This window comes from Oncorhynchus clarkii, chromosome 6, assembly GCF_045791955.1.
Source record: "Oncorhynchus clarkii lewisi isolate Uvic-CL-2024 chromosome 6, UVic_Ocla_1.0, whole genome shotgun sequence".
In the NCBI taxonomy this organism is placed as follows: domain Eukaryota; kingdom Metazoa; phylum Chordata; class Actinopteri; order Salmoniformes; family Salmonidae; genus Oncorhynchus; species Oncorhynchus clarkii.
In genome coordinates this window covers 11,834,210-11,978,388 of record NC_092152.1, presented here as the reverse complement: position 1 = coordinate 11,978,388, position 144,179 = coordinate 11,834,210, and the positions used below count along the sequence as shown (strand labels likewise).

General features: G+C 42.7%; 4 protein-coding genes across 6 annotated transcripts in view; 2 read left to right on the top strand and 2 right to left on the bottom strand.

The window, feature by feature from the left end:
• The window catches only part of LOC139410620 (semaphorin-6A-like), a 93,078-nt gene extending 82,308 nt beyond the window's left edge, over nucleotides 1-10,770 (top strand). For 2 of the 3 annotated variants that reach the window (XM_071155935.1, XM_071155934.1), the window contains one exon: nucleotides 7,216-10,764. In XM_071155935.1, the coding sequence (XP_071012036.1) occupies nucleotides 7,216-8,333 (1,118 nt within the window). In that variant the 3' untranslated portion in view covers nucleotides 8,334-10,764. Of the gene's footprint in view, nucleotides 1-7,215 lie in introns of all 3 variants that reach the window. The other variant, XM_071155936.1, reaches the window with a different exon arrangement.
• A 26,637-nt stretch (nucleotides 10,771-37,407) lies between these two features.
• On the bottom strand, nucleotides 37,408-79,152 carry LOC139411909 (COMM domain containing 10). The gene is made up of 7 exons (XM_071158663.1): nucleotides 78,800-79,152; nucleotides 78,331-78,421; nucleotides 77,862-77,972; nucleotides 74,270-74,425; nucleotides 72,878-72,988; nucleotides 37,943-38,005; nucleotides 37,408-37,844 (listed from the first exon to the last, which is right to left on the bottom strand). The coding sequence occupies exons 1-7, from the start codon at nucleotides 78,826-78,828 to the stop codon at nucleotides 37,806-37,808; spliced, it is 600 nt and encodes a 199-aa protein (XP_071014764.1). The 5' UTR covers nucleotides 78,829-79,152; the 3' UTR covers nucleotides 37,408-37,805.
• Nucleotides 79,153-79,743: 591 nt separating this feature from the next.
• On the bottom strand, nucleotides 79,744-97,005 carry LOC139411908 (AP-3 complex subunit sigma-1-like). Its single transcript, XM_071158662.1, has 6 exons — nucleotides 96,720-97,005; nucleotides 91,083-91,174; nucleotides 87,633-87,744; nucleotides 87,385-87,456; nucleotides 86,462-86,569; nucleotides 79,744-80,477 (listed from the first exon to the last, which is right to left on the bottom strand). The coding sequence occupies exons 1-6, from the start codon at nucleotides 96,786-96,788 to the stop codon at nucleotides 80,349-80,351; spliced, it is 582 nt and encodes a 193-aa protein (XP_071014763.1). The 5' UTR covers nucleotides 96,789-97,005; the 3' UTR covers nucleotides 79,744-80,348.
• A 10,292-nt stretch (nucleotides 97,006-107,297) lies between these two features.
• Nucleotides 107,298-113,378, top strand: LOC139411907 (cysteine dioxygenase type 1-like). The gene is made up of 5 exons (XM_071158661.1): nucleotides 107,298-107,570; nucleotides 109,288-109,365; nucleotides 109,940-110,103; nucleotides 110,426-110,595; nucleotides 112,395-113,378. The coding sequence occupies exons 1-5, from the start codon at nucleotides 107,401-107,403 to the stop codon at nucleotides 112,422-112,424; spliced, it is 612 nt and encodes a 203-aa protein (XP_071014762.1). The 5' UTR covers nucleotides 107,298-107,400; the 3' UTR covers nucleotides 112,425-113,378.
• The last annotated feature ends 30,801 nt before the right edge of the window (nucleotides 113,379-144,179 follow it).

The window sequence follows — 144,179 nt, the reverse complement described above, 5'->3', positions numbered from 1 at the left end:
CTCTACCTTCTGGTTGTCAAAGCAAACACTACCTTCTGGTTGTCATAGCATACACTCTACCTTCTGGTTGTCATAGCAAACACTCTACCTTCTGGTTGTCAAAGCAAACACTACCTTCTGGTTGTCATAGCAAACACTACCTTCTGGTTGTTTGGGGCAGCAGGTAGCCTAGTGGTTAGAGTGTTGGACTAGTAAGCTCAAGGTTGTCGTTCTGCCTCTGAAAAAGGCAGTTAACCCACTGTTCCTAGGCCATCATTGAAAATAGGAATTTGTTCTTAGCTGACTTGCCTAGTTAAATAAAGGTTAAAAAAAATAAAAAATAAAAACCTTCTGGTTGTCAAAGCAAACACTCTACCTTCTGGTTGTCAAAGCAAACACTCTACCTTCTGGTTGTCATAGCAAACACTCTACCTTCTGGTTGTCATAGCAAACACTCTACCTTCTGGTTGTCATAGCAAACACTCTACCTTCTGGTTGTCATAGCAAACACTCTACCTTCTGGTTGTCATAGCAAACACTCTACCTTCTGGTTGTCAAAGCAAACACTACCTTCTGGTTGTCAAAGCAAACACTCTACCTTCTGGTTGTCATAGCAAACACTCTACCTTCTGGTTGTCATAGCAAACACTATACCTTCTGGTTGTCATAGCAAACACTACCTTCAGTGCTGGTATTTTACACCAGACAGTTTGCCAGTTGCACCTAGAGGGTTATTTTCAGCTTCAGTTCCCTGGCACCTGTGTGGCATGATATAAGCACAACCTCAGAGTGGAGACAATTACTGTGCCAATATGCCATTTAAGTTTGAACACACCACTATCAGGCTGGAAAGTCTGTAGGGGAGTCTGAATAAAGGGAATAACAGAAATGAGGACAACGATCTGATTACTCAGGAAGCCTCTGATGACATACCCTGTAATGTTAAGGTGAACCGAGAGAGACGATGATATGTCATCTCCTATTGATTCGAAGTATGTTTAATCTATTTAGACTGTTTAGTAATAATGTTTGCAGAGGTCAGAAAAATAATCAGACCTGTTATTTTTACTATTGTGTACTTCCGCCATTTATATCGAGCTTCAAGCAACAGGCTTCCTTCCTCCCCATTAGCTTGCATTGTGTTGCCCTGCTAGGTTATTTTACCTCTGCCTCAGAGAACACATACAGTGCAGCACGTCTGCATTTCACAGGATCCACATGGGTCTTTCCTCTTTGTGTCTTTCAGATGTGTTCTTACATTTTAAACCCAAGGTGCTCTATTTAATCCATTCACCGTAAAATGGGTAGCAATTAAAACAAGTGATTTTAATTTCCACAGTTTGATCTGAGTAGATCTCCACACGCTTAGCTTGAGCACAGTGTTCTCCATCTTAAATAGGTGGGACTTTAAGCGATAAAAAATACAGATAGAGTCCTAAAAGGTTCTTATGTACCCATGACTCAAACAGAGTACAACAAACTGAGTGGGCAAAACATTAAGAACACCTTCCTATCATTGAGTTGCACCCCTTCATGTCCTCAGAACAGCCTCCATTTGTCAAGGCATGGACTACAAGGTGTCCAAACGTTCCTCAGGGATCCTGGCCCATCCCTAAGCAGTTTCCTTCCTGTCTTGCATCTCAGTTCAGAAGGACGACTGCATCGTTGATGTGTCTGGGTGGTTTAATACATCATCCACAGCATCATTATTAACTTGACCATGCTTGAAGACATATTCAATGTCTGATTTGTTATTGTTACCCATCTACAAATCACTGCCCTTCTTTCTGAGGCTTTTGAAAAGCTCCCTGGTCTTTGTAGTTGAATCTGTGCTTGAAATTCAATACTTGACTGAGGGACCTTACATATGTCCCTCAGTCAAGTATTGAATGTAAGTATTGACTGCATGGGGGACAGAGGAAGGGGTAGTCAATAAGAAATCATGTCAACCCCTATTATTTCACACAGCATGAGTCCATGTAACTTATTATGTGATTTGTTAAGCCAAATGTTAGTCCTGAACTAATTTAGGCTTGCCTAAACAAAGGGTGTGATATTGTGCAACAACTATATTATAGTTATTACATTTGTCAAAACATTTTCACGTTTACATTATGTAGTATTTTGTCTAGATCAATGACAAACAATCACAGTTAAATCTATTTTGTAATGCAACAAAATGTGATCAAATCCAAGGTGGGTAAATACTTCTGATACCCACTGTAGCTATAGCTACATTTAATGATGGTCTGCCTTGAAAAGACGACCATGACCACAACCATGATCTTTGAACACAGAGATTGCTTTTCTCTGAGGCACATAGCTTCCTCTGAGTGATGGTCTACCTCGTCCTCCAAGTTGAAAAGACGACCACAATCTTTGAACACAAAAATGGGGTTCTCTCCAAGGCACGGTAGATGTAACCTCAAGGCATTTCCATTCATCCTCCCTTCCAGTCAGCTGGGTCCATATTGTGTTTTGTGTTAGCACCATTTAGGGCTTTATTCAAACTGTATCGTGGAAATTCGGCGCAAAAAGCCCAATTGAAATTTAAGGCAATGTTCCCACGTTGGCAGAGGCGGCATTAACTGTGAAATTACCAAAACATTTATATCGCAAAATCTGTAACACTTTCGACAATACAGACTGAATAGAGCCCTTAGTCTTTCAGCATGTGGTAGGGACACATCACTGAACGCATTTCAATGTGATTGAGATTTTATCCTTTTCAGACAATGCCTGTGTATGCTATAGCCCCACTCAGAGGTTATCACCCCACTCAGAGGTTAAAGCCCCAGTCAGAGGTTATAGCCCTAGTCAGAGGTTAAAGCCCCACTCAGAGGTTATCACCCCACTCAGAGGTTATAGCCCCAGTCAGAGGTTATAGCCCCAGTCAGAGGTTATAGCCCCAGTCAGAGGTTATAGCCCTAGTCAGAGGTTATAGCCCTAGTCAGAGGTTATAGCCCCAGTCAGAGGTTATCACCCCACTCAGAGTTTAAAGCCCCAGTCAGAGGTTATAGCCCCAGTCAGAGGTTATAGCCCCAGTCAGAGGTTATAGCCCTAGTCAGAGGTTATAGCCCCAGTCAGAGGTTATAGCCCTAGTCAGAGGTTATAGCCCTAGTCAGAGGTTATAGCCCTAGTCAGAGGTTATATCCCTGGTCAGAGGTTATAGCCCTGGTCAGAGGTTATAGCCCTAGTCAGAGGTTATAGCCCTAGTCAGAGGTTATAGCCCCACTCAGAGGTTATAGCCCTAGTCAGAGGTTATAGCAGTAGTCAGAGGTTATTGCCCCAGTCAGAGGTTATAGCCTCATTCAGAGGTTATAGCCCAAGTCAGAGGTTATAGCTCCAGTCAGAGGTTATAGCTCCACTCAGAGGTTATAGCCCTAGTCAGAGGTTATAGCTCCACTCAGAGGTTATAGCCCTAGTCAGAGGTTATAGCTCCAGTCAGAGGTTATAGCTCCACTCAGAGGTTATAGCCCTAGTCAGAGGTTATAGCTCCCCTCAGAGGTTATAGCTCCACTCAGAGGTTATAGCCCTAGTCAGAGGTTATAGCTCCACTCAGAGGTTATAGCTCCACTCAGAGGTTATAGTCCCAGTCAGAAGTTATAGCCCTAGAAAAACTCACTGTGATGCAAACGGAGCTTTAAAGTCTTCCCAGACCAAGCAGGCAGTATAAGCAACAACTAGGATCCACTAACTTCACGGATTAAAGACTGTCTGTGAGAATGTTCACACATCTCTGTCACTCTTGATGACAGTGTTTCTCATTTACAAGGAAGTGCTGGGTTGTTTTGACACGAAGGAAGAATATCTGAAATCTGGATTAAATATCGGTGTGACAAGGCTTTTGGAGGTATGAAATTCAAATTAGATTGTTGGCTATTAAATGTATTCTGGTGGCCTTTCACTCTGCAGTCTGAGAAGAGTCAAAACTGGAAGATATAAATCACTGTTTATTACCTCAAACAAGATAACATCGTTACGAGGCAACAAATAATTAAAATTGCTTTCTTTAAATGTTAAGCCTCAACACGCTGTCCTAGATACTCTGGGATTCTCAATGTCAACCAAGAACATCCAAGTATTAAAAAGTTGAACATCTGTTTACTTGATGAAAGAGCCCTTCAAATGAGGGAAGCCACCTTGATTTAAAAGCCTGCTGTCTTTGGGTTTGTCTGAGGCCTGTTGTCCTTTTGTTGCACCCTCTTTGAAGTTCATTTGAGAAACAATTGACTTCATACATGAAAGGTCTGGGGAGGCCCCCCCCCCACCCCAGTTGCTTGAGGCAGGGGAGCTATGTTTGAAGGAGACCCAGTCACTGTTGGTTCAGAGAGGAATTAACCTTCCTCTTACCCTGGGAGAAGACAGTCGGCCAGCTCCATAGCTCTCTTTTCCCCACAGTGGACGCTTAGCTCTGACAGGCTCAACCCCTCTGACTTGTTGTTCTCAACTCAAATCCACCCGCCAGTATTTGAACTGCACCATTGTGGATGATTAATGTGTTTAAATTCAATGTCACAAAGATTGTGTACCAAAGTTGTCCAATGATCTCCCATAATAAAACGAGCGAGACAGAGACGGATGTATTTACGTTCTAGAAGGTTTGAAATGGAAGGGACCAGTACTGCCAGAAAACAACTCTCGTACGGCACACATTTCTTTCGACAAAATATTTTAGAGCTGCTAACCTCAAGTGCTGTTTGGTTATACATTCAATCCTTTTTTATTTCTGTGTAAAGTCAAACGTTTCAGTCCAACACTTTTTAAATAAAACCTATAGCTGGATGTAATTTCAGTCACAAGACAATAACTGACAGAAAACACAGGAGTAAATTACAGTGTGCCGTGCTGGCATAGAAGGGAAAGCTGAAAGCTTACAAATGGCAGCTGAGGCGTGTGAAACAAGAAGAAAGTGGAAGAAATGAAAGACTCTCTGATGTTACCAACTTCAGATGAGAAACAGATGTTTCACATGGAGGCAGGTCATTTAGTCATCAGAGGCCTCCGCATAGCACACGTCATCAATTAATACCACACACTAGATAAAACTTGTTACTCCTCACAGAAATCATTCAGTAAGACAACTCCACTGATAAGCACTTCATTTGGGCGGAATGAGGAAAAATGCTGTTTCTTTTACACTCTTTTAGGACGAACGAAGCAGGATTATAGATGTTCGTTTTACAGACACTCAACAGGCTCGCCTTTTCATTCCACGAAAGATCAGCGTCTATCTGTGTTATGGGAACCGTGATTCTCCATCCAGCACCACAGTGACGTGGCCAAGCTGGAAACATAAACTGGGACTGTAATCCTGAATGGCACCCTATTACCTACAGAGTGCCCCAAGGGCCATAGATAAATGTAGCACACTAAATAGGGAATAGGGTGGCATTTGGGATACAGGTATTACATTATTCAGATCTTTATAGTACTCCTAATGACGTATGACATAGTGTGTACAGTATGTATAGTATACTGTAGTACGGCACACCCGATGGAAACCAACTGACTAATCCTGCCCTTTAAAATAGCTCATCACCACCTCTGCATAGGTCTTATGGAAACCAACTGCCTAATCCTCCCCTTTAAAGTAGCTCATCACCACCTCTGCATAGGTCTGATGGAAACCAACTGCCTAATCCTCCCCTTTAAAGTAGCTCATCACCACCTCTGCATAGGTCTTATGGAAACCAACTGCCTAATCCTCCCCTTTAAAGTAGCTCATCACCACCTCTGCATAGGTCTGATGGAAACCAACTGCCTAATCCTCCCCTTTAAAGTAGCTCATCACCACCTCTGCATAGGTCTTATGGAAACCAACTGCCTAATCCTCCCCTTTAAAGTAGCTCATCACCACCTCTGCATAGGTCTGATGGAAACCAACTGCCTAATCCTCCCCTTTAAAGTAGCTCATCACCACCTCTGCATAGGTCTGATGGAAACCAACTGCCTAATCCTCCCCTTTAAAGTAGCTCATCACCACCTCTGCATAGGTCTGATGGAAACCAACTGCCTAATCCTCCCCTTTAAAGTAGCTCATCACCACCTCTGCATAGGTCTGATGGAAACCAACTGCCTAATCCTCCCCTTTAAAGTAGCTCATCACCACCTCTGCATAGGTCTGATGGAAACCAACTGCATCCTCCTAATCCTCCCCTTTAAAGTAGCTCATCACCACCTCTGCATAGGTCTGATGGAAACCAACTGCCTAATCCTCCCCTTTAAAGTAGCTCATCACCACCTCTGCATAGGTCTTGTGTGATACATGCATAATACATCTGTACTTGGTGAGGACTGTATTTTTCTATGTAACTCTAGTAACTCTGGATGGGCATTAGATAACACATTCATCAAGGAGCTGGAGGTTATCACTTCTGTCTGTGTTTATAGTGATGAGGACTCCTAATGCCGGAGCTGTGCCCATTTAATTAAAAACAACCTACTGTTGTTTCATTCCATCCAATATCTTCTCTCTCTCCCTTCCTTTGCCAAGATGCTCGTCATAATTTGTTGCTTCACTTTTATTGAATCATCACTTTAGTTGCCCGGAAACCAACCGCCTGTCTTTTAGTTGCCCGGAAACCAACCGCCTGTCTTTTAGTTGCCCGGAAACCAACCGCCTGTCTTTTAGTTGCCCGGGAACCAACCGCCTGTCTTTTAGTTGCCCGGGAACCAACCGCCTGTCTTTTAGTTGCCCGGGAACCAACCGCCTGTCTTTTAGTTGCCCGGAAACCAACCGCCTGTCTTTTAGTTGCCCGGGAACCAACCACCTGTCTTTTTTCTTCTTCTTTCCAGCCCTGGAGAGTGGCCTATAAGAAATGTATGACACGACTCCTTTGATTTGGAGGTCCAATCAGAGATTTTTACGGTTATTCTCTGATATGAGATTGTATCGTAGCCATATGAAACGAGTCCCATTTGCATCGAGGAAAAAAAGCTTTCCTTTTGAGCGTTCATTTATCTAATATATCTTTTTCATTTCAACTGCCAAGGTTTAATCTTTGAATTCATTGTAGGAACCATGAGCTCATTTTTGCCAAGTGTAAGGCTGGATTTAAACTGATAACATTTCCTGACAGTAGGCTACAGTATTGCTGCAAATAGTACAAATTGGATATGACAAATGTTTCCTTATTATTTGTGCTTCATTCGTCAGTTAATTTAACCGTTAGATTTTCAGCTAAGTCATTGATCACTCATATATTTGAAATAAATGAATCCTTGTCTTTGCAGGGGTTATTCGTGAGAGTTACCAGAAGGGGCGTGACCAACTGGTCCCTGTCACACTGCTGGCCATCGCTGTCATCTTGGCCTTCGCCATGGGCGCCATCTTATCTGGTATCCTCGTGTACTGTGTGTGTGACTACCGGCGGCGAGATGTTGAGCTGACCAGGCGTAAAGACAAGGACCACGTTCACGATAGGAGGGGATCCATGAACAGCGTGACCAAGCTGACGGGTCTGTTTGAGACCGGGGTCAAGGACGGTCACCCAGAGGCCATCCTCACCCCGCTTATGCACAACGGCCGCCTCACCAATGGCAAGATGCTGATCAAAGCCGACCAGCACCACCTGGACCTTGCCGGCATGCCCACTCCAGAGTCAACCCCCATGCAGCCTAGGCGCAAGCCCAGCTGGGGAAGCCGCGAGTGGGAGAGGAACCAGAACCTGATCAACGCCTGCACCAAGGACCTGCCGCCCATGGGCTCCCCAGTCATCTCCCCTGACCTGGCTCTGAGGGCCTCCCCGGGCCACATCCCCAGTGTGGTGGTGCTGCCTCAGCACCAGCACCAAAAGGCCTACCAGCATGAGTACGTGGAGCAGCCCCACCGCAGTGACCTCAGTCAGATGAGCCTGGATGACCAGGGGGCCACGCTGGAGTACAAGGCCCTGAAGAGCCCCTGCCACGGCCTTAACCTGGTGGAGAGCGACGGGCTGCCGCCTCGCGTGCCCCAGAGGGAGGCCTCCCTCACCATCCCCCCCGCCGTGCCGCAGATGGGAAAGCGGCTGGAGGTCCACTCCTCTGTCTATGGCCACGAGTTCAAGCGAGGCTACCCGATGAGCGCCCAGAAAGGATCTGCCCTCAAAAAGCACAACACCAACTCGTCCAACTCCTCCCACATGTCCAGAAACCCCAGTTTTAACCGTGTGGAGATGCCGCCCCCCGCCCCACAGAGGGTGGACTCCATGCACATGACTTCCCAGGGGATGTCCCTCTCCCGACAACCCAGCATAAGCTCTTACGGTTCGTTGCCCCGGACCGGGGTCAAACACCTCAAGCCCGACGTCCCGCCTAAACCCTCTTTAGTGTCCCTCTCGACGAACGTCAAGTCCAATGACTCCTGCACATAATCATCACGCTCAGAAAACAAAACAGGGAACACGATTGCATCTCCTTTAGTCTTTGGTCCATGTACAGCAAATGCAACACACTTTTAAAAGATCTTTCTTTTATATATATATGTAAATATTCTACAAATGGTTGTTGTTGTTGTTGTTGAGCTCAGGCTGTTGACTCCCAGTTCCTCAGAAACACAGAACACTTGCTACTGAGAAGAAAATTACTTTCATGAACATTTCATTGACGAGCAACATGTCACCGTTGTAGCATTCAAGATGTGGTTGTGTTGGACATTTGAACACCATGACTTGACTGATGTTTTGTTTTCTTAACCGACTGCCAAAAGCAGACAGCGGGAGAAAAGTGGATCAATTGTATAGTGAGGACTGGAGGGTTCTCCCAGCAAGCACTTGGGCACAGTGAGCTCCGACTGGAGCGACAGCTTGAGTTTACGTGGAAAACTGTGAAACGCCTCTCAGTGTTACAGCTACTGGCCACAGCAATCAAGTTCTGGTTAAAAAAGCCTTGGTCTGAGAATCTCCTGCACTGGTTACTGAATAACACATGACTGTTAATACTAATAGCTTGTTGTATTTATTTTTAATAAGTGCTTTTGAAAATACTGACTTTTTAGGCTCAGAGAGAAAATCTTTTAATATGAATTAATCAAGTGTGAAATTATTTTAAGTCATTCAACTGGAGCCAGTACCACTTTCTTGACACAAAAGGTCCACTAGGTCCTTTGGTTTTTGAAGCTTGAGTTGTATGTGACCTCTGTCTGAGGAGGAGATATTTATTTAACTGTGCTAGATGGAACCTACATGTTGGAGCAGAACCTCCCATGTTAAAGCAGTCAGAAAAAGACAAAACACACAACTCCTGGAACTCACTCCCTAAATCACTCCTACATGGGCATCTATCTACGTACGTTCGGCACTGTGGCTTTGCAGTCAGTAACTTCTCTCTCTCCCGGGTTGGCTGCTGGCTCACTGCGTGCCAACAAGCCTCATTCTTGCATGTAAAGTGCAAATGGGGGAAAAAAAAACATGGAAGTCCACACATGAAAAAGAGAAGTGTGTGGATGTTGGGCCCTCTGCCAGGTGTGGAGAGCGGCCATTTTGGCAGGTTCTGAAACGTCCCATTTTCTCTAGGCGCGTCATGCAGGCCTCTGACTGGATTACATCTGTTGATAGCCTGCTTCTCTTCCACATGTACATTTGTGCCTTACACCCTGAGTAGTGACAATTTCTTTAGCTGTTAACTATGTTTCTTTGTGGTATTTTTCTGATGTCATCTTTTCCCTGGTTTGATAAAGGCAAATATAGAATGTAGGTGTCCTTGTTGTAATTCTGGTCCCTAGAAATATACCGGGGGTGGAGACCCCCACATTCTTATTTGTGGTTCATTTCTGATTGTGCCAATGATGCGCTTAAAGCAACCCGTTTGTTGTGCTGCCAGTGTCAACGATGTTGTGTGTGTGTGATGGTTTTTTTTCTTCTTCATAAAATAAGTCCTGGTATTGTCTTTTATTTTGCTGTTTGATTGGAGTGAATCATGTTTGTTCTTGAGAGGGCCACTTTGGGTCTTGCTGGTGCACAGCAATAATCTAACACTAACGAACGAGAAACACAGCAACATACTGTGCTGATATGACACCTGGTTCCTAGTGTACACTCTAGACAGTGAAAAGCAGGCTGGTTCCTGTGATAGAGAAGAGTTTCATAACTATGAGGAGATGTATTTAACCTTTTTTAAAAACACATGTTCCAGGAGGATTCAAGTCATTTAATTTGTACTAACTCCCTTTATCAAGGTGAATGAGAGTTTAACTGAACAATCTGATGTTTGACACTTATTTTTTTAAATTTTTTTGCTTGATATTCATTTTTATTGACCACGTCTCCCCAAATGAACAGAGCACTCTCTTGGTATATTATGTAGATAGGGGAGTTTCTTGATCTCGAGCAGATTTTGATTTACAATGGAGAAAAGCCAACTATTTATCATCCACAGCCAATGCAAGAAGAACGTGTAGAACATTCCCACGTCTGAGGCATATATAGTATGTGTTAATTTGAACTAACATGTACACAGATGCACGTAGGGTTCGATTGCAATGAGTGCATCATCATGAGACTAGGCTTAGTAAAGGGGAGGTCATTTGAACCCCGATAGTGCAGACTGCATCTCTGGCCGCGGTATCCATGGTTACTGTGGACAGTGAGTCTCTGTGGTGTGTGCCTTTGTCTTCCACCCTTGCTCTATATATATATATATACACACTGACAGATGCATCAGAGACACTCTCTCAACTCCTTTTGAACTGTAAGATATTGTGATGTCACACTGCTTCCTTCCTTAACATCTGATTCACAGCTTAATGTATGTTGTCGAGAAAATTTCTCTTTAATAAATGCAAAATGTAATAAAAAAAATAAATTCATGTCATGAAGATGGTTGCGTTTCCTTGATTTAAGAGCAAAACATTCTTGAAATAAAGATGCTCGCTCTGATATTAGTACACCTGAACAGATAAAAATGATTTTTAACTTATGGGCAAACGCTGCTAACATCCTCAATATGGTTAGAAGATTAAGAGTTTTATGGCTTTATATCATATTTAGACTAAGAGTAGGCCTTTAAGAGGAAGCATTTTAAAACAACTTTTCTGTTCCAAGATCTTTGGTGAATTGTTGGCGGTATTTCAACATGAATAAACAACTGGCTGATAAGCATCAGTCTGGAACCGTTCTCTGGTTTACAGGTTGAAGTCGTTAATCATCCCCTTTATGATAGGTGTGGAGATTAGGTTACAAGGATATGATTCTAACATTAATGGTCATTGTCCTCTCACAATCATGTATTGATTGTTCACCTTTGTGGTACTTCTGAGTCCCATTTTCACCTCTCCTAATGTAACACAGGCAGTGTCAGAATAAGTCCTCAATCATGATATAGCTAGTTTTACATTGACCACTGACTAAGCTCATTTCTGTAGTAGGTTAAAAAAGAGACAGGGAAAGCTCCATGTCGCCACAGCAAACAGTATCTTGTGCATGTACTAAATGTCTTTGTTAAACCAGTTAAGCAGAAACATGTTGGTTGAGGGACAACAAAGCTTTCTGGGTAACAGACACGGTGAGAGAGAGAGAGAGAGAGAGAGAGAGAGAGAGCGAGGGCTGTCAGTATTAGTGGGACCTCGTAAACAATACAAAGTGCTCACAGCCCATTGCTGGATACAAAATGACAATGTATCCAAATATAATGTAAGATAATGTATATTCCTCTGATAATGGACAACCAAAAATAGGCACAGTAATGACATTCGCCGTATGTTATAAAAAAAAATCGATGGGAATTCTGTTTGGTTAGTGATCTACTGTAACATAGCAACGGGACTTCTCTGGTGTTTGCCAGTAAACGTACCAGCACAGCTAGACCAGCACCCTCCCCACCACATCTCTCTAATCCCTACTGGCAAGGCTCTGTGCTCATTTTGATTGCTGCTGCCCCACAATCTGTGGTCACAACAAGCTTAGTGGACTAATCCTTGACTCCTCATCCAGCTATCAGTTCTCACTACTGATACATGTCGTATAATGACCCACATCCTCTTACTATGTGTGACACTCCCTGCCACTGGTCCACGGTTTCAGCCAAAAGACTGTACACTACAATAATGTCTCTCTGACTGTCCTTCCAAATTAGCACAGTTCATCAAGTCATTAACAACCAATGGCCCCTTTGATGGTCATGACCATTGGTTTGTTGTCATTTATGTATCATATTGGTATTGTGTGTTGAGAGAATGCCAAGAATGTGCAAAGCTGTCATCAAAGATAAGGGTGGCTACTTTGAAGAATCTCAAATATTATATATATCTTGATTTGTTTAACACTTTTTTGGTTACTACATGATTCCATTTGTGTTATTTCATAGTTTTGATGTCTTCACTACTGTTCTACAATGTAGAACTGGAATGAGTAGGTGTGCCCTAACATTTGACTGGTACTGTATATACAAATAACTTTATTACTCCTGTATGAGCAGAGGACCCCCCCCTTTACTCGACAGCACCCCCACCCAAAGACATCGTTCCACGGTCATGGTAGTGGGAAGAGGGGAATGTGCTGTGTGAATGAGGAGAGGAGAGGAAAGATCTTGAGGACACAGAGGGCTTAAGAGGTGACTGAGCATAATGGATGGCAGTGGGATCAAAACAAAGCCCATGGGTGATGTGAGGGAGCAGAGTGGAGCAGAGCAGGGGGACCTGGACATGGTCCTCCCCCTCACTCAAAAGCCAGTGCCTGGGACTGGGAGTAACTGACTGACTGAATTTCAGAGAGCAGGGTTAATCCTCTGGGAATGGAAACCCTAACAGGGAGCAGAACAATGTCCTCGCAACACTGTCATGATTAAATGAAGATTTTCTGCAGTATACAGTGCATTCGGAAAGTATTCAGACCCCATGACTTTTTCTACATTTTGTTACATTACAGCCTTATTCTAAAATGGATTCAATTGTTTTTTCCTCTCATCAATCTACACACAATACCCAGTAATGACAAAGTACTTTTTTTTTGTTTTGCAAATGTATTAACTATTCAGACCCTTTACTCAGTACCTTGTTGAAGCACCGTTGGCAGCGATTACAGCCTCCAGTCTTCTTGGGTATGACGCTACAAGCTTGGTACACCTGTATCTGGGGAGGTTCTCCAATTGGTACTGTATGTTTTTCAGCGTCAGGGACTGGGAGACTAGTCAGGATCGAGGGAAAGATGAACAAAGAAAAATTCAAAGAGATGAAAACCTGCTCCAGAGCTCTCAGGACCTCAGATTGTGGCCAAGATTCACCTTCCAACAAGACAACGAACCTAAGCATACAGCCAAGACAACGCAGGAGTGGCTTCGGGACAAGTCTCTGAATGTCCTTGAGTGGGCCAGCCAGAGCCCCGACTTATACATCTCTGGAGAAACCTGAAAATAGCTGTGCAGCAACGCTCCCCATCCAACACGACAGAGCTTGAGAGGATCTGCAGAGAAGAATGGGAGAAACTCCCCAAATACAGGCGTGGCAAGCTTGTAGCGTCATACTCAAGAAGACTCAAGGCTGTAATCGCTGCCAAAGGTGCTTCAACAAAGTATTGAGTAAAGGGTCAGAATATTTATGTATATGTGATATTTCAGTTTATTTCATTTAGCAAAATTAAATTGGGCCAATTGTGCGCAGTCTCCCGATCGCGGACGGCTGTGCCACTCGGGAACGTAACAAAATGTGGAAAAAGTGAAGGTGTCTGAATACTTTCCGAATGCACTGAAGGCCTACTTCAATGTAAACTCCATTCAGTATGATATGGTACATTTCATATGGTATGTATTCATTTGTGGGTCTCCATCATCCATGTCATATGATATGTTACGAATTACAATTCATATTATATGTTTTGAATTTGCAAAATGTGCAATATGTTATGAATTTTCGAAATGTATGATATGTTACAAATTCCAAAGAGGTGGTTAGGTGGCTAACGTTAGCTAGCTCGCTTACAATAGCTAGGCTAGGGGTTAGGGTTAATTTTAGGATTTAGGTTAAAGGGTTAAGGTTAGGGGAAGGGTTAGCTAAAAGGGTTAAGGTTAGGGTTAGGTGAATGGTTAGCTAACATTCTATGTAGTTGCAAAGTATCTAAAAAGTAGTAAGTAGTTGACAAGTTGCTAATTATCTGAAATGCTAAAGTTCTCCGTAATGAGATTCGAACTTGCAGCCTTTGGATTGCTCGACCCATCCACCCTGATCAACCACCCTCCTTTCGTTTCTGTCTTATGTAACCATACCAAACTTAACATATCAGAATAAATGGATTGTCTCGGATTTACGTACAGAATAATATGAAATGTTCTGAGACCGGGTTGGTGTAACAGATCAACTGTTCAATTTGACCGTATACTGGTATTATAAACCCCGCTGCCTATGATATTGCAAAACTTGAAATACATAGCCTATCTATTTAGTAGGCTACTAGGTTCCATTAAATGATTGATGTGCATGGTAATGACTCCTTGGGGAATATTAACCCATTAGGGCCAAAAAAATGTAGAATATATTCTGCAATGGTTATGAAAATAAAATAGGAAAAAGAAGTCTAATTATTTTAGATTTGAAAAATAGATTTTCGCTCTTCTCACTAATGGCAAAAGGTTGCATTCTTTATATTGTTATGGATGTGCTTTTCATCATATCCCCAATTTTGGGTTTATATTTTGTCCTGGGGTCTCATTTATAAAGTTGCATATGCACAAAATATGGCCCAAAACATGTGTGGGCCAGTTTTCATTCAAAAGTTGGCCTTTCTAAAAACTGAACTTGACATGAGAATGTGTATATCCTCCCGAAACCTTTAGACAGTGAGTGCACACTGTTTCTAGTGGTTGAAGCATTGCACGGCACTAGTAGCCTTGTGCAAATTGGAATATATGATGACGCTCTTATTCATAACAACAACAAAAGCAGGTAATAACAACATGCAACTATTTGCCGTCAGTGAGAACAGCTATTTGTGTTTTCTTTTAATTCTAAAATAATTAGTAATAGGCATCTATGTCCTATTATTTATTTCATTTTCATGATAATTGCAAAATAAATTCATCACCTTTTCTGACTGTGATGGTGTCATACTCGCGAAATAGCCAATGGGCCTACAACAAGTTAGGATAGGCAACCATTTGTCCTATCTATCATTTAACTGGACCCACTTCACAGTAACCTAGTAAATAGATAAGCTATTTCAAGTATTTTGCTCTATGCTTTCCGATCCGTAGCGTTTTTCGCATAAAATGACATACCCAAATCTAACTGCCTGTAGCTCAGGACCTGAAGCAAGGATATGAATATTCTTGATACTATTTGAAAGGAAATACTTTGACGTTTGTGGAAATGTGAAATGAATGTAGGAGAATATAACACATTAGATCTGGTAAAAGGTAATACAAAAATAAAACATGCATTTTTTGTATTTTTTCATCTTTGAAAGAGAAAGGCCATAATGTATTATTCCAGCCCAGGCGCAATTTAGATTTTGGCCAAAGTTTTAGACTGAAATGAAACATTGCATTTCAATGAAACATTGCATTTCTGTTCAAAATGTTGTATCAAGACTGCCCAAATGTGCCTAATTGGTTCATTAATAACTTTTCAAGCTCATAACTGTGCACTCTCCTCAACAATAGCATGGTATTCTTTCACTGTAATAGCTACTGAAAATTGGACAGTGCTGTTACATTAATCATTTAAGTTTTCTGCCAATATCAGATATGTCTAGGTCCTGGGAAATGTTCTTGTTACTGACAACCTCATGCTAATCGCATTAGCCTACGTTAGCTCAACCGTCACGAGGGGGACCCACCAATCCTGTAGAGGTTTTAATGGTAGAAGATACAGTTCACCCCTATTAGACAGGCTATTATAATTTTAAGTTATTGCTCTCTTTGCTCCCCAAAAGGAAGCGTTGTTTATAACACAGAGTAGAACTTAACATGTGAACAGACAGCTGATATTTTGCATAGCCTTATGTAGTAAAACAAAACAAAACATTTAGAATGTTTCAGAATTTGCATGCAGTGGAGCATATTTTGCCCCCCCCCTCCAAAAAAGCAAAACATTGTATTCATACAATCTGTTTACAGGTCCACAACAATTTGCAATTGTTTTTGTCTTTCAGAAACGGTCAGTTAGGCTATAGCAAATGTCACTGAAAAAATTCTGCCAACACCTCTAACCACATTTTGATCAAGTTTGGCATTGCTACTTCCTTTAGATACTGTCTTGGCCTAAAGCCAATATTTCCCAAGTATACAGCAAATAAGGGCGTTATTGTCACCATAAAAGGAATGGTGGGCGTTTTTCAGGCGGAGTTATAATGCTCGTTCAAGCATGCACAGTTTTGTGATAGGTCTTTTTAACGGGAAACATGGGTATGGTGTGCACCAAGTTCATAACTGGTAGAAGCTTTTTCCTTTAACGAGTCCGACGTGAAGGTAATACTGCTTTCCCGGGAACAAGCCCAAAACCCAGGCATTTTGCGTGTAGAGAAGACAGAGAAAATGCCTTCTGAGAATTCGTAGGTCAGCGAGTAAACCCCCACTGCCATCTGTTCTATTGGCCAACGTGCAATCATTGGAAAATAAAATCCATGACCTACGAGCAAGATTAAACTACCAACGGGAATATCTTATGTTTCACCGAGTCGTGGCTGAACAATGACATTATCAACATACAGCTGGCTGGTTATACACCGTATCGGCAGGATAGAACAGCAGCATCTGGTAAGACAGGGTTGGCGGTCTATACATACTTGTAAACAACAGCTGGTGCACGATATCTAACAAAGTCTCTAGGTTTTGCTCGCCTGAGGTAAAGTATTTCATGATAAGCTGTAGACCACACTATCTACCTAGAGAGTTTTTATCTGTATTTTTCGTAGCTGTCTACATACCACCACAGACCGATGCTGGCACTAAGACCGCACTCAATGAGCTGTATACCGCCATAAGCAAACAGGAAAACCCTCATCCAGAGGTGGCGCTCCTAGTGGCCGAGAACTTTAATGCAGGGAAACTTAAATATGTTTTACAAAATTAATACCAGCATGTTAAATGTGCAACCAGAGGGGAAAAACTCTAGACCACCTTTACGCCAAACACAGAGATGCGTACAAAGCTCTCCCTCACCCTCCATTTGGCAAATCTGACCATAATTCTATCCTCCGGATTCCTGCTTACAAGCAAAAATGTAATCAGGAAGCACCGGTAACTCGGTAAATAAAAAAGTGATCAGATGAGGCAGAGCTACAGGACTGTTTTGCTAGCACAGAATGGAATATGTTCCGGGATTCCTCCGATGGCATTGAGGAGTACATCACATCAGTCACTGGCTTCATCAACATCGATGATGTCATCCCACAATGACTGTACGTACATACCCCAACCAGAAGCCATCGATTACAGGCAAAATCCGCACTGAGCTAAAGGCTAGAGCTGCCGATTTAAGGAGCGAGACTCTAACCCGGAAGCTTATAAGAAATCCCTCTATGCCCCCCCAATGAACCATCAAACAGGCAAAGCATCAATACAGGACAAAGATTGAATCATACTACACCGGCTCTGATGCTCGTCGGATGTGGCAGGGCTTGCAAACTATTACAGACTACAAAGGGAAGCACAGCCGAGAGAGGCCCGGTGACACGAGCCTACCAGACGAGCTACATTACTTCTATGCTCGCTTCGAGGCAAGTAACACTGAAACATGCATGAGAGCATCAGCTGTTCCGGACGACTGTGTGATCACGCTCTCTGCAGCCAATGTGAGTAAGACCTTTAAACGGGTCAACATTCACAACGCCGCAAGGCCAGACAAATTACCAGGACGTGTACTCCGAGCATGTGCTGACCAACTGGTAAGTGTCTTCACTGACATTTTCAACCTCTCCCTGTCTGAGTCTGTAATACCAACATGTTTCAAGCAGACCACCATTGTCCCTATGCCCAAGAACACTAAGGTAACCTGCCTAAATGACTACTAACCCGTAGCACTCACGTCTGTAGCCATGAAGTGCTTTGAAAGGCTGGTCATGGCTCACATCAACACCATTATCCCAGAAACCCTAGACCCACTCCAATTTGCATACCGCCCTAACAGATCCACAGATGATGCAATCTCTATTGCACTCACACTGCCCTTTCCCACCTGGACAAAAGGAACACCTATTCATTGAGAATGCTATTCATTGACTACAGCTCACCGTTCAACACCATAGTGCCCTCAAAGCTCATCACCAAGGACCCTGGGACTAAACACCTCCCTCTTTAACTGGATCCTGGACTTCCTGGCGGGCCGCCCCCAGGTGCTAAGGTTAGGTAACAACACATCCGCCATGCTGATCCTCAACACGGGGGTCCCTCAGGGGTGCGTGCTCAGTCCCCTCCTGTTCACTCATGACTGCACGGCCAGGCACAACTCTAACACCATCATTAAGTTTGCCAATGACACAACAGTAGTAGGTCTGATCACCGAGAATGATGAGACAGCCTATAGGGGGGGGTCAGAGACCTGGCCGTGTGGTGCCAGGACAACAACCTCTCCCTCAATGTGATCAAGACAAAGGAGATAATTGTGGACCACAGGAAAAGGAGGACCGAGCATGCCCCCATTCTCATTGACGGGGCTATAGTGGTGCAGGTTGAGAGCTTCAAGTTCCTTGGTGTCCACATCACCAACAAACTATTATGGTCCAAGCACACCAAGACAGTCATGAAAAGGGCACGACAAAACCTATTCCCCCTCAGGAGACTGAAAAGATTTGGCATAGGTCCTCAAATCCTCAAAAGATTCTACAGCTGCACCATCGAGAGCATCCTGACTGGTTGCATCACCCCCTTTGGCAGAAGGTAGTGTGTACAGTCCAGTACATCACTGGGGCCAAGCTTCCTGCCATCCAGGACCTCTATGCCAGGCAGTGTCAGAGGAAGGCCCTAAAACTCCAGCCACCCTAGTCATAGACTGTTCTCTGCTACTCTCTGTTGTTATCTATGCATAGTCACTTTAATAACTCTATCTACTGTACATGTACATATTACCTCGACTAACTGGTGCCCCCACACATTGACTCTGTACCAGTACCCCCTGTATATAGTCCCACTATTGTTATTTTACTGCTGCTCTTTAATTAGTTGTTACTTTTATTTCGTATTTAAATTTGTTTTAGGTACATTTTATAAACTGCATTGCTGGTTAAGGGCTTGTACGTAAGCATTTCACTGTAAGATTCGGAGCATGTGACAAAGACAATTTGATTGGATTTGATTCACCTGGTCAGTCTATGTCATGGAAAGAGCAGGTGTTCTTAATGTTTTGTGCACAGTGTATTTGAACGTATCTGTAGTCAGATATAACTATAATTTCTGTTGTCATCTGGCGTGACTGGGACTATTGTCAGTCATCCCAATGTCAGTTGGCATTATGATGACTACTCAGATAAAGTGTGATGGAATGTTGTTAGGTGTTGTTAGGGGTTTGTATAGTATGGCTAGAAGAAGCCGTTTGGCCACTGACTCCTTTCCTGTTGCATAGAAGAGGGAGAGTGAGAGATCAAATAAGCGATGCGGAGAAACTCTCACCTCACTGTTACTCCACGGAACAACTAACACAAGACTAAAGTGACACATTTAAGTGTGAAAGTTATCACATAACTGCAAATTGGTTGCCAAAGTTCCATTTCCTACAGACACATTTCTCTGATTTCCAGATATATTTCTGTCTTCATTGTTCTATGGTTTATTTGTTATTATATGAAGTCTCATTACATATTAATTTGGTACAATGTGTTGCCCTGCTCTTGCACTTTCACAGAGTTGCATCAGATAGAAGGGTAAGGTACACTGACAAACACCCATGGAAATTATTCATGAATGTGTCACAAGCATGGTACCTTCAAGGCTAAGGTAGCACAAGGTGAAATGGAAGGTGTGACAAAGGACTATTAAAATCAGCTGGCATGCTATTAAAGTCAAGGAGAACCGGTCATTCATCCACCTGTCTTGTCAGAAAGCCTACCAACAAGGCCGGTCATTGATGCCATTTGAGATTCAGACATGTAGTTGGAGCTGGTCTGATTGATTTGGCACAAACACAGATAAACATCTTGCCTTGAATCAGACGGAGCCATACAAATATTCACAACTGCCTACTGCAAACCTTAGATTGTTAGATAGAAAATTGTTGTCTGCAAACAAATTTGGCACAAACAAACTCCCCAATTTACACAAGACCCAATAGGGAACATGGCCAATGGTCAGACACTTGTGGTTTGCACTTACATAATGTGTAATTATGTCAAACTGACAGACATTTCAAGTCATAAATAACTAGTTGTAAAACTGAATCTGTCCAGGTCTCTCAGTCGCAGAGCCCTGAATAAACAGATCCACATGACTGGGAATCACTCGTTGCATCTTTACACATGACATCCCCTCTGCTATCAGGCCTTGTCTGATGTCTCTGTCCCCAGACTTTCTGTGGGTGTGTGGTGTTTGACTCCTGGCTGTCAGATGGGCCGGTGTGGGCTGTCCCCAGTCCTGCTCCAGCGCCTTCTAACTGGGCTCCAGATATTATCACTGAGCTGGGCCGGAGAGTCTCCATGTTCAAGATCCTCATACACCTTCTCTGGGGAAACGATGAAGAAAGCTTGTTTTTAGCCAGAATCCGCATGTTTTCATAGGCTAGAGTGATTCACCTATCTTAGCAGCTGTGTGCTCTGACATAACACAATGTTGTAAATTGATTCCGCAGTCTCTACATGGCCAAAGGTTTCCATGTTTACTGCGTTTATCTCATAGGCATATTGTGGAAAAAATACTGTATCCTTGACCTTGGATTCAATCACTTTGTGATTGAAGAAAGAAGAAAGTGAAATGAAACATTGGTATGAAGAGTTTCATCAATATCAAGTTGCAAAAACCTTATTTGTCAAGACGTATTGTTTTTCAATGTTGGGAAATGATTTTGAACTTGGCATCAATTCCAAGGCTGATATTTTCCTGGCTAGCTATACTGGATACCTGCCTTACTTTGCCTGGTGCTGTTGTGCAATATATACTACGCATTACAACTCATTATTAATCATCATTCCAACTTCCAGGGATTACCTGGAGGTAATCACATATCGTGTGTGACGAGCAAAAACTAAAGCCAAGCCATCTGGCCCCTGTCCTCTGTTGGAATACAGCCCCTCTGGACACCCAGAGAGACAAGGCTCCTTGCTCATCACCCCGCCTCCTTCCCTGCCTACCACCACCCCCGTCACCTGATCCTGAGGGTATGGGTTACAACTGTCATATCTGTCCCCTCCCCGCAAACCCACACAGATACAAGCACGCTCTCTCGCTCTTTCTCTGGGCTATACTCAGGGGGGCCCAGCTGTGGCGAGGCTCACCTAGGGCTGAAGAGAGGATCACAGAGCATTGAGGAGCTGTGGTGAGGCTCACCCAGGGCAGAATAGATCACTCGTGGAGGATGACAGCGCTCTGAGGAGCTGAAGGTCACCAGTGTCGTGATTATGTGCCAGAGGTGGCCAAGCATGGAGCATTCCCAGTGATTTTTATTTCACACAGAATAGCAATTCATGGATGAAATGTGTTTGTTTCCAAAATGATGAAAGAGTTCTCAGTCACCTGTTAGAAGATTAGGGATCATCATTATGATTTTGGAAGGATTTTGATTCCTGAATATGGAGACATGACAATGTCAAATCATCACATGGCAGAAATTCAAGATCTCAATGAAAACGACAATGTGGAAAAATCTGCTGTAGCACATGCAAGAATATAGGATTTCATTAATAAAATCAACCTCTTAAGCCTAATTTGGGATTCTCGGACCGTTTATATACCGTATATATATTAAGGAGTGTTTATATACCGTATATATATTAAGGAGTGTTTATATACCGTATATATATTAAGGAGTGTTTATATACCGTATATATATTAAGGAGTGTTTATATACCGTATATATATTAAGGAGTGTTTATATACCGTATATATATTAAGGAGTGTTTATATACCGTATATATATTAAGGAGTGTTTATATACCGTATATATATTAAGGAGTGTTTATATACCGTATATATATTAAGGAGTGTTTATATACCGTATATATATTAAGGAGTGTTTATATACCGTATATATATTAAGGAGTGTTTATATACCGTATATATATTAAGGAGTGTTTATATACCGTATATATATTAAGGAGTGTTTATATACCGTATATATATTAAGGAGTGTTTATATACCGTATATATATTAAGGAGTGTTTATATACCGTATATATATTAAGGAGTGTTTATATACCGTATATATATTAAGGAGTGTTTATATACCGTATATATATTAAGGAGTGTTTATATACCGTATATATATTAAGGAGTGTTTATATACCGTATATATATTAAGGAGTGTTTATATACCGTATATATATTAAGGAGTGTTTATATACCGTATATATATTAAGGAGTGTTTATATACCGTATATATATTAAGGAGTGTTTATATACCGTATATATATTAAGGAGTGTTTATATACCGTATATATATTAAGGAGTGTTTATATACCGTATATATATTAAGGAGTGTTTATATACCGTATATATATTAAGGAGTGTTTATATACCGTATATATATTAAGGAGTGTTTATATACCGTATATATATTAAGGAGTGTTTATATACCGTATATATATTAAGGAGTGTTTATATACCGTATATATATTAAGGAGTGTTTATATACCGTATATATATTAAGGAGTGTTTATATACCGTATATATATTAAGGAGTGTTTATATACCGTATATATATTAAGGAGTGTTTATATACCGTATATATATTAAGGAGTGTTTATATACCGTATATATATTAAGGAGTGTTTATATACCGTATATATATTAAGGAGTGTTTATATACCGTATATATATTAGGAGGAGTGTTTATATACCGTATATATATTAAGGAGTGTTTATATACCGTATATATATTAAGGAGTGTTTATATACCGTATATATATTAAGGAGTGTTTATATACCGTATATATATTAAGGAGTGTTTATATACCGTATATATATTAAGGAGTGTTTATATACCGTATATATATTAAGGAGTGTTTATATACCGTATATATATTAAGGAGTGTTTATATACCGTACCCGGCCTTTAACGTAATTTCTGTGCCGAATCTATTTCATGTCATTACAGGCGAGGTCAAGGGGTCAGACAGCGCATCAGTCACTCTTTTTACATTTAATATTGACCCCTTTAAATAGACCTGTAAACTATTGACCCCTTTAAAGAGACCTGACCTGCATCCCAAATGGAACCCTATCCAATATGTAGTGCACTACTTTTGACCAGAGTCTATAGGCCCTATGTAGTGCACTACTTTTGACCAGAGTCTATGGGCCTTGATCAAAAGTAGTGCCCTACATAGAGAAACGGGTGACATTTGGGACACAGCCCTGGTCTGAGGCACATTACAGAGAAGAGAGTGGGTGCCTGTGAGATATCATCCTCATGATAATATGATGGCAACCAAACCCATTGGAGATGTTTATCTATGAAGGGAACCAACTCCATTGGAGACGTTTATCTATGAAGGGAACCAAACCCATTGGATAAGAGGACTGGCCACCCTTCATAACCTGGTTCCTCTCTAGGTTTCTTCCTAGGTTTTGGCCTTTCTAGGGAGTTTTTCCTAGACACCATACACCTGCATTGCTTGCTGTTTGTGGTTTTAGGCTTGGTTTTTGTACAGCACTTTGAGATATCAGCTGATGTAAATAAATACATTTGATTTGATACATTTATCTATGAAGGGAACCAAACCCATTGGAGATGTTTACCTATGAAGGGAACCAACCCCATTGGAGATGTTTATCTATGATGGGAACCAAACTTATTGGAGATGTTTATCTATGATGGGAACCAAACTTATTGGAGATGTTTATCTATGATGGGAACCAAACTTATTGGAGATGTTTATATATTAAGGGAACCAAACTTATTGGAGATGTTTATCTATGATGGGAACCAAACTTATTGGAGATGTTTATCTATTAAGGGAACCAAACTTATTGGAGATGTTTATCTATGATGGGAACCAAACTTATTGGAGACGTTTATCTATGATGGGAACCAAACTTATTGGAGATGTTTATCTATGATGGGAACCAAACTTATTGGAGGCGTTTATCTATGAAGGGAACCAAACTTATTGGAGATGTTTATCTATTAAGGGAACCAACCCCATTAGAGACATTTATCTATGAAGGGAACCAACCCCATTAGAGACATTTATCTATGAAGGGAACCAACCCCATTAGAGACATTTATCTATGAAGGGAACCAACCCCATTGGAGACATTTATCTATGAAGGGAACCAACCCCATTGGAGACATTTATCTCATTACTGTTTTCTCTTGTAACTATTATAGAGATTACTATTCATTGTTTACTTACAAACCATTAAAGTGACAGAGGGAGAATGATTTATTGCTGCAATTCCATTGATTTATACGGAATCTATTGTTGAAAATAATTATATGGAATCGTGCTATATACTGTAATAACATGATGAGATCCTATCTCACACTGAGCAAAAATCAACAATTATTTCATAACACATACAGTTGAAGTCAGAAGTTTACATCCACTTAGGTGGGAGTCATTAAAACTTGTTTTTCAACCACTACACAAATTTCTTGTTAATAAACTATAGTTTTAGCAAGTCAGTTAGGACATCTACATTGTGCATGACACAAGTCATTTTTCCAACAATTGTTTACAGACATATTATTTCACTTATAATTCACTGTATCACAATTCCAGTGGGTCAGAAGATAACATACACTAAGTTGACTGTGCCTATAAACAGCTTAGGAAATTCCAGAAAATTATGTCATGGCTTTAGAAGCTTCTGATTGGCTAATTTACATCATTTGAGTCAATTGGAGGTGTACCTTTGGATGTATTTCAAGGCCTACCTTCAAAATGAGTGCCTCTTTGCTTGACATCGTGGGAAAATCAAAAGAAATCAGCCAAGACCTCAAAAAAAAAATAGTCTGGTTCATCCTTGGGAGCAATTTCGAAATGCCTGAAGGTACCACGTTCGTCTGTAAAAACAATAGTACGCAAGTATAAACATGGGACCACGCAGCCGTCATACTGCTCAGGAAGGAGACGCGTTCGGTCTCCTAGAGATGATAGTACTTTTGTGTGAAAAGTGCAAATCAATCCCAGAACAACAGCAAAGGACCTTGTTGCTACAGCAAAACAAGTCCTTTATTGACATAACCTGAAAGGCCGCTCAGCAAGGAAGAAGCCACTGCTCCAAAACCACTATAAAAAAAGCCAGACTACGGTGGGGACAAAGATCGTACTTTTTGGAGAAATGTATTCTGGTCTGATGAAACAAAAATAGAACTGTTTATTGGACAATGACCCAAAGCATTCTTCCAAAGTTGGCAAAATGGCTTAAGGACAACAAGGTCAAGGTATTGGAGTGGCCATCACAAAGCCCTGACCTCAATCCTATAGAACATTTGTGGGCAGAACTGAAAAAGCTTGTGCGTGCAAGGAGGCCTACAAACCCGACTCAGTTACACCAGCTATTATTCTGACATTTCACATTCTTAAAATAAAGTGGTGATCCTAACTGACCTAAGACAGGGAATTTTTACTAGGATTAAATGTCAGGAATTATGAAAAAGTGAGTTTAAATATATTTGGCTAAGGTGTATGTAAACTTGCGACTTCAACTGTAGATGCTGCATAGATACACAACTTTTTTCCCATAAATAATTCCAGCTGTGCTGATGATGTGTGACGTGTGAGAGAAGAAGAGGGCTGAATGAACAACATGATAAGTGCATGCAATAGCTACTAGTGAGTTAACTGTGAGCCATCTAGGGTTTGGTCTCGCCCACCATCCCAGTCTCATCATTCATTAATAGATGAGGTCTCCCAGGGGGTCGGTTTCCTCCCTCCTCACCTCTTTCCCCATCTCCCTCCTCAGGGCGGCAGGAAGCCTGGCAGGTAGGAGCGTTGGGCCAGTACCCAAAAGGTTTCTGGATCGAATCCCCAAGGTGACAAGGTAAAAATCTGTCTTTCTGCCCCTGAGCAAGGCAGTTAACCCACTGTTCCCCGGGCACCGAAGACGTGGATGTCAATTAAGGTAGCCCTCCGCACCTCTCAGATTAATTGTGGAAGACACATTTCAGTTGTACAACTGACTAGGTATCCCCCTTTCCCCTCCCCATCTGTTCTCAGTCAGGGCCGCCATTCACTATTCTGACAACACAAGCCACTCCTACCACTGAAAAGCACACACCACAGCCTCTATCACCGGGCTTTTATGGTACGAGGCCTGAACTGACTCATTTCAGGAAGTGACGCAGTGTACCTGAAAAATGGCGCAGCAGCGGAAAGATCATCTCGTAATGGGCCATCTTTGACTTCCTCTGGAGATCAGGTTTTATCCACAAACATCTACAGATACATGACGAGGTCAGGCAGGCAGGCAGGCTGGCAGTAAATCTCCTACTACGCCCAGACAATGTTATGTCTTTCCTCCGCATTAACTAGATGGGCTCGACAGAGGGGTGCTTTTTAATGGGGCTATCTGGTGAGGCTTACTGCCTTGGAGGCAGCCCTGCAGCCCAGCCTGGATCAACGCCCCCTGCGGTCAATCTGCCTTTCCTTCCCCGTGCAGATGCTGAAGAACTGAAGCTTTTTCCCCTGAAAATAACTAAATACATGAAAACTTCACTTAAACAGTATGAATGAATGAAGCATGAACAACGTGACTCCTGGTTGTTTCCATGTTGACGTGCATTGGGAAAAACATGGTCAAAGGGCTTTATCAATACATTTGATTGATTGATGTCTTCATCCATGGAATCGACTTCTCTAAGCAGTCCGAGAATATCAACGGTATTTCTGAAGTGTCTCTGCTTTCTTATTTTTATAATGCACGTCGATACAATGAACATGTCAGTACAGTGAATTACTGGTGTTAAACTTGATCATAATCAGTCAATTAATACCGGTATCATCTATTTTTGAGACTACTGTTAAGGGTTGACAATTGTTTGCTTTACAACCCATTAAAGTGACAGATCATTGATCGATACAGGGATAATTATTTATTACCGCAATTCAATTGATTTATACGGAGTCTATTGTTGAAAATAATGATATGGAATCGTGCAATATAATAACATGATAAGTTCCTATCTCACACTGAAATATCAAGTGAGCAAAAATCAACAATTATTTATAACATATAGATGTTGCATATATAAACAACTTTTTTTTCATAAATAATTTCATTTTTTTTAATAAACATGTCAGATGAAAACACATTCCTCTCCAGGTTTACTGTGTTCAGGTTTACTGTGTTCAGATTGTTTACTGTGCTGATGATGGGGGTGGCAGGTAGCCTAGTGGTTAGAGTGTTGGGCCAGTAACTGAAAGGTTGCTCGATCGAATCCCAGAGCTGACAAGGTGAAATTCTGTTGTTCTGCCCCCGTTTATCATCATTGTAAATAAGAATTTTTCTTAACTGTCTTGCCAAGTTAAATATAAAATAAAACAATTGTGTGATTGAATACGTCTGTGATAGAAAATAATGTACTACTATCATCTTTGTCACTTTATGCAGTGGTGGAAAAAGTACCCAATTATCATACTTGAGTAAAAGTAAAGATATGTTAATAGAAAATGACTCCAGTAAAAGTGAAAGTCACCCAGTACAAAAACTACTTGAGTAAAAGTCTAAAAGTATTTGGTTTTAAATATACTTAAGTATCAAAAGTAAAAGTACAGGTATAAATCATTTCAAATTCCTTCTATAAGGCAAAGCAGACGGCCACATTTTCTAGTTTTTATTTATTTACAGATAGCCAGGGGCAATGCTCCAACTCTCAGACATCATTCACATATGACGCATGTGCTTAGTGAGTCTGCCAGATCAGACGCAGTCGGGATGACCAGGGATGTTCTCTTGGTAAGTGTGAATTTGACCATTTTCTGTCCTGCTAAACATTCAAAATATAAAGAGTACTTTGGGTGTCAGGGAAAATGTATGGAGTAAAAAGTACATAATTTACTATAGGAATGTAGTGAAGTAAAAGTAAAAGTTGTCAAAAATATAAAGTACAGATACCCCAAAAATCTACTTAAGTAGTACGTTAAAGTAATTTTACTTAAGTACTTTACACCACTGCCATTATATGTCTCAATATGGTTCTCTCTCTCTCTATTTCAATTAGACAATTCTACATCAAAATGACCCATCTGTACCATGTAGACTAGGGCCGTCTAGTCTACTTGTGCATGCTACAGAATGTATCACTGGTAATTCATATTGGCTGAAGAAGATGTAATCATGCGTGCTGAAAAGGATTCTCCACCATGCACGTTAAGTTACTCCCACACCTCACACAGCTGCCGTGCCTCAGTCAAGCACATTATGGAATTATGTAAAAGTAAACACTGCAGACTGTAAACACTGCAGACTGTAAACACTGCAGACTGCGAACTGTAATCACTGCAGACTGTAAGCACTGCAGACTAAGCATTGCAGACTGTAAGCACTGCAGACTGTAAGAACTGCAGACTGTAAGAACTGAAGATTGTAAGCACTGCAGACTGTAAGAACTGAAGACTGTAAGAACTGCAGAGTGTAAGAACTGCAGACTGTAAGAACTGCAGACTGTAAGCACTGCAGACTAAGCACTGCAGACTGTAAGCACTGCAGACTGTAAGAAGTGCAGACTGTAAGAACTGCAGACTGTAAGAACTGCAGACTTTAAGCACTGCAGACTGTACGAACTGCAGACTGTAAGCACTGCAGACTAAGAACTACAGACTGTAAGCACTACAGACTAAGAACTGCAGACTGTAAGAACTGCAGACTGTAAGCACTGCAGACTGTAAGCATCAATCAATCAATCAAATGTATTTATAAAGCCCTTCTTACATAAGCTGATGTCACAGTGCTGTACAGAAACCCAGCCTAAAACCCCAAACAGCAAGCAATGCAGGTGTAGAAGCATGTATGAGTTGTCAAACTATGAATTGTCAGACTTTATGAATTGTTAAACTGTATGAATTGTTAAACTGTATGAATTGTCAGACTGTATGTACTGCCAGACCTACTCATTTAGCAGATAAGTGTGGCTCTAGTCTCGCACACACACTCCAAATATTGTGACATGTCTATGAGGGGATCATATTGTGACATGTCTAAGAGGTGATCATATTGTGACATGTCTAAGAGGTGATCATATTGTGACATGTCTATGAGGGGATCATATTGTGACATGTCTATAAGGTGCTCTTATTGTGACATGTCTATGAGGGGATCATATTGGGACATGTCTATGAGGGGATCATATTGTGACATGTGTATGGGGTGCTCATATTGTGACATGTCTATGAGGGGATCATAGCACAGTAGCACCATAGAAAGAACCATTAACTTTTCTGCGGTAAATGGATTATCCTTTTAGTGGTGCACAGCAAATATTTAATCATGATCGCCACCGCAGCACAGAGAGCAAGCTAAGCTATAACTAACTTACTGAAGCTCGAACGCAACAAAGCTCTTTTATCCACTAAGTCAACAAGGTGCACAAAAATATTAATCAGACAATATAGCTTACTTTAGGAGCAAGTATTTATCATAATTCACAGTCTATTATTAGTACTATAGGCTAAGCATGAAATGTTCATGTTTTTAGGCTTAACTCTCAAAACTGAAAATGTGGAACAGCTATAACCTCTGTGAAATACTGATACAAGACCATGACCGTAACACTTCAAGACCGTAACACTTCAAGACCGCAACACTTCAAGACCGCAACACTTCAAGACCACGACACTTCAAGACCATAACACTTCAAGACCGCAACACTTCAAGACCATGACCATAGCACTTAAACACCATGCCTATTATAGACTATGCCAAAAACAGTCCTCAAGTTCTAGGACAAATTTTAAGACTTAAACACTATATATTTTTGCATGGTCTAACATTCAAGTCTACACAAGTGTAATGAGATGAATACAGTTGTAATTGCCTGTTTCAGAGAAGTCTTAGAAAATGAGGTTAAAATGGATGAGAGTGTGGGCTAGTGAGGGGGAGGGCTGGGCTGAGGGAGGTAGTCTGTCGTCAATCTCATTAGCACACACATTCACACGCACACTTCCCTCCCTACCTAGAAGCAATTGACACTGCTCCTCATCCCACAATGGTCCTCCCTTCCACATACACAAACAAGGACGCATGTACAGACACTTGTTCAAGCAAACACACACACACACACACACACAGAATGACTGGCGCACGCAGACACAATTACATGGTCACATGCCCACCCACACACACACACTCTACTTAATCAATCGTGTTGGCACAGCAGTCCTTTCACGGCTGTTCTTCCACTTAGGCTGAAGACGGCGATATCTGGCTATTGAAAAATCTGTCCATTTCCAAATTAGGAGACGGACTCATATTACACAGGTCGGAATAAAGACGCATAAATACTTAACTACCTGCATAAATAAATTAACAGAGAAATAAAAAATAACAGGCAAGGTAGTTACAGAAAACACACAGACTCAAACAAAGCCTATGTGGGTAAGCAAGGCAGGCACTGAAATGCAGGACAAATAAGGTGTAAAGTTGGGCAACATGGAAGGGGTAGATTTCTGAGAGCATTAGGAAGCTGCATAAAGTTAGTGTCTGGAGTGGAGGACTGTTCTGTGGTAAACAGATGGAAAAATGTACAGAGGCAATAGGATTTTCTCTCTGGAACCTTAGGTACTTGGATTTGTGAAACAGGATTAGGTGATGTGTAATAATATGGGTGCTGTAGGGGTAGACTTGCTTATACTCTGCTGTGTGTGAGTGTGTGTGTGTGTGTGTGTGTGTGTGTGTGTGTGTGTGTGTGTGTGTGTGTGTGAGTGAGTGAGTGAGTGAGTGAGAGAGAGAGAAAATATGGGGGTTGAGGAGGAAGTGGTAGGGATTAGAAGATCTCAAGGATGAAATGGGTTTTCTCAGAGGTTTAAGAATTTATGTGACTGTCCTAATTTGAGGACTGTGGCTATGGTGAAATGAGCAGGTTTTGTTGGGATGGCCCTCTCAGTACTGAAAAACTGAACTCTACAATAAGTCCCCAGACAAAGACAGCTACTGCTACACATAACACAGGAGAATCATGGTTATCACTCATGTTTTCCAATCTCGCTCCTCTATTACTGCGGAAATGTCAGCTTCGCTCATAACTCACAAGTGCTATCTAGAAAAACACAATTTCCCAGTAATATCGATAGTCTTGTTTTGCGGCATATGGACACTGGTATTAAGGCCCATTTATAAGCTACACTACATGGCCAAAAGACACGCTAACCCTTCAAATGAGTGGATTCAGCTATTTTAGTAACATCCCCGGCTGACAGGTGTATAGAATCGAGCACATGTCCATGCAATCTCCATAGGAAAACATTGGGAGTAGACTGGCCTGTACTGAAGAGCTCAGTGACTTTCAACGTGGCAACGTAATAGGACGCCACCTTTCCAATAAGTCCGTTTGTAAAATTTCTGCCCCGCCCCAGTACACTGTAAGTGCTGTTATTGTGAAGTGGAAACGTCGAGGAGCAACAACGGCTCAGCCGCTAAGTGGTAGGCCACACAAGCTCACAGAATGGGGCCACTGTGTGCTGAAGCGCCTAAAAATCGTCTGGACTGCACAGTGGCGACCCGTCATTCAGAGCCCCACTTCTTCAGCTACAATTGATTTATTTATTAATATATTGCATATTATACTTTCTTGGGCTGTTTTTGCATGTTATTTTGGCATTAATACGTGTCACATAACCATTTGTAAACATTGTAAAAAAAATATACAGTTGAAGTCAGAAATGTACATACACCTTAGCCAAATACATTTAAACTAAGTTTTTCACAATTACAGACACTTAATCCTAGTAAAAATTCCCTGTCTTAGGTCAGTTAGGATCACCACTTTATTTTAAGAATGTCAGAGTAATAGTAGAGAGAGGGATTTATTTCAGCTTTTATTCTTTCATCACATTCCCAGCGGGTCAGAAGTTTACATACACTCAATTAGTATTTGGTAACATTGCCTTTAAATTGTTTAACTTGGGTCAAACGTTTCTGGTAGCCTTCCACAAGCTTCCCACAATAAGTTGGGTGAATTTTGGCCCATTCCTCCTGACAGAGCTGGTGTAACTGAGTCAGGTTTGTAGGCCTCCTTGCTCGCACAGGCCTTTTCAGTTCTGCCCACAAATTTTCTATAGGATTTATGTCAGGGCTTTGTGATGGCCACTCCAATACCTTGACTTTGTTGTCCTTAAACCATTTTGCCACAACTTTGGAAGAATGCTTTGGGTCATTGTCCATTAAACAGTTCTATTTTTGTTTCATCAGACCAGAATACATTTCTCCAAAAAGTACGATCTTTGTCCCTATGTGCAGTTGCAAACCGTAGTCTGGCTTTTTTATGGAGGTTTTGGAGCAGTGGCTTCTTCCTTGCTGAGTGGCCTTTCAGGTAATGTCGACATAGGACTCGTTTTGCCGTGGATATCGATACTTTAGTACCTGTTTCCTCCAGCATCTTCACAAGGTCTTTTGCTGTTGTTCTGGGATTGATTTTCACATTTCGCAAAGTACTATCATCTCTAGGAGACCAAACGCGTCTCCTTCCTGAGTGGTATAACGGCTGCGTGGTCCAATCCAGAGAATGACACACACACACACAGCTCTTTTTGTCTAGGGCCAGAGAATGACAGACATTGATTACAAAATGTTCCCACAAGAAGGACCTGCTCAAGTCAGCACAGCACAAGGTGAGTCCAAAATGTATTGTATACTGCTGCATAAATGATGTAACATGCCAAGGAGATATGTATACTGTAGATAAGAAAGTAATACTAAGTGTATGTTGTGTAGTAAGCTGTTAGTAGCCCATGTGCCTCACCCTAATCATTTGGTTCCTTTCACTGTCATAACTTAGCCTACTGTTCTAACTTGGTGGTGCACATGTAGCCTAGAACCTGCTTTAGAGAAATGTAATCATCAAATATTGTAAGAGCTTTCATTGTGTGCTTATATTCCCCCTTTATTTATCCTATAGTTCTGACTTGGTATACAGGGAGAATACTGTAAGAATGGCCAATGTTCTGAATTCTGTCGCTGTACATTTCAAAGGTGCTGAGTAAATAGTTATATTGACTACGTCCGTCCTAGATAGCTCATTAAAGTCTTAATTGAAATTACGGATTGCCACTTATCCGCTTGTCGTTGTCCCCTTATGCCATAGTTTGTACATATCAATTGTCAATAGAAACCACATTTGTTTAAGCAAGTCAGCCATATCAGCTGTTTTAAAAAAAGACAGTAAATGAGGCTGAATGAATTGTTTCGCTGCCAGACAAGGCTTCGCTGATAGCCAGGTGTAGCAGTGGTAAGGATTCACTCCATGGTGCTGAAAAGAAAGCTGTGGTTGGGACAGCTTTATGTAGGCCTTAAAAGTCTGTAGGCACAGTTTGTCACTGTTATATTGTTAACAATTAATGTTATACTGTTATACTGTTAACAATTAATGTATTGTTTAGTGTTGTGTAGTGGCTTTGCTGGCATGCATAAATAAATGTTTGGGGGGGAGATTGCCCCACCAAGATTTACATGCTAAAATCGCCACTGGTTCTCGGCTGCAACACTTACTACCGAGTTCCAAACATAACTGTTTGTCGGGAGCTTCATGAAATAGGTTTCCATGGCCAAGCAGCCACACACAAGCCTAAGATCACCATGCGCAATGCCAAGCTTCAGCTGGAGTTGTGTAAAGCTCGCCGCTATTGGACTCTGGAGCAGTGGAAACGCTGCCTCTAGATTAATCAAATGCGGCCCTGATGAATCACGCTCCACCATCTGGCAGCCCGATGAATGAATCAGGTTTTGGAGGATGCCAGTAGAACGCTACCTGCCCCAATGCATAGTGCACACTGTAAAGTTTGGTGGATGAGGAATAATGGTCAGGGGCTGTTTTTCATGGTTCGGACTAGGCCCCTTTGTTCCAGTGAAGGGAAATCTTAACGTTATATCATACAATTACATTCTAGACGATTCTGTGTTTCCAACTTTGTGGCAACAGTTTGGGGAAAGGCCCTTTCCTGTTTCAGCATGACAATGCCACGTGCACAAACCGAGGTCCATGCAGAGATGGTTTGTCAACATCGGTATGGAAGAACTTGTCTGGCCTGCACAGGGCCCTGACGTCAACCCCCTTGAATACCTTTGGGGTGAATTGGAACGCCCACTGCAATTCAGGCCTAATCGCCCAACATCAGTGATCAAAGTCACTAATGCTCTTGTGGCTGAATGGAAAGGGAAAGGGGGATACCTAGTCAGTTGTACAACTGAATGCATTCAATGAATGGAAGCAAGTCCCCGCAGCAATGTTCCAACATCTAGTGGAACGCCTTCCAAGAGAGTCATGACTTTTTTTTTTTGTGTATTTTTTATTATTTTTTTTACCTTTATTTAACTAAGCAAGTCAGTTAAGAACAAATTATTATTTACAATGACGGCCTAGGGGCAGAACGACAGATTTTTACCTTGTCAGCTCGGGGATTCGATCTAGCAACCTTTCGGAATGAGATGTTCAACGACCAGGTTTCCATATACTTTTGGCCATGTAGTGTTATCTCTTTGATTTGTTAGCAATGGATATATGGCAAACAGCATGACCACAGGCACAAATTAATATCAAAATAAATAAGGAGATCAAAATAAAGCTAGGGTTGTTTGATGGAGTGCCTGCGGGCTGAGCAGTATGTTTGGGCTGACGGCCACCCCTCAGTCTGTTAGCTGAGGGCGGAGCCTGAACCTGCCATGTGTACCACCACCACCACCCATCTGTCTCCAAGTATTTACCCAATGTACTGCAACAAAACGGCCACCTCAGTGAGGGCGCCGCCACGCTTCAAGCAACACAAAAACAAGGACATCTGCAGTAAACAGAGGGAGAGAGAGGAAGAGAGAGAGAAAGCAAGAGAGCAAATGACATAAAGCGGTGATCTAACACAGAGTGGAAGAGAAAAGACGACGCCTGAAGAAAGAAAGAAGAAGCTAGTGTTGTCATGGCGCTGTGCTGCCAAAAAGGCTGGAGACATCCTCAGCAGACACCGGCCTCCACCATAGAGATAGATAGAGGACTCATCTATTTATCTGTGCAATTATAGCATCTGTGACAGCATGGGCAGCGCAACTGAAGCTATCTCCATTCTTAAGTAATCCATTTTCATCTTCACAATTGGCTGATCCCTCCTGATGACACTGTTGGACATGACTCCGACAGGGTCACCAGGAGGGATCCAGCCAATGAAATTGGAAGTCACACCCAGTTGACTACATTAAAATGGTGGAAGCCCTCAAGGGCGCTGCCCATACTAATACTGCCTTTTGGCCACAAGAGGCCTCTACCATTCTCTAAGGCCTCCACTCAGACCTCAGTCGGTGGCATCAAGGAGAGCAGCAGTGGAGCCGCAACAATGACACTTGTTTTCCAGACACTTCGGATGATTTGGCCCATTCGGCTGATTTCAGACATGAACCTATGTGATAAGGGAGCGTCAGATTTTGATACGAGGCTACATCGTTGGTGAGGATCAGGCTCGGGCTGAGAGGACCCTGTGGGCCCTACATTACAGTAAGTTATGGGGCTGTGTATCCTCAGGTCTGGTAATGAACACGGCCCCAGGTGGCTGTGGATCCAGAACCCCCCACCCCACCCTAACCCACCGTACCGTTACATCACATAATTAATCACAACATAGATATAGAACACTTGATATATTGTCTATGAGAGACATTGTCCCTCAGCACCCACTAACTCACTGTTACAGGCCCTGCCACACACAGGCTAGGCCTAATATGAGCTCTGTAACCCCACATAGGCCTAACATGAGCTTTAAAACTCCACAGGCTAGGCCTAATATGAGCTGCGTAACTCCACACGGAGATCCATGTTAGAAGTGGACAAAACTGTTGCCGATTATCTGCCACTAAAAGCAAGGTGAGACTTTAATTTAGTTGTATTGATGTGCGGAAGCGCTGGTTCTTCTCTGTGAAGTTTTAGCCTGGAGAGCAAAGACTTCTGGAGTTCCTTAGATGGCCTTGCACACTGCAGAGTATCCCCTCCTCTGTTTTCAATGTTATTGTCCATCTTTATGGTTACGCGCAAGGCTCTCAACTAAATACTGTGAGCAGACCGTTTATTTTTTGTCAGTTTGTGACTGGGTTAAATTGTCTGTCTGCTTCTTGGCACATTTGTACCAGAGCTGCTGTCATCTCAGCCCATTATTTGAGGGCCAGCGCTCTTTGCGCAGTGGTCGACCAGTCTTATCCAGGATTAGTGCATTATCCACTTATTTGAGCTGGCTGGTTCAGGCCACCCTTGATAATTGTCCATAAAAACCTGACTGCTTCGTGTTTACTGTCCAGCAGGCCTCGACACACACACGCACAAGTAGGACTCGGTTCTGTTCTCTCAGTTGGAGACTCAGAACGGATACTTTTTTTCCACGGCAGGATGCAAGCAGCCATCTGTTCCCCATGCTGTAGGACACACAGCTCCCTCAGGCAGTGACTTTGGTGATTTTTTTCCACATGGTGGCAAAACTGTAAATTGGGTAAAATAACAGTCGTTACAGAGGTCTTGAGAGGTTTTCTAGAGAGAGAGGTGACTTTGGATTATTTTTTTTGCATTTCAACATCAGGTTCAGAGTGCTCACTGCCTGGTATCTTCACTCCAAAGAGGATAAAAGTAGAGCAAAGGTTTCATTTTTTCCTCAGCTATTCTCCAAATTGTGCTGCCTGCGGCAGAGAAGCATGGAGCAGCTGCCAGAACCTACTCTTAAGCGAGTGACTAACTCATCCGTTTTACAACGGCTTTAGAGCCCATTCTACATGCTTATTATCCCATTAACACAGACGCTGCCTGCTAAGTTTGATACAAAAACAACCAAAGGCGACATAATTGTTAAGAAGGAAACAGCAAATTGAAATGAAAACTTTGTTCAATAAAAATCTTCATAAATGTGATACAAGGTCGTAAAGTGTTTTACTGTCTTTCTCTAGAGGAGGAGGAGGCGGGGAAACGGTTTCTTCTTTTGTTCAGAGCGATGTGGACTTGACAGGTATTACGTGAGGAGGACGGGATAACGTGAGACCCTGGGAGAGGAAAACCTGTAGCTATCTGTTTTGGTGAAACCTTCACCGTTGGACAATACGCTTCATTTTAAATGGCTCCATTTTGTAACGCTAATTGAAAATAATGTGCTTCATTTAGGAATGTCTGGCCCGCTAAGTGTGGAGATGAGGATTTGAACTGTGCCTTTGCACTCCTATCTGATGAAACTACAGGTGGGGTAAGAGAAGAAATAACAATGCCACTTTTCAGATTACAACATTTCTTATATTCCTCTAGTGCTTTAGATTACATATACATGATATCATGTTCTGTGTTTGTACATTAGTAACATTTCATCAGCATTCATATAGAAACATTCCTAAAAATAACATTGCCTCAATTTCACCAGCAACATTCATGTTGCACATCGGAAAACACAGGTAGAAAACTAGTTTCATTGAAGGATGAAATGTAGTTGGATTACAGTTCTATACACACACACGCACATCCTTTGCTCTCAACAAACAGGGAAATGTGAGATCTCCCTCATTATACCATCACATTGTTATGATAGGTGTCCTGTCAGTGTGCATGGGGAATTTTAATGACAACACTGCTTCTTCCATAGCTGTCATCATATAGAAATAGAATGGAACCCGCATCAGGTGAGGGAGTCCAATTGGGCTTGAACCGTCTCCAGCTGCAAGGAGAATGTTTGACAATTAGGTGAATGGAAACATGCCTGCGGGTGTTAAGGAGTCAGTGATGTGGAAAGCAGAACCAACGTGCAGCACTGACCTGGTTGTAGAACTGAAGCAACTCCTGGTGGCTGAACTCCACAAACACTTTCTCCACCACACTCTGGAAGAGAAGAAAGATTCACCATGAGTCAACCAACATCACGGCCAACAACACTCCCTCCGCTCTCTATAAAAAACAACACTACTCCCGTCAAATATTTGTGCACTTCTTCTGTCCATTGAAAGTAAGTACACCTACCGTCCAGTAAGTCATTTCCATCACTGCATGTACACTGAACAAAAAATATAAAAACGCAACATGCAACAATCTGAAACATTTTACTGAGTTGAAGTTCATATCAGTCAATTTGCTATCGTACACGTCAATCCAGAGCATCCTAAACATGCTCTATTGGTGACAAATCTGGTGAGTATGCAGGCCATGGAAAAACTGGGACGTTTTAATCTTCCAGGAATTGTGTACAGATCCTTTGAGACATGGGGCTGTGCATTATCATCTGAAACATGGAGTGAGGCCGGCGGATGAATGGCACGACAATGGGCCTCGGGATCTCGTCATGGTATCGGTACATTCAAATGGCCATCGATAAAATGCAATTGTCTTCGTTGTCCGTAGCTTATGCCTGCGCATACCATAATCCTACCGCCACCATGGGGCATTCTGTTCACAACATTGACAACAACAAACCGCTCACCCACCACGGTTGGAAGGCTGGTTGGAAGTACTGCCAAATTCTCTAAGACAACATTATCCCCAGCACAAGGTGCATCTGTGTAATGATCATGCTGTTTAATCAGCTTCTTGATATTCCACACCTGTCAAGTGGATGGAATGTCTTAGCAAAGGAAAAATGCTCACTAACAGGAATGTAAACTTCGCACACAAAATTTGAGAGAAATAAGCTTTTTGTGCATATGGAACATTTCTGGGATCTTTATTTCAGCTCATGAACATGGAACCAACACTTTACATGTTGCAACTATAAAATAGGAACTATATTGTGAAGAAATAACAAATAATAGGATACCAAGGAATTTAATCAAACCAAGACTTTGCTGTGAGAGTTATCCCAGTGTTGGGTTGCACACACACACACACACACGCGCGCACACACACACACACGCGCGCATACACACACACACGTAGCCGGAGCTGTGGGGCTGAAGACACAATGGGGGATGGAATGTGTCAGAGCACATTAATGAAACAGATATTAATTAGACCCAACATTATCATCCATAATTAAGAGAAGGGGAAATGTCGTCTCTCGCCAAAGCCCACTTGGTATGTGCGAACATGAAAATGTAGGGCACACACACACACAGACCCACCCATCCACCCACACTTGAATTGAGGTTTGACAAGGTAACAGATTTTGTGCAACCATATTTGCACATTATAAATATGTGACACAAGTCAAATATTATATTGTGGCAAATTAATTCTGGGAATGAACCGGAAAGAGCATCTACAAAAATCCCAAAAGATGACAAAATGCCAAAGCATATTGGCTTTAGAATTGCCCATTCAATCTTCACCCCTTACTATTTGATTTGTTGGTTTCCAGAGACCTCAGGATGATACATAGAGCTGGTTGAACTCTTTAAAATAGCCAACAACAAACTTCCTGTGATGGGGAGGTGAACCAGAGGACAGACCTAAAGGGTGAGGGATGTGATCTTCTCCACTGACATATAGCAAGAGGGGATCCTAAACATCAATGTGTCTGTCTGCCTGCCTGCCCGCCCGTCTCAGTCACAGAGGGGTTGGCTGTGTTTGGTGGTGTCAGTGTACATGTCATTGGTGGTGATGGGGAGGGAGGCACGGTTTAAACCCAGCCCAGTGTTTCAGCACCAAGGCCTGAGTACGATTTGACAGATCTGGGCTAACACTAATGGGTATACTGCAAGAGCACATGAAACATTGAGGTAGCTAGGACAAGAGGATCAGGAGATACACCACTGCACTGCATCTCTCTGTTTGCATGGGCTTCCTGTACAAATGCTGGTTAGAGAAGGACAATTCAATTATGTATTGGTGAAGAAATAACCTCTGGGTACAAGGTATGGAAGAGAAACAACCCGTTTGGGGTACCCTCTCACAGGGTACAAGGTATGGAAGAGAAACAACCCGTTTGGGGTACCCTCTCACAGGGTACAAGGTATGGAAGAGGAACAACCTGTTTTGGGTACCCTCTCACAGGGTACAAGGTACGGAAGTGAAACAACCCGTTTGGGGTACCCTCTCACAGGGTACAAGGTATGGAAGTGAAACAACCCGTTTTGAGTACCCTCTCACAGGGTACAAGGTATGGAAGAGAAACAACCCGTTTTGGGTACCCTCTCACAGGGTACAAGGTATGGAAGAGAAACAACCCGTTTTGGGTACAAGGTATGGAAGAGAAACAACCCGTTTTGGGTACCCTCTCACAGGGTACAAGGTATGGAAGAGAAACAACCCTCACAGGGTACAAGGTATGGAAGAGAAACAACTCTCACAGGGTACAAGGTATGGAAGAGAAACAACCCTCACAGGGTACAAGGTATGGAAGAGAAACAACCCTCACAGGGTACAAGGTATGGAAGAGAAACAACCCTCACAGGGTACAAGGTATGGAAGAGAAACAACCCTCACAGGGTACAAGGTATGGAAGAGAAACAACCCTCACAGGGTACAAGGTATGGAAGAGAAACAACCCGTTTTTGGGTAAAGGTATGGAAGAGAGACAACCCTTTTTGGGTAAAAGTATGGAAGAGAAACAACCCTCACAGGGTACAAGGTATGGAAGATGATAGTTTGAAGTGCTGCCATAGAGGTTGATCTATGATTTGTAAATTAATCATTATGATTTCATGTTATAATGTCAACATATCCGATGATATTCAAGCAGCAGGTAGTGCTATTTTATGATAGGCCTAATCTCAGCAGGTGAGGAAAGGTTGACATAAAAATGCACTTTTCATGAATTATTTGTTATTGTGCACTAAAAAAAAAGGTCTGATTTGCAACACTTGTCAAACTTTATGGAGCAAGTGCTATGGAAAGGAGAAGTGCTATTAGTGATAAAAGCACAGAGCGATAATACAAGACTGCTCCTACTTGTGACGCATCACCCTAACGATCCAAACCATTAAACACTGGACCTAAATAAAAAACACCATGTCAGAGATACAATGTTGATTTACACGAAGAAAGAGAAAAACACACGAAGAATAAAAAACATCGTCAGGGAACACTCGATAGATACCTAGAGAGAGAACGGGAATGTCAAATCCTGACAAACAGCTAAACTGCAATTCAATTGACGTATTGATCATGTTTACTTGTTGAAACAATCCCCTATGTACGTAATGAATCCCGAGTGGTGCAGCGGTCTAAGGCACTGCATCTCAGTGCCAAAGCAGTAAGATGCAGTAGATGTCACTACAGTCCCTGGTTCGAAATCCAGGCTGTATCACATCCGGCAGTGATTGGGAGTCTCATAGGATGGCTCACAGGTTTGGCCAGGGTAGGCCGTCATTGAAAATAAGAATTTGTTTTCAACTAACTTGCCTAGTTAAATAAAAAACGATGTATGTACCCTACTAAATACTCGCTGTATACTTTCGGTGAACGGGACTAATTGGGAAACGTACAGATTTCCCTGGAAATCAATATGAACCCCCTAAATAAATGTGCAAGGCAGACACGTTTTACAGGGTTATGTGGCTTGACAGTTAAATGAGGCCATTTTGAATGCTCTTGCCTTTGCCTTGTGAATTGTTGATGGAAATCTTGACAGAAACAGGAGGCAGAGCTGTTGGGTTTCTGGCATCTCACCCTCAGCTCCCCAAACATTCTTAATTATGAATAAAAAAACACAACTCCTGGGTTAACCGTTGCCATGGACACAGAGCTCTTAAAAAGCCAGCTTGAAGGTGTATGGTGCTGTCTGTTTTTGGCACAAAATGTCAGACATCCCTGTGTATTTGCAGAGCTGGGAGGGATATGCTCTTAAAGGGAAATGTCAAAAATATACTACTTCATATTCATCATCTCCAGCATCATGCTGCTTTTGCAACAGCTAATGGGGATCCTAATAAAATACCAAAAATACCCCAACATATGTGACAACGCAGCGTTTCTATGTTTTGTAGTAAAACAGAGAAAGATGAGGGTTTCCAATTACATCGGTCTGCATTGTGTGATTTTAACCAATTATGAGTAGGCATTGCTTACTAATTGCCTCCTAATTGGTTGAGGATGTCATTGGAATCAGTTATCTTCCTCAATCTTTACTACAAAACATAGAAACGTGTCATTTTCACATATGTTGATGTTGGGGTGGTGCTGGAGATGACTATGGAATTGTCTTTTTAAAATGTAAATTCCCTTCAAGTATAATTTTTTTGTCAAAAAAGCTGTAATATTCTGTTACCAACACAAGGGCATGAAAACCGCTCAAATGTCAATGTAATTAGTATTTTAATTGAAGGTGAGAAGAAAATAATTTTCATGCTTGCTGGAATGCTTATTGAATAGTCTGATGAGTTGGAAAAAAACACACTTGGAGTGGAATTGGTAAAAGCCAAATGTGTTGGACGTTTAGGTCATCATGTATTATATCAAACTTCTTCATTCACATGTCAACACAACCATTATGTTGCATGACAAATGTAAATGAAAAGTCCCAAATCTGACATTCACTCAGATCCAATATACAAGTCAAACAGTCTTCCCTGTCACACCCCCCTGGAGGGCCTGACGCCTAGGGAAAGGTTTCTGTCTGCCTGCCTGTCGGTGTGCGTCTGTCTGTCTGCCGGTGTGTGTGTGTCGGGGTGCCTGTCTGTCTGCACCTATCTGTGTCTGTCAGTGTCTGTCTGGAGACAGTGGTCAGCCCAGGGAGAGACTACATCCCCTAAATTCCATCACACCATAAACATGCCAGGAGACAATAGGTAGGATATTTACAACGCTACAATTCAATGGGATTTTCAACTGTCATAAATAGATGGAGGGTTTGTGCAAATTCCTGGCTGTGGCCCCCAGCATGCAGTCAGAGATGTGTAGATTACGCCCAATGAGCTGAGGGGGCCCCAGGCTGGGAGCCAATGTGCCAATCTGCCACTCAGAGCTCTTCTGATTGGAGTCACCAGAGGCCCAGTCTGGATTCTAATGCCTGGTCTTGGTACTGGTACTGGTACAGGGAGAAGTGAGTGACTTTCAGATGTCACAGAGGGACACTGTGGTTTATGACCATTAACTAGAAACCATGGGCTTTCGCAACAACCACAACTGACAAGGCTGTTTTGATATATGTCTTCACAGAAGCATGACTGGGTGAAGCGTTGCTCCTGCCGAGCCTGTGCAGAGGCAGGACTGTGACGTTACGTCTTTCACACCTTTGTTCCTGCTGCTGTAGACGCCCAGGGGCAGAGAGATGTTTTTTCTTCTAGCTCTGCCTGCATTTCGAAAGCCCACATATAAACAGGCTACCAGAAGCCCACATATAAACAGGCTACCAGAAGCCCACATATAAACAGGCTACCAGAAGCCCACATATAAACAGGCTACCAGAAGCCCACATATAAACAGGCTACCAGAAGCCCACATATAAACATGCTACCAGAAGCCCACATATAAACAGGCTACCAGAAGCCCACATATAAAACAGGCTGCCAGAAGCCCACATATAAACAGGCTACCAGAAGCCCACATATAAACAGGCTACCAGAAGCCCACATATAAACAGGCTACCAGGGAAGCATCCATCCACTGCAAGATTGGATTGACATTTGTTGAAAGCTAAGTCGAATCAATCCCCAGATGAATACAAAGATCCAATTAGAGAATAGGAGAGCATATGTCTACATGCTCGGCCAGCCAGACTTGAGCACTGCAGAAAGATAAACAAAAAAAATGACAGAGGATCAGACAAAGGACACATCAGACAGCAGACGATCCTAATGGCAGCACTCCTGAAAGGATTGGGTTATCAGACTGTTACAAATGGAAACTCGGGCTTTCTGGAAAATAAGGATGTTTAAATAAAGACCCTTTCTGATGTGAAAACATGATGCAAGAGACAAGAGGATCTCTAGATTAGAATATACGTTCATGACATAGGATATCAAAGAAAACATTCTCTGTGTCTTTTAACACCAGGTTTGACTGACACGCCAAATTCGTAATTGACGATGAGCATACATTTATGAACTGTACAGACATTTGGGATACAAAGGATGTCCTCGGTGGTCGAATGAAAATAACAATGGCAGTTTTGCCTATTGGTTTGTATGCTAATGATGTCAGAGGCAGAATTCCTGTTAGTGCTTGATTACAATAAACCACATCCTCTGTTGTGACTTCAAAAACAATGAGGCCGTCGCTGTGCTCCAACCACGACATGCAGCGCACACATCCGACTCCGGACCAACCTAATCTGCATTGCTCAACCACAACACAAAACCCTGAATGCTTTATTGAGAGGTTAATGTTGGTCTGAGCTCGAAGCCTCCGGGGAAATTGTTGGGTCATTTTGTTTAGCAGTTAAAGAAATAGAAGTGTCCCCCTTAGCTGACTGACTGTACCCTAGTCTTACTGAACCCCAGCTGACTGACTGACTGTACCCTAGTCTTACTGAACCCCAGCTGACTGACTGACTGAACCCTAGTCTTACTGAACCCCAGCTGACTAACTGACTGAACCCTAGTCTTACTGAACCCCAGCTGACTGACTGCCTGACTGTTCCCTAGTCTTACTGAACCACAGCTGACTGACTGCCTGTTCCCTAGTCTTACTGAACCCCAGCTGACTGACTGACTGACTGTTCCCTAGTCTTACTGAACCCCAGCTGACTGACTGACTGACTGAACCCTAGTCTTACTGAACCCCAGCTGACTGACTGACTGAACCCTAGTCTTACTGAACCCCAGCTGACTGACTGAACCCTAGTCTTACTGAACCCCAGCTGACTGACTGTTCCCTAGTCTTACTGAACCCCAGCTGACTGACTGACTGACCCCTAGTCTTACTGAACCCCAGCTGACTGACTGACTGTTCCCTAGTCTTACTGAACCCCAGCTGACTGACTGACTGTTCCCTAGTCTTACTGAACCCCAGCTGACTGACTGACTGACTGATCCCTAGTCTTACTGAACCCCAGCTGACTGACTGACTGACTGATCCCTAGTCTTACTGAACCCCAGCTGACTGACTGATCCCTAGTCTTACTGAACCCCAGCTGACTGACTGACTGACTGTTCCCTAGTCTTACTGAACCCCAGCTGACTGACTGACTGTTCCCTAGTCTTACTGAACCCCAGCTGACTGACTGACTGTTCCCTAGTCTTACAGAACCCCAGCTGACTGACTGACTGTACCCTAGTCTTACTGAACCCCAGCTGACTGACTGACTGTACCCTAGTCTTACTGAACCCCAGCTGACTGACTGACTGTACCCTAGTCTTACTGAACCCCAGCTGACTGACTGACTGTACCCTAGTCTTACTGAACCCCAGCTGACTGACTGACTGAACCCTAGTCTTACTGAACCCCAGCTGACTGACTGCCTGACTGTTCCCTAGTCTTACTGAACCCCAGCTGACTGACTGCCTGTTCCCTAGTCTTACTGAACCCCAGCTGACTGACTGACTGACTGAACCCTAGTCTTACTGAACCCCAGCTGACTGACTGACTGAACCCTAGTCTTACTGAACCCCAGCTGACTGACTGAACCCTAGTCTTACTGAACCCCAGCTGACTGACTGACTGACCCCTAGTCTTACTGAACCCCAGCTGACTGACTGACTGTTCCCTAGTCTTACTGAACCCCAGCTGACTGACTGACTGTTCCCTAGTCTTACTGAACCCCAGCTGACTGACTGACTGACTGTTCCCTAGTCTTACTGAACCCCAGCTGACTGACTGACTGACTGTTCCCTAGTCTTACTGAACCCCAGCTGACTGACTGACTGTTCCCTAGTCTTACTGAACCCCAGCTGACTGACTGACTGACTGATCCCTAGTCTTACTGAACCCCAGCTGACTGACTGACTGACTGATCCCTAGTCTTACTGAACCCCAGCTGACTGACTGATCCCTAGTCTTACTGGACCCCAGCTGACTGACTGACTGACTGTTCCCTAGTCTTACTGAACCCCAGCTGACTGACTGACTGTTCCCTAGTCTTACTGAACCCCAGCTGACTGACTGACTGTTCCCTAGTCTTACTGAACCCCAGCTGACTGACTGACTGTACCCTAGTCTTACTGAACCCCAGCTGACTGACTGACTGTACCCTAGTCTTACTGAACCCCAGCTGACTGACTGACTGTACCCTAGTCTTACTGAACCCCAGCTGACTGACTGACTGTACCCTAGTCTTACTGAACCCCAGCTGACTGACTGACTGAACCCTAGTCTTACTGAACCCCAGCTGACTGACTGACTGTTCCCTAGTCTTACTGAACCCCAGCTGACTGACTGCCTGTTCCCTAGTCTTACTGAACCCCAGCTGACTGACTGACTGACTGAACCCTAGTCTTACTGAACCCCAGCTGACTGACTGACTGACTGAACCCTAGTCTTACTGAACCCCAGCTGACTGACTGACTGAACCCTAGTCTTACTGAACCCCAGCTGACTGACTGAACCCTAGTCTTACTGAACCCCAGCTGACTGACTGACTGTTCCCTAGTCTTACTGAACCCCAGCTGACTGACTGACTGACCCCTAGTCTTACTGAACCCCAGCTGACTGACTGACTGTTCCCTAGTCTTACTGAACCCCAGCTGACTGACTGACTGACTGTTCCCTAGTCTTACTGAATCCCAGCTGACTGACTGACTGACTGATCCCTAGTCTTACTGAACCCCAGCTGACTGACTGATCCCTAGTCTTACTGAACCCCAGCTGACTGACTGACTGACTGTTCCCTAGTCTTACTGAACCCCAGCTGACTGACTGACTGTTCCCTAGTCTTACTGAACCCCAGCTGACTGACTGACTGTTCCCTAGTCTTACTGAACCCCAGCTGACTGACTGACTGTACCCTAGTCTTACTGAACCCCAGCTGACTGACTGACTGTACCCTAGTCTTACTGAACCCCAGCTGACTGACTGACTGTACCCTAGTCTTACTGAACCCCAGCTGACTGACTGACTGTACCCTAGTCTTCCTGAACCCCAGCTGACTGACTGACTGAACCCTAGTCTTACTGAACCCCAGCTGACTAACTGACTGAACCCTAGTCTTACTGAACCCCAGCTGACTGACTGCCTGACTGTTCCCTAGTCTTACTGAACCACAGCTGACTGACTGCCTGTTCCCTAGTCTTACTGAACCCCAGCTGACTGACTGACTGACTGTTCCCTAGTCTTACTGAACCCCAGCTGACTGACTGACTGAACCCTAGTCTTACTGAACCCCAGCTGACTGACTGACTGAACCCTAGTCTTACTGAACCCCAGCTGACTGACTGAACCCTAGTCTTACTGAACCCCAGCTGACTGACTGACTGTTCCCTAGTCTTACTGAACCCCAGCTGACTGACTGACTGACCCCTAGTCTTACTGAACCCCAGCTGACTGACTGACTGTTCCCTAGTCTTACTGAACCCCAGCTGACTGACTGACTGACTGTTCCCTAGTCTTACTGAACCCCAGCTGACTGACTGACTGACTGTTCCCTAGTCTTACTGAACCCCAGCTGACTGACTGACTGACTGATCCCTAGTCTTACTGAACCCCAGCTGACTGACTGACTGACTGATCCCTAGTCTTACTGAACCCCAGCTGACTGACTGACTGACTGATCCCTAGTCTTACTGAACCCCAGCTGACTGACTGATCCCTAGTCTTACTGAACCCCAGCTGACTGACTGACTGACTGTTCCCTAGTCTTACTGAACCCCAGCTGACTGACTGACTGACTGTTCCCTAGTCTTACTGAACCCCAGCTGACTGACTGACTGTACCCTAGTCTTACTGAACCCCAGCTGACTGACTGACTGTACCCTAGTCTTACTGAACCCCAGCTGACTGACTGACTGTACCCTAGTCTTACTGAACCCCAGCTGACTGACTGACTGTACCCTAGTCTTACTGAACCCCAGCTGACTGACTGACTGCACCCTAGTCTTACTGAACCCCAGCTGACTGACTGACTGTACCCTAGTCTTACTGAACCCCAGCTGACTGACTGACTGTACCCTAGTCTTACTGAACCCCAGCTGACTGACTGACTGTACCCTAGTCTTACTGAACCCCAGCTGACTGACTATACCCTAGTCTTACTGAACCCCAGCTGACTGACTGAACCCTAGTCTTACTGAACCCCAGCTGACTGACTGAACCCTAGTCTTACTGAACCCCAGCTGACTGACTGACTGTTCCCTAGTCTTACTGAACCCCAGCTGACTAAATGTAGCCTAGTCTATCTGGGGTGGAGGGAATTTTCACACGCCTCTCCCACTGCCGTTCAGTACAGTACACAGCCTGGCGCAATAAAAGAGCACAAAGGCTGGGATTGTCCCCGGCCGCGGCCTAGCCAAAGAGCTGTAATGACAGGCTTTGCCACACAGAGGCCTCTTTCAGAGCAGGCCTCATCTCTGGGCACCAGCTAGGCCTTGCCTTCCCTCCCGGTGCCCCCACCCCCTCCCAAACTGGGAATTAGGTCTCCTCCTCTCCGGTTCCCTTGACCTCTGCACAACAGGAATACTCCAGGGGCAATGCAGGTACAACGTTGTTGTGACACTCTCTGTTAATCAGTTAGCTGGCTCTTCTGTTAGCTCATGCACTGGTTCTTTTTTGGAGAATGGCCTTGACAAGTCATGTTGAACCAATCCAACCAAGACATTTACAAAAAGGATGAAACCCAACGCAAGCAGATTACCGGACTTCAACTCAAACAAACCACCAGATCCTACATCCCTCTCATCCTCTTCGATCCAAAAGGGAGAGGTTGACGTATCTCCTAGGGTTTAAACTAAAACATATCTAAACATACATTCTCATCAGGCAGTAAGCTTTGCGGTGCCTCTGATGCATCTTAACTTCCATGACCAATTTTCTCTCTGGGGACTGCTGTGGCTGGGTGCTGTTGCTCTCTGTCTGAGCTCATTTCGAAAGGCTGACTTTGGTAACTGCTCTACCACATGTGAAATCAACTGGCCCTTGTAACGATCGAAAGCAGCTCTTTATTTTGTCTGGAAACAAGCGTCAGTGTTTTCCTTAAAGCAACGCAGGGAGCTTCCAGTGTTTCAAAGCTGGCAGTGTTTGAGGAGACAGCGCAGATGTCAGAGGAAAGAGTGAGCCCCTCCTCCTGTTTACTCAGAGTGACACAGGCTGTAATAACACTCAACACTTTGATTCAAAGCTGCGGACAGAGAGGCCTCGCAGCGGACAGAGAGGCCTCGCAGCGGACAGAGAGGCCTCGCTGCGGACAGAGAGGCTGCGGACAGAGAGGCCTGGACCCTAGTCCAGAGGCCTCGCTGCGGACGGAGAGGCCTCGCTGCGGACAGAGAGGCCTCGCTGCGGACGGAGAGGCCTCGCTGCGGACGGAGAGGCCTCGCTGCGGACGGAGAGGCCTCGCTGCGGACGGAGAGGCCTCGCTGCGGACGGAGAGGCCTCGCTGCGGACGGAGAGGCCTCGCTGCGGACGGAGAGGCCTCGCTGCGGACGGAGAGGCCTCGCTGCGGACGGAGAGGCCTCGCTGCGGACGGAGAGGCCTCGCTGCGGACGGAGAGGCCTCGCTGCGGACGGAGAGGCCTCGCTGCGGACGGAGAGGCCTCGCTGCGGACGGAGGGGCCTCGCTGCGGACGGAGGGGCCTCGCTGCGGACGGAGGGGCCTCGCTGCGGACGGAGGGGCCTCGCTGCGGACGGAGGGGCCTCGCTGCGGACGGAGGGGCCTCGCTGCGGACGGAGGGGCCTCGCTGCGGACAGAGGCCTAGCCAACGATGAACATTTCAGATTTGGTATAGAAGTTGTATTTTCTTTGATAAAAGTATTGGGATAAGGCTCCATACAGAACATATATTTCTAGTTTTAATCTGGTTAAAGTATTTCCCTAAATATAACCATAGATGAGTTATCTTCACTAGACATTATGCATGGCAGGCTCTGACATGCTAATTCGGTGGAAAATATGAATCCAAATTAATTGCTTTTCCCGCCAAGTACATCAACATACATGTTCCACTGCACTAGGCATAGAATAGGACATAGAACAGTGCCCACGTACAACCTTGATTCGATTCAGAACAACAAGTCGAAGTACATGGATCGGGCTTCTTCTCTAGTCCAGCAGCTTAATAGTTTATCCACCATGGCCCATTTACCTCCATCTGTTACTTGTCTGAAACATGGACCTCACTTGTGAAGTCTCCCCATGCAAGTCATTAGTGTGTTTGTTTATGTTCTGCTTGTGGCCTCAAAGGACAACATACCTTGTTAGGAAAGCTTTAAAAGTGGAAATAAGGCTACATTTCTGCTGTCCCACGATGCAAGTTATTTCCATAATGTAGCACTCACGGAGGGCACGTCGGCCTCATTAAGACACTCGCTAAGGACCAGATTAGCACTGCATTAGCATACAGGAGGGTCCTACAATATAATTACTTTACACTTTACAGTAAAGTGCAGAGTTTGATAGTTTGGAAAAAAATACTAATTTTCGGCTCATAAAGATATATATATATATATATACACACACACACACAAAGTTATGTACTCGACATAATGGCACCCTGAAGCTTTGAAGTGAAATGTCGGACAGTCCGCTAGCCAAGTCAAAAGCCAATTCAGGAGCTCTGCCCTGGATATTGTTTTAATGACGCATGCTACTGCAGACAGGAAAGATAAACTTCCCCCGTTGTAATTAGTGAGAAGTGAAGGGAAACTGACTTACAGCAAGGGGAACGGTAAAACAATGTGTCTACAGAGAGCAGCACCACAAGTCCAGGCACCTCCAGCAGTCTCCATTCTAGTCATGTGTTGCTCAGAGCTCATGTCCCTCTGCTCTACATCTAAAATCATCTCCAATGTGAGCTCCCAGGGACAAGAGATTATTTGTTTTAAAGGTTGGCCAAAAGCCAGTCCATGGCCAACTCATTAAAAGCCAGTCCATGGCCAATGCCCATACCAGCCAGTTCCCACTAGTTTAGTTACTTACTATCAAATCGGATCTCAAAGTAAGTCTTTGAGATAATTTCTTTATGGCTGATTTGGTTGAATCACATTCGGTTTGAATGGTTCTACACTGAACAAAATATAAAACATGTGAAGTGTGGGTCCAATGTTGCATGAGCTGAAATAAAATATCCCTAAAAATGTTCCATACACACAAAAAGCTTATTTCTCTCAAGTTCTGTGCACAAATTTGTTTACATCCCTGTTAGTGAGCATTTCTCCCTCGCCAAGATAATTCATCCTCCTGACAAGTGTGACATATCAAGAAGCTGATTAAACAGCATGATCATTACACAATGCCACAGATGTCTCAAGTTGAGGCAGGGTGCAATTGCCATAACTGCAGGAATGTCCACCAGAGCTGATGCCAGAGAATTTAATGTTCATTTCTCTACCATTACGTCGTTTTAGAGAATTTGGCAGTACGTCCAACTGGCCTCACAACCGCAGACCATGTGTATGACGTTGTGTGGGCAAGCAGTTTGCTGATGTCATCGCTGTGAAATGAGTGCCCCATGGCTTCGGTGGGGTTATGGTATAGGCAGACATAAGCTACGGACAAAGAAGCACAATAGCATTTGATTCCATGGCAATTTGAATGCACAGCGATACTGTGACAATCCTGATGCTCTGGATCGACGTCAAATCACGCTGCCTGAGGCAAATGGTGGTCACACCAGATACTGACAGGTTTTCTGATCCACGCCCCTACTTTTCTTTTAACATTTAAATAAATAAATAAAAAAGGTATCAGTGACGAACAAATGCATATCTGTATTCCCAGTCATGTGAAATCCATAGATTATTGCCTAATTCATTCATTTCAATTGACGGATTTACTTATATAAACTGTAATTCAGTAAAATCTTTGAAATTGTTGCACGTTGCGTTTATATATTTCTGTTCAGTATATTATTAGGCACTTCATAGAAATGCATTGTGTCACTGTTTTCTGTTGGAATTCACTCTCAAAACATAATTGTTCCTCTGCCATACAACATTAATACAATTATTTACAGATATAAAAAACGAACCTCATTTTGAATTGAATAAAAAAATAATTATCAGTAAATTTGGGCGTAAAAAAACTGGAGCGCTGTAGTTTTATACACCAAGGGCAAAATTCTAAGATATAATACTGGCATAAAGTACATACAAATTTACTTTCAGCAATGTTTCAAAACCCCGTTGGTCACCTTTGTGCCAGTCTTGTCACCTTTGAACCAGCCCTTCTTTCAAACTCAAGACAGAGACGTGATAGTGGAGACCTGTGTTCTTGCCAAGATGACAGAATTGCTTGAGTTGTTTTTGTACCCTATTTCTCCATCTCAGGTCAGGCACAGTCACATCAGACTTCTGTCATGCAAACTCTGTAAATACCTCAAAATGTTGAGGTCTGATAGTTTCTCTCCAAAACAAAATTATTTCAGGGCGAGAATGGTACTTCAAATTGAAATTCACAGTGCTACCTATATTAAATGGGAAACATTGACTAAATGTTTGAGTCTTTTATATAGTTGGACTAAAATACATCAATTACACAGCAGACTGACAGATTGGCATCTGACCATAAACAGAGTTGTGGTGGCTAGTTTTTCACAACAGAGTTAACTTCAGTTTCTGAGCTGTAGGGATAAGGAAGCACCAGAAGGTGCGGGTGGAATTGTCTCCTTCGGAATGCTTTTACCAGCACAGCTCTGACTAAAAGGATTCTGGGGCTTTTGACGTAATGGTGAGGAAACTGCATGGTTGAAGTAATTGCCAAAGGCAGAGGGCTTTTTTCTCCCCTTCGCATCCTACCGCCTCATTCTACTCCACACCAATGTGCCTTTTTAGGGGCTGCAGAGCTGGCTGTCTTATCAACGACTGCCAGGTCTCTGCAATGCTGAGTGGAAGCCACTGTCAAAACCACCATGTATCATTCCTTCACCAGCACAATAAAGCCGACACACATTCTGATTACAGGTTTATCACGCCCAACATAAAGTCTGCCGTCAACTGGAGGCGCCATTTCTACAGAATTCTAACAGACACTGTGCTTAATTGGTTCACTATAAAAAGGGTATATGAAAGCAGTCGAAGAAACGACCCAAGAAATAGTCTCATCTCAATCTAGACAGGAGGCTGAATTAAATGAGATTTTAAACATCCTGGGTCGTTATCATTCAGATAAATGATTAATATAGAGGCAATTATTGGGGGAGAGAGTACATGTATGAAGGTTAATGATGTGATATGGCAGACCTGTGTCCAATATGCATCGCAAAATGTTTGAAACATTAGCTAATCATATATAATACCGCATATCCAAAAATCTGAATAACACACTGGATCGCAGGGTTCAAAACATTTATGACATGTATTAAAAACATGCTCCTTTTTACCAGCTCAGTCACAGCCTCCCATTCATCTATTTTCAATGACTTATTATTTCATACTTACATTTTTTTTATGAACCCTATAAAATCTAGTACGTGCAGTAGACGGAATTCATCGGACACGGACACACTATATATAGATTTTTCTATTGTGTTATTGACTGTACGTTTGATTATTCCATGTGTAATTCTGTTGTTTTTGTTGCTTCGCTTTATCAAAGGCCAGGTCGCATTTGTACATGAGAACTTGTTCTAAACTGTCCTACCTGGTTAAATATAGGTGAAATGTCTATACTTTTTAAAGCAGGGAAACTCCAGTTAAAGTGATGCATGACTGCAAAACATATCTTCAACAACACAGGCAGGATTATTCTTTGTCCATTGTTCAAATGCTATCGAGATGCAATCAAAATACCCATATTGTCTTATCACCTGAACCAAGATAACAATCAAGGTTGAAATCACGTTGTTGCCAAGAGATGCTTTTCCACTGCCTTGTAGCTCCCCATCACCATGTTTTCCAATTAAAATAGCCTACCATCCTGCTAGGCTTTATATTTGCAAAGCCACAACCAAATGACAAGGTGAGAGAGGTGGGTGGGGGGGGGGGGGGGGGGTGCAGAGAGGGCGGAACCCAACTCTTGGCCAAAGACCCAGGATAGATCACCTGCAGGATGAAGTACGCCTAGAGCATCCTGTCTGGGGCCACATCCTTGGAAATATCACTCACCTACATAAAGAGAGTGGTTTGACGGTTCTAATAAGCTATTGAATAGAACAACGAAGATGAGACGACTTACAGCATGTTTTGTCTGTAAAATGCACAATCTGTGTGGAATACAATCACGCAGAAAAATGTACTTAAATCCGAAGAGTTTATGGAGAAGCCAAAGTCCCCATAAAAAAATTAACAATTAAGATAGCAAATATTTGTCTTGCCTGCTTGCCAGTTGGTAGAAACAATGTTGAAATGAATTCTCAAACACATAACCTACTTATAAAACCACGTGTACAAAAAAAACATATGCAGTGAACAAATATGTAGCTAGGAGCTGCTTGGTGTGGAGAACAAGTTCTGCTTTATTAATGCAGTATTCTTAACTGTAGGGATTTGAGGATGAGTACATCATTAGTGTGAACAGAAAAAGCTCAGTGTGACACTAACAGTTCATTTCTTCATTATTTATTTCACCTACACTTTATTTAACCAGGTAGGCCAGTTGAGAACAAGTTCTCATTTACAACTGCGACCTGGCCAAGATAAAGCATAGCAGTGAGACAAAAATAACAGTTACACATGGGATAAACAAAACGTACAGTCAATAACACAAAATAATTACAGAAATTTGACTTTAGAATTATGACTGCAATGTCTGTAGAGAGCTGCCAGGTAAATTGTTTGAATTAATTTTATTTATTTAACTAGGCAAGTGAGTTAAAAACAAATTCTTATTTACAATGACGGCCTACCGGGGAACAGTGGGTTAACTGCCTTGTTCAGGGGAAGAATGACAGATTTTTACCTCGTCAGCTCGGGGATTCGATCGAGCAACCTTTTTGTTACTGGCCCAACGCTCTAACCACTAGGCTACCTGCCACCCCAAATTTGCTCCTAAAGAACAACTATTTTTAAGTGGTTAAAAGTCTGGGCTGAGGAACGTAGGCATGTCTGTTAGTCTTTCAGGTCAACTGCAATTCACTTTGCTATCACCCGCCACAACGCTTGGCGTTTATCTGAAACCCCAGATGATAAATCAGTTGCTGCTCTTTATGACATTCAGAATGGACCGAAGGACCATCACCCAGACCATTAAAACAGATGAACAACAGTAGGAGCGGTTTTAAACAGCTCCCTTCAAATTTGGGATGAATAATTAAGAGGGCACAGCACATTGATGAAGCTAGCAAATTCCCATGAATGGTCAAAAAACAAAAAAGACAAACGTCTTCAGCTTTGAGCGTGAGCAGTCATGCTTTATCAGAACCTCTGAGCTTAAGTCATCCTTTGTGAGTCTAGTCCATAACGCCAACTCTAAAGGTCAGGGTCTCAGGGGGGTGCAAGCCGGTCCTGTTTGTCCTACTACAGTATGGAACCTACAATAGGATTAGGTCCTGTGTCTAAATGAAGACAAGGGGTAGTATTCTACCACTGTATATATCCTCAAATTAATCTACAGGACCAACACAGAAACATCCTTATGTAATATCTAGCCAGTTGTAAAAACCACTGAGGAGGGCTGTTGTATTAAATGTATAGGACTAGCATTTTGAGCGAACAACTTTATTGACACTTAAAAAAGGAAGCTAGGATTGTACAAATAAGAGCACAAAATGTGGTTCTGGGTTAACGTGAGTGTACTGTTATGCCGGAACCACACAGACTTTGCGTGTGAGTAGAGCGCGCCAAGTCACATCGCACTGCGTAGCGTATGCCAACTTAACGGTCCCGAGCATCGATAATAAATAGTTGTGTTTGTGATGTTCGCTATGTAGCCCTTGTGAATTATTGTTGCGCGCTCCTTTTGACTCACCTTACATATGTCCTACGGGAGCCACCGTACCTGCCTCCTGTTGTTATGTTGGCTCAGGAACATCAGGAGAGTTGTAGCTAATACACACTTAGAACGAGACTAGCTAAATTCTTTATTTCTACATAACATTATTCTCTCTTGAACGGAGTTCCTGGAGTTTCCCAGCCGTAGCCTGCCAAGGCTATATGCCTGTGCTCGAAATCAACAAAGGTAGGCATAAAGTTATTGTTTTCAAATAGGCGTATGTATTATTGGTACTGGCAGCTCAACTTAAACACTTTTTAACTATACATTTCACAATTCCAGATGTCAATGCACAAACAGTCCATTTTTTCACTTTACCAGCATTGCTTCACGTGAACGTGAGAAAAAGAGACTGGATGTTCTAATTTGAAACGCATGATGGCCCGTCTGTTGTTTTCTCACATTCACCAGAGTGCATTCTAATTCCAGCGTGTACACGCTCGTTCACACACACACACACACACACACAAAAAAACGCTTTGTTTGATATGGGCTTTACTCGAACCTGGATCTGGAGAAGACAACGACACGGGCAGACTATGGGGCATGCAATCTAGTTCCCCAGGCCCATGGCCTACAATATGTTTGAATGATTCATTAGAATTCACAAAAGGTATTGTTTGACTGTTTTAACTTTCAGGTTAAATCCTATACATAATTTATACCTGACAAAACTGACTGAACTTAAAGAAACAATGTATTCAAGGTATGGCAGGCCCCAGCCAGCCAGCAACCCCTGACAGCAGATAAAAGAAAACTAGCTCGATTCATTTTTTCTATGTCAAAGCTAAGTCCTATTGATTCAAATCCCATCTACAGATACGTGTCTGAATCCAGTATAAATTTCAGTGCTTGAACAGTGTAATTTCCAGATGCTCTTTCCCCTTAAATACAGCATAAATAGTTGATCAGTCATGTTTATTAAACACTATTTCAATTAATTTTAGAGGTTTTAGAGTTTAAATTAGAAGTGTTTGATACAAAACGCAAGATGTTCATTTGGAGTCACTCTGGATATTTGCAGAGAGATTCTCACCCTCTACTACAACATCGCCACGTCTTTAGTTAAGTAACTAGCGACGCCACAACATTAAAACAAAGATTCCCCTCTTAACATATGACATCTTTCATATAGCTTTGTTTCATATCTCCGCACCACCTATCTGCACTACCTTCTCTATCTAGCACGCCCGAGATTACATTGGAATTTAGCATTGCTTTGATGAAGCCTTGATGCAATAAAGCCATCTGGTCTCATCACGTGGAGCTTGCTTGATTTTTCTAAGCCCCATTTCTGCCGGGCAGATCCCAGCGGATAAACTCCAACAGGGAGTGGGTTCTAAGTATTGTGTCCACACAGCCTTTATGATCCAACAACAGATAAGAAGTCTAGCTATTAATAGAAGAATGATGGAGACATATGGCAGAGGATATAGTCAGGGAACGTAAGTAAATTGCTTACATGTTCTTTCCAACCCATCCCGTGTTTCATTGAAAATGCGCAATGCAGCAGAAAAATGATTGGTTAATGCTTTCAGAAGTTCAGTGCCACTGTAAGTCACATTACTCAGGTTTGATGATGATGAGAGTCGATACACAGGGACCAAGGAGCAGAGATCAGTTTATAGCTATGGATAGACAGAGTATTCCTAATAGGCAATACAGTACTGTACTGACGTAGGCATGCTTTCATTCATTTAATGTTATATAAAAATACACACATTTTTAAATCAACCTGACGAGACCTGAAGAGAGACATGAAAAGAGCTGCAACCGTATTCTTCAAAAACTTGCCAAAATTGTTTATGCTATAGCCTAAGGGGATAAAAAACATTTACAGTGCATTCAGAAAGACCCATACACACGGTTATATTTCAGCCTTATTCTAAAATGATTGATTAATTCAATGTTTTCCCCATCTACCCACCCACAGTATCCCGTAATGACAAAGCAAAAACAGTTAAAAAAAAATCTAAAACAGAAAAACCTTATTTACATAAGTATTCAGACTCAAAATTGAGCTCAGGTGCATCTTGTTTCCATTCATCATCCTTGAGATGTTTCTACAACTTGATTGGAGTCCAGCTGTGGTAAATTCAACTGATTGGACATGATTTGGAAAGGACACACCTGTCTTTATAACGATCCCATAGCTGACAGTGCATGTCAGAGCAAAAACCAAGCCATGAGGTCGAAGGGATTGTCCGTAGAGCTCAGAGACAGGATTGTGTCGAGGCACAGATCTGGGGAAGGGTACCAAAAAATGGCTGCAGCATTGAAAGTCCAAGAACACAGTGGCCTCCATCATTCTTAAATGGAAGAAGTTTGGAACCATCAAGACTATTCCTAGAGCTGGCCGCCCACCCAAACTGAGCATTGGGGGAGAAGGGCGTTGGTCAGGGAGGTGACCAAGAACCCAATTGTCACTCTGACAGAGCTCCAGAAGGACAACAGTCTCTGTAGCACTCCACCAATCTGGCCTTTATCATAAAGTGGCCAGATGGAAAGCACTCCTCAGTAAAAGGAACATGACAGCCCGCTTGGACTTTGCCAAAAGGCACCTAAAGGTGCACCTCAGACCATGAGAAACAAGATTCTCTGGTCTGATGAAACCAAGATATAAACTCTTTGGTCTGAATGCCAAGCGTCACATCTGGAAGAAACCTGGCCCCATCCCTATGGTGAAGCATGGAGGTGGCAGCATCATGCTGTGGGGATGTTTTTCAGCGGCAGGGACCAGGAGACTAGTCAGGATCGAGGGATAAAGAGAACGGAGCAAAGTACAGAGAGATCCTTGATGAAAACCGTTCCAGAGCGCTCAGGACCTCAGACTGGGCTGAAGGTTCACCTTCCAACAGGACAACAACCCTAAGCACACAGCCAAGACAACACAGGAGTGGCTTCTCTGAATGTCCTTGAATGGCCCAACCAGAGCCAAGACTTGAACCCGATCAAATAGCTCTGGAGAGACCTGAAAATAGCTTTGCAACGACGCCCACCATCCAACCTGACAGAGCTTGAGAGGATCTGCAAAGAATGGGAGAAAGTGCTGAGCAAAGGGTCTGAATACTTATCTAAATGTGAGTTTTTTATTTTTAATACATTTCCCAAAATGTCTAAAAACGTGTTTTTGCTAAGTCATTATGGGCTATTGTGTGTAGATTGATGGGGGGGGGGGGGGGGGGGGATGAATTCATTTTGGAATGAGGCTGTAATGTAACACAATGTGGAAAATGTCAAGGGGTCTGAATACTTTCCCCACTGTAGCTTCACCAACCAACATACTGCAGAGCTTCATTTAACAAAGCTTTTCAAGCACATCCTATGCCCCCAGTCTCAAATTGTTGCTTGTGTTGAAAAAAAGCTTGTTTTGAGTTATGGTGGGGATTGATTCAACACTGATGGCACACAGACGTCAAACAGGAATGGTTTCTGGCGTGTCAGATGCTTCCTGCATCTATAATTAATCTGGTTGCTCTAAACAAAGTATTGTGTGTGGGGTTAAAGACCGGAGTGTGGGGTTTGACCAGTTATCCCATGGGGATCTGCCACAACCACACACCACTGAATACAACTAAACAAATCTGTGTATGTACAGTTGAAGTCGGAAGTTTACATACACCTTCACCAAATACATTTAAACTCAGTTTTTAAAAAATCATTCCTGACATTTAATCCTAGTAAAAATTCCTGTCTTAGGTCAGTTAGGATCACCACTTTTTTTAAAGAATGTGAAATGTCAGAATAATAGTAGAGAATGATTTATTTAAGCTTTTATTTCTTTCATCACATTCCCAGTGATTTATTTAAGCTTTTATTTCTTTCATCACATTCACAAGTTTACATACACTCAATTAGTATTCTGTAGCATTGCCTTTAAATTGCTTACCTTGGGTCAAACATTTTGAGGAGCCTTCCACAAGCTTCCCACAATAAGTTGGGAGAATTTTGGCCCATTCCTCCTGACAGAGCTGGTGTAACTGAGTCAGGTTTGTAGGCCTCCTTGCTCGCACACACTTTTTCAGTTCTGCCCACACATTTTCTATAGGATTGAGGTCAGGGCTTTGTGATGGCCACTCCAATAAACTTGACTTTGTTGTCCTTAAGCCATTTTGCCACAACTTTGGAAGTATGCTTGGGGTCATTGTCCATTTGGAAGACCCATTTGCGACCAAGCTTTAACTTCCTGAATGATGTCTTGATGTCTTGCAAGGACCCCCCTTTTTCCTCCAAACATATTGATGGTCATTATGGCCAAACGGTTCTATTTTTGTTTCATCAGACCAGAGGACATTTCTCCAAAAAGTACGATCTTTGTCCCCATGTGCAGTTGCAAACCGTAGTCTGGCTTTTTTATGGCGGTTTTGGAACAGTGGCTTCTTCCTTGCTGAGCAGCCTTTCAGGTTATGTTGATATAGGACTCGTTTTACTGTGGATATAGATACTTTTGTACCCGTTTCCTCCAGCATCTTCACAAGGTCCTTTGCTGTTGTTATGGGATTGATTTGCACTTTTCGCACCAAAGAACGTTCATCTCTAGGAGACAGAACGCATCTCCTTCCTGAGCGGAATGATGGCTGCGTGGTCCTATGGTGTTTATACTTGAGTACTATTGTTTGTACAGATGAACATGGTACCTTCAGGCATTTGGAAATTGCTTCCAAGGATGAACCAGACTTGGAGGTCTACCATTTTTGGGGGCAGAGGTCTTGGCAGATTTCTTTTGATTTTCCCATGATGTAGAGTAAAGAGGCACTGAGTTGGAAGGTAGGCCTTGAAATAAATCCACAGGTACACCTCCAATTATGTCAATTAGCCGATCAGAAGCTTCTAAAGTCAATGCATCATTTTCTGGAATTTTCCAAGCTGTTTAAAGGCAGTCAACTTAGTGTATGTAAACTTCTGACCCACTGGAATTGTGATACAGTGAATTATAAGTATAATATATATAATTGTTGGAAAAATTACTTGTCATGCACAAAGTAGATGTCCTAACAGACTTGCCAAAACTATAGTTTGTTAACAAGAAATTTGTGGAGTGGTTGAAAAATGTGTTTTAATGACTCCAACCTAAGTGTAGGTAAACTTCCGACTTCAACTGTATATCTAACAGTATATGAGAGAGAGAAGGAGGGTTATACACACACACAGTCTAGTGCCAGGTAAATACTGAATTAAATCAAAGAAATGTTGGTACTCGTGGGAATTATGGAGCAAAACCATGACTTTCTCAGTTAAAACAGTCTTAACACCACCTCCTCTCTGTATAGAACATTCGGCTATCATTAGATCTCAAGACACTTTCAGCACGAGTAAGCATCATACAGCGATTAACAAGAAGCATATCACTAATAATGCTCAGGCAAGCAAATAAGATGCCAGTGATTGTGGAGAGAGAGAGAGAGAAAGACAGGAATAGAGACACAGAAACACACAGACAGAGACGCAGACAGAGACGCAGACAGAGACGCAGACAGAGACAGAGATGGTCTTCTAACCAATGCATGGATTCACATGTCATGACTCATCTTCTGAATGGCCGAAATAGCGCGGCACAAACAGTATTCAACACTTTCCACTCATTCCATTTCAGATCTCTCATTCAGCCTGTTGGGAAGTCACACTGTGGATGAAGGGCTGACTGACACAGAATCTATTGTGGCTGCAGATTGTGAATGACACATTAATAACATAACACATGAAGCTAGTGTGCTGCAGAGTGATATTCAAAAACACTTCCACCGAATCCTCATATTCTACAATTCATTTTTTGGAAGTGCAAATTGGAGGATATTGCCACATGGTTGCCACAACGGAATAGGTTAAACCAACACTGACTTATCTTTCTCCGGGGATGTCTTCCAGCCTCGCTACAAGAGGCTCAGGTTGGAAAGCATGGTACAGACAATTTAATTCTGCCAAGATGAACACGCAACAAAACAGGACAAGTATAAGCCATAACAAAACGATTAGAGGGAGCTTTGCCTGCTATGGACTAGGCACTATGCACTTATCGCAGTGCCAAGGGCCAAACCCACAGCCCTTTCAAGAGCAACTCAAGCTTGAAACAATGTGCTCCAATTAAATGACAGAAACAGTGGCATGCCAAGGGCCGGGATACATGGACCCACCATGGCCTCCATTTTGAAACTGTATACATGTAGTAGAATGTATGCTTTGGCTCAGGGAGGAGGGAGAGGCGAGGCTGATGGCTGCTATTCACCACTGTAGGGCCTCTTCTGTGTGGCAACCCTAGTGATTGTCTAGGCAGCCAGCTTGAGCCCTCTGGTATGCAGACACCGCGGCTGTGAGAGCCTTGACCATTTTTACAGTAGGCTTGTGGGAAACAAGCAACCACCAGGTCAAACTCCTACAGCTGCCTCCCTCTCAAAATCCACTAGGTTTATTCAACTAAATCCAACCCGATGCCGGACATAAATGGTGTGAAATGGTCAACCAACTAACTATCTATCTTTTGTATAAAACCGCGGCATTGTCGTCGTCATCTCTCTTTAGGGGAAAATACAGGACAAAGAAAATTAGGCTACATGTAACAGTTCAAGACATAATACTCTTGATAACCAGCCTGAAAAAAGGCCTTTAATTTCCATGCAGTAGTATTCATTATGTAGCCTACCTGGGGCATGTCGATCTTTAAATAGTGCGGTACATACTATGCATGGAAATATTGTTTTCCTGCATTACATGCAGCAACTTTCAACAGAATCCTCTATGATGTCAGATAAAATAAAAGGAAATATAAGGAAACAACCTTGTCTGTCATTAAAGGGCTGTTGACAGTACCTACCAGGACTGGCAAGGAAAACCATACTGTAATGGCTACCCTTCCACAACCATTATGTGTTATCATATAGAAATAGTGGACAAAGATGTTTTTACAACATCGAATGCAGCACAAAGACAGACAGCTAAATAACTATATACACAAGAGAATCCTACAGAGCAAAAAAAATCAAAGAAAACAGGTATGGTATATCAATATAAAAATCAGACTAGGTATTCCACAGGCTTCATTGAGATGAAAAGTTCTGATTTTCCTTCCCATTCCACAATCAACAGGGCTGGTTTGAGATCTCAGAATCCACGTAAACGTGTACGGATAGAGAGTCCAGACCACCTTAAACAACACCTTGCACGTAACTGTGTACTAACAGAGTGAGAGTCCAGACCACCTTAAACAACACCTTGCACGTAACTGTGTACTAACAGAGTGAGAGTCCAGACCACCTTAAACAACACCTTCCGCGTAACTGTGTACTAACAGAGTGAGAGTCCAGACCACCTTAAACAACACCTTGCACGTAACTGTGTACTAACAGAGTGAGAGTCCAGACCACCTTAAACAACACCTTGCACGTAACTGTGTACTAACAGAGTGAGAGTCCAGACCACCTTAAACAACACCTTGCGCGTAACTGTGTACTAACAGAGTGAGAGTCCAGACCACCTTAAACAACACCTTGCGCGTAACTGTGTACTAACAGAGTGAGAGTCCGGACCACCTTAAACAACACCTTGAACAAAAACATTGGCTAACAACTAAAAATCACTTTGCTATTGCAGAAAGAAAAACAATGTCATCTGGCAATTTCCATTTTGCTGAAGAAACTGTACAGGGCAAAACTAGCTCAGATTTGAGAACTAAGATCTGAGACCAAACAAGACAAACAAATGGGAATTAAATGTGTTTGGATGGATTTGCCACCTTCCCCACTCATGTCTGCATCAAACATGTATCGTGGGTGTGCTAAACAAGCTCTTCAAGAAGCACAGAATTGGGGTATAGAAAATTAGGAAAGGGGGAATCAACGGTCCCCGCAGCAAATAAAGCTGTGACATCATTGTATGGGTACTATTATGCCACTGGGCTGAACACATCACCAGAGGAATGGATAATCCCGGAACAATGGGCACCCTGAATGGGATCCCAAAGGAGAAAAAAAAACTAATCACCAAGGAGAAAAGAGCCCAAAAGATGGCTGCACAAAGCATCCTGGGCCATGAAGAGGATGACAAGCCCCAGACAAGGCTTTATTGTGCCATGTGACGGGTGGGAGTTTGAAGGGATTTCAGTCTGGCTGACAACATTTTGGTTTAAAAGCTATCCGATATATTGATCGCCTGACATAAAACCTGTTCCTGTTATTTTACAGTTTTAACTCTAAGACTGCTTGTTAGCTCTGTGTTTTTTAGGGAAGATAGAAAGTCCTGAAAGTTTTTGTTTTCAACTTGTCTGTGGCAGAGACATGTGAGGAAGAGGAGCGTGGATGTTTTGAATAGGGATAATCACAGCACCTATTCATAAGTAAAAATGTAATGTTTAATTGCATTCTTTATCTCTCTAGCTGATAGTAAATGAGGTCACAGTATCACTGCGAGAATTCCAACAAAGAGCTTCCGCTCCTCAGTGGATAAATACATTACAATCAGAAGTCTTTCAAGTCAGACGCTTTGATACAAAACAAGTAGGTTTGATGAAATATAATTAGTTAGGGCACTCACTGGCTGGGAATAGCGTTACAAGGAAATGGCAACCAACAACAGCACACTCATGCATAAGTCAGAATGACAGAACAGGAAAATACAATTAAGCATAATCTATTTATCTATACGAAGTAGGATGCCAGAAAACGCTAGTCTATGCGGTAGGGTGCAGGATTAGTTAAAGATTGAGGTGGAGATGTTGAGGAAGAGAAGGCCACGTTTGGCAAGAACCGTCAATATACTGACAATTCTAACAGTCACCCTGCTTGGATCGAGGCAATTCCATAGTAACCAACTTAATACACTTTCAACCTATTTAAGCAATAAGGCCAGATGAGGTGTGGTATATGGCCAATATACCACGGCTAAAGGCTGTTCTTAGGCACGACGCTGCGCGGAGTGCCTGGATACAACCCTAAGCTGTGGTATATTGGCCATATATCACAAACCCGAGGTGCCTTATTGCTATTATAAACTGGTTACCTACGTAATTAGAGCTGTACAAATAAATGTTGGCATACCTGTAGTATACGGTGTGATATACCATGGCTGTCAGCCAAACAGCACTCAGGGCTCGAACAACCCAGTTTATAATATATCTTTGACCTCTCAAATTCAACCTTGAAGCCAGTCCCTGCCTTAGACTATCAGATCAAAGACCTATAAATGAATAACCATTCTATGACTCATACTGAAGGTTAGATTAAATTAGCAAACTGGTAGGTTTATTTTAATTAGCTATGTCTACAAACACGATGTATAATGAGCTAATCCCCAAGCTGGTCCATTTAGAGCAGTGAGCAATGGAATCCTCTAATGCTGAGGGACAGAGAGATGAGAGAGGCCCATAGCCTGTTGAAGGATTTTATCATCTCAGACTTCAAGTAACATCTGAGAGACATTGTTTGTGCGTTTGTGTGTGTGTGTTAGGGATATGTAACTCCAGCGGCTCCCTGGCTGGCTTGGATGGTGAGGAGAGGAGACAGGTTTCATACTATACACTACTGGAGGTTTGCTTGCTTCTCCTCTGGGATTGGGCTGATGAAGCAAGACACTGATCAGGTGGGAGTTCTCAAAACTCCGATGCTTGGCTTCCAAATCAATAATGTACAGCTGTCCTCCCTCTCAGAGATCCAATATCACACTACCTGGAAGGTTATCTGGGTATTATCAAGTCTTCTCCTTTCAATCAACCCGATATACTGAAATGGTTTCAGAGATAGTTGTTATTTTGTTATTAGGTGCATGCAGAATAACTTCTGAATTGAAAATATTTGTTAATGATATTGTGAAACTCTGAAGCCAAACAAGATGATCTACAGAATACAAAACATTATATTGTGTGTGTGTGTATATATATATATATATATATATATATATATATATATATATATATATATATATATATACACACACACACACACACACACACACACACACACACACTTGAACTCCAGTTTAAAGTTGAATCAGAAAACCATTCTCTCTGTAGACAGCAGATCCTGGGAAGGCCGGAAATTGTTGTGGAGCAACAGTGCCCCCTCTTGGGTGTTAGAGGCAGAGCCTCTCAGCAGATTGTGATGAACTGTGGCTGCTCCTCCCATTAGCTTGGCTTGCCTCAGGTCTGTAGCTATCTATTCCCAACAGGGCCCATGTAAGTGGATTTAAATAAATTGATTGATGTTTTTCTTGCTTGGGAGGAAATATTGAGAGAATTATTATTATTTTTTTTTATCTTCCCACTATAGTGTGCATGAGATAAAGAAAAGCACATATTACTGTTTGAGAGTGAGAGATTATTATTATTATTTTTAAATGTCTTCACATTTTCAAACAGTTTAGTAAGGCCCTCGTCCATAGAGACACATACCAGCTCTACTGATAGTACTGCTACTACCAGCAGTACTACACCTGCACCTGTTAACAACACAAGTTGTTCTGCTTCCACGAGCACATCCAATGCTAGCATCAGTAATTCTACATTTGTTGGTAGCCCAGCTAGCATGGACATAGACAGTTGTATATCTGATGCAGCCGAAGAGCTACTGCCCCCTTACCCGGGAAAGCACCGAACAACAGACGTTGGACCATAGAAGAGGCGCAAATATGATGCGAAGTTCATTAATTTGGGGTTCACCTATATTGGGAGTAGTGCCTTTCCTCAGCCACAGTGTTATATGTGCAAAAGTACTCTCTCAGCTCGATGAAACCATCACTCTTGCGCAGACATTTAGAAACAAAGCATGCCAATTTGAAAAATAAGCCACAATTCTTCCTGCTGCCATGGATATGGGTGGGACACTGCTGGGGGAAAAGGCCAAACAACCTATACAGACCATGCCTTCATCAAACAGCACTGCTTCACGATGCATCAGTGGCTGTAGATGTTATGAAACAATTACTGCTTCGCATACAAGCCAGTGAATTCTATGCGTTAAAGCTGGATGAGTCAACAGACGTGGCAGGCCCTGGCACAGCTCCTGGTATATGTCCGTTACGTTTATGGGGGGTCAATTAAAAAGGGAGACATCCTCTTCTGAAAACCAGGACAGTACTGGACAGCTTTGTGACATCAAATGGACTTCGGTGGTCAAGATGTGTTGGTATCTGTACTGATTGTGCAAAAGCCATGACAGGGGGAGACAGCGGAGTGGTAAGGCGCGTGCAAGCAGTTGCTCCTGACGCAACTTGGGTACACTGCAGCATTCATTACAGACCATAATTTTCACTTGTCTGACCGCTTGCATGATGACGAGTTTCTCACATGACTGGCCTATCTGGGTGATGTTTTTTCTCGCCTGAATGATCTGAATCTAGGATTAAAAGGAACTCGACACAACTATATTTAAATTGTGGGACAAAATTGAGGCTATGACTAACCCTTTCCCTCCTGGACAAAAGGAACACCTACGTGAGAATGCTATTCACTGACTACAGCTCAGTGTTCAACACCATAGTTCCCCCAAAGCTCATCACTAAGCTAAGGATCCTGGGACTAAACACCTCCCTCTGCAACTGGATCCTGGAGTTCCTGACGGGACGCCCCCAGGTGGTGAGGGTAGGTAGCAACACATCTGCCACGCTGATCCTCAACACTGGAGCTCGCCAAGGGTGCGTGCTCAGTCCCCTCCTGTACTCCCTGTTCACCAACGACTGCATGGCCAGGCATGACTCAAACACCATCATTAAGTTTGCAGACGACACAACAGTGGTAGGCCTGATCACCGACAACGACGAGACAGCCTATAGGGAGGAGGTCAGAGACCTGGCCGGTTGGGTGCCAGAATAACAACCCATCCCTCAACGTAACCAATACTAAGGAGATGATTGTGGACTGCAGGAAAAGGAGGCCCGAGCACACCCCCATTCTCATCGACGGGGCTGTAGTGGAGTAGGTTGAGAGCTTCAAGTTCCTTGGTGTCCACATCAACAACAAACTAGAATGGTCCAAACACACCAAGATAGTCTTGAAGAGGGCACAACAAAGCCTATTCCCCCTTAGGAAACTAAAAAGATTTGGCATGGGTCCTGAGATCCTCAAATGGTTCTACAGCTGCACCATCGAGAGCATCCTGACTGGTTGCATCACTGCCTGGTACTGCAATTGCTCGGCCTCTGACCGCAAGGCATTACAGAGGGTAGTGTGTACGGCCCAGTACATCACTGGGGCAAAGCTTCCTGCCATCCAGGACCTCTACACCAGGCGGTGTCAAAGGAAGGCCCTAAAAATGGTCAAATACCCCAGCCACCCCAGTCATAGACTGTTCTCTCTACTACCGCATGGCAGGCGGTACCGGAGTCCCAAGTCTAGGACAAAAAGGCTTCTCAACAGTTTTTACCCCCAAGCCAGAAGACTCCTGAATAGGTAATCAAATGGCTACCTGGACTATCTGCATTGTGTGCCCCCCCCAACCCCTCTTTTTATGCTGCTGCTACTCTGTTTATCACATATGCATAGTCGCTTAAACTATACATTCATGTACATGCTACCTCAATTGGGCCGACCAACCAGTGCTCCCACACATTGGCTAACCGGGCTATCTGCATTGTGTCGCACCACCCGCCAACCCCTCTTTTACACTACTGCTCTCTGTTCATCATATATGCATTGTCACTTTAACCATATCTACATGAACATACTACCTCAATCAGCCCGACTAACCGGTGTCTGTATGTAGCCTCGCTACTTTTATAGCCTCGCTACTTTTATAGCCTTGCTACTGTTTTTCCAGTGTCTTTCTACTGTTGTTTTTATTTCTTTACTTACCTATTGTTCACCTAATACCTTTTTTTGCACTATTGGTTAGAGCCTGGAAGTAAGCATTTCACTGTAAGGTCTACTTGTTGTATTCGGCGCAAGTGCGCCCGAAACAGATGACACAAACAACTGGATTGGTTATCCCTTTAATGCTCTGCCTCCAGTCCACTTACCGATATCTGAACAAGAGAGCCTCATCGAAATTGCAACGAGAAGTTCTGTGTAAATTTAATTTAATCAAAAGTCTCTGCCAGATTTCTGGATTGGGCTGCGCTCAGAGTATCCTGCCTTTGTAAATTCCGCTGTTAAGACACTGATGCCCTTTGCAACCATGTACCTATGTGAGAGTGGATTCTCGGCCCTCACTAGCATGAAAACTAAATACAGACACAGACTGTGTGTGGAAAATGATTTAAGACAAACTCTCCAATACACTGACGTGATCTTCCTGTCTGGGTTGGCGCCTCCCCCTTGGTTTGTGCCGTGGCGGAGATCTTTGTGGGCTATACTCGGCCATGTCTCAGGATGGCAAGTTGGTGGTTGAAGATATCCCTCTAGTGGTGTGGGGGCTGTGCTTTGGCAAAGTGGGTGGGGTTATATCCTTCCTGTTTGGCCCTGTCCGGGGGTATCATAGGATGGAGCCACAGTGTCTCCTGACCCCTCCTGTCTCAGCCTTCAGTATTTATGCTGCAGTAGTTAGTGTCGGGGGGCTAGGGTCAGTCTGTTATATCTGGAGTACTTCTCCTGTCTTATCCGGTGTCCTGTGTGAATTTAAGTATGCTCTCTCTAATTCTTTCTCTCTCGGAGGACCTGAGCCCTAGGACAATGCCTCAGGACTACCTGGCATGATGACTCGTTGATGTCCCCAGTCCACCTGGCTGTGCTGCTGCTCCAGTTTCAACTGTTCTGCCTGCGGCTATGGAACCCTGATCTGTTCACCGGACGTGCTACTTGCCTCAGACCTGCTGTTTTCAACTCTCTAGAGACAGCAGGAGCGGTAGAGATACTCTTAATGATCGGCTATGAAAAGCCAACTGACATTTACTCCTGAGGTGCTGACTTGCTGCACCCTCGACAACTACTGTGATTATTATTATTTGACCATGCTGGTCATTTATGAACATTTGAACATCTTGGCCATGTTCTGTTATAATCTCCACCCGGCACAGCCAGAAGAGGACTGGCCACCCCTCATAGCCTGGTTCCTCTCTAGGTTTTGACCTTTCTATGGAGTTTTTCCTAGTCACCGTGCTTCTATACCTTCATTGCTTGCTGTTTGGGGTTTTTAGGCTGGGTTTCTGTACAGCACTGAGATATCAGCTGATGTAAGAAGGGCTATATAAATACATTTGATTTGAACCCAACATTGCAGAGTTATGAGCATCCTTTCAAGCACACCCTTCTCATTAACCTGTGGTGAGTTATTCACAATATTTGATTGAACAAATAAGGTTTTATATGTAAGATAGTTAATTAAAGAGTACAATTATCGATTATTATATTATTATTTGTGCCCTGGTCCAATAAGAGGTCTTTGTCACTTCCCACGAGCCGGATTGTGAAAAAACACACTCATTCTTATGTTTAATAAATGTATTGTATAGTGTCTGTGTGGCAGGCTTATAATGATGGCAAAAACAACATTTGAGAGTGCGCTGACCCTGGTGCTAGAGGAGGTACGCAGCTGGAGGTTGAATGTATGAAGGGGTACGGGACTATAAGAAGTTTGGGAACCACTGCCCTAGAGAAAACAAAAAAAACTATACATACCTCGGCCTAAACATCAGCCACACAGGTAACTTCCACAAAGCTAGGAACGAGCTGAGAGACAAGGCAAGAAGGGGCTTCTATGCCATCAAAATGAACATAAAATAACACATACGAATTAGGATCTGGTCAAGAAAACTTGAATCAGTTATAGAACCCATTGCACTTCCTTGTTGTGAGGTCCGGGGTCCACTCACCAACCAAAAATGGGAAAACCACCAAATTAAGAGACTGCATGTAGAATTCTGCAAAAAAGATCCTTTGTGTACAACGTAAAACACCAAATAATGCATGTAGAGCAGAATTAGGCCGATACCTGCTAATTATCATAATGCAGAAAAGAGCTGTTTAATTCTACAACCACCTAAAGGAAGCCAATACCAAACCTTCCATAACAAAGCCATCACCTACAGAGATGAACCTGGAGAAGAGATCCCTAAGCAAGCGGGTCCTGGGACTCACAAACACAAACAGACCAGACCCCACAGAGCATCACAATTAGACTCAACCAAATCATGAGAAAATATAATTACTTGACACACTGGAAAGAATTAACCAAAAAATTAGCCAACTAGAATGCTATATGGCCATAAAGAGAGTACACCGTGGCAGAATACCTGACCATTGTGACTGACCCAAACTTAAGGAAAGCTTTGACTATGTACAGACTCGGTGAGCATAGCCCTTCTATTGAGAAATGCCGCCGTAGACAGACTTGGCTCTCAAGAGAAGACAGATTACACAGATTTACAAAGAATTCGAAAACAAACCCAATTTTGAGAAACTCCTATATCGACTGGGTGAAATACCAGTGTGCCATCACAGTAGCAAGATTTGTGACCTGTTGCCACAAGGGCAACCAGTGAAGAACAAACACCATGGTAAATACAACCCATATTGATGTTTATTTATTTTCCCTTTTGTACATCGTTACATCACTGTATATAGACATATGACATTTGAAATTCCTTTATTCTTTTGGAACTTCTGAGATTGTAATGTTTACTGTTAATTGTTTATTTCACTTTATTTGTATTTTTATCTACTTCACTTACTTTGGCAATGTTAACATTTGTTTCCCATGCTAATAAATCCCTTATATTGATTTTAAGAGAGTGAGAGCGTGTGAGAGAGTGTGAGTGAGAGCTTGTGAGAGTGTGTGAGAGAGAGAGAGTGAGTGTGAGAGAGAGAGTGAGTGTGTGAGAGAGAGTGAGTGTGAGAGACAGAGAGTGAGTGAGTGTGTGAGACAGAGAGTGAGTGAGTGTGTGAGACAGAGAGTGAGTGAGTGTGTGAGACAGAGAGTGAGTGAGTGTGTGAGACAGAGAGTGAGTGAGTGTGTGAGACAGAGAGTGAGTGAGTGTGTGAGACAGAGAGTGAGTGAGTGTGTGAGACAGAGAGTGAGTGAGTGTGTGAGACAGAGAGTGAGTGAGTGTGTGAGACAGAGAGTGAGTGAGTGTGTGAGACAGAGAGTGAGTGAGTGTGTGAGACAGAGAGTGAGTGAGTGTGTGAGACAGAGAGTGAGTGAGTGTGTGAGACAGAGAGTGAGTGAGTGTGTGAGACAGAGAGTGAGTGAGTGTGTGAGACAGAGAGTGAGTGAGTGTGTGAGACAGAGAGTGAGTGAGTGAGTGAGACAGAGAGTGAGTGAGTGAGTGAGACAGAGAGTGAGTGAGTGAGTGAGACAGAGAGTGAGTGAGTGAGACAGAGAGTGAGTGAGTGAGTGAGACAGAGAGAGAGTGAGTGAGTGAGTGAGTGAGTGAGACAGAGAGTGAGTGAGTGTGTGAGACAGAGAGTGAGTGAGTGTGTGAGTGAGTGAGTGTGTGAGACAGAGAGTGAGTGAGTGTGTGAGACAGAGAGTGAGTGAGTGTGTGAGACAGAGAGTGAGTGAGTGTGAGAGAGACAGAGAGTGAGTGAGTGTGAGAGAGACAGAGAGTGAGTGTGTGAGAGAGAGCGCACTCTGGGGACAGAATACTAACATCATAAACACAAACACCTGATAAACCTGGTGTTACCATAACAACCAAGGGAACCATTAGGTTCCCATTTTCTGATGAAAATCTGCAAATGCTGTCCATTGATGGACATAAATGGTCGACAGACACTGTACAGATACAGACCCCACAGGACTAAAAGGAAAGCTGGCCCTTGAGGCCATTGTTAACAAGCTCCCTGCTGTCTGGTTTCAGGTCTGCTTCATTGTCAAGAGGGACACATGCAGAATTAGCATCCATTTTGAAGATTGAATGGATCCCCTGAGATCTGCTAAGTAAACAGCCCCTCTGTTTTGAGTGGGTAACACAGGTGTGTGTGTGTGTGTGTTCAACAGTGTGAAGTAGGCTATTTACCTCAGAATCCTCATTTCTGACACCGAGCTCCAGCACTGCATGTGGATCCTTCAACTTGGCTTGGGTAGACTTGGCCATCTGAAGGTTGAGCTGCCATCCGACATGTTCCAGCTATCAACCATACAGAAACCACAATAAAAACATTTAAAATAGTGTTCGTTGTTTGCAGTAACTTCATTGTTGATGCAATATCTCCAGCGAACTTGGCAGTTTCACCCATTAAGGATTCTAGCTTTAAGAAATCTTAAGAAACAATTCTGGGCCGGTTTTTCCCGATAGCGCTGGAATTTAGGCTTACGAGTGATAACAATGTATCGTTCAAAATCTAATTTAACGATGCCCCAACGAAGGTTCTAACGATGATCTTAACCTTAAGATGCTTTTGGGGAAACTGGGCCCTGATCAGTTGGATGGTGCAGTGAAAGCACATTTAAAGCAGAGGCCCAATGGGACCGCTAAGTGGCAGAACGCTCCATTAATCTGCCTTAGCAGTGAAATAGATTAGGTGTACTGAGAGGAGAGATAAGTCTTTAATGATGCCGAGTGGCATAATAAACCTGGAGCTCTCTCTGTGTGGTCCCAGGACGTCACAGCACCAAGTGTGATCACACCCACTCGAGCCTCCCAAAGGGGACAATGCTAAAGACTACTTCCCAAATGGAACCCCTGATGGTCCCTGTCAAAAGTAGTGGACTATAGGTAGTGTACTATATAGGGAATAAGGTACCACTTAGGACACCCCCGAAGACTGCTGTCGATGAGATTATCATGACAACATCACAGGTAATTGTTTTTTTAAACCAGGCAAGTCAGTTAAGAACAAATTCTTATTTACAATGACGGACTACCGGGGAACAGTGGGTTAACTGCCTTGTTCAGGGGCAGAACGACAGATTTGTACCTTTTCAGCTCGGGGATTCGAACCAGCAATCTTTTCGTTACTGGCACAACGCTCTAACCACTATGGTACCTGCCTGGTTTGACTCTATTCTATGGTGTTAATATACACAGAGATTTGTATAATCGTTTATGTTCAAATGATCAGTTGGATCTGGCAGTTTCCTATCCATGCCAACGTGGCTCGGGACCCTTGGCTCAACTGGACTGGCTTAATGCCAAAAAGAAAGAGCAAACGTTTTCTGCTTTCATTGTTTCACCACTTGAGAGAGGAAAGCCTAAACCTTGCGTTGTACGCAATGCAATAACGCAATTAGCCATTCTACGTACTTGGGCAGCGACGCAATTTGTAACTGGACGCAACTACGCAAGATGGCCATTTCTCGTAGCTACAGTAATGGCATTATTTCGCTGAGTACGTACGATATAAATAAAGAGTAAACGGCATAGCAGGGGCAGAATTATTGCACTGCCGTTGACACAGTTTCTCCTCACCTTTTTGGGAGCAAAAATCCTCTGCCTGACTTTCTCCACGACATCTGGGCAGACAGCGGTCCAGGCCTGGCAGAAGGCCTCCGCCTTCTCTGGGGAAAGATGGATCTTCTCCAGCTGCTGCTTCAGGGATGCAGGCTTCACATTATGATAGACAGCCTGCATAGAGATAGACGATCTGTAAGTGATAGACAGCCTGCATTGAGATAGACGATCTGTAATAGTGATGGACAGCCTGTATTGAGATAGACGATCTGTAATAGTGATAGACAGCCTGCATAGAGATAGACGATCTGTAAGTGATAGACAGCCTGCATTGAGATAGACGATCTGTAATAGTGATGGACAGCCTGTATTGAGATAGACGATCTGTAATAGTGATGGACAGCCTGTATTGAGATAGACGATCTGTAATAGTGATGGACAGCCTGTATTGAGATAGACGATCTGTAATAGTGATGGACAGCCTTCATTGAGATAGACGATCTGTAATAGTGATAGACAGCCTGCATTGAGATAGACGATCTGTAATAGTGATAGACAGCCTGCATTGAGATAGACGATCTGTAATAGTGATAGATGATCTGTAATAGTGATAGACAGCCTGCATTGAGATAGACAATCTGTAATAGTGATAGACAGCCTGCATTGAGATAGACGATCTGTAATAGTGATAGACAATCTGTAATAGTGATAGACGATCTGTAATAGTGATAGACAGCCTGCATAGAGATAGACGATCTGTAATAGTGATAGACGATCTGTAATAGAACTCGAGGCACTTTCTTTTTATTCACAGTCGCTTAATACATGTTTAGACGCTAAATCTAGGTCTACATTTCTATATTTAATATCACCTTTATTTAACCAGGTAGGCTAGTAGAGAAAAAGTTATAATTTGCAATTGTGACCTGGCCAAGATAAAGCAAAGCAGTTCGACACAAACAACAGAGTTACACAGAGTTACACATATAATAAACAAAACATAGTCAATAATACAGTAGAACAAAAGAAAACAAAAAGTATATGTACAGTGAGTGCAAATGAGGTAAGATAAGGGAGTTAAGGCAATAAATAGGCCATGGTGGCGAAGTAATTACAATATAGCAATTAAACACTGGAGTGGTAGAAGATCTCTACTGAGCATCCAACCAAGCTTTTCTGAGGAAAACAGGGACATGTACAGTATGTGGCCATACCATTAAGATGTTATACCAATTCTACACGACACCTCAACTCATATTACTCAGTGGAGAAACCTACCATCAGGTGAAGTTTCCTGCTGAATTCTTGGTGAATTGCATTGATGCAAGTCAATACTTCTGTAGATTGCTAGTAGTCAGCTATTTGGCTGGCAGCTGGCGTTTGTGTGAACATACTGTTATGGGGCGGCAGGCAGCCTAGTGGTTAGAGGTTTGGGCCAGTAATCAAAAGGTTGCTGAATCGAATCCCCGGGCTGACAAGATAAAAATCTGTCCTTCTTCCCCTGAACAAGGCAGTTCACCCACTGTTCCCCGGTAGGCCGTCATTGTAAATAAGAACTTGTTCTTAACGGACTTGCCTAGTTAAATAAAGGTTAAATAAGAAATATAACAAAACATGTTCTCTTTCAGACTTAATTATTTTATATTGTGACAATCATCATCACCAATAGCACCATAGAAGGGTTACAGTGTGCATACTCTAGATACTTGAGCACTTGTTACGTTACAGCCTAATTCTATATTAATTAAATTATTTAAATTGACGAGGAAAATAACTATTTAAAAAAACTATTTAAACAAATGTTTAATGTTTGCAAATGTATTAAACATAAAAAACAGAAATACCTTATTTACATAAGTATTCAGACCCTTTGCTATAAGACTCGAAATTGAGCTCAGGTGCATCCTCTTTCCATTGATCATCCTTGAGCTGTTTCTACAACTTGATGAAAGTCCACCTGTGGTAAACTCAATTGATTTAGACATGATTTGGAAAGGTACACAAGTGTCTTCATAAGGTCCCACAGTTGAAGTGCATGTCAGAGCAAAAACCAAGCCATGAGGTCGAAGGAATTGTCCATAGAGCTCCGAGCCAGGATTGTGTCAAGGCACAGATCTGGGGAAGGGTAACAAAAACATTCTGCAGCATTGAAGGTCCAAGAACACAGTGGCCTCTATCATTCTTAAATGGAAGAAATTTGGAACCACCAAGACTCGTCATAGAGCTGGCCGCCCGGCAAAACTGAGAAATTAGGGGAGAAGAGACTTGGTCAGGGACGTGACCAAGAACTCTATGGTAACTCTGACAGAGCTCCAGAGTTCCTCTGTGGAGATGGGAGAACCTTCCAGAAAGACAACCATCTATGCAGCACTCCACCAATCAGGCCTTTATGGTAGTGGCCATACAGAAGCCACTGGGAGACTCCTGCTGCAGAAGGCGCAGGACCTCAACTGAGGCAAAGGTTCACCTTCCAAAAGGACAACGACCCTAAGCAAACAGCCAGGACAACACAGGAGTGGCTTCGGGAAAAGTCTCTGAATGTCCTTGAGCCCAGTCAGAGCTCTGAAGAGAGCTGTCCGGCAGATTCATTAAATAGTAGCCGCAAAACACCAGTTACAACATCAACAGTGAAGAAGCGACTCCGGGATGCTGGCCTTCTAGGCAGAGTTCCTCTGTCCAGTGTCTGTGTTCTTTTGCCCATCTTAATATTTTATTTTTATTGGCCACTATGGCATTTTCTTTGCAACTCTGCCTAGAAGGCCAGCATCCTGAAGAAAATGCCATCTCTCAGACTGGTCAATAAAAAGAAAAGATTAAGATGGGTAAAAGAACACAGACGCTGGACAGAGGAACTCTGCCTAGAAGGCCAGCATCCCGTAGTCGCCTCTTCACGGTTTACATTGAGACTGGTGTGTGTAGATTGATGAAATTATTTTTAAAAAAATGATTTAATACATTTTATAATAAGGCTGTAATGTAACAAAATGTGGAGGGGTCTGAATCATTTCCAAATGCACTGTATATACAAAAGTCTATGGACACACCTTCAAATTAGTGGATTTGGTTATTTCAGCCACACCCGTTGCTGACATTTGTATAAAAAATGAGCATAGGGAGTAGAATGGCCAGTACTGAAGAGCTCAGACTTTCAACGTGGCACCGTCATAGGCTGCCACCTTTCCAACAAGTCAATTTGTCAAATCTCTGCCCTGCTAGAGCTGCCACAGTCAACTGGAAGTGCTCAGCTTCAAAGTGGTTGTTCACATAAGCGCACAGAAGGAGACCGAGACGATTCTGTGCTTCCAACTTTGTGGCAACAGGTTGGGGACAGCCTAATCGGCCATGCCGATTAATCGGTCGAATCTCTAATCAGTGCCCGACCTCACTAACACTCGTGGCTGAATGGAAGCAAGTCCCTGCAGCAATGTTCCAACATCTAGTGGAAAGCCTTCCCAGAAGAGTGGAGGTTGTTATTGCAGTAAAGGGGGGGGACCAACTCCATTTTAATGCCCATTATTTTTGGAATAAGATGTTTGACAAGCAGGTGTGCACATATACGTAAGGTTATTTAGTGTAGCTAGAGTTGAGGCGAACATCAAGGCCTACTTACCTGTTCTAGAATGAAGGCAGTTGTATCCAGCACCAGACTGAGATCCTGCTTGTCCAATGACAAAGCACTCTGCAGTTTCTGTTCTTCCTCCTCACTGAACGTGCGCTCTTCCTGAGGGACACAATTAACTTCATCATTCTTTGTAAACACATGTACTGGAAAAATTGATTCAAGTGGGCTGCAGTAGTATCATGACTAAAGCCTGATGTTTGACGGCACTAGAAACACCAGTGCCACTTGCACTATTTTAAAAAACAAACAAGTGAGGCTTAGCATGCATGATACAGAGTTTGTGTAGCCTGGGTGCCAGTCGGTTTCTTCTTTCTCACCAACTAAGCCGTAAAGAATTGTCAGGCTGGACAATGACAGCAATGGAGTTAGCAAGAGAGACCAGGCAAGAGTATTTTGGAGCATATGTCTATGTTATGCCAATTATACGCCAGCTGACTTGCTCCCTCGAGACACCTACCTTCAGGTGAAGTTTCTGCAGAATTCGTGAAAGAAGTCTGGAGAATTTATTCAGTTCAATTGTGTTGATGGAAGTTACTGCTTCTTTTATGCTGTGGATTGAATAACAACGTCAGATTGTGTGGAGCACAATTAGCTAACTAACGTCAGCTAACAGACATAGATGAAACTGCTCTCATGAATGGATGAGGAGGACTAGCCTAAAAATTCCGAGTTACGTTCGTACTGTATAGTTCCATCTCCCCTTAAAGTATGATTCTTATGGCTGTAACATGACCTCTATTTCTCATGTACATGTTGCTATAGAGTGAGACCCTCGGGCAATTTCATAAAGATTGACAAGCAAGATGACTTGTTGACTTATATTTACCTAGCTATCTTACTAGCTTGCTAGCTAGCAGGGCTAGCTTAACGTTTCAGTTAGAAAACATGTTCCCTTGAAGTAGAATAAACGGACACTAAATGCCTACCTTTGTGTTTCTGTGATTATGGCAGCCATCACGGTCTTCTGTATGTTGAACAAATATATTATTCGTTTAAATCTGTCACTACAAAATGCAACAGCAGGAATCCTTATTTTCTCTTCCTGTTATGAAACGCGACCATCTACATTGTGCACTCAGCGCGTTCATTCACTAAACCCCTTTATTACACACAAATACCAAATCAATTTAATAGAACATTGTAATCTATGCTTTTATAATTAACAATAAGGTATATATTACTGGTTTGCTTACGAACTGAGAATTACATTTTATAAAAATGACTTTTCTGCATAAAAGCTGCGCAAGACTTGGCCTAAAGCAGTCACGTGCTATCATACGAACTGCTTGATGGCCGAACTGCACATACTGTCGTATATTTGTGCATTACTTTTGTTCTATATCGCAGTAAATTGTGAATCAATTATCAATGGCATTGTAGTTTAGTCAAGTACTGGCCACGAATATATTTTATGATGGCGTATTGCGTCATATAGTAGCATGGCGCACCAACCACTTCCAAATGTAATCATGGGATCAAATACAATTCTGTCACATGCGCCGAATACAACAGGTGTTGTCGGTAGTCCTTAACCAACAATGCAGCTCAAGAAAGAGTTCAGTTTATTTAGTAAATATTTTAAGTATTTTTTTTTATAAAAAGATACACAATAAAATAACGAGGCTATATAAAAGGGGGTACTGGTACCGAGTCAATGCGCTGCAGTACCGCTTGCTGTGCGATAGCAAAGAGAATAGTCGATGACTTGGTGACTGGAGTCTTTGACAATGTCCATAAGATGTTACCTACTTAGATCAAACTGTGGTCCAACTTGCTCTTCTTTCAGACAAACATACTTAATTGGCTATTATTATATTATTGAATACAATGAAACCTTTAACTGCCAACAAAAATTCCAAATAGGCAAATAATGATTCAATAGTTTATTAAGTTGCAAAAAACAAAACACACACATGCACTGATTAAATCAAGATAAACATTTGACAATATCATTTGTTTAAACCATTGTGTATACAGGTAAGACAAAGAAATACAATTTCAGCATATATCGTCATATCAGTGGAGGCTGGTGAGGGGAGGACAGCTCATAATTGCTGGAACGGAGTGAATGGAAAACCATTCCACATATTCTGCTACAGCCATTACCACAAGCCCGTCCTTTCTAATTAAGATGCCTCCAACCTCCTGTGCATCATATACTGTATATAAGAATATTCTGTTTGTTTTACAAACCACTACTAAAGTATGAATTTACAATACTGTAGCAGCCACGACATAAGGGCACACCTCCAGTGAGGGTCGAGGAATGGAATAAATAAATACTTCATTTTCTCAAACAGAACAAAGTCACAATGACATTCATTTAAAACCAGGGAGAGAAAGAAAAAGAGTTAACGCCAAAGAAATTCACACAGTACCTTCATGCTCTTTGAGAAAAGTTGGTATTTGTTCGGATTTTGGTTAAACAATTGCATGGTAAACATTGGTCGACTTCTGCACGGTGGGTCTTGCCGGCTATTTGAAAGAGGGTAAGTTTGGCACTTTTATGCTGATGTCTCCAATGTTGATGTTTCTGGGCATTTCGGGGAGGTTCATGTTCTTTACGGCTGACACTGCGCGAGCAGGGGCTCCTGCAATACCAGCCTAGATACAAAACATAAATATAACAGAGTTAAGAGTCCCTAGAAACACGTACACCACTCAACCCTCACAATGGACAGGGACACACAACAGCACAGGACGAAACATGCAGCACCACAGACGCCAGACAAAATGCAAAGCATCAACTATTAAAAACAGACATAATGTGCAAATGTACATCCAAATGCCTAGCTTCATATGCACATGCTATATTTGGTTCATTTATGATTTACATCACAACCAGGGCCAATTATGAATCAACTATGAGAACATAGTGCAACATTCATTGATCTTAAAATATTAAAATGTACTATTAAAAAGACAAGAGGCAGCATTGCTTGAAAAGTGAACCAAACAAATTCTTAAGGACTGATAAGGATACAAATGCAAGGAGAGAATTGGGTAAAGCAGAAAAAATGGATTTTGATATGAGGAGGAAATGAAGCTATAGTTATGTATAGAATGTTTACAGAATTTAGAAAACATAAATTGGGCATGTGACGTGACTGAAGTGAAATGTCTTATATAGGCTGTCTTGGGAAACTAACTAGAGCAATATCAGATGGCCTAATGTAAATCACTCTACAAAGATGTACTGCTTACTCACATCTGTATGTGAGGGGGACCGAGTGGCGCAGCGGTCTAAGGCACTGCATCGCAGTGCTAGAGGAGTCACAACAACTGGCTGTGATTGGGAGTTCCATATGGCGGGGCAAAATTGGCCCAGCGCCATCGGAGTTAAGGGAGGGTTTGCCCGGGGTAGGCCGTCATTGTAAATAAGAATTTGCTCTTAACTGACTTGCATAGTTAATTAAAGGTTGAATAAATAAAAACAATCTGTATGTGAACATATCTTACAGCTTAAATATTTCTCAGTGAAATATAACATCATTATTAGAATTCATAATAGTTTCGTAGACCTTTTTATGACCATTCCTGAAGTACAATAAACAGACTGTTTTACCAGTTAGAACATTTAGGGACTTTTTCAAGGATATACTGTAATATATTACAATTTTAACAACTCAGAAGGGAACTCTTCACACGGTAAGGTAAGGACTTAATAGTTGGTAACGTGGGTGACTATGTTCAATCTAGGCTAATGTTTGATTATTAAAAAAGTACATAAAAAACGATGCAAGCGACAGCTATTCAATGTTGAGTTATTTCCACGGCATTACCCAATGACATGGACCATGTGGGGAATTGTTGTAATACTGGGACACAGCAGGGTGTCTACTCTATGGTATACTGAAGGAGAGGGAGGAGAAACACTAAAGCAGTGAATTTCAAAGCATTGTTCAATAGAAAATGATAAGTTTCTAATATAATTTGAGATAAAAAACAAAATTGGTTGAAATGTCAATAGCAAAATAAGTAATGGACATTTGCTATGAATAACGTTTCTTGATCCCTAGATTGAGGGATTACTTAAAAAAAAAAAAAATTGCAGCTGTTCTTCCACAGAATCTTCAACAGTCAGAAAAATGTAAATTCAATTAGCTTCTAGGCTACACTTTCTAGTTGTGAAAATGAGTAGAACTAGGCATCTCTTTTCAACTACCATAGGACCGGTTACAAATATTAATCAGTAGCATTCACTAAATGTTTAAACCAGTTGTTTAGCCATTTCTAAAATTATCTTCCAATGGTTTTGTTCTGAGCAGAACCCTTCGTTCCGTTCCAATGTTCCCAACCAACAAAATAAAGAATTATAACTACGGAGGAGCGGCTTCTATGTAGGAATTTTGAATGTCTTTGAACTTCAGAGTTGGCTTAACGTTGGACCAGAGATGCAAGATCACTAACAAGCTTCTGTGTGCAGAGCGGCACCAAAATTAAAAACACATCTTACCTCTTTGTGGTTAATAAATCCAATGTGAAACGTGATAACTATAGTATCCCAAACTAGCAATGAAAAAGTAAATCCATTCTTCTAATAAGAAATGTCTCTCTCTATCTTCTGAATCACACTTGTAACGTCAGTAGGCTTTGGAGGGGGAGGTAGCCTACACATGCACGCACACACACTGGCAAAGATGTTCAGCTGGCAGGCAGACGCTGGAAAAAGTTTCAGATTGACAGAGGGAGGACTTTGCATAGGTGCTTTGTTTTTTGTGGGACATTTTTTTGGTTGTTGCCCGGAACTTAAAATGATAGTATTAACCGGTTCCAATGCTTTAGAAATAACAGTTTGGTTCCGGAACAGTATAGATCACTTTCATTCCAGGTTCCGGGTTCTGTTCCCTGAACCGGTTCTAACCCTTGTCGTACACAGAATTCTAATTTCATCCTCTGTAATTAAAAACACGAGGTCAGTTTAAGTGTCCTTCATAAATGTTGCTGCCCTCAAGTTGTGACAATACAGAGTAGCTACTGTCCTCAATGAGAACAACCCTGGGTTTTTACTGACCTTGGCAGCCAGTCAACTAAATTATACTGAATAGACTATATGTAACAACTCAAGGAAGATAAATTAGACTTGCTCCTTGCCAGTTGCCGAAAGGCCTAGGTTTCTGGTCTAGTACTCAGTCACGCCGAGTGTTCCATAGGTTTCCCCAAACAGGCATTACTACGGTGTCAGCACTGAGCTGTGACTGCCTGGAAAACCAAATGACTGGCTTGGGATATGGTCTGTTGATTAATAAACACTGATGTCACAACCCAGGGGGGGAAAACACATTTCAAGTAGGTAAACAGTAGTTTACACGTCATAAAAGCAGTCTGATGAGAGTTATAGGGCAGCAAAGCAGAGTGTGGTGACAAGGACCAGTAGAGATAAACAACATGCGGTGTTGTACTTGGCTAGCTATGAGCCTAGCGAGATGTGGTTTGAAATTTTCAGCACCTGCGAAATTGAGACGAGACCTCTGTTACAAACACAAACACAGAGCCAGACCCGACAGGTGAACAGTATAATTGCACCTCTTAGAGCCTCACCACAGGAGGTCAGTGGCACCTTAATTGGGGAGGACGGGCTCGTGGTAATGGCTGGAGCGGAAGGAGTGTAATGGTATCAAATAGATCAAAACACGTGGTTTCCAGGTGTTTGATGCCATTCCATTTGCTCTGTTACAGACATTATTAGGAGCCGTCCTCCCCTCAGCAGCCTCCACTGCTCTTCTTACTTACTATACTTTTGGTAAAAGTACCGTCGGCTACACGTATTACTCAAATGTAAACTAGCCTACTTGCCACGTCTCTCGCACTACATCTGGAGGTGACAGTTGCCCCCCTTGAAGCAGGGCAGTGTAAACAGAATGGTCTCATTGAGCCAACACTCCCACAGTATAAATGGTAATAGCAGAGCAATGTTTTTGAAAACACTGAAATGTACTATTCAGATGATTTTTTTTGCAGTAGCTGCTGGCTGCACTGAGCCACGTAAAGCTATGGAAGCCTATCCCCACCAACAACAAAATGTAGATCATACGAATTATAGGACCCGTTTATTTTTTGATTCAGGCAAAATTCAAATAAATTAACTCTGGCAGGTATAGCTGACAAACAGTTCTATATGGCTAAGCCTAGTCTGCCCAATATTAAGTCCCTGTTGTCCTAAAAACTATTTAACCAATTTCCTTAATAGTAGCTAAGCAATATGGGGTTTCATTACTCTTTTTAAGTAACAGTGATAAACTGTTGTGTCTGCTGTAAAAGATTGTTTGTGACGTCGTTTTGCTGTTATTAAGCGGTCGGCCCATGGAGAACTAGGTATAGTGTAAATTTGGGAGGTTACAGTACTTGGTTGGAAATTTAGCAGTACCTGTGTCTACCTGTCCTGTCTGGGAGACTGAAAGATAAACGTCTGTAAAGAGAGAAGAATGGAAAGAACTAGAAAGCGTCAGGGAAAAAGAGGAATGAGGAATGTTGTTAAAGCAGATTAAAGTAATTACAGTTTATAAATACACTGAACAACAATATAAACAACATGTAAAGTGTTTGTGCCATGTTTCATAAAATAAAATATCCCAGACACTTATTGAGCTCAGATTTTGTGCACAAATTTGTTTATACCCCTGTTAGGGAGCATTTCTCCTTTGCCAAGCTAATCCATTCACCTGACAGGTGTGGCATATCAAGAAGCTGATTGAACAGCATGATCATTATTACCCAGGTGCACCTTGTGCTGGAGACAATAAAAGGCCACTCTAAAATGTGCAGTTGTGTCACACAACACAATGCCACAGATGTCTTGAGGGAGGCGTGATATTCGCATGCTGACTGCAGGAATGTCCACCAGAGCTGTTGCCACAGAATAGAATGTTCATTTCTCTACCATAAACCGGCTACAACGTCGTTTTAGAGAATTTGGCAGTACGTCCAAACAGCCTCACTACCGCAGACCATGTGTAACCACACCAGCCCAGGACCTCCACATCTGGCTTCTTCACCTGCGGGATCGTCTGAGACCAGCCACCCAGACAGCTGATGAAACTGAGGAGTATTTCTGTCTGTAATAAAACCCTTGTGTGAGGAAAAACTAATTTGGATTGGCTGGGCCTGGCACCCAAGTGGGTGGGCCTATTCCCCCCCAGGCCCACCCATGGCTGCTCCCCTGCCCAGTCATGTGAAATCCATAGATTAGGGCCTAATGAATTTATTTCAATTGACTGATTTCCTCATATGAACTGTAACTCCATAAAATCTTTGAAATTGTTGCGTTTATATTTTTGTTCAGTATAAATAGAAAGTGATAAGACCTATCGTAGACCACATTCATAGACACTGACCTGAGAAGCCTCAACATCTCCAAAGTCAAAGAAACAGTTAGAGTTTTACATTGAGCCGGTTGAGCATGTGAAAGTGAACTAAATCCAGTTTATCATTCTAAACCAATTTGTATTGACAATTTTTTTTTTTTTACATACTGATTGGAATTGGTTTAATTTACATCATTCTTATGACTCAGAATTAGCATTGGTGTTGAAGTTTGAATGATTATGAGGAACACTGCGGTCTAGGGTAGGTCCAAGAAGGAGAAGACGGAGCACATCTGTTTGTTGAACAGTCAAAGACTCGGCTTACAATTCAAATGTCAATAATGATTCTATTTGATCAACGACAAAATACAGCCTAAAGTTGTTACCAAAGCATTGTTTTCATTGTTAAACACAGCCACATTGCTACAGTGAGGTAAACAATCTGTAGACGTTGGAAACAAAAAGAACTTAACAGCAAGTTACCTTATATTGTGTAGTAGCACTACATTGCAATAACAGCCAAGCAAACGTAACCTAACAAAATATCTCCTTCAAAGAACTTACTGATAAACATTTGTGGTTTTTAAATATTTTGCTTCATATTCATTTATTTAACTAGAGAACTTTGTGTGTGTGTCAATTTAAAATACATCTTGTCTAAGTCATAATGGCATTGTTCTGCCATTGGCAAATGGCAATGATTCCATGAAACAATCTGTTTTCAAGAATGGTGAAATGTAAAAGACTATATTCAAAGAGATCTGCAAATTAATTAGGAAAAAAGTGACAGCTGCATGAGAACAAAGCGATATCTAGGCTTTAACATCATGGACAACTCACCTACAAGATATCAGCTCACAGATGTTAACAAGCTCAGCTCAGGACAACTTTAACATCAGAATGACCACAACTAACCATTCAAGTCATCCAAACGCTACCATCCCCTCCACATTTAAGCAAAATACACCAACAGGACATTTCCAGTCTGTAGAGTGGGATGAGCAATGTGTCTCATGAGGGTGTGTGATTACTGAGGATCAAGATTACGCAGATGCATTGGAAAATGTGTACATTTACATTCGGTAGAAGAGACAGTGTTTTATGATGATGTTTATATCTTTGGGGGTTGGTTGGAAGAGAATGGCATTCTATATGGTGCAGCAGTGGCGCTCCAGAGAGCACAAATACTTATCAGGAGCATCACAAGAAGGACATGCAGGGTCCAGCATACACGCATGCCGGCATGTACCCGGAGTATAGGAAGTCCTAGAGAAGTACTCTTACCTCCGATTTCTCCATTTTGTTTTGGGCGTCCACCTGTATGATGATCTCATTCATGTTGGTCTCCAGCACCATCCCCCCCATCACCATCTCTGCCAGTATATTGTGGACCTACAGGTTCAATAGAAGGTGATCTATTAACAGGTTATGCTCTGACTGAGAAAACATTAAATTGCTGTGACCCAAATGTTGTTGTTTTTTTTTGGGGGGGGGGGGGCTTTTTCTGTGTGCCTTTGAAACCTACAGGATCTATTTCAAAGAGGAATTATTTTCTTAGACAATTAAAATGGATATTTATTATTGTTTGATATTGAAGAGGCGAAACAAATGTGAACAGGAAACATACCACCCTTGAAAACGGATGACCTGATGAGAGACATACACATGCAACCTAATCTCATGTAAAAACATTCGATATGCAAACATAAATCACACCAAGTCCCATTTATAATTTGTTTGTTTTATGTAGATTGCTTCGTTTCCTCAAGGCAGATAGGTTGCTTTGGTCATTAACAATGTTCCTGCATACACCAATGGTGTAGCCCTCAGTCTGGGTTTTCCCAGACTAGGTTATAGATTACTGCTGTCACAATTATCTTGCTTTCTCTTTGCTCATATTATCCTGTGTACACATGAATATCAATGGAATCTTTCTGCGTGAAATGAGGCAACCTGTGCAGAAAGTAACGCAATATCCTGCTTCGCTGCAACAGACGTGGCTAGAAATGACAAGCCAGCAGGACCAAGCGTTTTCACAGGGGAGATAAATTCACCTAGACAGTCTTATAGCAAATTAATTACACAATGGCACAGTCAGTGTCTATGGGGAGTCATACATTCACTGTGAACATTTAACTGTCTCTGATATAGGACATATTACAATGAACAGCACATTGCTAGAATATGGTTGACACAATAGGTTGTACCTTGTCCACGTGGAAAATTAAGTCAAGTTCACAGACATTCTCGAAGCATTTGTCCAATGTTTCCACAAACACCTGTGGAGAGACAATCACATTCACTGAACAGTAATAATCTACCGAGTTAGGTTGGCCATTGATTTACTCCATCAATGACACGTCCACCAACAACAAGCCAGTCTAAGATGGTGGTACCAAATGTTCATAGTTTGACAACAACAAAAAGATCCCCCCCAAGACTTGAGAAACATTACCTGGATAAGGTCTAGGATGCCAAGCTCGCTCTCAGAGGAATCGACGCAGAATACAAAGTAGAGCGTGGCATAGTGTCTGTAGATGAGCCTGTTCTCAGATCCACCAATCAACCTGACGACACAAAAACAAAACGAGGGGACAGTCGAAAAGTTCTCTGAACGGGGTGTATTCATTAGTGCAATCCGTAGCAACATTTTTGCAACGGAAAACAAGAAAACGAGTGTTTCTTATTGTAAAAATTAAACTAGGTCCCTCCCCATTTGGCGTCTAGTAAATACACCCCATTTGGTGTGCGTTTGCCTACGATCTGTGAACACTGGCAAGCATGTGGAAGTGAAGCAAGGTTGGTTAATAGATAGTGTGTACATCAGAACAGTCAACACCACATGGGAAATACATTAACACATGGCACCAATACATACATGGGATAGTTGTCAGCACAATGATCATTAATGAAACACCATTCAGTGTGATGTTTATTACGCAATAATAGGGTTGGAAACTTTCCGGTAAATTTCCATGGGAAGTTAAGCCCTGGAATTTGGGGAATTTTTCTTAAATTCATTAAAAAAAAGTTAAGTGTATCTTTTTTTGTGGGATACACAAAGCAATTCTAGGTCTTGTGGCATATTTGGGTTAAACTATCCCCAATTCAATGGAATTGCAACCCTCTGCATGCACACACAGTGTATTCCTCCATCACATATAAAGCTGATTCTCAAGATCTTGCACACTAATGAGTTGCTATTGAGCTCACACTATTTACCCACTAGGCTATTGAGCCCACAGGTAGCCTAGTGGTTAGAGCGTTGGGCCAGTAACCAAAAGGTTGCTAGTTCAGATCCCCGAGCTGACAAGATAAAAGTCTGTCCTTCTGCCCCTGAAAAAGGCAGTTAACCCACTGTTCCTAAGCCGTCATTGTAAATAAGAATTTATTCTTAACTGACCTGCCTAGATAAATAAAAGTTGTAAAAAATTAAAATAAAAAATGTTTGACAGTCTCCTGGAGCGGAAGGAGTCTCTCCAAGAAACGGCCATATCACAGTCGGCCGATATGGACAGCCCCATCAACAGGATTCTCCAAGATTGTGTATTTTGGGAGAGTGGTAAGCAGCCAGAAACCGATAGCAGTAGCCATTGCACAGATTGAGGGAGACAACGCCATCCTGTCTGATGTTCCGACTCTGCTTGCAGATGAAAGAGAAGAAGTCCGTACTGCCCTGCCCACTTCACTGTTGCTCCAAGCAGTGGAAACTGCAGTTCTGAAATGCATCAAAAAGCATGAAGACTTCTGCCTGAAGCCTATAAACAATGCAGCGTACATGTTGGACCCAAAGTATGCTGGCAAGAAGATCATGTCTGGTGCAGAGATCAACAAGGCCTATGGTGTCATCACAACTGTGTCTCGCCACCTTGGCCTGGATGAGGTTCTTGGCAGGCTGGCGAAGTACACTTCCAAGCAAGGGCTTTGGGATGGAGATGCAATATGGCAGTCGTGCCAACATATCTCATCAGCCAACTGGTGGAAGAGACTTTGTGGATTGGAGGCTCTTTCCCCTGTTGCCTCCATCATCCTCCAAATCCCATCAACATCAGCTGCCTCAGAGCGCAACTGGTCCTTGTTTGGGAACACACACACCAAAGCACGCAACAGGCTGACCAATACACAGGTTGAAAAACTGGTGGCCATCCAAGCATATTTGAGGCTTTTTGAGCCTGATAAGCCATCCTCAACAAGGTTGGAAAGTGACAGTAAAGATGAGGCCTCAGAGACTGACTGTTCAAGAGGTGGACATTAAGCAGGTCCAGGGAGAAGACATGGAAGCCTGAGAGGAAGTCAACCAAAGCTTTAGTTTCTAGACTATCATTTTATCATTATGTTGAAATGTTTTTGGGAGATGCGATGGATCATTCAATATTCCCTTTTTATTGTTCAGTGGAATCATCCCATGGGAAGAGTCAACTCATTTAATTAAAGTTCAATTCGTAACTAAATATATATTTTTTTTTTTCTCTATTGGAAGGATTTACTCATTTGCAATGATGTCTACTTATGATGAGGTAAAAGGTTTGTTTCTGTCTCCATATGATATGGTAAATATATCCAATGCAAAAAACATCTACATTTAATGGTATTAATATTAATTTGCATATATATTTCCGTTAATTCCCACGGAAGGTTTCCCACTTGTGAATATTACCCAAAATGTCCAACCCTACTCAATACACACATTCAATGACATGAAGCACAGCCAAACATGTTGGTTTTATGAACAAGTAACCGGGTCAGGAGCTGCATTCACAATACGGCATTTGAATATCCAGACTTTATTAAAAGGTTAAAGAAATATGACAACAAAAAAAACTATCCTTTGATATTTATTTCATTAGTACATTATTGACATAGTCCCCCCAAAAATGTGCATTTCAGCAATCAAGTTTAAGATATGTAACTTTCAAAATACAGAAATATGGCCCGTAATGATGATATATTTTGCGTATTACATATCTGAAACTTGATTGCTGACAGGCAAAACATTTTGGGGCTATATCAATAATGGACTAATGAAACATAGCAATTAATAGTTTTTGGGTGGCATTTTCCTTTAACCTGCACTAGCCACTTGGCCCTGTCAGTCTGTTGGACAAAAACAATCTGGCCCGTTTGATGCATTTAGCAGCATATGATGCAACATTCATTATTATATCAGCAATGGACTAATGAAACATATATATCAAAAGGATAGTTTTGGGGTGGAGTTTTCTTTAAGTCCAGGCCAAGGACAGAAGCCTTGACCAATCGTTGTAAGGCCTGATAAAAGCATGTTGACCTGAGTCTGTGTAGAAGGTCAAGCTGCTTGAGTGACATCGTATTTGTTGATGAGACTAAACTGTAGCAACAATCATATACCAGGGATCCCAGGGTTGTATTCACTAGGAACCAAACATAAGTAAATGGGCAGATCTCTAGGGAGACTAACCTGAACTTGCCTAAGTTTGTTGCAAAACATTTTACTACTGGTGTGCACTAATGAATACACCCCAGTTCTATTAGTCTCTGTTGAATGAGAGGAGGTTCCACAATGCAATAGCCTAACACCTGGGACTGCTTCATGAATGACGAAGGAATATTCAACTATTCATAATGATCCAATTGATCTCTCCCCTGCTGGTCACCATCTGATAGGTTCCCCCTTTCTCCCTTAGCTCTCCCATGCAGTGAAATTTGTCATGAGCTGTTGCCTTGTGGAAAGCGGATTCTACTCGTGGAACATTGATGTAGAGTAGCCCACATCATCAGCTCAAATGTTTGAATTTGTCTACATGGAATTGAAAGGATATGCATTTCAATGTGACATGATCAGGAGGTGTTAAGACAACGCTTCAGCTTAACACTTATGGATTTCAGTACTCCAGTGCAGTTTGACGTCTTAAAAGAATTCTCTTACATTCCACCTTCTAGAAAATTGCAGACGTTCTCATCTCTTTTGGACACCAGATGAAATGTTTCTCTGATGATTTGTTGTTCCGTGTCTTCGTTCTGTGGAACATAAATTACAAATACAGTCAGTGTGCATGGGAAAACAAAAATGTAAAGCTTTTGGTACAGGTCTTCACAACATTTATGCTTAAAACTATCCAAATGGCCTTTTTCCCCACTCATAACCTAAAAGAAGTGGCAGGACATTCACTGCATACTCTCTCCAGTGTCCACATATTCTTGCAAATGTTCTCTCTGAAATATGTGTAAGTCAGGTCATTGCAGTGAAAGGGAATGCCTTCAAGTGATCATGTGAAATGAGTCAAGTGATATGAAGCATGAGACTAGGGGGAGAGGCCATAGCAGAGAGCTCTCCATGCCAATGCAAGCACAGAGACTCTGGTCTAGCATAATATCTCCTAAACCTACTCTTCACTCTACTAAACATCTAGACACACACTCTCCTCGCTCTAGAAAATGAAAATCGAAAAGGGCCATAATGCACAGTAGCATATACAGTACGCTGTCAATATTATTTTTGTTTTTTGAGCAACTCTCCTGTTAAAATGTGTGAGAAAAAAATACTTTCCAAAATTACATTTAAAAAAATGTAGGTAATTTCCATGTGAAAGGACCCATGTGTGCTTTTCTAATAACTACATTTCTGTGTTCTATTCATGTGCTTTTCTAATAACTACATTTCTGTGTTCTATTCATGTGCTTTTCTAATAACTACATTTCTGTGTTCTATTCATGTGCTTTTTTAATAACCGTTTTCTGTGTTCATACAAGTGACTGACTGAAAGAATCCTCACCATCAGTAGCTGCAATTTGCTGCCCTATGTACATAGACATGGAACACTGGTCACTTTAATCATGTTTACATACTGTTTTACACATTTCATATGAGCAGTGCATTCGGAAAGTATTCAGACCCCTTGACTATTTCCATGTTGTTACATTACAGCCTTATTCTAAAATGTATTAAATAAATGTTCCTCATCAATCTACACACAATGACATGACAAAGCAAACAGGTTATTATAAATGTTTGCAAATGCATGAAAAATGTAAAACATAAATACCTTATTTACATACAGTACCAGTCATTAGAAGACATCAAACTTTAAATAACACATGTAATCATGTGGTAACCAAACAAAAATAAATAATAGTTAAACAAATCAAAATATTTGAGATTCTTCAAAGTAGCCACCCTTTGCCTTGATGACAGCTTTGCACACTCTTGGCATTCTCTCAACCAGCTTCATGAGGAATGCTATTCCAACAGTCTTGAAGGAGTTCCCACATATGCTGCGCACTTTTTGGCTGCTTTTCCTTCACTCTGCAGTCCAACTCATCCCAAACCACCTCAATTGGGTTGAGGTTGGGTTATTGTGGAGGCCAGATAATCTGATGCAGCACCATCACTATCCTTCTGGGTCAAATAGCCCTTCCACAGCCTGGAGGTGTGTTTTGGGTCATTGTCATATTGAAAAACAAATGATAGTTCCACTAAGCGCAAACCAGATGGGATGGCGTATCACTGCTGAAGGGTGTGGTAGCCAGACTGGTTAACTGTGCCTTGAATTCTAAATAAATCACTGACAGTGTCACAAGCAAAGCACCCCCACACCTCTCCTCCATAGTGGGAACCACACATGCGAAGATCATCCGTTCACCTACTCTGTGTCTCACAAAGACACGGCGGTTGGAACCAAAAATCTCAAATTTGGACTCATCAGACCAAAGGGCAGATTTCCATCGGTCTAATGTCCATTGTTCGTGTTTCTTGGCCCAAGCAAGTCTATTCTTTTTATTGGTGTCCTTTATTAGTGGTTTCATTGCAGCCATTCGACCATGAAGGCCTGATTCACGCAACTGATGCGGAGATGTGTCTTACTTGAACTCTGTGAAGCATTTATTTATTGGGCTGCAATCGGAGGCTGGTAACTCTAATGAACTTATCCTCTGCAGCAGAGGTAACGCTGGGTCTTCTTTTCCTGTGGCAGTCCTCATGAGAGCCAGTTTCATCATGGCGCTTGATGGTTTTTTGCAAATGCACTTGAAGAAACTTTCAAAGTTCTTGAAATGTTCTGTATTGACTGACCATCATGTCTGAAAGTAACGATGGACTGTCATTTCTCTTTGCTTATTTGAGCCGTTCTTGCCATAATATGGACATAATATGGTCTTTTACAAATATGGCTATCTTCTGTATACCACACCTATCTTGTCACAACTGATTGGCTAAAATGCATTAAGGAGTAAAGAAAATCCACAAATTAACAAATCACACCTGTTATTGAAATGCATTCCAGGTGACTACCTCACGAAGCTGGTTGAGAGAATGCTAAGTGTGTGAAAAGCTGTCATCAAGGCAAAGGGTGGCTACTTTGAAAAATCTCAAATAAACAAATATATTTTAACACTTTTTTTGCTTACTACATGATTCCATATGTTATTTCAAAGTGTTGATGTCTTCACTATTATTCTACAATGTAGAAAATATTTTTAAAAATAAAGAAAAACCCTTGAATGAGTAGGTGTGTCCAAACTTTTGACTGGTACTGTAAGTATTCAGACCCTTTACTCTGTGACTCTAAATTGAGCTCATTTTGTTTCCAATGATCATCCTTGAAATGTTCCTACAACTTGGAGTCCATCTGTGGTAAATTCAATTGATTTGACATGATTTGGAAAGGCACACACCGGTCTATATAAGATCCCACAGTTGACAGTTGTGCCAAGTTTATAGTGTCATACCCAAGAAGACCTGAGTCTAATTGCTGCCAAACAGTCCTTGACTGTGCTGTACTTTGATATACAAACTTGTGAAAAATAAAAGTTTGATTGCTTCAGATGTGTAAATTCAATTGATTGGACATGGTTTGCAAATGCATACACTTGTCTATAGAAGGTCCCACAGTTGACAGTGCATGTCAGAGCAAAAACCAAGCCAAGAGGTCGAAGGAATTGTCCGTAGAGCTCTTAGACAGGATTGTGTCTCGAGAAACAGATCTGGGGAAAGGTACCAAAACATTTCTGTAGCATTGAAGGTCCGCGGGAACACAGTGGCCTCCATCATTCTTAAAATGGAAGAAGTTTGGAACCACCATGACTCTTTATAGAGCTGGCCGCCAGACCAAACTGAACAATCGGGGGAGAAGGGCCTTGGTCAGGGAGGTGACCAAGAACCTGATGGTCACTGACAGAGCTCCAGAGTTCCTCTGTGGAGATAGGAGAACCTTCCAGAAGGACAACCATCTCTGCAGCACTCCACCAATCTGGCCTTTATGGTAAAGTGGCCACTCCTCAGTAAAAAGGCACAACAACCCGCTTGGAGTTTGCCAAAATGCACCTTAAGACTCTCAGACCATGAGAAACAAGTTTCTCTGGTCTGATGAAACCAAGATTGAACTATTTTGCCTGAATGCCAAGCGTCACATCTGGAGGAAACCTGGTACCATCCCTACGGTGAAGTATGGTGGTGGCAGCATCATGCTGTGGGGATGTTTATCAGCGGCAGGGACTGGGAGACTAGTCCGGATCAAGGGAAAGATGAACAGAGCAAAGTACAGAGAGGTCCTTGATGAAAACCTTCTCCAGAGTGCTCAGGACCTCAGACTGGAGCGAAGGTTCACCTTCCAACAAGACAACGACCCTAAGCACACAGCCAAGACAATGCAGGAGTGGCTTCAGGACAAATCTCTGAAAGTCCTTGAGTGAACCAGTGAAGGCCCGGAATTGAACCCGATCGAACATCTCTGGAGAGACCTGAAAATAGCTGTGCAGCGACACTCCCCAGCCAACCTGACAGAGCTTGAGAGAATCTGCAGAGAAGAATAGGAGAAACTCCCCAAACACAGGCGTGCCAAGCTTGTAGCATGAGGCCCAATAATACTGGAGGCTGTAATTGTTGCCAAAGGTGATTCAACAAAGTACTGATTAAAGGGTCTGAATAGTTATGTAAATGTGATATAGATATATATATATATTTTTAAAGAAATTTGCAAAGAAATTCTGCTTTGTCATTATGGGGTAATGTGTGTGGATTTGAGGGGGGGGGAACAATTGAATCCATTTTAGAAGAAGGCTGTAACGTAGCAAAATTTTCCGAATGTACTGTATTCAGAGCTTTGGGAAAACGTGGACAACAAACTGAGGGAGAATTTACAGAAATTCTGTTACCAAACTTTCCACCCGCGCAGTTATTCCAGTGAATGTGTAAAATTGTTAAAAGTAGTCATTGCGTATAGAGATATTTAGTTTGTAAACTTTTAAATCAATGGTTTTTGTTTGTCAAACATTTTAAGTGAAAAATCTGAGTCTCAGTGCAATTATGTAACTGTAGAATTGCCCCTTAGCTACCCTTGGGAATTAGTTTATCTATACCAACATTTAAAGATTATAGCCTTTTGTAAAGTCCTGTGTTGCTAAGGTGGTAGAGCATGGTGCCTGCAACCCCAGGGTTGCCTTTATTAATCTACAGTGGTGGAGATTTGTTTTTGTCATACTTGAGTAAAAGTAAAGATAAGTACTGTAAATAGAAAATCACTCAAGTCAAAGTCACCCAGTAAAAAAACTACTTGAGTAAAAGTATAAAAGTATTTGGTTTTAAATGTACTTAAGTATCAAAAGTATAAATCATTTCAAATTCCTTATATTAGGAAAACCATATTTTCTAGTTTTAATTTATTTACAGATAGCCAGGGGCAATGCTCCAACTCTCAGACATCATTCACATATGAAGCATGTGCTTAGTGAGTCTGCCAGATCAGACGCAGTCGGTATGACCAGGGATGTTCTCTTGGTAAGTATGAATTAGACCATTTTCTGTCCTGGTAAACATTCAAAATGTAATGAGTCCTTTTGGGTGTCAGGGAAAATATATGGAGTAAACAGTACATCATTTTCTTTAGGAATGTAGTAAAAGTAAGTAAAAGTAATTAAAAGTTATCAAAATGATAATAGTAAAGATGCCCCAAAAAATGACTTAAGTAGTACTTTAAAGTAATTTTACACCACTGTTAATTTATCGGACTCTACATGGTTAGCTAGTCTGTCCCATTTTCTACTAGCCTGTGACGAGTAATACATGTTCAGTTTTTAGAAGAAAAAAAACAAACAATTTTGATGAGGAATGAATTGATTGATAGGCAGGAGCACAAGTCAATAACGTGAACGTCGGCGTGTCATGTGACATAAAGCCCTTTGGACGGACAGAACGAACACTCAACATGTTTTACTCAGTGATCAGTGCACGAGACTGCGAGGAGACATGAACATCCCCAATCCAGTAGCTAGCCTGTGTGTGTAAAACGATAGATATTCCGACACATGCTTAATTATTAAAATAACAATGTTGCTCAGTCTGATATAGCATATCCCAAGATCAATGACATAGCTACCCACGTAAACAAACCAGTAAAGTCTCACATTACACCACATAAACCTGTATAACGTTAGCTACTTAACCTTGTTTGTTTGCAATAATAATTGTGCAATTAATTAGCCAAAAATAGAGCTAGCTAGATAAACTAACATTGTTAGGATGCATGCAAGCTAGCTACAACAGATTCGAAACAATTCATTGCATACTCACGTAATGCTCGTAGAATTTAGAAAGACGAGGTTTCCCATGGTTGTTGAATATTAGTATGGCTTTAATCATGATGCTCAGTTTTATGAGGGGAAGAAAAAATTGGATCAGTCTATGAATGACTGTTGTCAACACTCCAGTACCGACCCAGTCTACCTGGGAACCGATTCTAATCCGTCTCAATCTAGCTCAAATTACGGCTAGCAGGCTAACAACATGCCATTTCTCCATCCAGATTTTGCGGAAATAACCACACTCCACGTCAAACCATTCATATTCTTGCAACTACAGCAGCCGCGGTGGGTCAAACTATGGTGGCAAACGTTTCATTGGACCAGTAAAAAATGAACATCTAACACCTACAATGCTTTCAGAAAGCATTCACACTCTTGTTTTTTTCCCACATTTTGTTGTGTTATAGCCTGAATTTAAAATGGATTACGTTTATATTTTTTGTCACTGACCTACACACAATAACCAATGACGTCAAATTAGAATTCTGTTTTTCCTAAGTTTTACAAGTTAATTAAAAATGAAAAGCTTAAATTTCTTGAGTCAATAAGCATTCAACCCCTTTGCTATGGCAAGCCAAAATATGTTCTGAAGAAAGAAAAAAGCTTAACAAGTCACATAATAAATTGCATGCACTCACTCTTGTGCAATAATATTGTTTAAAATACATTTAAAAAAATACCATCTCATCTCTGTAGCCCACACATACAATTATCTGAAAGGTCCCTCAGTCGAGCAGTGAATTTCAAACACAGATTCAACCACAAAGACATGGCAGGTTTTGTAATACTGGGCAAAGAAGGGCACCTATTGTTAGATGGATAAAAAGAAAGAAGCAGACTTTGAATATTCATTTGAGCATGGTGAAGTTATTAATTACACTTTGGATGGTGTATCAATACACCCAGTCACTACAAAGATACAGGTTTCCTTTCTAACTCAGTTGCCAGAGAGTAAGGAAACCGCTCAGGGATTTCACAATGACGCCAATGGTGACTTTAGAACAATTACAGAGTTTAATGGCTGTGATATCAGAAAACTGAGGATGGATCAACAACATCGTTGTTGGTTAGAGCGTTGGACTAGTAACCGGAAGGTTGCAAGTTCAAACCCCTGAGTTGACAAGGTACAAATCTATTGTTCTGCCCCTGAACAGGCATTTAACCCACTGTTCCTAGGCCGTCATTGAAAATAAGAATTTGTTCTTAACTGACTTGCCTAGTTAAATAAAGGTAAAATAAAAATCAGGTATGAAGGTAAGACCCAGATGCAGACCATGACGAATAAACAATTGTTTAATATTCCAATAGGGGCAGGCAATAGACAGGTCAAGGCAGGCAGGCGTCAGTAAACCAGAGGGCAATGGTACCGGGCCGCAGGCAGGCTCAGGGTGAGGCAGAGGTCAGTAATCCAGAGGGGGGCAAAGGCATAGGTCAGCAGGCAGGCTCGGGGGCAGGCAGATGGGTCAGGCAGGCGGACTCTGAGTCAGGACAAGGTCAAAACCAGGAGGGCGAGAAAAGAGAGACTGGAAAAAGCAGGAGCTGAGACACACAATGCTGGTTGACTTAAACAAATAAGACGAACTGGCAACAGACAAATAGAGAACACAGGTAATACACAGGGGATAATGGGGAAGATGGGCGACACTTGGGGGGGGGGGGACAATCACAAAGACAGGTGAAACAGATCAGGGGGTGACAATTATAAACTTCTTTAAACCAATCATCAGTCATTTGTGTCAGTGCAGTACATGTTGAGTGCCCTTCTCTATAAGCATGCTGAAAGTCTGTTGTTTATTTATTTACAGAGAAATAGCATTACATCTGGTCAAACACCATTTATTTCCAAAAGTTTGCTAAGAGTCGGCAGACAGAGTTTGTTTAACAAAAAAAGTTATATATATATACAGTAAGCAGTCAAAAGTTTGGACACAACTACTCATTCAAGGGTTTTTCTAAATGTTTACTATTTTCTACATTGTAGAATAAAAGTGAAGACATCAAAACTATAAAATAATGGAATCATGTAGTAACCAAAAAAGTGTTAAAGAAATCTAAATATATTTTATATTTGAGATTCTTCAAAGTAGCCACCCTTTGCCTTGATGACAGCTTTGCACACTCTTGGCATTCTCTCAACCAGCTTCATGAGATAGTCACCTGGAATACATTTCAATTAACAGGTGTGCCTTGTTAAAAGGACATTTGTGGAATTTCGTTCCATTTTAATGAGTTTGAGCATTCAGTTGTGTTGTGACAAGGTAGGGGTGGTATACAGAAGATAGCCCTATTTGGTAAAAGACCAAGTCCATATTATGGCAAGAACAGCTCAGATAAGCAATGAAAAACAACAGTCCATCATTACTTTAAGACATGAACGTCAGTCAATGAGTAAAATTTCAAGAACTTTTTCTTCAAGTGCAGTCACAAAAACCATCAAGCGCTATGATGAAACTGGCTCTCATGAGGACCGCCACAGGAAAGGAAGACCCAGAGTTACCTTTTCTGCAGAGGATAAGTTCATTAGAGGTAACTGCACCCCAAATAATTGCTTCACAGAGTTCAAGTAACAGACACATCTCAGCATCAACTGTTCAGAGGAGAATGCGTGAATCAGGCCTTCATTTATTTTTATTTAACTAGGCAAGTCAGTTAAGAACAAATTCTTATTTACAATGGCAGCCTAGGAACAGTGGGTTAACTGCCTTGTTCAGGGGCAGAACAACATATTTTTACCTTGTCAGCCCAGGATTCAATCTAGCAACCTTTCGGTTACTGGCCCGACACTATAACCACTAGGCTACCTGTAGCTTCATGGTCAAATTGCTGCAAAGAAACCAGTACTAAAGGACACCAATAAGCAGAATAAACTTTCTTGGGTCAAGAAACATGAGCAATGGACATTAGACCGGTGGAAATCTGTACGTTGGTCTGATGAGTCCAAATTTGAGATTTTTGGTTCCAACCGCCATGTCTTTGTGAGACGCAGAGTAGGTGAACGGATGATCTCAGCATGTGTAGTACCCACTGTGAAGAATTGTGATGGTGTGGGGATGCTTTGCTTGTGACACTGTCAATGATTAATTTAGAATTCAAGGCACACAACCAGCATGGCTACCACACCATTCTGTAGCGATACACCATCCCATCTGGTTTGCGCTTAGTGGGACTATCATTTGTTTTTCAACAGGACAATGACCCAAAACACACCTCCAGGCAGTGGAAGGGCTATTTGACCAAGAAGGAGAGTGATGGAGTGATGACCTGGCCTCCACAATCACCCGACCTCAACCCAATTGTAATGGTTTGGGATGAGTTGGACCGCAGAGTGAACGAAAAGCAGCCAAAAAGTGCTCAGCATATGCGGGAACTCCTTCAAGACTGTTGGAATAGCATTCCAGGTGGCTCCTATGAAGAATCTAAAAATGTTAATATATTTTGATTTATTTAAGACGTTTTTTGTTACTACATGATTCCATATAAGTTTTTTCATAGTGTTGATGTCTTCACTATTATTCTACACTGTACAAAATAGTAAAAATAAAGAAAAACCCTTGAATGAGTAGGTGTGTCCAAACTTTTGACAGGTACTGTACATGCTAATATCGCCACTGGCTGGCAGCAAGCTGATTGATCGGCTGTTAGAACCAGTAAAGGGTGATTTACCAATCTTGAGAGTTTTCTGTTACACAGCCATGCTGGTTGTGTCAGTTTCTCATCCCTGTTTTAAACAGACCTGAGAAAACTGGAGAGGCGCCCTCCTAAATCTGAAACCACTAGATAGTTTAAGCCAAATGGCGGAAACTCTTCCTTTGCCAATCAGAAAGGCATAATCACTTTGCTTACACCCCATATGGGTGTGTTGAGTGGGCATCAAGAAGTGTGCACGGTTTGAGGTAAGGGGTTGATTTTGGATCAAAGAGCCCTTACAGAGGGAGGTTTTTATGAACTGAAAAATGCTTGAGCAACTGAAATATAAAGAAAATATGATAATTAGACGGTGTATGGAGGGTCTCACCATCTCTTTCTATGGCAGACTGGAGACTATTTTAGGGTTTTTCCAAGGAATACGTTTTATGATTAAAGTACAAGATAGTAACATTAAAAATAAAATCTTTGAAGAATGACTTATGGACATGGAGTTGCATATAGTCCATGAGAGCAGTAGGTCTGATCTGACAACGTCATCCATACTCCCCCTAAATATAAAGTACTTTCAAATCTGAAAAGAACTGGATAGGTGTGTCCCAGTGACTTTCCTTGATGCTTTAAACTCATTCCTCTCTGTGTATTCCCACCAGATGAACCAGCAGATGTCAGAGATGAGTCTAAACGAGGCCGGGGGAGCCATGGCCTTTAGGGCAGCCCGTCTCAACCATAGGGGGCTGGGCTGCCTGGCGCCTCCTCAGGCCAGACAATGGGAGATTCTTAATTGGTTTACTTCGACTCCTCGCATCCTCTCTGTCCTCTCCTCCTTTTAAAAAGGTCAAAGGTTATCGAGGAGAGTAGGTGAGGAAACGTGGAAATGAATCCACTCGCATCAGGCAGATGACGTTTACAGAGGAGGGATCCCGATAAGCAACAAGGTGTTATGGGTCTGCATAAAGCCTACTTCATTTTTTAAATGATTTTTCACTTCATAAGGGATAGCGTACACAGACAATTCGGCTTTGCAGCCTTCTTCAGTGTGTCGGCAGCCTTCTTCATAGGAGGAATCCCAAAATAAATGTGTAAAGTGGTTGTGCAAGATGTATAGATTAAACACTATATGCTACTTATATTTTAACATGTACATGCTTTTCTCCTCTGAGGAAACAACAGTTGATTCAAAGGAGGTGTGGTGGATTTCAAAACGCCGTTGTGAGCTGGTAGGATACACGAGTATCCTCAGCTGGAGGAGGCTATCGAGGAGATGAGCAAACTCCTCAGTTCGCCTATTAAAACCTCTTAAGCTGACAGTCCCCGAAATTGGGCACTAGAATTACTTTAAAAAATATGTATATAATGACATTACTTATTTTATTGATTTCCCACCGTTTTAGAAGTCAGAAGACAACCACCCAGACCTCCCTACGATCATGTCAACGTCCTCTGTCGAATAGAAGTTAATTTGCCTCTCTCTGGTGGTCAGCTGTATCATTACAATTCAATTCAATTCAAAGAGATGTACAGTAAACATTACACTCACAAAAGTACCATTTGAAAAGAGACATTTCAAATGTAATATTATGGCTATATACAGTGTTGTAATGATGTGCAAATAGTTACATCCATTTATATAACTTCACTACAACGTTACCTAAAGAAAAACATTTATTTAGCTCGACTTCTTTCCTGCACAGACATAGCAAAGCAATTGCTGAATTTGTCTTGCGCAGACGGATCTAAATACTTAACTTTCATAGCTCTACGATAAAAAATGTGACCTACAAACGTCCTTAAACCCAAAATAAGTAAAGTAGTTTTGTGTGGAAGTCAAACATTTGTTTTCTATTGGAGTCAGACACCTTGCATATTCTCAGAATGACAAAATTGAGCACTTTACATAGCCCTTCTCCCCTTGTCTATAGAAAGGAAGCCCATTAATACATTAATAAAATATTGTCCTCTTGCTAGGTTGATGACTAAAATCATAGCGTGCAAAATGTCTGTCAGCTCAACTGGTTATTAACTAATTGATACACTCCTACATATGGCAACCACTTATCGGTTTCTGGGTCACGTGGGAGAGGAGGACGGAGGATTCAAAGAGAGTACGGACTTTTGCCCAATTGAGAATCTCCCCCTTTCGGATTGAGCTCCCCCAGGGTCGGGGGGTCAAGGGTCAGTTATCCCACTCTCTCTCCCTTTCTCTCTCTTTTGAGTGAATTGGGAGTCATCAGCGGTGTACTCATTAGTGGCATACAATAGCTAAACATTTTGCACCATAGCAAACCGGTTACTCCAAACACTCTGCAACGTGATGTAAAAGCTGTTGAGTTCCGTTTTGTTGGTAGAGCATGGCGCTTGCAACGCCAGGGTTGTGGGTTAGATTCATACGGGGGCGAGTATGGGGGAAATAAGTATGAAAATTTATGCTGTCACTCTGGATAGAAGTGTCTGTGAAATGTAAATGATATGAGTGTCTGCTAAATGACTTAAGTGTTTTGATTAGGGGAAGGGTTACTAACATGCAAAGTATCTAAAACATTGTAAACAGTTTCTAAAATGCTCAAGTTATATGTGATTTGAACATGCAACCTTTGGGTTGCTAGACATTCACGTTATATTCCCAACCTCCCTCCTTTTGTTTTTGGCTTAAGTAACCTTCTGTCTTATGAAACCATACTAAACGTAGCATATCATACTAGCAAAGACATTATAGTAAGAAGATAGGCTAAAACTACTTCTCGAATAGAAATCCCTGATCACACTTGTTAGTGATGTCATGGCAAGGTTAGCTAGCTAAGCTCATGCCTAGAAAGACTTCACCGATATCAGTTTGTCTCTGTAGATGGTTTGTCCTCTGACAAATCAACTGTAAATTTCGGTGTTCCTCAAGGCTCCGTTTTAGCACCAATATTGTTTTCACCATATATTTTACCTCTTGGTGATGTCATTCGGAAACATAATGTTAACTTTCACTGCTATACGGACGACACACAGCTGTAGATTTCGATGAAACATGGTGAAGGCCCAAAATTGCCCTCTCTGGAAGCATGTGTTTCAGACATAAGGAAGTGGATGGCGGCAAATTTTCTAAAACTCGGACAAAACAGAGATGCTAGTTCTAGGTCCCAAGAAACAAAGAGATCTTCTGTTGAATCTAACAGTTAATCTTGAGTGGTCCTACAGTCGTCTCAAATAAAACTGTGAAGGACCTCGGCTTTACTCTGGACCCTGATCTCTCTTTTGATAAACATATCAAGACTGTTTCAAGGACAACTTTTTTCCATCTACGTAACATTGCAAAAATCTGAAACTTTCTGTCCAGAAATGATGCAGAAAAACTAATCCATGCTTTTGTCACTTCTAGGTTAGACTACTGCAATGCTCTACTTTCCGGCTACCCGGATAAAGCACTAAATAAACTTTAGTTAGTGCTAAACACAGCTGCTAGAATCTTGACTAGAACCAAAAATTAGATCATATTACACACTGGCTTCCTGTTGGCTAGGGCTGATTTCAAGGTTTTACTGCTAACCTACAAAGCATTACATGGGCTTGCTCCTACCTATCTTTCCGATTTGGTCCTGCTGTACATACCTACACGTACGCTACGGTCACAAGATGCAGGCCTCCTTACTATCCCTAGAATTTCTAAGCAAACAGCTGGAGGCAGGGCTTTCCCCTATAGAGCTACATTTTTATGGAATGATCTGCCTACCCATGTGAGATACGCAGACTTGGTCTCGACCTTTAAGTCTTTATTGAAGACTCATCTCTTCAGTAGGTCCTATGATTGAGTGTAGTCTGGCCCAGGAGTGTGAAGGTGAACGGAAAGGCACTGGAGCAACAAACCGCCCTTGCTGTCTCTGTCTGAAGGTTCCCCTCTCTCCACTGGGATTCTCTGCCTCAAACCCTATAACAGGGGCTGAGTCACTGGCTTACTGGTGCTCTTCCATGCCGTCCCTAGGAAGGGTGCATCACTTAAGTGGATGGAGTCACTGACGTGATCTTTCTGTCCAGGTTGGCACCCCCCTTGGGTTCGTGCCGTTGGGGAGATCTTTGTGGGCTATCGTCGGCCTTGTCTCAGGATGGTAAATTGGTGGTTGAAGATATCCCTCTAGTGGTGTGTGGGCTGTGCTTTGGCAAAGTGAGTGGGGTTATATCCTACCTGTTTGGCCCTGTCCTGGGGTATCGTCGGATGGGGCCACAGTGTCTCCCGACACCTCCTATCTCAGCCTCCAGTATTTAAGCTGCAATAGTTTATGTGTCAGGGGGCTAGGGTCAGTCCTGTGTCCTGTGTGAATTGAAGTATGCTCTCTCTAATTTTATTTCTTTCTCTCTGAGAACCTGAGCCCTAGGACCATGCCTTGGGACTACCTGGCCTGATGACTCCTTGCTGTCCCCAGTCCACCTGGTCGTGCTGCTGCTTCAGTTTCAACTGTTCTGCCTGCGGCTATGGAACCCTGACCTGTTCACTGGATGTGCTACCTTGTCCCAGACTTTCTGTTATCAACTCTCTAGAGACAGCAAGAGCGGTAGAGATACTCTGAATGATCGGCTATGAAAAGCCAACTGACATTTACTTCTGAGGTGCTGACCTCTACAACCACTTATTATTCTTTGACCCTACTGGTCGTCTATGAACATTTGAACATCTTGGCCATGTTCTGTTATAATCTCCACCTGGCACAGCCAGGAGAGGAGTGGCCACCCCTCATAGCCTGGATCCCCTCTAGGTTTCTTCCTAGGTTCCGGCCTTTCTAGGTAGTTTTTCCTAGCCGCCACCGTGCTTCTACACCTACATTTCTTGCTGTTTGGGGTTTTAGGCTGGGTTTCTGTACAGCACTTTGTGACATCAGCTGATGTAAGAAGGGCTTTATAAATACATTTGATTGATTAATCGGGTGTAACGGTCGAACTGCGCATGTGCAGGCAGTCAAATCAAAGGCACTCCTTCGATATAAAGTTGTTTTTGACGAAAATGAAAATATGTCAGTTTGTCACCTTCACGAGATTGAAGTAATAACATGTTCAGCTACTTAAGACATTGGCTCAAATCTTGGTTGTGCCTTTAAATTTCGAGAAAATGAACAACTAAGGAAGAATTTTTCACTTCTCGCATTCTTCTCAAACCCCAAATCCCAGCCTGGTCTGTTTCGCAAACGTTACCAGAAGGCTCGCGATGTCAGTCCTCTGGATTTAGAAACTCTGCGAGACTAATTTGAGTGTCATATACATACATTTACTATGTTACGTCTAGTATTTGAGGCCATGCTAATCCATAACATGTAATGGTGTCACCATTTCCCATTTGGTCCAATCGTTTAATTTAGTAAAGTAGTGAAATAGCTATGTGGGAGAATGACATCCCCATTACGCCCATTTACCTGATCAATTGGAAACGGCAATCTTCTGAGTAGTCTACTTCCACACTTCTCTCCTCGCGCCATAATTTTCCATTTTGGACATTACGTTCCACCTGGGTTAAGGCCCTAGGTGGCGCAAGAGTCCAATGATTTTGATAAAACGAGAATGAACATAAATTGCATTGGAACGCAACATCTGTATGTCCAAAGTGCGTAGAATTTAATTGGTCATGATGCCTGGCCACAACTGTTCATCATGAAATTCAATCTTGATATTTACGATATATAAAAAACAAATTACCTTACAAACATAAAAATGATAGGAAGAAGTTATTAGTTCCATATATTTTGACGAAGATATATCCTCTTTAGTCCTAAATGTTGGCATCTATGAGATCATGTGTATATGCCAGTTTATAGTGTACATCACATCACCATGGATACAGGCCTGAAACCCTTATATTTGGCAGCATGTCAAGGAAGACAATCGTCCCACTTCCTTTCCATAAATTGGGAACAAATTACACCCTGGCTGACTCATTTATAGGTTTGTGGTGGGAAATTGCATCCATAAACATGGTTTAACTTCACATGGTGTCTTGACTTTAGCGCACAGGATTTGAGGACTACGTGTTACTTTTTGAATGATCCTGTGAAGATGTGCAGGAAGTATAGTAGCGGGTGATAAAACAATATAGCCTAATGTAACAGTAGTCTGTACCCTCGCCCATACCTGGGCTCGAACCAGGTACCCTCTGCACACATCAACAATTATTGACACCCACGAAGCATCGTTACCCATCGCTCCACAAAAACCGCGTCCCTTCGGTCATTTAGACATTTGCTTGGGGGAGCTAACGAAACTCTTCAGGACCCAGGCAGGGTTGCTCATCAGTGTGGTTCACCTCCCCACAGCCATAATATTGCATTTAAATGACTGGATGTGAGCTCAAAATGGGCAGTTGTTGCTCTCATAGATGATGTATGAAAAGCTTGAGTGGTTCTAGACAATACAATTGCCTATGATCAGATATAAATAGGCATATTCTCCTTATTTAACCAACAATGCTAACAAAACTAAATGAACATTTGTATTACAAAGTGATTACATTATTTATGAAAACATGTAATTATGCTTTAAATTCAACTCTTAATTGAATTATCTCACAAGTGATATCATGTTTTGTTGTTACTAATACTCTGCTCTCTCTTCTCTCGCTCTCCATTGTTGACTCAATTCCTGAGACCCGACTCATTAAAAGGTTCAAAGGGGGTTATTGTAGATTGTCAAAGCAAAAATCATCCTGGAAAGGAAGAGGTTTTGTTAATTATCAACTGCAGCCCAAACTAGGATTGGTCCAAGTAACGTTACTTGATGTGGGGGTAAATAATTAAGAATATTATAACACCTCAACCTTAAATTGATCTTATAAATAAAATCCCTGCTATTATTTACAATTGAGGACACGTCCTTTATGGGAAATAGTGATGTTGTTCCCATAAAGCTTGTTCATATTTGAACTCATAATAAGTTAACCCTTTTTCATAAATGGTACAGTCCAACAAAAAAATTGGCCCCAAAAAGAACAGGGACGCTATAAAACTTGGCTACTTCGTTAGTTGAAAAGTACGTTTTCAAGAACCATTACGCACTTAACCATGGAGAAAACCGAAGTGATGACACCAAAAAGTCTCGATGACCTGATCAAATTGCTGCATAAACTCTTTGAAAGTGACAAAATCAATGTGGAGGAGGTGCAACAAATAATGGAGGCATATGACAGCAATCCACAGGAGTGGAAGAAATTTGCAATGTTTGACCCGACCAGGTAAAAAATATTTGAATTATGTTTATTTCTATTTTGAAATTATTATTATTACTATTATACCTACTATATTGGTGTTGTTGAGTAGACCTGTTTTAATGTAACGAAGTAGCCTAGTTTTATAGCGTCCCTCTTCTTTTTGGGGCCAACTTTTGTTGGACTGTACCATTTATGAAAAAGGGTGAACTTGTTATGAGTTCAAATATGAACAAGCTTTACGGGAATAACATCACTATTTCCCACTTAAGGTGGTGTAAACTTTAACATGAAAGGTGTAGCATGAGTGATCAGCAGGCAACATTAAATGTAGACATATATATATATATATATATATATATATATATATATATATATATATATATATATATATATATATATATATTACATACACAATTTAGAACAACTACATTTAGACCAGTGGAGGCTGCTGAGGGAAGGACGGCTCATAATAATGGCTGAAACGGAAGAATGGAATGGCATCAAACACACGGAAACAATATGCTTCATGTATTTAATACCATTCCACCGATTCTGCTCCAGCCATTACCACGAGCCAGTCCTCCTGTGATTTAGACCTCAGTATATATATATATATAATGCTTCAGAGGATTCGATGGCAGTGGGATGTCTCTCATATTTGCGATTATTCACTGTGTTAATAATATTGTTAATCTAGCCTACATTTTGAATCTTTAACTGCATAACACATTTTAACAGATTATATTAAACTTTTGCTATGTAAAATTATCTGAGCAATATATTAAATATTTATAAAATATAGCCTAGCATGCCTGCGCTAACTTTTAAATCTTAAAAAAAAAGTTACATTTTAAGATGTTGACAACAGAATGAGACTTTCAAAGTGAGTTTCATTGTTTGCTTCAATAAAAAGAAAATGCCATATCCACAGTTTTTCCTGACATGCGCCATCAACTTGGGAATGTTTTGATTCTTGTGGGGGTAAATGGAGGATGGAAACCCGTCCGCATATCAGAATTAGAAACAGATCTCCACTGGTTGCTTTGAGGACGTGCTGTGCGTTTGTGTTATGATCACACACTGGACCTTGCAGATGCTACAAAATCACTGATTTTCTATGCACCCAAAAACGTGACTGCTGTAATTTAAGCAGAGACATGATCTGGGCCATAGTAGGTTGTTTGAAAGAATCTCTATATCATCAGATATCAACAGTACTCCTACTACATTTATTTAGGTCAATCACTAACGAACGGGCTCTATCAATAGCCTGAATCACTGTGTGGGGAATTTGGGAACTACGGAAATTGGTGGGTAAAACATTTCAGTTAGTTTTGAGCTAAAACATAATTTGAAAGTTTTCTGAATGAGTCACACCACTAAGAACAAAATCCATTGCAATCCATCTGTCCAAAACCTTTTCCTCTGGTCTTTATTCTAGCATTAGTGTAAGTATTTATGCCAGATAATGTGCATGTACGGTATTGGGGTAGTTGCAAATCACTTTGTGGCTATACCATATGATTCATTGTCCTACATTTCAGTGTAGCTATAACAAAGGCATCGGATGTCCTACCTTTCTTCTAAAAGGATCAGTTGACGTACACCCCACAATGTTGGACACGTGCTGACTAATGTAATAGTAAACATAAGTAGAAATGCTATTGATGCTACCAATAATTGAATGGGTAAACACTATTTTTGTTCTAACCTACACCTCTGTGTTGTGGGTGTGTTCCAGGTACACAAGGAACCTGGTGGATGAAGGGAACGGAAAGTTCAACCTCATTTTACTCTGTTGGGGAGAGGGTCAGGGCAGGTTAGACATTTTTGCAAACAATGTTGAAAGTTATTTGATCTGATCCATTGAAAGACCTCATACTTATTCCGGTGCTATTTCTATAAGAGTGTATATCGTCAGTTTCAAATAGTACTGGCAGAACCAGTGTAATTACAATGTGTTATGTGACTTGTCAGTTAAAACATCAGTATGTTGTTCTACTGAAATGAAAAAACATGCTCCAGAGTCCAAGGTTCTTGTTAAAGTCAACGTTATGTATGTTTTACAAAGATAAATACATTTGGGTAATAATTTGCCCCTTTGAAACAGTCAGATATTGACAATTGGTCACCTTACATTGCTTGAGGCAGAGAGAAAGGTACATAATAGCAGATTGTAGCTAATGTAGTTTGAGAGGTGAAGTTATACTGTATGTCAGTAGACCACATGATATATAACATTTAACACAAGGCAGCAAATATGTGTCCTTAAACAGGACTATTTTAGAACAAATGAACCTGTACAGACACATAACCATAGGTACTAAGGCTGAGCCCCATATAACACTGTTCTGGAACATTCTAAGAGTGTCTGTGTTTTTCACCACTTGCAGCAGTATCCATGACCACACAGACTCCCACTGTTTCATGAAGATGCTGCAAGGCGAACTGAAGGAGACGCTGTTTGAATGGCCCAATAACAAAACACAGGATGTTGGTGACATGGTTCAGAAATCTCAGAGAATTCTGAAAGAAAACCAGTGTGCCTACATCAATGGTAAGATTCAAGGCAGTTGAGTATTTCCTCAACATTGTGTGTCAGACAACATAAGGAGGCATTTATTCATATTATTTACACACATAATATGCATGTATATCTTTATAAACATCCTCCTACAAGTGAATATCTTTACTTTCAAGTATTTGATTATCTGACATCTAGTTGTACATGTTACATATTATACAAATTCTTAATGGATACTGTATGACTCGTATGTGTTGTGTTCGGTGTACCGTTAGCGGAACTAACAACTGTGTGATATTTGAATGTTTTACCTTGCGTTGCCTTATCATAGATGTGTGGTGTGTGTCGGTTTCAGATTCCCTTGGGTTGCACAGAGTAGAGAACGACAGTCACACTGAAGGTTCGGTCAGTTTGCACCTGTACAGTCCCCCCTTCGACACCTGCCAGACTTTTGACGAGCGCACAGGACACAAGAACACTGTCAAGATGACGTTCTGGAGCAAATTTGGAAAGAGGACTCAATCTGTAAGCATTCTTTCTTAAATTAAGCAACGTTCTTACCCAAGCTCACTATAGCCATCATATCATTATCTAAACATTGGTTTATTAAGTGTTAATAGATATTACTTCCAATCAGTGAAGTTTTACAACTTTTGTTTCCCTAAGAGCATAAGTTTATCACCCAAGCCAGTGGAGATTGATACAAGTTGTGAATGCATTGGTGAAAGGGCAGGTTGGCATTTATTGTCATGAATCTTGCCCTGAAGGCAAGTGGTCAATAGCTGATGCTGCCACAGTAATAAAATATGATTTTAAACCTAACCCTTACCTTAACCCTAAGCTTAACCACACGGCTAACCCTAATACCTAACCTTAAATTAAGACCAAAAAGCTAATTTTGGTTTTTACATGAATTTTTACAATATAGACACTTTTGACTTTGCAGCTGGTTCATCTAGTGGGAATCACTCAGTTCTGCCTCCAGCTCAAGATTCATGACAATAAATGTGGTGAAAGGTGCCATAAACTATTTGACATGGTTCAAACGGCTTGCTGTTGAAAGTCCACAGAGTAGGTCTACCATCAGACATTATCTTTCATTGGATCTTAATTGAAACAATAGGACGTTCGTTATTGTCCCTTGGATCACTCACGGATATCTTTGAACAAATAGTGAAATTTACTGGCAGCTTATCTTAACAGTTAATTTTGAAAGCTGTAAACTTGGTGTCTGGACCTTCATTAACTATCAGCATTGTTGTAAAGTTGGCTATTGTTTAACTTGACTGAAAGTGCTGAAAGTTCATGATTGGTGACCTCTAAGGAGGACAACCTGGTCTGTGAGCTCTTTACATTCTGTATAGAGTACCTGTCATGTTGCCTGCTCACACATCCTTACTCTTAGGCTACTTTAACTGTTCTGTTGCCTGCTCACACATCCTTACTCTTAGGCTACTTTAACTGTTCTGTTGCCTGATCACACATCCTTACTCTTAGGCTACTTTAACTGTTCTGTTGCCTGATCACACATCCTTACTCTTAGGCTACTTTAACTGTTCTGTTGCCTGATCACACATCCTTACTCTTAGGCTACTTTAACTGTTCTGTTGCCTGATCACACATCCTTACGCTACTTTAACTGTTCTGTTGCCTGATCACACATCCTTACTCTTAGGCTACTTTAACTGTTCTGTTGCCTGATCACACATCCTTACTCTTAGGCTACTTTAACTTTTCCTTCCAAATTGTTTAGATGTTTAATTATGCTGGAAGTCTGCAAGTCATTTCCACCCCAGTACAATCAGCAATTCAGTGAAGCCCTTAGTATTTTAAAATACATTTACTGTATTTTTTTAAGCGTGTAAGCTTCCATTTTGTGTTTGTTTTTAATTCAAGGAATCTGTTCCCACAGGCTGATAGATGTGTACCTGGGAGACTGTGTTCCACACAGCTATAGCTTTTAATCTATTGAGCATGTGGAAGCCTGCATGTAATGTTCAGACTGGCTGGCTGCTTTGTCAACAGCAGGGAGCTTATCTAAAATCTGCAAATTGCTAAAGTTTATCTTGACCAAACCACTTCTGGCCTGCATATTACAACACCGCTAGTATGTTGGATAAGATAAGAGTATGGACCTCAACACTGCTCCTCTCAATGATTTTGTTTTTGTATTGTTGTTTTTGTGTTTGAGTGATCTGAAGTTTGTCATATTTATCATTCATGTTTTGAATATTAATGGTGTATTCCTCTCATACTTCTGTTGTGGTGCGTATCATCATGCTTCGTGCTATGGCCTAACTTACTGCACATTTTATATTTTACAGGAAACAACGGTCTCACAAGAAAACAACTGAGGCGCAGAAGAAAACAATTGCGCTTGGAATGATAGTGTTGTCAAATAGAGTCAACATGAAGCTGCAAATAAGTAAAATTCATACCTAGATAGATAGATATATATATATATATATATGGGATCTTAATTTGAGCCAGTTTGCTACAGAATGAAAATTATTCTGCAGCAACAGGAAATGTGACCTGTGTAACGACACTTTTGTACTGTTACGGCATATGGTTGAAATAGGTTGTCTATTACATCAAGGAATGTTATCAACAGTTTTACACTTTTATTGATTTTTACAAAAAATTGTCTTAATTAACACTTGTCAAAATGGTGATGTAACATTACATTTTTTTGTGCAGTTAAATTAGTGGCAATTTACATTAGGAAAATGGAAAGCTTTATATGGGGCAGCAGGGTAGCCTAGTGGTTAGTGTTGGACTAGTAACCAAAAGGTTGCAAGTTCAAATCCCCGAGCTGACATGGTACAAATCTGTCGTTCTGCCCCTGAACAGGCAGTTAACCCACTGTTCCTAGGCCGTCATTGAAAATAAGAATTTGTTCTTAACTGACTTGCCTAGTTAAATAAAGGTAAAATACATGTATAATTTGAAAATGTGATCCCTGTCATTGCTATTTCCAGAGTGTTTTGCTTTTTGGGATGAGAAGGGGTGTTATTTGGCATTAACTATTTCAGTGTCACTCTTGAATGTGTTTCATTGTTTTAACCTCGGTATAAGGAGACTTGTCAAGGATTTTCTGGACTTGTGGGTTGCGGTTGTTTTTATTATAATCCAATGTTCAGAAGAACAAGGCACTCACTTTTTCCTCAGGATTTTGCATGTTTTAAAAAAATGTAGCTTAATTTAGATAGCATTGTCAGTTAAAATGAATAATACAGTATAAGATATTGTGAATGATACGCCTTGCTTTGACTGACCATTAAATATAAATGTTTTAAATCATGAGATACTGTTGTGTGTGTGTTTTTTAATCAACATATTAGTATACTCTCACACAAACAAAATGTTTTTGACAGTACTTGCTGACATAAAACCTGCATACTGTCCATACAGTCACATCCATAATTATTGGCACCCTTGATGAAGATAAGCAAAAAAGACTGTATAAAATATATAATACAAATACAGTCCTGAGCTATATTGTTTGCTCAGAGAAAGAGATTTTGTTTAATAAGTAACACTGTTTTTCTCTCAAAGGTAGGTGTCAAAATGATTGGCACACCTTAAGATTCTCCAAAATAAAATCAAACAAAAGTGAATCTGCATCTTAACATTCTACATTTTTAAGTTAAACTCAGTTGAAGGTGTTCTGCCCTTTCGGTATTATGCCCTTCATTGGAGTATAAAAATGAGGTAATGTTCCTGTCAACCTTCACCGTGGGAAAAGGCAAAGAATTCACAAACGAAAAGATACAAATGGTTGCTGACTTTCAACAATCAGGAAATTGTACATAAAAATAGCACGAAAAACCCATACACTACCATTCAAAAGTTTGGGGTCACTTAGACATTTCCTGGTTTTTGAAAGAAAAGCTCATTTCTTGTCCATTAAAATAACATAAAATTGATCAGAAATACAGTGTAGACATTGTATTGTAAATAACTATTGTAGCTGGAAACGACAGATTTCTTATGGAATATCTGCATAGGCGTACAGAGGCCCATTATCAGCAACAATCACTCCTGTGTTCCAATGGCACGTTGTGTTAGCTATTTCTGATAAATTTTACTGTTACCAGTAACCACAACTTTGGTGGGAGGGAACATCATTTATTTGATTTTTTAGTCAGATAAACACTCCAAACAGCCTAACCTAATTGGAGGCATCAACATGGTCCTAAAGCACAGCATTGCCTTGTTTTGTGTCACATTCCAATGATAAAACTGGGAGGGGAATGCGTTTTCAGAATGTGGAGCGGGACCGATCCCGAGTGAAAGTTGTGCCCCTCACCACAGCTTAAGAGTCAAACAAGTTATTGCAAAAAGGGTCCTTGCAGATAGTTAAATAGTTAACCTATAGCTATCCAGACTAACTATTTAGCAGTCTTATGGCTTGTGGGTAGAAGCTGTTCAGGGCAGAGAGAACAGTCTATGACTTGGGTGGCTGAAGTCTTATGTCTCTGCATACAGTATGAAGGAAGTTAGAGGTAGCTTCGCGAGACAATTCTAACTAGCGTGGTATCTACTAGCACGAGACGTAAAAATGGTATCCACGAGTTCATCTGACTCTGGGGAAGTAGATAAAGGGCCTCATTGCCAAAATCCTGAAGTATCCCTTTAAAGTCAACGGCATCATAAACAACCAAGTACCAGGACATTTTATCCGGATGCCTCTGCCAGGAGGCTGAAACATGGCCGCAAGTGAATCTTCCAGCAAGACAATAACACCAAGCGACCATCAAAATCTACAAAGAAATGCTTAATTGACCACAAAATCAACCTATTGCAATGGCCATCTCAGTCTCTGGACCTGAACTCCATTGAAAACCTGTGGTTTTAATTGAAGAGGGCAGTTCATATGTGCAGGCGGAAGGATATCAAGGATCTGGAAAGATTCTGTATGGAGGAATGGTCTATAATCACTCCCAATGTGTTCTCCAATCTTATAAAACATTTTGGAAAAAGGCTCAGCGCCGTTATCCTCGCAAGGGGAAGGAGTATTGAAAACAGGGGTTCCAATCATTTCTAAACCTAACTTTTAGAAGAAAAAAAACATATATATAATTTGTTAAACAAAATATATTTCTCTGAGGAAATCTAATTTAGCAATTATTTTGAGCATATAATATAGCTCAGTATTTATCAGGGGTGCCAATAATTTGGGATGACACTGATATACCCTACACGTACAGCACATTTGTTCTTCAAACAATCTTGTGTGAATGTGTTTAAATTAAAATGTGCCCCAGTATTGAATGTAGCAAAGTCGTATCCTAGTAGGCCTACATGCTACACCAGTAAAAACTCTGTTTGATAAGAGACCATATTTAGTAAGGTCAATAAATGAGGCGATTGTAACTGAGATAAGAGGACTTTCGGTAGTTACAGTCTCGTCCCAACTCCTGTACAAACTCGGGAGAGGCGAAGGTTGCAACACAACCTGGGATTGAACCCAGGTCTGCAATGATGCTTCTAGAACTACAAAGCAGTGTCTTAGACCACTGCACCACTCGTGAGGCCCTAGATATTAGAAACATTTTTAATCTACCATGGTTTGTGTTCACCGTGTTCCTCGTGACACTTGAGTTAAACTTGAAAAAATAACCTGATTATAAAGGGATAGTATCCTCACCAACAATATCCTAATGCCAGTGATTCAGATAACGCATGTTCTCAAACAGACTTGGTGAGTGTGTGCCACTGGCAAACCACACATCCCTGCAGCCGCTGCCCACGGTTAGCATATGGATATCCCATAAGCCATGGCAAAAAAAAAACATTCAATTACATGAAATAAGCTAAATTGGAATTAGCTGTAAAACTGCTAAATCTTCTCTCAGCCATATCAACATTTACTCTCTGTTTCATGGCAAAATGTGTAGAATTGCAGGAAATCAGCTATAAAACTGCACATTCTTCTTTTGTCCGCATGGCAAAAAATGTAGAATAGTAGGCAGTTAGCTGTTTTCCCCAAAGAAATATCCCCCCAAGAAATATCTTGTGCATGTTCCAGTTTTTTAAATCATTTTTTAATTTTTAAAATTTATTTCACCTTTATTTAACCAGATAGTCTAGTTGAGAACAAGTTCTCATTTACAACTGCGACCTGGCCAAGATAAAGCAAAGCAGTGCGACAGAAACAACAACACAGAGTTACACATGGAATAAACAAACATACAGTCAATAATACAATAGAAAAAGTATATATACAGTGTGTGCAAATGAGGTAGGATAAGGGAGGTAAGGCAATAAATAGGCCATAGAGGTGAAATAATTACAATATAGCAATTAAACACTGGAGTGATAGATGTGCAGAAGATGAATGTGCAAGTGGAGATACTGGGGTGCAAAGGAGCAAAATAAATAAAATAAATAACAATATGAGGATGAGGTAGTTGGATGGGCTAATTACAGATGGGCTGTGTACAGGTGCAGTGATCTGTGAGCTGCTCTGACAGCTGGTGCTTAAAGTTAGTGAGGGAGATATGAGTCTCCAGCTTCAGTTATTTTTGCAGTTCGTTCCAGTCATTGGCAGTAGAGAACTGGAAGGAAAGGCGGCCAAAGAGAAATTGGCTTTGGGGGTGACCAGTGAAATATACTGTACCTGCTGGAGCGCGTGCTACGAGTGGGTGCTGCTATGGTGACCAGTGATCTGAGATAAGGTGGGGCTTTACCTAGCAAAGACTTATAGATGACCTGGAGCCAGTGGGTTTGGCGACGAATATGAAGCGAGTATGAAGCATACAGGTCGCAGTGGTGGGTAGTATATGGGGCATTGGTGACAAAACGGATGGCACTGTGATAGGCTGCATCCAATTTGCTGAGTAGAGTGTTGGAGGCTATTTTGCATGGCCGAATTCAAGGATCGGTAGGATAGTCAGTTTTACGAGGGTATGTTTGGCAGCATGAGTGAAGGATGCTTTGTTGCAAAATAGGAAGCCGATTCTAGATGTAATTTTGGTTTGGAGATGCTTAATGCGAGTCTGGAAGGAGAGTTTACAGTCAAATTTTCAAATCAAATCAAATGTATTTATATAGCCCTTCGTACATCAGCTGATACCTCAAAGTGCTGTACAGAAACCCAGCCTAAAACCCAAAACAGCAAGCAATGCAGCTGTAGAAGCACGGTGGCTAGGAAAAACTCCCTGGAAAGGCTAAAACCTAGGAAGAAACCAGGCTATGAGTGGTGGCCAGTACTCTTCTGGCTGTGCCGGGTGGAGATTATAACAGAACATGGCCAAGATGTTCAAATGTTCATAAATGACCAGCATGGTCAAATAATAATAATCACAGTAGTTGTCGAGGGTGCAGCAAGTCAGCACCTCAGGAGTAAATTTCAGTTGGCTATTCATAGCCAATCATTAAGAGTATCTCTACCATTCCTGCTGTCTCTAGAGAGTTGAAAACAGCAGGTCTGGGACAAGTAGCACGTCCGGTGAACAGGTCAAGATTCCATAGCCGCAGTCAGTGCAGTTGAAACTGGAGCAGCATCATGGCCAGGTGGACTGGGGACAGCAAGGAGTCATCATGCCAGGTAGTCCTGAGGCATGGTCCTAGGGCTCAGGTCCTCCGAGAGAGAGAAAGAAAGAGAGAATTAGAGAGAGCATACTTAAATTCACACAGGACACCAGACAAGACAGGAGAAGTACTCCAGATATAACAAACTGACCCTAGCCCCCCAACACATAAACTACTGCAGCATAAATACTGGAGGCTGAGACAGGAGTGGTCAGGAGACACTGTGGCCCCATCCGATGATACCCCCGGACAGGGCAAAACAGGAAGGATATAACCCCACCCACTTTGCCAAAGCACAGCCCCAACACCACTAGAGGGATATCTTCAACCACCAACTTACCATCCTGAGACAAGGCAGAGTATAGCCCACAAAGATCTCTGCCACGGCACAACCCAAGGGGTGTCGCCAACCCGCCGGCCCCCTGGACAGGCTCGAAAGCCGAAAGCCGTGGTTAGCAGTCTTTAACCATGATGTTATTCAGGGCCGGTAGTCGATACACGGAGGCAGGGTTTTGTCCTTCTTCTCCACAAATAAGAACCCTGCGCCGGTGGGGAAGGCAGAAGAACGGATACCCCCTGCAGCCAGGGAGTCCTCAACATACGTCTCCCCTGCCTTGGTCTCTGGCCCTGACAAGGAATAAAGCCTTTATAGGGCCAATGCGGAGGAAGCGAGGTGGCACGAGCCTTGCTGAAAATTCCCCGGAGGTCCTGGTACTCCGCGGGAACATCGGAGAGGTCCGGGGCTTTTCCCAAGCCCACAGGAAGATGTCCCGGGGCAGGCAGCGCCGACTTCAGGCAATACGCATGGCAAAACGGGCTCCAACCCAGGATAGAACCAGTAGCAGAGTCGATCAGAGGATTGTGCCTTAGGAGGCAGGAAAACCCCAAAACCACTGGTGCATGAGGGGATTCGATGGGCAGGAACTGCATAGACTCGCTATGATTACCCGACACTCTCAGTTTAAATGGGACATGTAGTGTGGGTAACTCTGCCAATAGAGTGCCATTCCAATGCTCTGACGTTCATGGGAATGGAGAGGGGTTGTGTGGGGATTCCCAGCTCTGACACCAGGGTATTGTCCATAAAGCTCTCTTCAGCCTCAGAGTCTATGAGCACCCGGAGAGATTTGGAAATCGGTCGCCCCACAACAGGGTAGCATGGAGAGGGCTACGAGAAATAAAAAATGGGAAACTCCCCGTACAAGTACCTACTTGATGAGCCTGGTTCTTTAATGGGCAGGTAGATAAAATGGCCATTAGCTCCGCAATACAGAAAACTCTTGGTGTTAAATCGGCGTAAGCGCTCAGCCGGACACAATCTAGCCTTGCGCAGTTGCATGTGCTACGGAGGAGAAGACTCGATAGCACTCGTGACCGCCGAGAGTACTCGGGTGACATCAGATTCACTCGGAAATGTGGGCTTTGGGGATTTCCGGGGTTACTCAGAGGCGAGGTGGAAATTGAGGACGAGCGTCGGCGAAAGGGAAAAGAGTCCCTACTACGTTCAACTTTAATCGCCTCCAATAAATTATTAATTACACTGTGGATGGTGTATCAATACACCCAGTTACTACATAACTACAGGTCTCCTTCCTAACTCAGTTGCAAGAGAGGAAGGAAACCACTCAGGGATGTCACCATGATGCAAATGGGGACTTTAAAACAGTTACAGAGTTTATTGGCTATAATAGGAGAAAACAGGATGGATCAACAATATTGTAGTTGCTCCACAACCCTAACCTAATTGACAGAGTGAAAAGAAGGAATCTCGTAAAGAATAAAAATGCACATCCTGTTTGCTGTAAATTAATGCTGCAAGCAATGTGGAAAAAGCAATTAATATTTTGTCCTGAATACATAGTGTTACATTTGGGGACAAATATCAGGTATGAAGGTAAGACCCAGATGTCGATAACAATGAATTAAAAAGGATTTAATAATCCAACAGGAGCCGGCAATAGTCAGGTCAAGGCAGGCAGGGGTAAGTAAACCAGAGGTGGGGCAATGCTACAGGTCGGCAGGCAGGCTCAGTGTCACGGGCAGGCAGAGAGGTCAGGCAGGCAGGCTCAGTATCCCCTGTCTACAAGCGCCATCTGGTGTCCTACCTGGATGTATACCTGGTTAACCAGCGTGCCTGCGGTGGAAGTCGGCATCAGGGCTGGGTCCAGGATGTCTCTAGCAGGGACCCAGCCCTTCTCCTACGGACCATAACCCTCCCAGTCACCCAGGTACTGGAAACCCCTGCACCGGGGTCAAACTCTCAGGAGCCGTCTCACCGTGTACACCGGATGGCCATCGATGACACAGGGAGGAGGGGTGGGCCTGGAAACAGAAGACAAAGGGCTGTGAGACACGGGCTTAATCCTAGACACATGGAAAGTAGGGTGAATACAGAGGATACAGAGTCATTAAAGATGAACAGCAGTAGGCTAATGACTCGAAAGATGGGGAACGGACATATGAAATGGGGGGGAAAGTTTGTAAGACTCTACCCAGAGGGGCAGGTCTCAGGTGGAGAGCCATACCCTCTGCCCGAGTTGATAGCGTGTAGCAGGGGTTCGGTGGCGATCCACTTGTCACCTATACCTGGAAGTGGTCTTCAACAGAGCGGCCAGGGCTCTCTTTCAGGTACGGTGACAGAGTATGATGAACATCTGGGACGAGGGATTGCTGACTTCCTCTTGCTCGGGGAAGAACAGAGGCTGATATCCCAGGGAACAGTTGAAGAAGAGAGACCCATGGCAGAGCAAAGGGTATTGCGAGCGTAATCAAACCAAACCAGTTGCTGACTCCAGGTGGTAGGGTTGGCGGAGACAAGGCAGCAGAGAGTCGTCATTAAGTTCTGGTTTGCTCGCTCCAACTGGTCATTGGACTGGGGGTGGAATCCGGAGGACAGGCTGGCCGAGACTAGGCAGCGAAGAGTCATCTCTAAGTCCCATTACTCGCTCCGACAAGCCCGTTGGACTGGGGGTAGAATCCGGAGGACAGGCTGTCCAACGAACCAATGAGAGTGCAGAACGCCTTCCAGAACTGGGACGAGAACTGCAGACCCCGGTCGGAGACCATGTCCACCGGGAATTGATGGATCCGGAAGACGTGCTGCACCATAAACTGGGCCGTCTCCTTGGCCATGGGTAGTTTGGAGAGAGGAATGAAGTGGCTTTGGAAAACTGGTCGACCACAGTCAGGATGGCAGTGTTGCCCTCAGACGGGGGGACCCATGACAAAATCCAGGCATATATGGGACCAGGGACGGTGAGGGACAGGCAGTGGTTTGAGATGACCAGCCAGAGCTTGCAGAGGAGTCTTGTTCTGTGTGAGGACTGTGCAGGCAATGACAAACTCGGTAACATTTGGAACCATAGTAGGTCACCAAAAGCGTTGTCGCACGAAGGCCAGGGTCCGACGAGAGCCCGAGTGACTGGCAAGCCTGGAGGAATGGGACCGTGGACAGCGTCAGTCACAAACATCTGGTTATCTGGGATCCCCCCAGGGTTTTGCTGGGACCGCTGAACCTCCCGTACCTGTTTCCCTATACCCCAGCTGAGTGCTGTCGCCAGGCACGAGTTGGAAAGGATGGTCTTGGGCTCCAGGATGGTAACCGTGGGGTTATAGCGGCGAGACAGGGTATCCGGCTTGACGATCTTAGACCTTCTTGCGTTCCCCAGTTTCTGTGTTGTGGTTTGTGAGGTGTGTGTTTCAGAATTGCTTCCTGAATTCTCCCCAAGCAGCTGATTGGTCGGCCCCATTGATGATGGGAGAGCTGACCCCACCCCCTCGTCAGGACAAAGCTGTCTCCAATTACCAATTCCTTCTGAAGCTATATAAGTCAGTGTTCTGTTGCTCAGAAGTGAGATCATTGCTGAGAGAGAGGAGGTTGATGGCTGAGGGGCATTATGTTGGTTGTTGCTAACAGAGATGGTTATGTTCTGTGGTTGTTATGTACCCGTAGTATATTCACTGTCTAGGCACACTAGATAAGACCTGGGCGGACCACCACCTGTATTTTGGTTAGCGCACTAGGTGGTGCTAAGTTAGGTAAGTAGTGTTCAGGCAGGTAAGGTAGGAGAGGGGGCTTTGATATTTACTTTCTTTGCTTTGGTTCCATCCAGCCCCTTTTCCCAAAAATTACCGTGTGACGGAAAAAAATCATTGTAAACGGTACAATTCTCCGCCTTTTGTCATCCTTACTCGCACCTACAGTCCATAACTCTTTCACTTCACGGAGAGTTGAGTTGTAGCAGGGTGTTGCGATCCCTCTTCATAGAGGCGTGCGTAACAGACCCCGGCCGGTAGGAGAGGGAAAATTTGAACCGGAAAAACAGCAGGGCATCTCTTGCTTGCCTGGAGTTCAGGCCCTTGGTGGTGTGGAGATACTCCAGGTTTTTGTGGTCGGTCCACACAATGAACGGATGTTCCGGACGTTGGGACAGAACAGCCACCAATCCGACATCGGAAGCATCGGCCTGCACGCCAAACTGACGGAACAGGTCAAGATGAACCACAATAAGAGCAGTGGTGAAGCGGTGTTTAACCTCTCTAGGGGGTGTGGGACGCTTCCGTCCCACCTGGCCAACATCCAGTGAAATTGCAGAGCGTCAAATTCAAAAACAGAAATACTAATTATAAAAATTCATAAAACATACAAGTGTTATACATCGGTTTAAAGATTAACTTTTTGATAATCCGACCACGGACTCAGATTTCAAAAAGGCTTTACGGTGAAAGCATACCATGCGATTATCTGAGAACAACACCCATTAGACAAATCATTACAAACAGTTACAAAAAATTAATCACTTACCTTTGATCTTCATATGGTTGCAATCACAAGACTCCCATTTACTCAATAAATGGTCCACTCAATAAATGGTCCACTCATTCAAAGTGGTTTTACTCCCTCATTTTTCAGAATACAAGCCTGAAACAATTTCTAAAGACTGTTGACATCTAGTGGAAGCCATGGGAAGTGCAATTTGAGTCCTAAGTCAATGAAATATGTATAGGAAGTCAATGGAAAACTACAAAAATAAAGAAATCCTACTTCCTGGATAGATTTTTCTCAGGTTTTCGCCTGCCATATCAGTTCTGTTGTACTCAGACATTATTCTAACAGTTTAGTAAAATTTAGAGTGTTTTCTATCCAAAACTACCAATTATATGCATATCCTAACTTCTGGGCCTGAGAAACCGACAGTTGACTTTGGGCACGCTTTTCATCAGGAGGTGAAAATAGTGCCCCCTACCCTAGTGAGATTAAGGTCCCGGAATGCCCGGTCAGCGGCAGAGGACCATGTGAACGGAACCTTGGTATAGGTGAGTGCAGACGGAGGGGAGGTCAGGGTGCTGTAACCCCGGATAAAGCGGCGATAAAAGTTGGCGAACCCCAGGAAGCGTTGCAGCTGCACCCTGGATGTAGGCTGAGGCCAATCCACAACCGCTCTCACCTTCTCGTGATCCATCTGGACACTCCCAGCAGAGATTATGTTTTCCAGAAAGGGAATTGTGGAGCGATGGAACTCACACTTCTCCGCCTTAATGAACAACTGGTTCTCCAGAAGGCGCTGGAGAGCCTATCAGACGTGGAGCACGTGTTCTTGGGTGGAGCGGGAAAAGACGAGGATGTCATCAATGTAGACAAAGACGAACAGGTTCAGCATGTTGTGGAGAACATCATTCACCAGAGCCTGGAACATGGCAGGGGAGTTGGTGAGGCCAAAGGGCATGACAAGATATTCGTAGTGGCCGCTAGCCATGTTGAAGGCGGTCATCCACTCGTCCCCCCTCGTATACGCACCAGGTGGTAGGCATTTTGTAGATCCAGCTTGGAGAAGACAGTGGCCCCATGGAGAGAATCGAAGGCAGAGGAAATGAGTGGTAGCGGATAACAGTTCTTTACAGTAATGTCATTGAGGAAGTCAATGCACGGGCGCAGGATCTTGTCCTTTTTCTCCACGACGAAAAAACATGTGCCAGCAGGAGAGAAAGAGGGACGGATAAATCCTGTAGCTAGGGAGTCCCCAATGTAGGTCTCCATAGTCTTGGTCTCTGGTCCCGACAGAGAGTGCAGAAGTCCCCGGGGCGGAGTGGTGCTAGGGAGAACGTCAATCCCGCAGTCATAGGGGTGGTGCAGGGGAAGGGAAGTGGCCCGGGACTTGCTGAAAACCTCCCGGAGGTCCTGGCACTCCACTAGAACGGCAGAGAGGTCCGGAGCAACTTCTGAGGCCCCAGGAAGATGTCCCATGGCAGGTTGCGCCGACTTCAGACAATGGGCGTGGCAGATCGGATTCCAGCCCATGATAGCACCCGTAGACCAGTTGATGATTGGATTGTGTCGCTGGAGCCAGGAGAATCCCAAAACAACAAGAATCTGAGGGGACTTGATGAGCAGGAATTGAATGGTCTCGCTGTTATTCCCGGACACACATAGGTTGATGGGATTGGTGTTATGGGTGACCCGACCTATAGAGCGCCCGTCCAGCGCTCTACCATCCATGGGAATGGAGAGGGGCTGTTCAGCTCGGAAGCCAGTGTGGTGTCCAAAAAGCTCTCGTCGGCCCCAGAGTCAATGAGGACCTGGAGAGATTTGGACTGGTTTCCTCACATCAGAATGACATGAAAAGGGGTGCGAGTAAGGGAAGCAGAAAAGTTCTCCATGTAGCCCACCAGTGTATCCGTTCCTAACGGGGAGCCTGTTCTTTTACCGGGCAAGAGGACTTAAAATGTCTAAAAGTACTGCAAACTGACAGCTCCTTGTGTTGATCCTGTATTGTCGTTCCGCTGGCAACAGCTCAGCTCTGCCTAGTTGCATAGGCTCGGGACAGTGCCATGGCCGTCTTCGGTGACTCTTGAGGAAGGTCTGGAAACCTCGGGTGCTCTCGGCAACAGGACCGCCGGGGACTTCCAGGATGAAACGGAGGCGAGGTGGAATCCATGGAGGTGCGAGCGAAATCGAATTTCCTCTCCATCCGTCGTTCCCGCAATCGCCCATCGATGCAGAAGGTGAAAGCAATGAGGGACTCAAGATCTGTGGGCAACTCCCAAGCAACAAGCTCGTCCTTAACCTCCTTCGAAACACCTTGCATGAACTCGTCGAACAGTGCTTCGTGGTGCCACGAACTCTCCACTGCCAGCATGCGGAAATCCACCTCATAGTCGGGCCACTCTGCGGGCGTCCTGCCGGAGCTTGATTACCTTCCAGGCAGCTTCTCTCCCGGAGCATGGGGCATCAAAAAACTTAATCACCTCTCCCACAAACCTTTCCAGACTCACGCACATGACCGGCTGTTGTTCCCATTCGGCGGTAGCCCAGGTGAGAGCCCTCCCAGACATTAACGTGAACAGGTAGGCTTTCTATCTTGGAATGATCCGAGTGGAAGGAGGAGGGCTGAAGCTCAAAAATTAGGGCACACTGAGCAAAAATGCCTGACAGGTGCTCGGCTCTCCATTTAAGCGTTCCGGGGGAAGTAAACTGGGCTCCCGGGAAGGTGGAGTGGCCGATGGGACGGCACTGCTAACCGCCGAGTTACTGAGGGGAGGTGGGGTTACCACCGTGGCAGACTGCCCCCCAGACAACCCGCGGAAATGCTCCAGCAGCATGTCCAACGCCCGGTCATGGCGCTCAGCCAACAATTTGACCCCATCCAAAAGACCACAAAACAATTCCTCCTGCCTACCAATGGTTGCTTCTTGGAGGAGATGGCATTGTGCAGCTGACCCGGGTCTGCTGGGTCAGTCATTGCCAGTTCGTACTATCAGGTATGAAGGTAAGACCCAGATGCAGACAACGTCGAATTCACAATGGTTTAATAATCCAACGGGGCAGGCAATAGACAGGTCAAAGCAGGCAGGGGTCAGTAAACCAGAGTGGGGCAACGAAACCGGACGGCATGCAGGCTCAGGGTAGGCAGAGGTCTATAATGGGGCAAAGTTATAGGTCGGCAGGCAGGCTCAGGGTCAGGACAGGCAAGGGTCAAAACCAGGAGGGCGAGAAAAAGAAAGACTGGAAAAAGCAGGAGCTGAGAAACAAAAACAATGGTTGACTTGACAAACAAGACAAACTGGCAACAGACCAACAGAGAACACAGGTATAAATACACAGGGGATAATGGGGAAAGATGAGCGACACATGGAGGGGGGTGGAGACAATCACAAAGACAGTTGAAACAGATCAGGATGTGACAGGCAAATCAACGTTAAAATAATAATAATCGCAATCACCTCAAATGCAAATGTCTTGACTGCTGATCATTTTGTTCAGGAAAACATTATTTTAAAATTCCTTCTTATTCATAACACCGACAAAACCTTGCTGGACGCTTCCAATGTATGGATGCAAATAGAACTGGTCACTTATCAAGATTGTTTACAAATTAGAGTGCTAATATAGTCAAATGTCATTGAACGTCACTGTAGAACCAAAAATAATCTGAGCAATACCAGTTTACTGAAAATATATTCCACAACATATTGTCCTGAATTAAATGTTTAGTCTTTATAGGAAAACTACTATGCTGACAAAATTATTGGCCCATTTACTGGCAAAATGAATTGCCAATCTCCCAAAACACTCATAGAGAAACAGAAAGTATCAAGTCTATGGTAGGGGTAGTATGAGTGTGTCCTGAATAACCACCAGCATTAGCCTCTAGAGGTTTGCATGCTCCAGCAGCTCAGATGGGTTAGGTAAAACAGTGGCTTTACTGGTGACAGTAGGTTCAGGTGGAAACAAGAAATGCAATGCAGACAAGAGCCCAAAGAGGCTGATATTCTGTATGTAACTCATAGAGAAACAGAAAGGCTTTACCCACAAACCTCATAGAGAAAAAGACAAGCTTTGCTCAAAACCTCATAGAGAAACAGAAAGACTATGGGTGGAGTAGTATACAGCGTCTTCCGAAAGTATTCACACCTCTTGACTTAAAAACATTTTTTGGGTTGTGTTACAGCTTGAATTTAAAATGGATTACATTTAGACATTTCTGTCACTCGCTGACACAAAATTCTGCATAATGTCAAAGTGGAATTATCTTTTTCAAAATGTGTATAAAACATATATAAAATGAAAATCTATAATATCTTGAGTCATTAATTATTAACCCAGTTTGTTATGGCAAGCCTAAATTAGTTCATGAGTAAAAATGTCATGAACAAGTCACATAATAAGTTGCATGGACTCACTCTGTGAGCAACAATAATGTTAATATTATTTTTGAATGACTATCTCATCTCTGTACCCCACACATACAATTCTCTGCAAGGTCCCTCAGTCGAGCAGTGAATTTCAAACACAGATTCAACCACAAACACCAGGGAGGTTTTCAAATGCCTCGCAAAGAAGGGGAATCTTATTGGTAGATGGGTAATGGTGCATGGTGAAGTTATTAATTACACTTTGGATGGTGTATCAATACACCCAGTCACTACAAAGCTACAGATGTCCTTGCTATCTCAGTTGCTGGACAGGAAGGAAACAGCTCAAGGATGTCACCATGATGCAAATGGGGACTTTAAAACAGTTACAGAGTTTATTGGCTAAGATAGGAGAATAATGAGCATTGGTCAACTATATTGTAGTTACTCCACAATACTAACCTACCTGGTTGACCAGGGTGCCGGAAGTGGAAGTCGGCATGAGGGCTGGGTCCAGGATGTCTCTAGCGGGGACCCAGCACTTCTCCTCCGGGCCATAACTCTCCCAGTCAACCAGGTATTGGAAACACCTTCCCCGTGGTAAAACACTCAGGAGCAGTCTCATCGTGTAAGCCGGGAGGCCATCGATGACACGGGTAGGAGGGGTGGGCCTGGAAACAGAAGACAAAGGGCTGTGAGACACAGGCTTTTCCTAGACACATGGAAAGTAGGGTGAATACGGAAGGTACAGAGTAACAAAAGACAAACAGCAGTAGAGCTAATGGCTCCAGAGAGGGGGAACGGGCCGATGACATGGGGGGAAAGTGTGCGCGACTCCAAACGGAGGGGCAGGTCCTGGGTGTATAGCCATACCCTCTGCCCGAGTCGATAGCGTGGAGCAAGGGATCAGTGGCGATCCACTTGTTGCCTATGCCTGGAAGTGATCTTCAACAGAGCGGCCCGGGCTCTCTTCCAGGTACGGCAACAGTGGTGGATGAACATCTGGGACGAGAAATTGCTGACTTCCTCTTGCTTGGGGACGAGTGGAGGCTGATATCCCAAGGAACACTCAAAGGGTGAGAGACCCATGGCAGAGCAAGGAAGGGTGTTGCGAGCATACTCAACCCATACCAGTTGCTGACTCCAGGTGGTAGGGTTGGCGGAGACTAGGCAGCGAAGAGTCATCTCTAAGTCCCGGTTTGCTTGCTCCGACTAGGCCGTTGGACTGGGGGTAGAATCCGGAGGACAGGCTGTCCAACAAACAAATGAGATTGCAGAACGCCTTCCAGAACTGGGACGAGAACTGCGGACCCCGGTCGGAGACCATGTCCACCGGGATTTGATGGATCCGGAAGACGTGCTGCACCATAAACTGGGCCGTCTCCTTGGCCACGGGTAGTTTGGAGAGAGGAATGAAGTGGGCGGCTTTGGAAAACTGGTCGACCACAGTCAGGATGGCAGTGTTGCCCTCAGACGGGGGGACCCATTACAAAATCCAGGCATATATGGGACCAGGGACGGTAAGGGACAGGCAGTGGTTTGAGATGACCAGCCAGAGCTTGCAGAAGAGTCTTGTTCTGTGCGAGGACTGTGCAGGCAATGACAAACTCGGCAACATTTGGAAGCATAGCATCTTCCTGTCTGGGTTGGCGCCCCCCTTGGGTTGTGCCATGGCGGAGATCTTTGTGGGCTATACTCGGCCTTGTCTCAGGATGGTAAGTTGGTGGTTGAAGATATCCCTCTCACTGTGCTTTGGCAAAGTGGGTGGGATTATATCCTTCCTGTTTGGCCCTGTCTGGGGGTGTCATCGGATGGGGCCACAGTGTCTCCTGACCCTCCTGTCTCAGCCTCAAGTATTTATGCTGCTGTAGTTTATGTGTCGGGGGGCTAGGGTCAGTTTGTTATATCTGGAGTACTTCTCCTGTCCTATCCGGTGTCCTGTGTGAATTTAAGTATGCTCTCTCTAATTCTCTTTCTCTTTTTCTTTCTCTCTCTCGGAGGACCTGAGCCCTAGGACCATGCCTCAGGACTACCTGACATGATGACTCCTTGCTGTCCCCAGTCCACTTGGCCGTGCTGCTGCTCCAGTTTCAACTGTTCTGCCTGTGATTATTATTATTTGACCATGCTGGTCATTTATGAACATTTGTACATCTTGGCCATGTTCTGTTATAATCTTCACCCGGCACAGCCAGAAGAGGACTGGCCACCCCACATAGCCTGGTTCCTCTCTAGGTTTCTTCCTAGGTTTTGGCCTTTCTAGGGAGTTTTTCCTAGCCACCATGCTTCTACACCTGCATTGCTTGCAGTTTGGGGTTTTAGGCTGGGTTTCTGTACAGCACTTTGAGATATAAACTGATGTACGAAGGGTTAAATAAATTAATTTGATTTGTAAGGTAGGAGAGGGGGCTTTGATATTTACTTTCTTTGCTTTGGTTCCATCCAGCCCCTTTTCCCAAAAATTACACTCTGACGGAAAAAAATCATTGTAAACGGTACAATTCTCTGCCTTTAGTCATCCTTACTCGCACCTACAGTGCATAACTCTTTCACTTCACAGAGAGTTGAGTTGTAGCAGGGTGTTGCGATCCCTCTTCATAGAGGCGTGCGTAACAGACCCCGGCTGGTAGGAGAGGGAAAATTGGAACCGGAAAAACAGCAGGGCACCTCTCGCTTGCCTGGAGTTCAGGCGCTTGGTGGTGCTGAGATACTCCGGGTTTTTGTGGTCGGTCCACACAATGAACGGATGTTCCGGACGTTGGGATAGAACAGCCACCAATCCGACATCCGAAGCATCGGCCTCCACAACAAACTGGCGGGACGGGTCAAGATGAACCACTATAAGAGCAGTAGTGAAGCGGTGTTTAACCTCTCTAGGGGGTGTGGGACGCTTCCATCCCACCTGGCCAACATCCAGTGAATTTGCAGAGCGCCAAATTCAAAAACAGAAATACTAATTATAAAAATTCATGAAACATACAAGTGTTATACATCGGTATAAAGATTAACTTCTTGATAATCCAACCACGGTCTCAGATTTCAAAAAGGCCTTACGGCGAAAGCATACCATGCAATTATCTGAGAACCAACACCCAGCAGACAAATCATTAAAAACAGTTACAAAAAAGCGAATCACTTACCTTTGATCTTCATATGGTTGCAATCACAAGACTCCCATTTACTCAATAAATGTTAATTTGTTCGATAAAGTCACTCTTTATATCCAAAAAATCTCTGGGACAATGAATGGTCCACTCATTCAAAACTGTCTTACTCCCTCATTTTTCATAATACAAGCCTGAAACAATTTCTAAAGACTATTGACATCTAGTGGAAGCCATAGGAAGTGCAATTTGAGTCCTAAGTAAATGGAATATGAATAGGAAGTCAATGGAAAACTACAAAAATAAAAAAATCCCTCTTCCTGGATTGATTTTTCTCAGGTTTTCGCCTGCCATATCAGTTCTGTTATACTCAGACAGTTTTGTAAACGTTAGAGTGTTTTCTATCCAAATCTACCAATTATATGCATATCCTAACTTCTGGGCCTGAGAAACAGACAGTTGACTTTGGACACGCTTTTCATCTGGAGGTGAAAATAGTGCCCCCTACCCTAGTGAGGTTAAGGTCCCGGAACGCCAGGTCAGCGGCAAAGGACCATGTGAACGGAACCTTGGTAGAGGTAAGTGCAGACAGGGGGGAGGTCAGGGTGCTGTAACCCTGGATAAAGCGACGATAAAAGTTGGCGAACCCCAGGAAGGGTTGCAGCTGCACCCTGGATGTAAGCTGAGGCCAAACCACAACCGCTCTCACCTTCTCGGGATCCATCTGGACACTCCCAGCAGAGATGATGTAGCCCAGAAAGGGAATGTTGGAGCGATGGAACTCACACTTTTCCACCTTAATGAACAACTGGTTCTCCAGAAGGCGCTGGAGAGCCTGTCGGATGTGGAGTACGTGTTCTTGGGGGCAGCGGGAGAAGACGAGGATGTCATCAATGTAGACAAAGACGAACAGGCTCAGCGTGTTGTGGAGAACATCATTCACCAGAGCCTGGAACATGGCAGGGGAGTTGGTGAGGCCAAAGGGCATGACAAGATATTCGTAGTGGCCGCTAGCCGTGTTGAAGGCGGTCTTCCATTCATCCCCCCTCATATCCGCACCAGGTGGTAGGCATTTTGTAGATCCAGCCTGGAGAAGACAGTGGCCCCATGGAGAGAATCGAAGGCAGAGGAAATGAGTGGTAGTGGATAACAGTTATATACAGTAATGTCATTGAGGAAGTCAATGCACGGGCGCAGGATCTTGTCCTTTTTCTCCACAAAGAAAAAATATGTGCCAGCAGGAGAGGAAGAGGGACGGCTAAATCCTGTAGCTAGGGAGTCCCCAATGTAGGTCTCCATAGTCTTGGTCTCTGGTTCCGACAGAGAGTGCAGAAGTCCCCGGGGCAGAGTGGTGCTAGGGAGAACGTCAATCCTGCAGTCATAGGGGTGGTGCAGGGGAAGGGAAGTGGCCCGGGACTTGCTGAAAATCTCCCGGAGGTCATGGCACTCCACTAGAATGGCAGAGAGGTCCGGAGCAACTTCTGAATCCCCAGGAAAATGTCCCATGGCAGGGCGCGCCGACTCCAGACAACGGGCGTGGCAGATCGGACTCCAGCCCATGATAACACCCGTAGACCAGTTGATGATGGGACTGTGTCGCTAGAGCCAGGAGAATCCCAAAACAACAGGAATCTGGGGGGACTTGATGAGCAGGAATTTAATGGTCTCGATGTGATTCCCTGACACACATAGGTTGATGGGATTGGTGTTATGGGTGACACGACCTATAGAGCGCCCGTCCAGCGCTCTACCATCCATGGGAATGGAGACGGGCTGATCAGCTCGAAAGCCGGTATGGCATCCAAAAAGCTCTCGTCGGCCCCAGAGTCAATGAGGACCTGGAGAGATTTGGACCGGTTTCCTCACATCAGAAGGACATGAAAAGGGGTGCGAGTAAGGGAGGCAGAAAAGTTCTCCATGCAGCCCACCAGTGTATCCGTTCCTAACGGGGAGCCTGTTCTTTTACTGGGCAAGAGGACTTAAAATGTCTAAAAGTACCGCAAAACTGACAGCTCCTTGTGTTGATCCTGTATTGTCGTTCCGCTGACAACAGCTCAGCTCTGCCTAGTTGCATAGGCTCGGGACACAGTGCCACGGCCATCTACGGTGACTCTCGAGGGAGGTCTGGAAACCTCGGGTGCTCTCTGCAACGAGATCGCAGGGGACTTCCAGGATGACTCGGAGGCGAGATGGAATCCCTCGAGGTGCGAGCGAAATCGAATTTCCTCTCCATCCGTCGTTCCCGCAATCGGCCATCGATGCAGATGTTGAAAGGAATGAGGGACTCAAGATCTGTGGGTAACTCCCAAGCAACAAGTCCTTAACCTCCTTCAAAACATCTTGCATGAAGTTGTCGAACAGTGCTTCGTGGTGCCACGAACTCTCCACTGCCAACATACGGAAATCCACCGCATAGTCGGGCCACTCTGCGGGCGTCCTGCCGGAGCTTGATTACCTTCCAGGCAGCTTCTCTCCCGGAGCAAGGGGCATCAAAAACCTTCCTCACCTCTCCCACACACCCTTCCGGACGGCATGCAGGCTCAGGGTAGGCAGAGGTCAATAATTTGGCAAATATATATGTCGGCAGGCAGGCAGGCTCAGGGTCAGGACAGGCAAGGGTCAAATCCAGGAGGGCGAGAAAAAGAAAGACTGGAAAAAGTAGGAGCTGAGAAACAAAAACAATGTTTGACTTGACAAACAAGACGAACTGGCAACAGACCAACAGAGAACACAGGTATAAATACACAGGGGATAATGGGGAAAGATGGGCGACACATGGAGGGGGGTGGAGACAATCACAAAGACAGTTGAAACAGATCAGGATGTGACAGGCAAATCAAGGTTAAAATAATAATAATTGCAATCACCTCAAATGCAAATGTCTTGACTGCTGATAATTTTTTTCTGGAAAACGTTATTTAAAAATTCCTTCTTATTCATAACACCGACAAAACCTTGCTGGACGCTTCAAATGTATGGATGCAAATAGAACTGGTCACTTTGTCCTGATTGATCAAGATTGTCCTGAATTAAATGTTTAGTCTTTATAGGAAAACTACTGTGCTGACAAAATGATTGGCCCATTTACTGGCAAAATGATTAGCCAATCTCCCAAAACACTCATAGAGAAACAGAAAGTATCAAGTCTATGGTAGGGGTAGTATGAGTGTGTCCTGAATAACCACCAGCATTAGCCTCTAGAGCACATATGTCAGAGTCAAGGCCCGCGGGCCACATCCGGCCCGCAAGAAGGTTTTTTACGGCCCCTGGGATGATCTTGATTTATTATTAGAACCGGCCCGCAGCAAGCTGGCAGCCCGCAGATCTTTTACACGCACCAATACTACATTTCCCACAATGCAAAGGTGACGCACCGAGCAGTAGGCTGCTTCATTTCAATATTTATTGGCACAGCAGTCGTCAGCATCACAGTAAAATTAACTTTCAGATACCCATCAAAAATGGCAAAACGGAAGGTGGATACTGAGAACCGGGGGTTTCAAACAAGGTGGGAGTCGGAGTATATGTTCACGAAGGTAGCTGGAAAACCTGTGTGTCTTCTGTGTGGAGAAAGTGTGGCGGTACTGAAAGAGTATAATCTGAGACGACATTATGAAACGAAACACGCGGACACACACGCGGACGCAACTGTCAAGGCCAGTTTTATTTTGGCAGAAGAGATCGCTAAATCAGCCCGGCCATTTACGGAGGGGGATTTCATCAAAAACTGCATGATTAAAGTTTGTGACGAAGTTTGCCCAGAAAAAAGGCAACTCTTTTTAAATGTGAGTCTGAGCAGAAACACCATTGCCGAGAGAGTAGACCAGTTGTCCATCAATCTAAAAGAGCAGCTTGTGAAAAAGGGAAAAGATTTTATTGCATATTCCTTGGCTGTGGATGAGAGCACCGACATTTCTGACATTGCCCAGTTGTCAATTTTCATCCGCGGAGTGGACTCCAACCTAAGCGTGACAGAGGAGTTTTTGGCTTTACGTCCTATGCATGGCACAACTACGGGGCATGATTTGTATGAAGAGGTGTCAAGATGTGTAAATGAGATGGAGCTGCCTTGGGAAAAACTCGTGGGTTTGACAACCGACGGAGCACCTGCGATGTGTGGACACAGGAGCGGACTGGTGGCGAAGATACGGGAAAAGATGCAAGAGGAAAACGCGACAGGTGAGCTGACAGCTTATCATTGTATCATACACCAGGAAGCGTTGTGCGGTAAAGCCTTGAAAATGGAGCATGTAATGAGCATCATCACGCGCACAGTTAACTTTATCAGAGCCAAAGGTTTGAATCACCGCCAGTTCAAGGCATTTCTGACGGAGTTAGAAACGGAGCATGGTGATTTGCCTTATCACACAGAGGTGCGATGGCTAAGCCAGGGAAAGGTGCTTCAAAGATGTTTCGAGCTTCGTGAGGAGATTTGTCTGTTCTTGGACAGCAAAGGGAAAGACACAACACAACTCCGAGACGAAATGTTTCTGTGTGAAATGGCTTTTCTGTGTGACATTACGAGTCATCTGAATGCAATAAACTTGCAGCTGCAGGGTCGGGATCGTGTCATCTCTGATATGTACAGTACAGTGAAGGCATTTAAAACCAAACTGACTCTGTGGGAGACGCAGATGCGGAAAGAAAATTTGAGCCACTTTCCCAGCTGCCAGACCATGAAAGAGAAGCTCTCTACCAGTGCGTTCCCGAGCACACAGTTGGCTGATAAAATAGGTATGCTTGCCGCTGACTTTCGACGCCGATTTGCTGACTTTGAAGCACAAAAAAGCAGGTTGGAACTGCTCGGTAACCCATTTGCTGTTGACGTGGAAAGCTCACCACCAAACCTCCAAATGGAGTTGATTGACCTCCAATGCAATGATGCACTGAGGGCAAAATATGCGGCAGTGGGTGCTGCGGAGTTCGCCCGTTTCCTCCCCGGCACAATGCCCCAGCTGCGCATCCAGGCTGCTCAAACGTTGTCTATGTTTGGCAGCACATACCTGTGTGAACAACTGTTTTCTTTGATGAACCTGAACAAAACATCACACAGAAGTCGACTTACTGCTGAACACCTCCACTCAATTCTGAGGATTTCTTCAGCTCAGAGCCTTACCCCGAACATTGATGAACTTGTGGAAAAGATGGGACACCACCAAGTATCACCCTCAACCTCAAACAAGTGAACATTACTGTGCAATCACATATTTAGAGTTTTTACTCAGTTCAAGTTTAAAAGTTAAAATTTAATATTTGTTTTCACTGCATGTTACTTCTCCTTAAACAAAGTGTTGTTTTTGATTAATAGATTTTTGCACTTTATTTTTTTGTATTTCAATCCAATTATATTTTAAAAATATTTCAGTTGAGTGGATGATAGAAAATTGCTATTATTGTTTTTTCTTTGAAGTAAATTTAGCCCACTTTTGCTAAAATAGAAAATATAGTCTACTGATGGTGCCTTGAATACCGGTTTCTTTCATTTAATGTTCATGTTATGGGGATATTTATATAAAGGAAATTTGTCTTTTGTGTCTGTTGAAAATTAAAGATTACTGACAGAGCCATAAGAAAATATTGCTTTATTTATCTGATCATATTGTAATATATTTGTTAGGTTTTCAGTAGGTTCAATTAGGTTCACTAGACTATATGCGTCATTTAAAAATTTTTCAATGAACATTCGAACAGTCCGGCCCTCGTCTTGTAGCTGATTTTTTTATTTGGCCCTCCGTCCATTTGACTTTGACACCCCTGCTCTAGAGGTTTGCATGCTCCAGCAGCTCAGATGGGTTAGGTGAAACAGTGGCTTTACTGGTGACAGTAGGTTCAGGTGGAAACAAGAAATGCAATGCAGATAAGAGCCCAAAGAGGCTGATATTCTGTATGTAACTCATAGAGAAACAGAAAGGCTTTACCCACAAACCTCATAGAGAAACAGAAAGGCTTTACTGACAAACCTCATAGAGAAACAGAAAGTCTATGGGTGGAGTAGTATACAGCGTCTTCCGAAAGTATTCACACCTCTTGACTTAAAAACATTTTTTGGGTTGTGTTACAGCTTGAATTTAAAATGGATTACATTTAGACATTTCTGTCACTCGCTTACACACAATTCTGCATAATTAAATAAAATTATATTTTTCAAAATGTGTATAAAACATATATAAAATGAAAATCTATAATATCTTGAGTCATTAATTATTAACCCAGTTTGTTATGGCAAGCCTAAATTAGTTCAGGAGTAAAAATGTCCTGAACAAGTCACATGATAAGTCGCATGGACACACTCTGTGAGAAACAATAATGTTAAACATTATTTTTGAATGATTATCTCATCTCTGTACCACACACATACAATTATCTGTAAGGTCCCTCAATCAAACAGTGAATTTCAAACACAGATTCAACAACAAACACCAGGGAGATTTTCAAATATCTCGCAAAGACGGTAATCTGTTGGTAGATTGGTAAAAGTTTAAAAAAGCAGACATTCAATATCCCTTTGAGCATGGTGAGTTATTAATTACACTTTGGATGGTGTATCAATAAACCCAGTCACTACAAAGCCACAGGTGTCCTTCCTAACTCAGTTGCCGGAGAGAAAGGAAACTGCTCAGGGATGTCACCATGATGCGAATGGGGACTTTAAAACAGTTACAGAGTTTATTGGCTCAGATAGGAGAATAATAAGGATTGATGAACTATGTTGTAGTTACTCCACAATACGAACCTAATTGACAGAGTGAAAATAAGGAATCTCTTACAGAACAAAAATATGCATCCCGTTTGCAACAAGGCAGTAAAATAATGCTGCAAGTGATGTGGCGAAATCAATTACCCTTTAGTACTGAATACAAAGTGTTATGTTTGGGGCAAATAAAGGTTAAAATAATCATAATCATCATCACTGCAAATGCAAATGTCTTGACTGCTGATCATTTTTACAGGAAAACATTATCGTAAAATGCCCTCTTTTTCAATGACACTGACAAAATGCAGTATTGAGTTACCAGAAAATACAAACATGTTTGTGATATTGGCCCTATTATGCACCGCGAAATATGTACTAGTGTTGTAAAAAGATGCACAAAGGCGACAATGGAGGCTGACACATTTATCTGGCCACAAGGGAAACACGAAGAGAAAGCACTATTTTTTTTCACCGTCTTAAGTAAGTGCTTACGGTATCCAACTTTAGTATCCAACTCAACGATGAGATGTTGATTTGCACCCCCTGGTGGATGGAGATTCTAAATACAGAGGCCGAGGTATTTATAGAATACTGGCACCATCTAGAGGGGATTACAAAACATTTTTTTTCTTCAACAAAACATACATCTTTTCCCAAGCTGAAATCAGAAAGTATTGTGTGGTCAAAGTATGTATTTAGTAGCCTATGTAGTGGTGTTGCCATCTGACGGAGGGAGACCAATGACGAAGTCCAGTGATATATGAGACCAGGGGCAGTGAGGGACAGGAAGTGGTTGAAGGAGCACAAACAATGCAGGTGGTGATGAACGCGGAGACGTCCGGAACCAAGGTGGGCCACCAAAAACTCTGTTGCACAAAGGCCAGGGTCCGACGGGAGCCAGGGTGGCAGGCATGTCTGGAGGAATGAGCCCATTCCAGGACTGGGGAACGGGCAGCTGGCACTCCCTGGCTGCAGGCACTCTCTGCGGCCAACGTACGTAAATCCACCGCATAATCTTCCACACTACGAGAGTTTGACGAAGCAGGAGGAGCTTCCAGGCTGCCTCTCTCCCAGACAACAGAGAATCAGAAACCTTTTTCACCCCCGCCACAAACTCCTCCAGACTGAAGCACACGTTTGAAAAATAAACAAATTGGGATCACTGACAGTGCCGTTGCAGAATGCTACAGGATTGGCATTGAAAACATGACAAAGTGCAAACTATCATGGTCCAAACACACCAAGACAGTCGTGAAGAGGGCACGACAACCCCCCCTCCCCCCATTTTTATGCTGCTGTTACTCTCTGTTTATTACCTATGCATAGTCACTTCATATATTTTATATTAAATGTTTTCTACTTCAGTTTATTTAGTAAAAACTTTCTTAACAACTATGTTTCTTAAACTGCATTGTTGGTTAAGGGCTTGTAAATAAGCATTTGACTGCAAGGTCACCTGTTGTATTTGGCGCAACCTTTATTTAACTAGGCAATTAAGTTAAGAACCAATTCTTATTTACAATGACAGCCTACCAAAAGGCAAAAGGCCTCCTGTGGGGACGGGGGCTGGGATTAAAAATTCAAATAAAATTTAAAAAATATACTGCACAACACATCACAACAAGAGAGATAACACAACACTACATAAAGAGAGACCTAAGACAACAACATAGCATGGCAGCAACACATGACAATACAGCATAGTAGCTACATAAGATGTCAACAACATGGTAGCAACACAACATGGTAGCAGCACAACATGGTAGCAGCACAAAACAGGGTACCAACATTATTGGGAACAGACAACAGCACAACGGGCAAGAAGGTAGAGACAACAATACATCACGCAAAGCAGCCACATCTGTCAGTAAGAGTGTCCATGATTGAAATAAAACTGTCCAGTTTGAGTGTTTGTTGCAGCTCGTTCCATTCGCTAGCTGCAGCAAACTGAAAAGACGAGTGCTTTGTGTGCTTTGGGGACCTTTAACAGAATGTGACTGTCAGAACCGGTGTTGTATTTGGAGAATGAGGGCAGCAGTAAATATCTCGGATAGGGGGGAGTGAGGCCTAAGAGTTAAAAAAAAAAATAAGCATCAACCAGTGGGTCTTTGTGACTGGTATACAGAGATGACCAGTTGACAGAGCATTGGTGGCAGATCTGATGGCCGAATGGTAAAGAACATCTAGTCGCTCGAGAGCACCCTTACCTGACAATCTATAAATTATGTCTCCGTAATCTACCACGGGTAGGATAGTAATCTGAATCAGGGTTAGTTTGGCAGATTTGATTTAAAGTGGCTGTAGATCATTTAAAAAACATATTTGAATAGAACGACAGTAAAGCAGTTATGCTCTGTGTTCGTTGAGAAGCTAGCTGAAATGTTTATTTTTCACTTTGATGTCTAACTTTCAATAGGCTACTGCTACCATTCAATTCCAGTCATTTTTGCTTGCATTGCTGGTATCATTGTTTACAATTCTTACTCATTCATGTAAAGAATTATGGGATATTAGAATCCTCTTTTCTTAACCTTTGTTATCTTCAACCTAGCGTTGCTCCTATGGGTACACTCAAAATGGCTGCCAGTCCACCCATTATGCCATCATTGACTTGAATGGGGAGGTCCGTTCTATGGATTATATTTCTATGGTTAGTAGGTTGTCTATGAGGGAGTTCAATTAAGCTTCCCGGGTTGAAACGGGCTATGGCCCTTCACGTGACCAATCGAAGCCCTGCTCAAATCGAATAGTAATCTGCCCCGCTCTGTCATATTGTCAACAAGGCAGCATGGTGCATCTTTCAGAAACACACAACATCATCCGTAAATATACAGTATGTTCGAATTTTCAAAAGAGTTTTCATTGGGATGGCAAGTAAAGTGTTTATCCTACTCAATACTCCACGTGCTTAACCTACTTCACTTTTGTTTTGAGCCGACTTTGCTGTCAAAACGGGGCACCTGGCACACGTCCGGGTGGCAGCCAGGTTCCAAATCGAATGCAATCAATGCTAAACCGGTTTACCCGTGGCATTAATCAAATCCCCTCATAGTGAGGTCCCTTCATCTGATAATTTTGAGCAATGGTAGAGGGAAGACTAAGAAGCACATGACATGGAGAAAGAATGGCAACAAGTTCACATGGAGTTGAAGAGAGTATGAAGTACATTACATGACCAAAAGTATGTGGACACCTGCTCATCGAACATCTCATTCCAAAATCATGGGCATTAATATGGAGTTGGTCCCCCCCTTTGCTCCTAAAGGCTTTCCACTAGAACATTTGCTATAGAGACTTGCTTCCATTCAGCCACAGAGCATTGGCGAGGTTGCACACTGATGTTGGGCGATTAGGCCTGGATCTCAGTTGGCGTTTCAATTCATCCCAAAGGTGTTGGATGGGGTTGAAGTCAGGGCTCTGTGCCGGCCAGTCAAGTTCTTCCATACCATATCTGCATAGATGCAACACCGTTTCTGGGTGGTCCCCATAATTTCTGTCAAGGGGCATTGTCTTCCGTCAGCACGTCGACCCAGAGGCGCAATATCGCAAGACTTTGGGGAACGCTTGCAAAGCAGACCATACCAGGCCGGGGTTTGGCGTTGTAGAAGTAAATGAGGGATGTTAAACATTCTTCCTTAGTTGTTAATTTTCTCGAAATCTAAAGGCACAACCTATATTCTAGCCAATGTCTTAAGTAGTTGAATATGTTATTACTCTATTACTGACAAACTGACACGTTTTCACATTGGTCAAAAACAACTTTAAGGAGTGGCTTTGATTCTTGACGGTTTTCACATTGGTCAAAAACAACTTTAAGGAGTGGCTTTGATTCTTGACGGTTTTCACATTGGTCAAAAACAACTTTAAGGAGTGGCTTTGATTCTTGACGGTTTTCACATGCGCAGTTCGGCGTGAGACGGCAGTTAGTCTCGATGACGTGTTTCTGCACTTGAGTTCATGCCGCGTTCACGTCCTAGTCGGAAATAGGAAACTCTGCAATTTCTGACTCTCTAACTGGTTGTAGTTATACACTTGCCGTGTTCAATGAATCAGCAAGTTGGACATTTTTGAGCAGCATATAAACGCGGCATTAGCCTAGCTATAAAAAATAACTATATTTTACCTAGAGCTTATGCCGTGTTCAAAACGAGTGGGAACTCGGAAATCTCCGGCCTCAGTGTGTTCAAGACAACTGAAAACTCTGGATAAACGAGCTCTGACTGGGAAAAATCTTTTGAACGGTCATCCAACTCTGAATTCCAATTTAGGCCTTGTTGGTTCCACTTTTCTGGGCTCCGTTATTTACTTAACAAATAACTCACACATCTCTCAGACCGTTTCTTTATAAGAGACGGAGACTAGAAGATAACTGTGGAACAATATTAACTTCTTGGCGCACCCATCCCGTTAGCGGGATCATTTTTGTCAACATCAGCTGAATTGCAGAGTGCCAAATTCAAATTAAATTACTGAAAATATTTAATTTTCATGAAATCACAAGTGCAATATAGCAAAACATAGTTTAGCTTGTTGTTAATCCACCTGGCGTGTCAGATAAATAAATAAAAATACAGCTAAAGCAAACCAAGTGTTTATGTAAGGACATCTCTCTCAGCAGACAAAACATTACAAACAGAAAAAGCAATAAAATGAATTGCTTACTGAGCCTATTGAATTGTCAACCGGACTGTAGCTTTTTCAATAGGATAGAGAGAGAAAATGTCTGCTCCAAGCTGTTGCGCATGCAAAACTCTGCTGGCACCCAGCCATCCACTGGCGCGATGTGATCATTCTCGCTAATTTTTCAGAATAAAAGCCTGAAACTATGTCTAAAGACTGTTCACACCATGTGGAAGCCTTAGGGAAAGGAATCTGCTTGGATATCCCTTTAAATGGAGGGAAGGCATGCAATGGAACAGGGAGCTTTCAAAATAAGAGGCACTTCCTAGTTAGATTTCCCTCAGGTTTTCGCCTGCAATATCAGTTCTGTTATACTCACAGACAATATTTGGACAGTTTTGGAAACTTTAGAGTGTTTTCTATCCCAATCGGACAATTATATGCATATTCTAGCTTCTGGGCCTGAGAATTAGGCAGTTTAATTTGGGTATGTTTTTCATCCAAACATCAAAATACTGCCCCCTACACTCAACAGGTTAAACCTTATAATGCATATATATATATATATATATTGTTAATCTGTAGTCTAGGTCCCTATAAATGTAGTGTGTGAGGGGTCTTATAGCCCTTCCCCTATTAATACAACATAAGCATAATCAATTATTATAATACATCAAACATATGGTGCAGCCCCTATCATGACCCCATCATTCCCCCCTTTGAGACTCACCCAGAGTCTCACACCTTCAATCATAATATTCTCCTCTGAAATCAAACAGATTTGGCAAATCCCCAGGATCCATTTGATCCCAGGGATGGCCTGCTAAAGGGAGAAACAACTCCTGAGGTTCCTGGAATGCTGGTGGGGGCGGGGTGAGTCTGTCTGTACTTTCATTCCTCCTGAGTCCTAGGAAGATCCACACGAGTTGGATAGACAATGGGATTAAGAGAATCCAGAAATGCACCAGTCGGCACGATTTGTATCAGCTTCCACCAACACCATCACTCCAGTATGTTCAAGAGCAGTTACAGTCAGTAATTTTCTTACAAATATAAACAGTAGCCAAAATCACCCAACCTCCTGCAAGTACAGGAGTAAACAATGAAAACAAAGCCAACATAACTTCCCCCATTACATTTCAAAATATAGCCTTAAACTAGTCACCAATTTTGTCAAAGAGAGATTTTTCTGATTTCGCGAGTTTTCCTAACATCAGCAATCTTATCAATTATCGCAGTCATATTCTCAGAGGAGTCAGCGAGGAGCATAACATAATTGTCAGGATCAATAATACCTAGTACGTTACAGTGTCCTCCTTCCTCCGCCAAAAGATAATTTAAAGCCAACTCATGGCGGCTGACGACTGCTTTCAGATTTTGGACATCTAATGAGAGTTGGCTAAATCCTCGGATCGTTAAATTCATATGAGCCTGTAAAGAGTAGGTTCAATTGTTAACCCACTTTCTCATGACAGCCACACCCCAGGAGGGTATGACTGACATACCAAAAATCTCACCCAGGTGTAGGACATGACCATAGGCTTCCTGATTGTCTGGGATGAGTTCTCTGGCGTGCTTCAGTTCCCCAGAGTTGGTTTAACTTGTCTCATTGAAAAGATCGGTGACCAGAATTCTTAACATGTACATTTCTGTTTTCCCTAAATAACAACGTCCCCCCCATCCAGGAGGTAAAGTGAGATACCCTTTGTCACTGCATACCCACATCCATCCAAAAGGTGCTCTCATGCCTTCCTCTATCCTGGAATGGTTCCTGGAATGGTTTACACCTTTACACACTAAAATTCCCTTTACTATAGTTTCTCCTATCACTATACTCTTCTCTCTGTTGACCCATATATACACAACAAGCTCTAGTATCTCCCATATCTTCCTTCCCATTATTACAAAGACACTTCTTGTGACCACCCCAACATACATGTGTCCCATGATCCCAAGCTAACCTCTCAGTTATTTTCCCAAAGAGCAGTTCTGTGGTCTCCCTTCTGCTAGTAGGTTGTTTCTCATTACCCCTCTGCATAAAGTATAAAAACCCACATTCAAACTCTGTCCTTCTCATAGGCTCAACCTGATTACCGAACAGCTCAGTGGTTGATGTAGGCTTTCTAAACACTAAAACCTGGGTTCCTGGCCTCTTAGTCTGATTTCTAATTTTTCTCACCATTTGTATTCATTTGTTGTTTTCCTCAGATCCCCCAGGGGGTCCTGTGGCTGCGCCAACAAGGAGACCCATGGAAAGGATGATGGGGAAAACAAACCACCAGACCCGGTGTAGACTCTGTTTCCTAGTTATAGAACCTGAGTGTGAGTGTGAAATGATGTCTCCTTCTTCTGCTCGTTGGCTAGAGACTTATTTTTCATCTTTCTTTTCTGCCTTTTGGTCTGGGCCCTCTGCTTCTGTCCTTTGGCTCACACTTTCTTCCTCCTTCAGATGTCCTCTGGGCCCTGTTCTCCCTCCCTCCAGTCGCTCATCCATGGCTTCCACTCTGGGAGATGCTTGCAGTGGGAGAGATGATGCCAGCCGGACCTCTCCTCTACCCAGATTGCAGTTGGTGTTGCCATGGTCACCTGGAAGGATCCCATCCATCTTGGCTGGTTCCATTTTCTTTTATGGACTTGTAGTCTCCTATGCAGATGGTCAGAGCATCTAGATCCTCACCTGCGATTGGTTCTGCTGCTTTCCTAGTGTGAGAGTAGAGAAAACTTCTAACAGAAGTTAGTTCCTTCATGTACTCAAGATGGTCACACTGTGTCTTAGTTATGTCTATCTGTCGGTCAGTCATAGGTCTCACCCCTGGGGCCTTCATTGGTCGTCTTGTTAACATCTCATAAGGTGTTCACCCAATACCTTTGTTAAGGCTGCTGCGCATTTTCATGAGGACAAGGAGCAATCCCTCTACCCATGTAATTCCTGTGTAATGGCATAGTTTGGCCAGGGAGCCTTTCAGGGTCTGATTTGTCCTCTCAGCAACTCCTGTTACTCCGCAGGTGATAGATGGACA

What these genes read in the sequence shown, in the direction of transcription:
- LOC139411907 (XM_071158661.1), top strand. Translation starts at nt 107,401, where the DNA reads ATGGAGAAAACCGAAGTGATGACACCAAAAAGTCTCGATGACCTGATC. An exon ending in CCAGTGTGCCTACATCAATG is followed by an intron (nt 110,104 to 110,425) that starts GTAAGATTCAAG and finishes TGTCGGTTTCAG; the next exon opens with ATTCCCTTGGGTTGCACAGA. An exon ending in TTGGAAAGAGGACTCAATCT is followed by an intron (nt 110,596 to 112,394) that starts GTAAGCATTCTT and finishes TATATTTTACAG; the next exon opens with GAAACAACGGTCTCACAAGA.
- LOC139411908 (XM_071158662.1), bottom strand. Translation starts at nt 96,788, where the DNA reads ATGATTAAAGCCATACTAATATTCAACAACCATGGGAAACCTCGTCTT. An exon ending in AATTTTCTAGAAGGTGGAAT is followed by an intron (nt 87,745 to 91,082) that starts GTAAGAGAATTC and finishes TTGTGTCGTCAG; the next exon opens with GTTGATTGGTGGATCTGAGA. An exon ending in ACAAAATGGAGAAATCGGAG is followed by an intron (nt 80,478 to 86,461) that starts GTAAGAGTACTT and finishes TTTTGTATCTAG; the next exon opens with GCTGGTATTGCAGGAGCCCC.
- LOC139411909 (XM_071158663.1), bottom strand. Translation starts at nt 78,828, where the DNA reads ATGGCTGCCATAATCACAGAAACACAAAG. An exon ending in TCAGAAATGAGGATTCTGAG is followed by an intron (nt 38,006 to 72,877) that starts GTAAATAGCCTA and finishes CTTCTCTTCCAG; the next exon opens with AGTGTGGTGGAGAAAGTGTT. An exon ending in TGCTTCAGTTCTACAACCAG is followed by an intron (nt 37,845 to 37,942) that starts GTCAGTGCTGCA and finishes TTCTCCTTGCAG; the next exon opens with CTGGAGACGGTTCAAGCCCA.